Source organism: Mesoplodon densirostris, chromosome 15 (assembly GCF_025265405.1).
Source record: "Mesoplodon densirostris isolate mMesDen1 chromosome 15, mMesDen1 primary haplotype, whole genome shotgun sequence".
Classification (NCBI taxonomy): Eukaryota; Metazoa; Chordata; class Mammalia; order Artiodactyla; family Ziphiidae; genus Mesoplodon; species Mesoplodon densirostris.
The window spans coordinates 194,919-336,026 of NC_082675.1; the positions used below are offsets into that span (position 1 = coordinate 194,919).

At 43.2% G+C, this 141,108-nt stretch overlaps 3 protein-coding genes across 10 annotated transcripts in view; all 3 read right to left on the reverse strand.

Moving 5' to 3' along the window:
- The window catches only part of ANHX (anomalous homeobox), a 13,960-nt gene extending 10,542 nt beyond the window's left edge, over positions 1 to 3,418 (reverse strand). For both annotated transcript variants that reach the window (XM_060118868.1, XM_060118867.1), the window contains exons 1-2: positions 3,170 to 3,418; positions 844 to 971 (exon numbers count right to left, since the gene is read on the reverse strand). In XM_060118868.1, coding sequence (XP_059974851.1) covers positions 844 to 971; positions 3,170 to 3,418 — 377 coding nt within the window. The remainder of the gene's footprint in view (positions 1 to 843; positions 972 to 3,169) is intronic.
- A 13,942-nt stretch (positions 3,419 to 17,360) lies between these two features.
- ZNF10 (zinc finger protein 10) lies at positions 17,361 to 80,726 on the reverse strand. 5 transcript variants are annotated; one of them, XM_060119205.1, is made up of 6 exons: positions 57,226 to 57,404; positions 56,835 to 56,916; positions 41,719 to 41,919; positions 28,614 to 28,740; positions 28,233 to 28,319; positions 17,361 to 22,018 (listed from the first exon to the last, which is right to left on the reverse strand). In XM_060119205.1, the coding sequence occupies exons 2-6, from the start codon at positions 56,865 to 56,867 to the stop codon at positions 19,542 to 19,544; spliced, it is 2,925 nt and encodes a 974-aa protein (XP_059975188.1). In that variant the 5' UTR covers positions 56,868 to 56,916; positions 57,226 to 57,404; the 3' UTR covers positions 17,361 to 19,541. The 5 variants fall into 5 exon arrangements, with proteins under 5 accessions (XP_059975188.1, XP_059975187.1, XP_059975190.1 ...); XM_060119209.1 differs by having other exon boundaries at positions 21,942 to 22,018; positions 28,233 to 28,284; positions 57,226 to 57,308; XM_060119204.1 differs by lacking the exon at positions 28,233 to 28,319 and having other exon boundaries at positions 57,226 to 57,308.
- Positions 80,727 to 120,866: 40,140 nt separating this feature from the next.
- ZNF140 (zinc finger protein 140) lies at positions 120,867 to 133,997 on the reverse strand. 3 transcript variants are annotated; one of them, XM_060119566.1, is made up of 5 exons: positions 133,836 to 133,997; positions 133,477 to 133,529; positions 131,762 to 131,888; positions 131,319 to 131,414; positions 120,867 to 122,368 (listed from the first exon to the last, which is right to left on the reverse strand). In XM_060119566.1, the coding sequence occupies exons 2-5, from the start codon at positions 133,483 to 133,485 to the stop codon at positions 121,182 to 121,184; spliced, it is 1,419 nt and encodes a 472-aa protein (XP_059975549.1). In that variant the 5' UTR covers positions 133,486 to 133,529; positions 133,836 to 133,997; the 3' UTR covers positions 120,867 to 121,181. The 3 variants fall into 3 exon arrangements, with proteins under 3 accessions (XP_059975549.1, XP_059975551.1, XP_059975550.1); XM_060119568.1 differs by lacking the exon at positions 133,477 to 133,529; XM_060119567.1 differs by having other exon boundaries at positions 131,319 to 131,411; positions 133,477 to 133,996.
- Positions 133,998 to 141,108: the final 7,111 nt, after the last annotated feature.

The window sequence follows — 141,108 nt, forward strand, 5'->3', positions numbered from 1 at the left end:
GGGAGAGGCCACAACAGTGAGAGGCCCACATAACGCAAAAAAAAAGAAAAAAAGAAAAAAAAAAAAAGACCTGCAGCCCCTCCTGGCCAGTGGGGGACACCCAAGGTCAAGAACAAAGGCTCTACAGTCTCAACGTCTAGGCTGGAATACTGCCTTTGCATATCTGTAGCGTGTAACCAGGCAAGTGACTAACTCTTCTGTGCCTTGGTGTCCTTATCCATGAACGGTTACGGTGGCAATGATGGTAACTAGCAGTCGTGACGTGTACCGAGTGCTGATAACGGTCACAGTGGTAAATATTAGCAACATCTGTCCAGCAGCCACCGTGTACCAGATGGCCTTCTAAGCACTATGTGTATCTCATGTGGTGCTGGCAGACCCTCACCTTTATCTCTCTTTTAAAGGTCCTGCAGCCCTGAGGGGCCGTGCTGGGATCCGGGCCAGGCACCTGCAGAGCCTGACCATGGGGTTAGCGGAGCTGAGGGGCACCCATCCTGCAGGAAGCGAGTGAGATCAGGGTGCCCACCTGCCGCCTCCCTCACTGCAAGGCCCTCACTGACAGGCAGCGGCTCCTGCTGCAGCTACAACTTTTGGCCTGGGTCCTGGGAACAGCTCCCTGTCCTCGCCCTGCAGGCACACGTAGGAAAGCATCCCCACAGCCAGCCGAGCGGTGGAGAGGAGGCTCAGTGGCGGGCACCCGCTGCTGTGGAGCCTATGACCCTCTGTCTATTACTGCTTTCTCTTATCTCCCTGCCTCTACTTCACCTAAGTCCTTCTATGGTCTTGGAGGGCAAATCCCTTGGGAGCACCAGGGAATAAGTGCCGATAAAGGCCGATGCCTACCTCTTCCTGCACCGGAACTTCTGCACCGGGGTCAGCGTGGCCACGCCGAGCCTCTTCATGACCAGATGGTATTGGATGTCATTCCAGAGCTGCACCAGCTTCAGGCTGCCACCCGGCACCCGGCATCCCTGTGGACAAGAGCCTGCTGAGACCCAGCACGCTCACCTGCCCCGGAGCCCCGCTGTACACCCAGCCTGACCACTAAGAACACCCGCTCGCTGGTGCCCCGCGCCGAGGGCATGAGCCCCATGGCCAGGCTCCTGTCCCAGCAGGCCCTCCCACGAATGGGAGGCAGGCACAGCTCTCCCTCGCCCCCCCAGGTGAGGGCCAGGCAAGGGGAAGGCCAACTCCGGGCTGTGGCCATAGCACACAAGAGGCCAAGCCGCGCTGAGAACCACATGGTCAGGCGAGGCGCCTGAGGCTTGATCCCCGTCTTGCGTGAAAGGCCTTTCTCTCCCACCAGCAGGGCGGGCCCCTGGGGCTCAGTGAGTTCATTCTGAGCTGAGGGGGATGAAGGGGTCCCGGTCTGTGCCAGTAACAGCTCCCCAGCCCAGTGCGGCTTGGTCATGTAACCAGACTTTAGCGATGGCCAAGGACGCTGAGTGTGGGCCTCCCCTGGACACAGCCCCTGTGGTCAGTATGTGGTTCATGCCTTTAACCCCAGTGTTCTCAGGCCCATCTTGGTGAGGGAGGCGCTGAGGATCATTTAGCTTTCTCTCAACAGCATCAGAAAAAGCCCATCCTGCTGGGCTGAGGCCTGCAGTCTCCTGCCAGGATGGAGACATCATCGGCACTACCGTCAGACAGGGAACCCACTCGGAGCCTCCCCACCTGCAGGAGTGGCCCTGGCGGGAAATGCCCTTTCTTGATGCGGTAGCCCCATCCTTTCTCTCAGGGCTCAGAACACATCACTTCCTCAGAGACACTTCTGGACCATCCTGAGTTACAGTCCCTCTCCTGGGAGTTTTTCATCACTGATGTCACACTCACATTCCATCACTGACTGCCTTCACGGCAGCTACTTCAGCCCTGTGTGTTCACCCATTTATTCTAACATGTGGAAGGCTGAGCCCTCTTATGTTCCAGGTGTTATGTTGGGTGTTGGGGATCCTTTAATGAGCAGAACTAACGCACCCCTGCTCCTGGGGCCTGCAGTGCAGGAGGGGAGGTGGATCACGGAACGAAAAATAAGACAGGTTTCTAACCGTGAGCTGAGGAAGGAGCCACAGAGAGGGATGAGGGCTCCCTTAAGTCCTTGGGAATAAAGGGGGCACCAGCTCAACGGGGTGACATTTAAAGCAGAGACCAGACAGGGAGGAAGGCACCAGCCACACAGAGTGGTGTCCAGCCTCTGGCAGAGGGAACGGCATGCACAAAGGTCAAAAGACAAAGATCTCGGGAGTTCCAGAACCACAAGCAGCCAGCACAGCCACTGTGCGGGAGCCAGGACGGGACGGCAGGCTCTGGGCCCGCACCTCGGCACGTACCGTGGTCCCATCTGCAGTTTTAAAACTGCCTCTGGCTGCTACGTGAAGACTAATAGATAGAGGTGGCAGGAGAGGACACGGCAGTGGGGCGTGAGCGCCAGGAGGGTGCCGCAGGGCTTGGGGGAGAGGGAGCAAAAACAAAGAACTGGGCAGAGTTTAGTATCTTAAAGGTAAACTCAGCATGAGTTATGCATGGACTGTAATATGGAGTGAAAGAGGGAAACACAGGCCCCCAAATCTCTTATTAAAACCTTTTGAACCAGATGTATTTTGGAATTCAGAATTCCTCACACTTTAGGAAGTAACACAGGTATATACTACATAATTTGCACTATCCCAGTATGATCTAGGACAGGAAGCATCCTGCAAGCAAACATACCAGGATTTGGGTAGCAAAACGTACTGCAGTAACATTAAGTGGATAAATAAAGACATAAATAGTTTCCCATCAATGCAGCTCAGGTTTGATGCCAATTGAGTTGAGGTTCAAAGTACCACCAGAGGACTGACAAAGATACTTGTGGTTTCAGAGTTCCCGAATGCAGATCAGCAGCTAAGGGACTGCGGTCCTGGGTCTGTTTGATTGCTTGCCTCACTTTCCAAGCCAGGACCACTTTCCAAGCCAGGACCACTGGTCCAGGACCAGAGGGATTCGATAGATGGACAGTTCCGTCTCAGGTTAGCAGGCAAGTTAGAACTTAGTACAGTGAGAGTGAACGGCCCTGGCTCAGTTTATAGCAGCTCTCCCCAGGCTCCTGCTGACTTCCGGGCATTTCCGTCGTCTTCAGGCTGGTGTGGGCTGCTGGCCCTCTCCCCGCCCCGCCCCACCCCGGTCCTACCTCTAGCAGCTGGCAGGCAGCCCGGTGCTGTTCCTGCTGGGCCAGCACGCTGGCGCACACCAGGGCCACGTCCGCGTTGTCCAAGAGGTACAGGCGGAGCTGGCTGTCCAGCACGGCAGCGACCAAGGGCTGCACCTGGGCGGGGTCGTACTGTACCTCCCGGCACAGCCTGCCGGCGAGGGTCACCAGGTCTGCCAAGGGCAGGCCAGCACCTCCGCTTCCCCTCAGCAGCTGCAGGAAGCTCTGCATCCCGAGTCGGGTTGGACCCGTCTGCAAACAAGAGGACAGTCAGGACCACCACCAGCGCTGATCGGCTGACTGCACATCAATCCTCAGACCAACAATGCGATGCCTCTCTCCCGCCACAGGTACTTGTATCGTGGCGCGTCAGGGCCCCCCCCCCCCCGCGCAACAGCGTAGACCCCGGCGGTGCACCAAGGCCCACCCAGCTCGCTGCTCTGCTGCCAGACTTCTCACTCCGCACGCCTGGAACCTCCGTCGGGTGCCCTCGTGCCCCTCACCCGCCGTGCCACCTCTGTGTTTCCCCCACTTCTCACACCGCTTGTCACTGCGTTTCCTCCTTCCTTCTCCGGGGTCTATGGGGCCGGGCCCACCTGCGCTGGGGTCATCAGATCCCCCCAGCATCTGCCAGACGGAGAGCAAGGCCTCTTGGAGCGGCTGGGCGGGGCCGCGGGCCAGGGGCTGCGCAGACGCCCTTGGCGCTTCTTCGGAGGGGAGTCAGAGGCCCGCTGAGGCGGGACCAGCAAAATTCGCTTTTAACTATTTTAATTTTGGGGGGGAAAACCCTTATATTTGAAAACCACAAACGTTTAAGGGTTGCTCTAGTTCGACAAATTAATAAAGTTAGAAAGGGAAGGGTAGAAGGAAAGAAGGAGGGACGAAAACAAGGAAAGAGAGAAAGAGTGAAAGGGGTGGGGGGAGGGAATGCACCGAGACAAAGAAGTGAACACGTGCCGGCCTCCGGCGCAGCCCTGCTGGAGTTTGGGCTCCCTGCCCTCACAGCGCCGCGGACACCAAGCTTCCCGCTCTGCCCGGTGAGGCACAGGCTGAGAGCTGAGGTAACCTGCAAAGGACCGAGGGCGGGGGCCCGGCCAGGCTGGCTTCCGTGTGGCCCGTTGCACCCCAAAAGCCCGCTCTGCCGCCCTCCCACCCCGACGCAAACAGGTGAGCCACGGCAAGCTGGACCGAAGGCTTTGCATTGTTCTAAAACATCACCGTCTAACTATGCAAACAGACACCAAGTTTTAACAGCAGAGAGAGTTTGCTTATGGCGATACTCAATCGGGCCAGCACCGCAGGCATGACTCCCGGTCTGCGCCGGGTCCTGCAAAGCACCCGTGCGAGGCGCGGCCATAACGCACGCCGGCAGCTTGCCAGCCGCGGCCGCTGAGGCAGCTGGCGACGGCGTTTTCAAACAGCACGTGCAGACCTGTGTCCACAACTACCTCATTTCTGTGGAACAGGCTCCTGGAGGCGAGGGTAAAGGGCGCGTTTTCAGTCGCTGCTGCCAAACCGCTGTCCGCAAGGGTTGAGAGAACCTGCGGAGAACTGCCGCGCTCCCGGCGGAGGGTCTGGCCTGCTTCCAGCTCTTTCCTCCCGGCAGGGCTTCCAGGGCGCCCGCCAGGGGACGCGCTCTCGCCGCCGCTTCCGGGCCTCAGCGCCTTGTCACGGGCTCCTGCCTCGGGGCCCCACGTTTCTTCCCGTCGTGAGTTGCAGGAGGCCCGCGACCCCGCACCCTTCGAGGGACCCGGATGTCCCCCAGCGCCGACAGCCCCGCCCCACCCGGCTCCAGGAAGGGCGGGAAGGAGGCCAAGGGCCGAGCTCATGGAGAGGGTCCTGGAGTTCGGAAAGGAAGTGGGTTCGGGGGGCACCCCGAACACTTGAGGGGACCCGGCCCGGAGGGGGCGGGGGGCAGGCGGCTATGCTCTGCGTCCTGGCCGGACACCTCCGTCTGGCCGTGGCCCTGCGCCGCCAGACCTCTCCCGGCGCCCTTCTCCCCGCGGGGCCCGAGAAGCCTCCCGGGCGGCACGCCCCAGACGCCGGACTCAGTCACCATCGCCCGGACGCCCCTCTCGTTCACTCACCTTCATCCGCACGCCCCAACTCACCCCCGCCAGGCGCCCGGGGCCGCTTCCACGCTCGGCGCGCACGTGCTCCGCCCGCACGTCCGGGGAAGCGGCGGGAAGGCGCGGTTGATACAGAGTATCGAGGCCTCCGCCAATCCCTGCAAGGGCCACGCCCGATGACCCCCGCCCGTGCCCTGCGCCCCCTAAGTCACGGGAGTCTGCGGGTCCGCCCGCCTGGGTTCGGGGCGTTCGGGTGGTTCTTAGGGAGCCGAGAGGTTCTCGGGGGTCGGTGGCATTCAGGGGGCTGCACGGGAGCCGGCAGGTTGGGGGACGAGGGGGGGCGTCGGAGGCGCCATCCAGCCTGGTTCTGCGCGTCCTCAAGCCCCAGAAGGAGCGGAGCCGGGGTCCTGGGGGTCCTGGGCTTGTGTGGAGGAGAGGGCGCCACGACCCCCGCCCCTGCATCCGGAGGAAGCTGTGACCCTGGATTAACCCCACGCCACCGCCCTGTAGCTCTGCGGAGACAAAGCCCGGCTGGGGTCGCAGCCCGGGGGGTAGACACCCCCGCCCCTCCCGTGCCTCCGCACCCCCAGCCGGAGGCCCCCGGGGATCCCACCCCCGCTTGACCCTGCGGCACAGCTGCGTGCGGCGGTGGGGGGCTGGGGGCTCGAGTTCTCGGTGACCCTGGTCAGCCACGCAGGGGAAGCCTCTGAAGTGCCGCCACCCTGGCTCCGACACGGTCTGGCCTCTCCCCTGTGCAGTTCACTTTGGGGAGATGTTGCACACAGCGAGCCGGAAGGCGCTCTAGAGGGGAGACCAGGAAGGTTTCAAGTTGCTTTTGAAAGGGTGGTCAGGGCAAAAATTCTCTGACGTCAAAGCTCATGCCTGAATTTACGCAAAAGACTTCGGCAGAAAGAGAAACATTTAAGCGTTTGTTCACTTGAAAATCTGGAAACGACCCAAGAGTCTGGTAGAATATTGCTAAAAACATCACATTTCAGAAACAGGATGGGCTCCTGGAGGATAATTAGTAGTTGGGCGGAGAAAGATTGCTTCCTGACCCGACTAATACATTGTACAATAAAAACGGCTGTTACAAAGCAATGTGAGTGAGACGAGCCCATTTGAAAAGTGCGGACACAAAATGATGTGTGCCACGTTCTTAAACCCTGGTTGCCACCGGGTGACAAAATTATTGTTTTATTTCTTTAATTTGGCTTTTGAAGTTTCTTCTTCTGCTTATCCATATTTTCTAATTTTTATAAAAAGATAATCGTCTCTTTTTCTCGTTTTAAGGTTCTTTTCAAGAAGTGAGAGAAAAAACGTAGACCACAGGGTTGGGGGAAGCAGTCCCCACCGTCCAAGTACACTAAGGCGGACATGGGTGAACAGAGAGGAAATTGGAGATTTGCTGCAGGAAACCCTCCTGTTGTGGGAATGCGATCACAGGCCCTTTCTCCAGGACCGGCTGGTGCTCAGTGAGCATATTCCTGGTTGCACTCCACCCGTGAAGCATCAATAAGTTAAAACCTCAATGGAAACCAAAATATTCAAGTACCTACGTTATTAAATTTAAATGTAATTCAACAATTTTTTTGATTCTAGTTCATTGTTATAAAATCAGTTACTTTTTTTGGCTGCCAGGTGAGAAGTTATTGTTTACAAACATTGTCTTATTTGAGCCTCCCAAGCCCCCTCTGAGCGAGTTATGTTCCCTTGTTACTAAAAAGGAAATAGGTCCCAGTGCATTTAAAACACTTCCAACCAATAAGTGGCCTCCTTTAACTGTCAGACTCAAAAGCATACATTCTTAACTTAAGCACATAATAATTTCAAGTATTCTAAATCAGGGCCAACTCTTCATAAGCTTCATTTTTAATAGAGGTGTGATCTTCCAACAAAAGGTAGGCCAAAAGGTAATTATCCAACACCCACTGTAAATAGAGGCCGCCTCTCTTCCATGCTCACTAGTCTGAAATGCAATCATTACCACATAAAGCAACCTAAGGCATACTTACCTGGTATTTCCAAATTTTCTACTCTCTTCTGGACCCAGGCTACCTGGGGTGGACTCCCAGTTTAATTGTTTAATAGCTGTGTGACTTTGGACAAGGTACTGATCCTGTACCTTCTCTCTTCTTGGTAAAGTTTATGATTTGCGATAATAACAGGCCCTCTTTCCTCTTTGGTTTGAGATCTTTAAATGAGTCAGTACTCTACACGCACTATCTTCTTTACCATTTTGTTTCTTACCGGCACTGTTCGCTTTTAACACATTCAGAATCTGGTAAGGGAACATCCCCCTTAGGACTTCTCCTTTTCAGAAATGTCCTGGCCATTCATGTACTTTCCCCCATCATGAGTAGCTGAACACATTTTTAAAAATCCCTGATCCACGGAAGGCTGCAAGCCCATCTAGATACAGCCTCCTAAGAACCTCTACTTCACCCTGAACCCCTCTTCCCTCCAGGGGATTACCTTCGTTCCCAGAGGTCCGCCTGAGGGAGTTGCTCGCCCACCCACACACCCCAGGAAGCCTTCTCGAAGCCCCAGGGTAAGTACCCCCTGGCAGATTTGTCAGATTTGTCTAGTCTGTCTGTATATTGGGGTGCTTGTAGCCACTGGAGACCAGTCCTTTGGGCCGTTCGTGGGTTCACAGAACTACGGGGAGCGGGCCGTCTGGGGAACACCCTTGGGAAACCGATGCCTGACAGAACAAGAGAGGAGGGGATGTGTGACGTCTGGGTAGTGATGAGGACAGAGGGAACGTAAACCAGAGCTTGAAAGAGTGACTCACTGTCCTTCCTTTCATGGAGGATGGCAGGTGCAGGTGGGGCAGGGAACAGGAAAACCCTCCCAACATGCTGACCCAGAGGCACTAGGAATGCTTTTTTTTTTTTTTTTTTTTTGGCTAGAAAATCCATGATGAACAAAATATTTAAGAAAATATTTTAAAGATGAGATGAGTATTACCGATTTTTCCTTCTGCTTCAGGCTCAGAGGTGGCTGGGCAGTGGTGCTGTACCCAAACAAGGGCCACTTCACCTGCTACAAACCTTCTTTCCCTCTGGTGGAGGTGCAGGGTGGGGACAGGGACTCAGAGCCCAGGGTCTATTCACTGAGCACACGGGACTCTGTGAGGTGGGTATTTTGCCATCATTCCCATAGGACAAGATGCCCATCAGAGAGGTTAAGTCACTGGTCTAGTCACAGAACTGGTAGAGGGTGGGTTTGAGGTTAGCCCACTCCCATCTGGCCCCCAAGTGCTGGTTTTCACGTCAGCCAGCAGCACACTGACTCGGAGGGTGGGAGAGAAAGAGGGAGATTTCGCTGCGCACTACGTTATCGTTACTCAGTAACGATGCTTGTTACACTCCAGGCCCAGGCTGGACAGTGACATCACAGATGAGTGAGTGTCCCTGCATTTGAGGAATCCATCCTCTCAGGACCTGTTGATTGCCTACTCTGTCCAGAGCAGGAAAAATATCAATCTATTTATCTATTTTTGTCATTGAAAAAAGCCTAAATAGATATTTAACCAAAAGAATTTAAAATTAAGATAATATTACAAGGGCTTCCCTGGTGGCGCAGTGGTTGAGAGTCCGCCTGCCGATGCAGGGGACACGGGTTCGTGCCCCGATCCCGGAAGATCCCACATGCCGCGGAGCGGCTGGGCCCGCGAGCCATGGCCGCGGAGCCTGTGTGTCCGGAGCCTGTGCTCTGCAACGGGAGAGGCCACAGCAGTGAGAGGCCCGCGTACAGCAAAAATAAATAAATAAATAAATAAATAAAAATAAAATTAAGATAATATTACAAGTGAAAAGTTAAACAGACATACAAGTCCAAGAAAATGAAAGCACATTGTGAAAGTTCTTGATGATTTTGATTTTCTATCCTTGTAAGTTACATAAAGTGCACAGATCTTTAGGGTTTACCTCTGATTTTACCACACATGCAGATACTGTGTCCTCACCATTTCCAGCATGCTTCAAGGCTCTCTCATGGTGGTTTCCAGTCACTATCCCCCCACGGTGACCACCCTGGAATTAAGTCACCAAATGTTAGCTTTGCCTTTTTTGCACTCGATCTGCCTTCTCAAATGCTACCAAATTTCCCCCATGTAACCTTCTAGAAGGTCTGTTTTCCCCCTTTACATTTAGGTATACAATTAATCTGGAAATAATTTTAACTTATGGTACGAGGTATGGGTGTGTCAACTCCCCCCCCATAGGACATCCAATTCACCTGATTCATTCATTTATTTATTTATTTATTTATTTATTTTTTTTGCGCAGTACGCGGGCCTCTCACTGTTGTGGCCTCTCCTGTTTCATAGCACAGACTCCGGACGCACAGGCTCAGTGGCCATGGCTCAAAGGCCTAGCCGCTCCGCAGCATGTGGGATCTTCATGGACCGGGGCACGAACCCATGTCCCCTGCATCGGCAGGCAGACTCTCAACCACTGCACCACCAGGGAAGCCCTCAACTGATTTATTGAAGAGTCTTCACCATTGCACTACAGTGGCACTTTTTGCCTTAAATCAGATGATGGTACATATGTGGGTCTGCTTCTACGCTATCTGATCTGTTGTTCCCTTGGTCTGTTTGTCTAGCTTTACATAAAACCATACTATTTTAATCATGGGATAAGTCGATATTCAGTGTGTATCCTTCAATTTTCCTCCTCTTTGTCTTTGCTATGCTTCACCCTTTGCATCTTCACAGGAATTTCAGAATCGGCTCGTTAATTTTGACAAAAATGCATCTACCAGGACTTTGAGATGGCACTGAATTTATAGATCAATTTGGGAAATTTTTTAATATAAATTCATTTATTTAGTTAGTTTTGGCTGCCTTGGTTCTTCGTTGTTGTGCGTGGGCTTTCTTTAGTTGCAGCGAATGTGGGCTACTCTTTGTTGTGCTCTGCGGGCTTCTCATTGTGGTGATTCTCTTGTGGAGCATGGGTTCTAGGCACGTGGGCTTCAGTAGTTGTGGCTCGTGGGCTCTAAAGCACAGGCTTAGTAGTTGTGGTGCATGGGCTTAGCTGCTCCGCAGCATGTGGGATCTCCCCAGACCAGGGCTCGAACCCGTGTCCCCTGCATTGGCAGGCAGATTCTCAACCACTGCACTGGGAAGTCCCTGGGAAATGTTTGAGAACAATATTGAGTCTCCCAATCCACAAATACAAAATAGATCTCGCTCATGAAATTTCAAGCAATATTTTGCAGTTTTCTGGATAGAGGCTTATCACACCTTTCTTTAGACTTATTTCTAATCATTCAATATTTTTGATGCTATTGTCAATGGTACTTTTAGTTCAGTTATCTAATTGTTTTGTAATATACAGAAATACAGTTGACTTTTGTACACTGACATTCTACCTAGCAACTCTGCTAAATTCACTTAATTCTAACAGTTTATCTTCAGGTTTTTTTTTTTGTTGTTTTCTAACCACATAACCATATTGTATAGAAATGGCTAAGTTTTCTTTCCTTCTTTCCAATGTTGAATTAAAGAGGTAATAGTTGTAATTTTTTCTATTCTTATATGCAAGGAGAGAGCATTAAGTATTTCACCTGAAATAAAATCATGATGTGTTTGCAACATGAAGTGTCTGTGATAGATTTCTTTTGTAAATATGCTTTATCAGATTAAGGAAGTTCCTATTACTAGATTTAAGAGCTTTTGCTATAAATACCTGTTTAATTTCATCACTTTTTTTCTGTGTCTCAGGTTGGTTTTTCTCCCTTATTCTGTAACTGTATGGATCTCAGTGTGTGTGGGTTGTTTGTTTTGGCTGCACCACGTGGCATGTGGGATCTTAGTTCCCTGACCAGGGATCAAACCCATGCCCCCTGCACTGGAAGCCTGGAGTCTTAACCACTGGACAACCAGGAGAATCCCCTGTTTTGGGGGTTTGTTTGTTTGTTTTAACATTAAACCATCCTTGCATGGATACAATAAACCATACTTGATCATGATATAATTTTTATATATCACTAGATTCCATCTGTTAATTCATTGTTTAGGATTTTTTTTTCTTTTTTTTGCGGTATGCGGGCCTCTCACTGTTGTGGCCTCCCCCGTTGCGGAGCACAGGCTCCGGACGCGCAGGCTCCGGACGCGCAGGCTCAGCGGCCATGGCTCACGGGCCCAGCCGCTCCGCGGCATATGGGATCCTCCCAGACCGGGGCACGAACCCGTATCCCCTGCATCGGCAGGCGGACTCTCAACCACTTGCGCCACCAGGGAGGCCCATTGTTTAGGATTTTTGCATCTCTGTTCATGAGAAAAAAATGTCTACATTTTCATTTTTTTCTAGTGTGTTTGTTGAATTTTGGCACCAAAGTTATGCAGGTCTCAAAAAAAGTATTGGGAAGCATTCTCTCACTTTTTCTATTCCCTGCAAAATTTCATAGAATTGGAATTATTTCTTCTTTAAATTTCAGAAGAATTCACTAGGGAAGGCATCTAGACTTCAAGCTTTCTTTGTGGAAAGGTTTTTAATTTTGGATTCAATTTCTTCAATAGATTTAGGACTGATTTGTTTTTTATTTCTTCTTATATCCAATTTAAGTTGTGATTTGTAAGGAATTTGTCCTTACTATCTAAACTGTCAAATGTGTTTGCCTATTGCATAATCTTCTTTTACATTATTTACTTTCATGTAAAATCTGTTGTGATATCCCATTTCATATTGGATACTGGCAATGTATTTTTTTCCTCTCTCTTGCTTTTTCTTTTTTTCCCAGTATTTTATTTTATTTTAACGTCTTTATTGGAGTAAAATTGCTTTACAATGGTGTGTTAGTTTCTGCTTTATATCAAAGTGCATCAGCTATACATATATCCCCTTATCTCCCTCTTGCATCTCCTTCCCACCCTCCCTATCCCACCCTCCCTATCCCACCCCTCTAGGTGGTCACAAAGCACCAAGCTGATCTCCCTGTGCTATGCGGCTGCTTCTGTCTTGCTTTGTATTGATCAGAAGTGAATTTTATTAATCAAATTAATTAATCAATCAGTGGCAATTTCTCTTTTGTACATTTGGTTCCTATTTAATCAATTTCTGCTCTTCATTATTGCCTTCCTGCTACTTTCTCTGAGTTTAATTTGCTTTTCTTTTGTGGCTTCCTGAACTAGAAGGCTAGATAATTGGTTTTCAACCTTTTTCTTAATACATTAACGCTATACATTTTCCTTCACTTTTTACCATTGTATTTTACCATCATTTATGTAAAAATATTGCCTAATTTCTGAAATTTCTCAATCTAATATTACTATTTTTGTAATTAAGTATCTGAGAGGAAAATACTTTGAGACTAATAATTGTTCCTCATAATATTTTTGCTTACAAGCTTTAGTATTCATTAATTCCTGCCTGAAACAATCTTTACTATAGTAGCTGCCTAATGACAATTTTCTAATTTCATCATTTCTTCTACATTTATCAGTTGGAATTCACCCACCATAAATGGTTTTTCTCCAGCCCGCTCCATTATTTCAGTGTGACCTATTTATATTTTTTTTCCTTCTGTGTGGTTCTTTGTTCTTTCAAATAATTTATTTTGTAATTTAGGCTTCATATTGTTCCAGTTGTTCTTTTATATCTTCTTACAGTGCCCTGAATCCCACTTTTCTCCGTTATTATCAGCCTAACAGTTAAAGTGGTGTCCTTTGCTTTCCTCCTAATATCAATGGCAGTATCTTACTTCCCCCAACCCTCTTTCCTCTTCTTATGCTCACTTCATATTCTTACTTTACCAGAAAATATCTTTATATAGTATTCTTCCATCTTTGCTCAACCCTCATTTTCGTCTTAGAGGTAAAATTAAATATATTAAATGCTCACCATCAGCCCTTTAGCTGGAAGCTCAACCTCTAGTATATTCCTCAAAATATTAATTTTTGTATATGGTGTAAGTATAGACCAAGACACATATTTTTCTCAAACAGATGTGCAAGTGTTTCAGCACCATTTTCTTTGTAAAGACTATTCTCTTTCCAATGAATTTATTTTGTAATTTTGACAAAAATCAGTTCACTATGTAGTGTGTAGTTTTATTCAGGACTCTCTTCTGTTTCACTAATCAAATGTCTGTCCTTTCACAATACCACACTGTCATAGCTACTGTAGCTTAATGACAGGCCTGGAAATCAAAGAGTATATGTCTTGCAACTTTGTTTTTCCTATTCAAAATTGTGAGTATTCTAGTTCCTTTGCTATTCCACATAAATTTTAGAATGCGTGTCAGTTTCCACAGAAAATCTTCCTGGGAATTTTATTGGAATGGGATTGAGTCTAAAAATCCGTGTGGAGAACACTGACACTTTAATGACATTGAATCTTCCCATCCATTAACAGGGCATCTCCTCCCATTGTCCAGGTCATTATTATTCCCTTCTTCATTGTTGTTCTCAGCATACATTTCATGTCACTCACATTGAACTATTCCATGGTTTTTGGTGCTATCATAAATAGCTGTGCATTTTAACCCTAATTTTCCATTGTATATCACAAGTATGTAAAAATAGAACTGATTTTTGAATATTGATTTTACATTTTGCTGTCTTGCTAAATTGACTTGTTATGGTGGCTTTTTTAGTGTGTGTGTAAAGTTTTAAATGGAGTTTGAGTGAAGGCAGTCATGCTGTCTCTGAATAGTTGTCGTTCTTCCTTTCCAATCTGTATCTTTTAAATTTCTTTTTCTTGCCTTATGTAGTCAGCTAAGTATTCCAGTACAATGCTGAAATAGAGTGGTGAGAGTGGATATAATTGACTTGTTCTTAATCTTAAGGGAAGCTATTCACTCTTTCACCATTATGACATTAATTGTAGACCAGTGGTCCCCAACCTTTTTGGCACCAGGGACCAGTTCCACAGATAACAATTTTTCCATGGACCAGGGGGTGGGGGGATGCTTCAGGAGGTAATGCGATTGATGGGGAGTGATGGGGAGCAGCAGATGAAGCTACGCTCACTCGCCTGCTGCTCACCTCCTGTTGTGTGGCCCAGTTCCTAACATGCTGCAGACCAGTACCAGTACTGTGGTGCTCCCTGGGGGTTGGGGATCCCTGCTGTAGACATTTTTCAGGTGTGCTTTATTAGTTTGAGGAAGCTACTTCCTATTCCCAGTTTTCTGAGGTTTTTTATCATGAGTGCTGTGGAATTTGAACAAATGCTTTTACTACACCTGTTGATGTGACTATATGATTTTTATGAATTAGGTATGAATTAGTTATTGGATTTTGAATAGAGTCAGACTCAGCTCTGTATTCCCAAGATAAACTCAAATTTGCCTTCATGTATTACCCTTTTATATATTACTGGATTTAATTAACTAATATTGAGGCTTTTACATCTATGTTCATGAAGAACATTTGTAGTTTTTTAAAAATTTGTAGATTTTTCTTTTAATCAGTGTGACACTGATTTCATAAAAACTATTAAGAAGTATTTGTCCATCTATTTTCTGGAAGAGTTAGTATAGAATGGCTATTACTTCTTTCTTAAATGTTTGATAGAAATCACCAGTGAAATGATCTGAGCCTGGATTTTTCTTTGTTGGGAGAATTTTAACTATGAATTTCTTTAATAAATGTAGCACTATTCAGGTTACCCATTTCATAGGAAGTTTTGGTGGTTTGTGTCTTTCAAGAATTTAGTCCATCAGAGTTGTCAAATTTGTGTTTTGTGTTGCTTACCCCTTCCACTGTTTTTGTTTCACTGGTTTCTGGTCTTATCCTTACTATTTCATTCCTATTTACACTGGGCTTTACTCTTCTTTTCCTAGTTCCTTAAGGTAGGACTTTATTGATGTGAGACCCTTATTCTTTTCTAATGTAAGCATTTAGTGCCATTAATTTCCCTCTACACACTGCTTTTTCTGCATCTCAAAAAATTCGATATGTTGTATTTTAATTTGTACATGTATATAATAATTCAAAATATTTCCCATATTTTTCTTGAAATTTCTTGGAGCCATGAATTACTTAGAATTGTGCTGCTTAATTTCCAAGTGTTTGTCGATTTTTCTGTTCTTGTTGCAATTGGCTTCTTGTTAAACTGCACTATAGATGGAAGAAATTTTGAATGGTTTCAATTATTTAAAAAATGTTAAGATTAATGACTTAGGACATGACCTGTATTGATGAATGCTTCACAGGTAATTGAAAAGAATACATACTCTGCTGTTGGATATTCTAGACATGTCTACCAGGTCTAGTTTATTGATGGCATTATTCAGTGCTTCTACAGCCTTGCTGATTTTTGGTCTCCAAGTTATGTTACTGAGAAATAACTGTTGAAGTGTCCAACTAAAATGGTAGAGTATATTTCTCATTTCAGTTCTGTTTTTGCATGATTTTGAAGCTTTCTTGTTAAGTGCATGCACATTTAGGATTGTCTGTTTTGATAAAATGATGCTTTTCATTATATAAGGTACCTATATATTCCTGATAATTTTCTTTGCTCTTTGAATATATATTTACTTCCAGAAAAGGGTACATATTTTCTAATGTCAGCTCTCAGGCTGGGAGATAAGGTGGGGCTGAATCAATCTGATCTGTATTTCAGCTGACTGAGCTTTGTTGAAGCTTTTGGTTGAGTTAGTGCAAAACTGCCTTCAGATATTTTGAGGGCAAATCAGAATGTTTCCCTCAGCAGGGCCTGGAATCTGAGCATGGAGACATTGTAGAGATTTGTTTGTGCTCACAGCCAAGCTGCCAGCTCTCAGAGCTGTGCAGAACAACTCCTTGCCTTACAGCCTGTAGTTTAAATATTTGCCTGTAGTTTATTTTGGTTTTTCTAAATAGACAATCACATGTGCAAACAATAGGATTTTTGTTTCTGCCCCAAACCCCAATTCCTTACAACTTTCTGTTCTCACATATTGGCTAGAACTGCCATTATATTGCTCAATAAAATTGATGGGCATTCTTTTTCTTAATTTAAAGGTATACATCTACTGTTTTATCATTAAATATGACATTTGTCAGTTTTTGGAACATACTCCTTGCAAAGTTAAAGGAGTTAATTTCTGTCTCTAATTTAATAACATTTTAAAATCATCTATGAGTATTATAGCCCATCAAATGATTTATCTACACATACTGAGATACTCATATGGCTTTCTTCTGGCAGTGTGGTTAATTTTACAAAAAGATTTTCTAATATTAAATCTTCCAAACACCCTGATGTGTTTTAATTAGGATCAGATTCAGGTGCACATAACAGAACCAACTCTCCTCCCAACGAAAAAAGAAAAGATGCCATGAACAAGACAGTTCATCTCCCTTTTGTGTAAAAATATGCCCAGACTTGGTGGTCTAGGGCTGGCACAGCAGCTCCATCATTACCAGAGAGCCACATCACTCTTATCTCTCTACTGCACTCAAGCAGACAGCTTCCACCCTCAAGAGGAATTCAGGTTCTAAGATGGCTGCTGAGTCTCTGAACATCCAGCATGTTGCATATTAAAAAGAAAAGATGGGGCTTCCCTGGTGGCGCAGTGGTTGAGTGTCCACCTGCTGATGCAGGGGACACGGGTTCGTGCCCCGCTCCGGGAAGATCCCACATGCCGCGGAGCGGCTAGGCCTGTGAGCCATGGCCGCTGAGCCTGCACTCCACAATGGGAGAGGCCCGCGTACCGCAAAAAAAAAAAAAAAAAAAAAAAAGATGCAAGCACACTAGGGGCCTTTCCCCACTTGTTTTCCTTTTGAAAAACCTTCCCATTATCCCTCTCGGTAACTTCTATGTCCATTTCACTACTCAGAATTAGCAGCATGATCACACTTAGCTACAAAAAGAATGGAGAAATGCAGCTTTTTAGCCGAGCACATCACCATTATGAAAAATACAGTGATATTGTTGGTAATGAAGAAATATCGGGTTCACTACTAACAGTCTGCTACACTTAATAATGTCATGACTTAAAAAAATAAAAACTCTACATTACTAGATGCATTTTTGCTATAATTCCATTTAGGATTTTTAAATCTATGTTCACAAATGACTTTGTCATTTCCCCCCAAAATGTCTACTTCCTGTGAAATATTGTAAAATGTTAGAATTATCTTCCCTTTAACTTTCCTGAAAATTATCAACTATTACTGAAAGTCTCTGGAACCTCTTTCTTTTCTGGGGCTGGGGCAGAGTTAGAGGAAGTAGGTAGATTTTCAAGCCAGAAATTCAATTTTTAACTTTCCTATTTTGTTTCCTGGTTGCTGATCTACTGATTTTTGTTAAGGTTCATTTATCTGGAAAATTTTCCATTTCATTTAAAATCAGACCCAATACAGCATTATCCTTTCACACAGTATTTGATTTATGCCTTCAACGTTATGCTGACATCTCTGGCTTCTACTGGGAGAGGCTGAATGTGGATTTGCATCACACGATACAGCACCTTTAAAATCTAATTGACCCTGGATAATAGGAAACAGAGTACGTGTTTATTCTTTATTTTGTGTATGTATCTTCCTTGGAACATCAATGACAAAATACATATTCATGATATTTTCCAGGTTTAAGGGACAGACTGTAGCCGATATCTAAAATTCTTTCCTTATGCAAGCCTTCTCTTCCCTTCTGTAAATCATCATTCTTCACCCCAGGTCTATTGACATTGGATAATAATAATGAGCTGAACACATAAGGACTTGGGATTCATAAATCATTGACTACGTCCTTCAAGGAAGATGCAGTGTCTTTGGGTAAGAGATGGGATTCCCCACTGAAGTAAAGAGCACAAAGTAGTGGGTGTTTCAGAAATACTTGCAGTTTTGAATCCTCATATTCCTCCAAGATAGCCTAATTTTCAGATTAATGCTCATTCACATAAGGTAATTGGTGAGGCTGTAAAAAAAAAACCTGACTTTCTAAGTACGCAACTGGTAGAATGACTTTTCACCATCCTGAATCTATAGCTATACATACACACTTCAGCAGCATCACTTAAAGGTATCACTTAAATGTACTGAGAGGATACAAGATAGTTCAAATTAACAGAGAAGTGAACTAGGATTAAAAAGGGACAATAACTAAAGCTATTCTGGGTAATCTATATAGAAGAAACTAATTAATACTAGCAGTAAGATGCTACCTGAGAACAAAAGCTAAGTTTGATTTTCTGTATTAAGGAGTCCATTAAAAATTTATATTCTGACCTATCTCAGCCAACTCCTGGCAGGGCACATTGAATGATGATCCCATGATGACTGCATACACTGTGAATTCTCTTAAAGGAAATCAAGGTGTTCTAACCAGAGAAGGCAGAACAGATTGCAGATACACAATCACATGAAACGTGCACTATATTGATTATATAACTAAAGAGGTAGCTTTCAGGACCATTTACAAAGGGTACGAAATAATAGAAAAGGTTTAAAGTATGGAAATGCACTTTTAATGCCATATTATTCTAGTAAGGAGTTGTATTTTTAAATAAGAATGTTGCTATGCAGAGTAGAAACCCCTGGAAAATGGTATTGTTATTTAGCTAATTTATCTATCAAATGTGGCATTCACAAGAAGATGCAAAACTACACAAAACATATTTTATAGTACGGAAAGGAAGATAACACCTAAACATCCCTGCAGGTCTTACGATGTAATCCTTATTGTTATCCTGATTATTACATTGATTTACACAGGTTCAAAAATCTTTATGTTCTACTATGAGCATACCTAACATTGATAGTTGAATACTTTCTCTAATCATTTCCTAAAAGTTTGGAACATTTGGAACATAATTTCCCTTAATTTGTAAAGGAAATTATTTTTTTCCAAATGAATCAAAATAATCGTAAATAAACCTTCCTGCTGAGGCTTTACCCCATCTGAAATATTCATAGATCTTCATTCATTCAAATATTCTTTTTCTTTTTTTTTTTTTTTTTTACTAGAAGTTTGTCATTCCTAGATGAAGAATTTCCCTAACTTATAGCATGGTTTCTCCACGGTATGAGCTTATAATATAATACCTGCAAACCATTCATTTATGTTTTCTCTCATTAAAATCCTAATTCTTAATAAACTATGAATTTCATTTGCATTATGGAATTTCCTCTTTGTGGATGTTAGTATATTAAAAAATGGCTTTCTGAAGTTCATTTCATTCATAATGTTCCTCACCTGCACAAACTTACAAGACTCCCTGCTAAGAACTTTCATAGGGTTCACTGAATTCATAGAGTCCCTTGTGCACATGTACTGATATTTTTTGTGTGTATAAAAAACAGCGTCCCACATGTCATACATACATGGCGTACAATGAGATGATTCCATTTACAGAGTTTCTCTCCTGTACAAATTTTCTGGGAATTCCTGTGAATTGACTTTTGAGAGAAATTTTCTTACATTTACTTCACCAATATGTTTATCATCTGTGTGAGTTCTCTGATGCATAATGAGCTGTGACTTCCAACAAAAGGCCTTCCCACATTCACTGCACTTACAGGGTTTCTCTCCTGTATGAGTCCTCTGATGTGCACTAAGAATTGATTTCTGAGAGAAGGTTTTTCCACATTCACTGCATCCATAGGGTTTCTCCCCTGAATGAGTCCTCTGATGTACAATGAGCTGAGACTTCCTAATGAAGGCTTTTTCACACTCATTGCATTCATAGGGCTTCTCTCTTGTGTGCATTCTTTGATGTACAATGAGCCGTAATTTTCCACTGAAGGACTTCTCACATTGACTGCATTTATAAGGGTTTTCCCCTGCATGAGTGCGCTCGTGTACAATGAGTAGCGACTTCCAAATGAAGGCTTTCCCACATTTGTGGCATTCATATGGTTTCTCTCCAGAATGAGTTCTCATGTGTATAATGAGGTATGACTTGCTACTAAAGGCTTTCCCACACTCACTGCACCCATAAGGTTTTTCCCCAGCATGAGTTCGCTGATGTGAGATGAGCTGATCTTTTCTATTAAAGGCTTTCCCACATTCACTGCATTCATAAGGATTCTCCCCTGTGTGAATTCTCTGATGTACAATAAGTTGTGAATTGAAACTGAAGGATTTCCCACATTCACTGCATTCATGTGGTTTCTCTCCTGTGTGAGTCCTCATATGTATGATGAGGTAGGACTTGCTCCTAAAAGCTTTCCCACATTCAATGCATCCATAGGGTTTCAATCCTGTGTGACTTCTCTGATGTACAATGAGCTGTGACTTCAAACTGAAGGCTTTTCCACACTGATTACACCCATAGGGTTTCACCCCAGTGTGTGCTCCCTGATGCACAATAAGCTGTGACTTGAAAGTAAAGGATTTCCCACATTCACTACAACCATAGGGTTTCTCTCCTGTGTGGGTTCTCTGATGTACAATAAGATTCGACTTTGTATTAAAGGCTTTCTGACATTCACTGCATTCAAAGGGTTTCTCTCCTGTATGAGTTCTCTGATGTATCACGAGCTGTGACTTCAAACCAAAAGTTTTCCCACAGTCACTGCATTCATAGGGCTTCTCCCCTGCATGAGTTCTCTGGTGTGAAATGAGCTGGTATTTCCGACTGAAGGCTTTCCCACATTCACTGCATTCATAGGGATTCTCCCCTGTGTGAATTCTCTGATGTACAATAAGTTGTGAATTGAAACTGAAGGATTTCCCGCATTCACTGCATTCATGTGGTTTCTCTCCTGTGTGAGTCCTCATATGTATGATGAGGTAGGACTTGCTCCTAAAAGCTTTCCCACATTCAATGCATCCATAGGGTTTCACTCCTGTGTGACTTCTCTGATGTACAATGAGCTGTGACTTCAAACTGAAGGCTTTTCCACACTGATTACACCCATAGGGTTTCACCCCAGTGTGTGCTCCCTGATGCACAATAAGCTGTGACTTGAAAGTAAAGGATTTCCCACATTCACTACAACCATAGGGTTTCTCCCCTGTGTGGGTTCTCTGATGTACCATGAGGTTAGACTTTGTATTAAAGGCTTTCCGACAATCACTGCATTCATAGGGTTTCTCCCCTGTATGAATTCTTTGATGTATAATGAGTTGTGATTTCAAACCAAAAGCTTTCCCACAGTCATGACACCCATAGGGTTTCTGTCCTGAATGAGTTCTCTGGTGTGAAACAAGCTGGTCTCTCCTACTGAAGACTTTCCCACACTCACAGCATTCATAGGGATTCTCCCGCGTGTGAATTCTCTGATGTATAACAAGTTGTGAATTGAAACTGAAAGTTTTCTGACAAACACTGCATTCATGTAGTTTCTCTCCTGTGTGAGTTCTCTGATGAACACTGAGGTAGGACTTGCTGCTGAAGTCCTTCCCACATCCATTACATTTGTAGGGTTTTTCTTTTGCATGAGTTCGCTGATGCACCACAAGGTATGACTTGCTGCTGAAGGCCTTCCCACAGTAACTGCATTCAAAGGGTTTTCCTCCCATACGTATTTGTTGGCATATGAGCTGTGACTTTCTGTTGGCAGTTTTTCCAGATTCATTACTTTCACAGTATTTTATCCCAATAATAGCTTGCTCATGTTTAGAATGGAAGGACGATTCCCTATGTGCATGAAACCCATTAGGATTCTTTCCGGCATAATTATTACCGAAATCTGTAGTATATTTCAAACTCTTTCCATTTGTGACACATTTATGAAGTTTTTGTCTTGAAGAAACATAATCTGTACTAAGAAGACATAGTTTTCCAAAGGCAGTACACTGATAGCCTTTTGACATACTTCTTAGCTTGCCTTGATTTTCCTTATGCCATTCCATACGACCATCAATTTCCCAGACTTCGTCTAGAAATGAAAATACTCATGTTATAAATAGTAACATGATCCTAGTATAGCATAAAATTGACTTAAAAATGCTGTATCATGAGGTTTTTCTTAGTTTCAGATATCAGTTCTGAATGTAAATAAAATCTCAAGTGTAAATGTACCCAAACTCCTGGGCACTGGGGAAAACAAAACAAATCAAAACATGTAATAGGCAAAGGGAACTGACAATAAATAAAGGTAGTCTTGAGTTTCAAAATTTTACAAAATGCCTTTAGAAAGCACAAAGAAAAATGAGCAAAACAGAAAGAGGTGGGGTCTTCCCTGGTGGCACAGTGGATAAGAATCCACCTGCCAATGCAGGGGACGTGGGTTTGAGCCCTGGTCCAAGAAGATCCCACATGCTGCAGAGCAACTAAGCCCACGTGCCACAACTACTGAGCCGCGCTCTAGAGCCCACGAGCCACAACTACTGAAGCCCATGTGCCACAACTACTGAAGCCCGCGCACCTAGAGCCCATGCTCCGCAAAAGGAGAAGCTACTGCAATGAGAAGCCCGTGCATCATAAGGAAGAGTAGCCCCCGCTCGCCACAACTAGAGAAAGCCCGCGTACAGAAACGAAGATGCAATGCAGCCAAAAATTTATTTATTAAAAAAAAAAAAATATATATATATATATATATAAAGATGTGGGAAAGGATCTCTGAGCATTAGCTTCATTCAACAAATAATCGTTAAATATCTATTACGTGCCAAACACTGTGCTAAGCTCAGGAGAAAGAGCAGAACCACTGCAGATTGGTTTACAGTCCTCTTGGGAATAAAGTTCCACTGAATACCCAAATAGATGAAAACAAACTCACAAGAAACATCATCGACATGTTTCAGAACACTGACAAGCAGCAGCTAATAAAGCTTTCAGAGAAACCAAAAAAGCTTCATATAATGGGTCAAAATTTAGAACGGATCTGACTACTCATTAGCATCGCTAGGAGAGAAAAAACAGAGCATTCAGGAGTAAAGTATAAACATTTTCAGAGGCATAGGTCTCAAATTTTATATCAAATGCACTCTTTCACAGGAAGCTACTATGAAGGGTGTTCCTTTCACAGAAAGCTACTATGAAAACAAACCAAGAAAAAAGATGACACAAAAAAATAGAAAAGAAAATCTGAAAGGAGATTCCAGGTTAAAAACTGTACAACCAGGTTTTGAGAAAAATCAGCTTACACTGGAGCAAGTCAAAAGACATGGGAGTGATGTCACCAGGAAGATGAAATTGACAGAATCACTAATTCAGCTGAATGTACCAAAAGAATATTTAGACATGTGAAGAAGAGTCTGGGGTTAAATTAATTATAAATACATTAATGATAACACTGAAAACTGGGCAAGGAAGTAAAACAACTCAAGAGAAAAAATGATTTATGAACGAAAACTAGCCATTGTACACTTGCATGACTTACCTGTGAACAGAAATTACATGGTCGTAAAGATATAAAAACTGAAGACTGAGCTAAGTATGAAACAGCTTTTGATTAGGATGATGGAGGTATGGGAAGAGACAGTGTGTATATCATGGGGAGTATGAGGGGAGGAGGATGAAAGAGAATTAAATCTTTACCCTTCACACTAAGTAATTAGGAGGAAATCAAGGTGCAAGAGAATAAGCTGGTTATTTAGAAAACATGGACATAAATACCATAAAGAGCTAAAGAGATGAAATTGTTTTTCTCTGAGGGGAATGAAAAACAGATGGGGCAGGGTGGCCAGAATGCTGTTTAAACATAAACCCAACCCAACTCCCACCCCCCCAACCAAATTCCAAAAATACAAAGTAGATAGGGAACTAGACACAGGACTAAGTCCTCAGTCATAATCAAAAATATTTGGAGGTTGAACAGAAGAGAGAACGGGTAGAGTTGACCTAGATGTCCTGAAGTAATATGCTGACCAAGGCAATGTACAGAAAAGGGTATTAAGAGAACATAGAAGCAGGTCAGGTTTGAAGACAGCAACATCACAGGATCTTAACACCTCATTTCAGGTTTCCCTACATCCTAAATCTGAACCCTCTTATTCATTTTGTACACAACCTCCAAATTATATTTTCCCAAACATCAATTCCCACTGGGACAGTACCCACACCCCTGCAGTGAGAAATGAACATGAGCATGTTTGACTATTACAGTGGCTTTGGAGGGAGCATTACTGGCTATTACTGGGTTGGCCAAAAAGTTCCTTCGGTTTTTAAGTAAACATAAAGGATACATTTTCCATTTTAACCAAGAACTTTACTGAACAACATATTCACCATTTTGTTCCACTGCCTTCTGCCATTTTTCAGGCAACTTCATAATTCCATCTTCCCAAAACTTTTTAACTTTTTGAGCAAAGAACTGTTCCCAGGTGCCTTTTACCGTCTTCCAGGGAATTAAAATTTTTTCCATTAAGAGAATTTTGTAAACACTGAAATAAATGGAAATCCAAAGGTACATTGTCTCGTGAATATGGCAGATGAATCAGAACTTCCCAGCCAAACTGTAACGGGTTTTGCCTGGTCATCAAATAAACATGTGGTCTTGCATTATCCTGATGGAAGATTATGTGTTTTCCATTGAGTAATTCGGGATGTTTTTTCTCGAGTGCTGCTTAGAGTTGGTCTAATTGGGAGCAGTACTTGTTGGAAGTAATCATTTGGTTTCCAGAAGAAGCTCATAATAGAGGACTCCCTTCCAATCCCACCATATACACAACATCACCTTCTTTGGATGAAGACCAGCCTTTGGTGTGGTTGGTGGTGGTTCATTTCGCTTGCCGCACGATCTCTTCCGTTCCACATTACTGTACAGTATCCACTTTTCATTTGCCTGTCACAATTCGTCTTAAAAATGGAACGTTTTCATTATGTGTAAGTAGAGAATCGCGTTTGAAAATATGGTCAAGAAGGTTTTCTTCGCTTAACTTACATGGAACCCAAACATCAAAGCAATTAACATAACCAAGCTGGTGCAAATGATTTTCAACGCTTGATTTGGATTTGGATTTTGCATATGTCGGCCATCTCCCTTGTGATATAACGTTAACTGTCCTCAATTAATGTCTCAATTCGATTGCTATCAACTTCAACTGGTCTACCTGACCGTGGAGCATCATCCAGAGAAATCATCGGCATGAAACTTCGCAAACCACTTTTGACATGTTAGATCAGTCACAGCCCCTTCTCCATACACTGCACAAATCCTTTTCTGCATTTCAGTTGCGGTTTTACCTTTCTTTAAATAATACAGTACAATAGGTCAAAAATGTTGCTTTCTTCTATCTTCAATATTAAAATGGCTACACAAATATTCACCAATTTTGATCTTTTTTTAATGCACACTGATACGACAGCTGTCACAATACAATCTAACAAAACTGTTTCCAATGAAGTTAAAGACAACTAAGTGCTACTAGAGCCATCTTACAGAAAAAACTGAATGAACCTTTTGGCCAACCCAATACACGGTCTTAAAGTCAGAAGTGTTTCCATCAAGAAGACAACAGGCCAGTGAGTAATTAACCTTTGCCCTCAAATCATATTTGCTCATGTTTGGCTGTCACTGTTGTCCCTGTAGACTCTGAAAGTTCATGGATACTGAATCTGTCAGTTTCTGTACTTCACCCTTCCAATCCTTCTGTTGCTGGCACCACACTCCTGCTTATTTTCCCTTGGTTCCCACATCCCTGGCTTCCTTCATTTCATTTCCCAGGAATTCTAATGTACTTGCTGTTGAGCATTTTCTTTACAACAATAATTGCAGGAAATTAATCATTGCTGGTATCTCTAGGGAGAGCACAAAGAATTCAAGAAATAAGGACAGAATACCAGAGCCAGTGAGTAGAAGACAGGAATTCACAAGATTAAAGATTATTTAAACATGATTCAAGACTGCATTAAACATGATTACTGGATGTGGCCCATCTTGAGTTTAGCCACAGAAGACAATGGAAGAGGAAATCATGCTAAGACCGCAGAACCTGGGCTCACCAGGCCATGGCCACAGCAGGAAGCCCCGGTACAGCCTGCCCAGACCGGGTTCCAATGCTTCTCTGTTGTGCCACTCCTGCTGCTCTCCCAGAATGAGGTTCCTGCTGTACCTACCCTGTACTTCTCTCTGCCACTCTACCTGTCTGGTTGGTTGTACATAGATAACTTATCTTTAATTACACATCACCAGACCATGAAGAACCACCACATCTGATTAGAAACAAGGAGCCTAGACTTGCATTAATATACTAGAGGAATGACAAGAGGGGTGATAGAATATTTTGAAGACGAATGGATGGAAAGAAGGGTGTGACTGGATGATGCCTAACCAAAGAGGTAGATGGAGGTGGACAGTGCTGCCTACCCAGCTGTTCTGCTGCCCTTTTCCTGGCTGGCAGAAACCTGATTTTATTTCCTACCTCCATGTGTAAGGCCATGTGCTGCAGCTAAGACAATGGGGACCCACCTCCATACCCCTGCTGCCAGTGAAGCATGATGTAGCTGTGCCGACAGTGGTGGCCCTGTTTCCCTCAGCAGAGTCTGCTTTTCACAGGGATGTGTGATAAAATTCTAGCCTGCTCAGCATGGTAAGCCTGCTGGGGCCTCCTGAAATAGACTCCAATACCTGATTAAAAGGGCCGTGTGGGAAGAAACAGTCTTTCTTCTTCCACTGCCCACTGGTATATCCGCAGGTGTTAGCTGGAACTGTAAGAGGCGTCTGATGACCATGAGGGGTGGAAATCTGAGAAATACTCACGTAGTTAGAATGGCAAGGCAGAGACAGACGCTTGGGGATTTAGTAAGTCAGTCAGTACCACATCAGGACATTTTGTGACGTTTGGTAATAAAGCACTTCTGCCTAAATAGTTTGATTGAGGATTAATCAAAAATTGCAGCTGAAACAATCCTAATAGTACAAAGGTTAACTGTTGGTGTATCCTGCCACACTTATGACGGAATACATAGTTGCTTAGGGAAATATATCTGACAGTAACATCAGGACGAACTAATAGTATAAAAAGAGTAAAAGGTATACATTTGGCTAATAAGTAGAACAAGCAAGAAATGGAATAATGGAATTCCCTGGTGGTCCAGTGGTTAGGACTCCATGCTTTCACTAACAAGGGCCCGGGTTCAATCCCTGGTCAGGGAACTAAGATTCCATAAGCCGTGTGGTGTAGCCAAAAAAAAGAAAAAAGATACTATTGGGAATTATCTCATTCCCAATGAGAAGGAGGTGGGAATTGAGAAGATGGAGGCCCTAAAAGACTTATTTTCGAAGGACCAAAATACTAACAGATTATAGCAACACTAGTGAAGAGAACTGCATAAAAAGGAGATTTAGGCTCACGCCCCAGTGCCAGGAGGAAGAACCAGGAGCATAGTTAAACTAACAAACAGGAAGGTGAGAAGAAGTTATCATACAGCTATGGGCCAGCAGAGGAGACATTCCAATTCCAGTTTCTGAAAAATGAGACAAGGGAGTGGCCCATGCAGGGAAGATGCCCTGTGGACTAATCAAACCCAGTACCAAAGGGCAGATGCAAGAGGGATGGGGCTGTCAGTCACCAATACAGAAAGAAAAAGCTTAAATCTTCAGAATGGAAGTTTTTTAAAACTTACAATATACGAGGAAAGTGGGGAATATAAGAAAGACCCCTTTGGACTCAGAGGAAAGAGCACGTGAGGGCAGTAAAGCATGAAGAGAATAAGCACTCTGTTGTGCAGTGTGAGAGTGGGTTCCATGGGGTTCACTTGAGTAAGGTGCGGGGAAAGGCTTCAGGCAAGAGAACTGATGTTATCAAATGATGCAGGAGTACACTCAGAAAGAACAGTGATGACAAAGCCACTAGGAAGGAGAAGCAGAAAGGGTAGAACCTCCTAACACATAGGTTTCAAGAAGGAAATCGGAACTGTGGTTGGTGAATGTGAATGGAAGTATTTTTTAAAAAATAGAAAAAAAGTAGAAGGGGTGTGAAAGTCACATGAAAAGAGGTAGAGAGGAAAAGCTTGCTTAAATGCATAATGAAATGAGTCTAACACCACGGGAAAGTAAGAAGGAAGCTGAGAATGCCACAGAGGAGATTAACTAAGAGACAATGGTTACAAATGACCCAAAAGTACAAACACGAAGGGAACATCACGTCAGAACTCACACCAATTCTGAGTAAGGAGGAAAAGATCTAAATGTCCCGACCACTCACCCAGATGGCCCTCACTTGGAATTTGCATCATCCACAGCTCTTCTTGTTCCAACTGGAAAATGATATTTGGTTTGGTGTGTTGATACCCTGTGAATAGAAAATCACAGACAACCTGGCCCAAAACTGCCTAGGACCATGGGATTCAGCAGAATGCGGAAGACCTGGTTTAGAGGCGGCGTGATGAAGCTGCCCTTTTGCACTTTGGCAAAGTAAACACCATTCAACCAGCAGATTCTGATGCCAAAGGGAGAATAAGAAAATCTGGCCTCTAAATATAAGCCCCAAATCAACAAGTATTGTACAAAAGTGCTCCAGCTTTCAGCAACTAACAAGGGAAAGCCTGGAGATGACACACACTCCTTTCAGGGAAGGGGTACTTACCCAGGGACACCAGGTTGCTATAGTTCTCCAGCATCACACTCCTGTACAGGTGCTTCTGAGCTGGGTCCAGCAGCTGCCACTCCTCCCAGGTAAAGTCCACAAACACATCCATGAATGACAATGGTCCCTGAAACAGCATATCCCCATTCAATTGCAAATCATTTTACTGAGTTTGTAGTAAACAAAAGGCTGCTAAGGGTGTCCATTATTTACATTCTACTTTGGGAGAAAAGCAAACGTTTACTGAAAATATCCCATCAATATGCATTAAATCAGTTAACCTCTCTTTCAGCATGTAAGAATACCATGTGCCAGGTATTCAACTAGGAGCAGGTAATATAAAATGGATGAAAGACAGAAGTGTTCAGCCTTGCAGAGAACAGCAAAGATTAAACCCATAAAAATGTAACAGGCAGTCAAAGATGCTATGACAAAAGGACATGCAGAGAACATGGGCACAAAGGGGAAAGCAAGCAATGCTGCTTGAATGCACCAGGAGCTACCACTGAAGAGAAGACGTTAAAATTTCATGAAATAAAAAAGGCAACAGCTGTAAGTAGCAGCCATGGTGTGGGGCGACAGATCTGAACACGAAGATACACAGATGGTAAATCAGCATACGAAAAGATGCTCAACATCATATATCTTAGGGAATTGCAAATTAAAACAGTGAGACACCATTACACATTTAGAATGGCTAAGGTTATCAAAAATGGACCCCAAATTTGAAAATGAAATTCCCAATTTGATGAAGACATGAATATAAACATCCAAGAATCTGAACAAACTCCAAAAACGATGAACTCAAAGAAACACATATGCTCAAATTTTCAATAGACAAAGAGAGAACCTTGAAAGCATCCAGAAAGCAATGACTTGTTTCCTACAAGGGCTCCTCAGTAAGATTATAAATAGATTTCTCATCAGAACCTTTGGAGACCAAAAGGCAATAAACCCATATATTCAAACAGCTAAAAGAAAAATAAACTACCAGCCAAGAATCCTATATCTGACAAAACTGTGCTTCAAAAGTGAGGTAGAGGGCTTCCCTGGTGGCACAGTGGTTAAGAATCCGCCTGCCAATGCCAGGGGCACGGGATCGAGCCCTGGCCCGGGAAGATCCCATGATCCCACATGCCGTGGAGCAACTAAGCCCGTGGGCCCCAACTACTGAGCCTGTGCTCTAGAACCCATGCTCTGCAACAAGAGAAGCCACCGCAATGAGAAGCATGTGCACTGCAATGAAGAGTAGCCCCCACTCGCCACAACTAGAGAAAGCCCACATGTATCAATGAAGACCCAACACAGCCAAAAATTAATTAATTAATTAAAAAGTGAGGTAGAAATGAAGACATTCCCAGAAGAACAAAAGGTAGTTTGTTACCACTAGACCTGCTTGGCAAGAGATGCTCAAGGGAGTCATGCATGTGAAATAAAAGAACACTAGACAATATCTTGAAGCTGTTCGAAGAAATAAAGATCTGAATAAAGGTAAATATCTGGGCAATTATAATGGTAGTATATTTGTGCCTCTACATTTCATTCTCTACATAATTATAAGAGACAAATGCATTTGAAATAATTATTAGTTGACATTTCGGGGCACACAAGGTATAAAGATGTAATTCTGTGACATCAGCAATCAAAAGGGGTGGGACAGAGCTGTAAAGGAGCATAGTGCTTGTATGTTATTGAAGTTAAGCTGTTATAAATTCAAATCAGAATGCTATAACTTTAGGAAGTTAAATGTAATCCCACGGCAACCACAAAGAAAATAGTTATAAAACTTACACAAAAAGCAAATGAGAAAGGAATTTAGACATTTCACTACAAAAATTCAACTAATCACAAAAGACAGTGATTGCAGGAACTGAAGGACCAAAAACCTATAAGGTATAAAGAAAATAGCAAAAGGACAGAAATAAATCCCTCCTTATGAGTAATTACTGTAAGTGTAAATCAATAAAACTCTCTAGTGAAAAGACAGAGTTTGGCAAAATGGATTAAGAAACATGACTCAAATATGCTGTCTATAAGAAACTCACTTTAGATCCAAAGACACAAACAGATCGAAAGTGAAAAGATGGATAAAGATATTCCATGCAAGTAGTAACCGAAGTACAGCAGGGGTGGCTATACTAACATCAGACAAATCAGAAAGGTTGTAAGAAACAAAGAAGGAAATTACATATTATTAAAGTTTCAGTACAGCTAGAAGATAGACAATTATAAACAGTTACACCTAGTAACAGATCACCAAAATATATGAAACAAAAACTTACATAATTGAAGGGAGAAATAGTTTTACAATAATAGTTGGAAACTTCAAAACCCCACTCCCGATAATGGATAGAACAATCAGAAAGAAAATAAGTAAGGAAACAGAATTTAAATAAACTACCTCTAACAGACATATACAGAATATGCTACCCAAGAACAAAATATACATTCTTCTCAAGTACACATGAGACATTTTCCAGGACAGACCATATGTTAGGCCTCAAATTAAATCTCAATAGATTTAAAAGATAAATATCATACAAAGTATCTTCTCTGACCACATGATCAAGTTAAAAATCACTAAAAGCAGAAAAAAAGGAAAATTCACAAATTTGTGGGAATTAAACAACATGGCCTTAAACAACCAATGGATCAAACAAGTCAAAAGGGAAATTAGTAAGTACTTAGACATGAATGAAAACAAAACACAGCATAAAGTTGTTGGGATGCAGCAAAAGCAGTGTTAAGGGGAAATTTTACAGTTAAAAACACATATTTAGGGGCTTTCCTAAAGATTCTCAACAGTGGTTGAGAATCTGACTGCTAACGCAGGGGACACGGGTTCAAGCCCTGGTCTGGGAGGATCCCACATGCCGCGGAGCAACTAGGCCCGTGAGCCACAACTACTGAGCCTACGCGTCTGGAGCCTGTGCTCCGCAACAAGAGAGGCCGCGATAGTGAGAGGCCCATGCACCGCGATGAAGAATGGCCCCCACTTGCCACAACTAGAGAAAGCCCTCGCACAGAAACGAAGACCCAACACAGCAAAAATAAATTAATAAACTCCTACCCCCAATATCTTCAAAAAAAACCCAACACATTTAAAACAAGAAACATCTCAAATCAATAATCTAACTTTACAACTTAAGGAAACAGAAAAAGAACAAATTAAACACAAAGGTAGCAAAAAGAAGGAAATAAGATTAGAATACAAACAAAATAGAAACTAGAAAAACAATAGGAAAAAAAAATCAATGAAACCAGAGCTTAGTTCTTTGAAAAGATCAGCAAAATTTGATAAACCTTCAGGTAGCTAGACTGAGAAATAAAAAAGAGAAGACTAGAATGACTAAAATCAAGAATGAAAGTGGGGAAATTAGTACTGATTCTACAAAAATAAAAATGATTATTGGAAAGTACTATAAACAATTGTATGCCAACAAATTGGATAACTTAGTTGAAAGGAATGAATTCCATTTGTGTTTCTATCAAGATCAAATCACAAAGAAATAGGAAATCTGAATAGATCTATAACTACTAAGGAGATTGGGTCTGTAATCAAAAATCTCCCCCCAAAGAAGAAAAGCCCAGGTTTCACTGGTGAATTTTAACAAATATTTAAAGAAGTAATAACATCAATCTTTCTCAAACTTTTCCAAAAACCTAAAGAGGAGGGAACACTTCCTAAGGCTCTGATACCAAATCCAGACAAAGCCACTGTAAGAAAACTACAAACTAATATTCCTCATGAACATAGATGCAAAAATCTTTAAAATAATAGCAAATCAAATTCAGCAGCTTATTAAAAAGATCATACACCACGACCAATGGGATTTAATCTTGGAATGCAAGGATGGTTCAACATTTGAAAATTGCTCAATGCAATATATCACACTAACAGAATGAAGTTAAAAAGATGATTATCTCGATGCAGATTACCTCAATTGAAGCATCTGACAGAATTCAACACTCTTTCATGATAAAAACACTCAACAAAGAAGAAATAGAAGGAAAGTACCTCAACATAATAAAACCCACATCTTAAACACCCACAGTGAACATCACACTCAATGATGAAAGACTAAAAGCTTTTCTTCTAAGATCAGGAATGAGGCAAGAACGCCTGCTCTCGAGACTTCCCTGGTGGTGCAGTGGTTAAGAATCTGCCTTCCAATGCAGGGGACGTGGGTTCAATCCCTGTTCAGGGAACTAAGATCCCACATGCTGGAAGGTAACTAAGCCCACGCACTCTAGAGTCCATGCACCACAACTAGAGAGAAGGCTGCGCACCACAATGAAAGATCCCGCGTGCTGCAACTAAGACCCAATGCAGCCAAATAAATAAATAAATAAAATTTTTTTTAAAAAAAGGAATGCCTTCTTTCTCCACTTCTGTTCAACATAGTGCTTCAAGTTCTTGCCAGAGCCACTGGGCAAGAAAAAGAAATAAAAGGCATCTAAATTAGAAAAGGAGTAAAATTATCTCTGTTCACGGACAATATATTCTTATATATAGAAAATTTTAAAGATTCCACACACATACACACACACACACGCACAAAACCTAGTTAGAACAAATGAATTCAGCAAATAACAGGATACAAAGTCACACACCAAAATCAGGTGCATTTCTATACACTAACAATGATCAATCTGAAAAGCAAATCATGAAAATGATTCCATTTATAGCATCATCAAAAAGTAATAACTGAACCTAGGAGGTAAATGACTTGTAGAATGAAAACTGAAAACCTTGCTGAAAGAAATGAAAGAACATATAAATACATAGAAACACACCCTCTGTTCCTTAATATTAAAATGTTAACACTACCCAAAGTGATCTACATAGTCAAAGCAACCCCTAATAAAATTCCGATGATGTTTTTTGCAAAAACAGAAAAACCCACCCTAAAATGCATATGGAAGCTCAAGGGACCCTGAAGAGCCAAAACAATCTTGAAAAAGAACAAAGCTGGAGGACTCATGCTTCCTGATTTCAAAACTTACTACACGGGACTTCCCTGGTGGTGCAGTGGTTAAGGATCCTTCTTCCAATGCAGGGGATGCGGGTTCGATCCCTGGTCAGGTAACTAAGATCCCACATGCTGCGGGGCAACAAAGCCAGCACACCACACTGAGCCCACACACTCTGGAGCCCACGCACCATAACCAGAGAGAAGCCTGTACACTGCAACTGGAGAAGACTGCATGCCACAACAAAAAGATCCTGCATGTTGCAACGAAGATCCTGCATACCACAACTAAGATCCAATGCAGACAAATAAATAAATAAATAAATAAATAGTTTTTAAAAAAACTTACTACAAAGCTACAGTAATCAAAACAATGTGGTATTGGCATAAAGGTGACAATGGAATAGAACAGAGTTCAGAAGTAAACCCCTGCATATATGGTCAAATGATTTTTGCAATGGTTCCAAGACCATTTATGGGGAAAGTCTTCCCAATAAATACTACTGGGAAAACTGGATATCCACATGAAAAAAATGAAGTTGGACCCTCATCTAACACTATATAAAAATTAACTCAGAATGGATGAAAGACCTAAATGTAAGACCTAAAACTATATAAACCCTTAGAAGAAAACATAGAGCAAAAGCTTCACAATGTTAGATTTGGCAATGATTTCTTGAAAATGACACAAAAGGTACAAGCAACAAAAGAAAAAACCAACCAATTGGACTTCATGAAAATTAAAAAATCTTTTGCATCATAACACAACATCAGGGCTTCCCTGGTGGCGCAGTGGTTGGGAGTCCGCCTGCCGATGCAGGGGACATGGGTTCGTGCCCCGGTCTGGGAAGACCCCACATGCGCAGAGCGGCTGAGCCTGTGAGCCATGGCCGCTGAGCCTGCGCATCTGGAGCCTGTGCTCCACAACGGGAGAGACCACAACAGTGAGAGGCCCGCGTACTGCAAAAAAAAAAAAAAAAAAACACACACACAACATCAACATAGTAAAAAGGCAACTCCCAAAATGGGAGAAAATATCTGCAAGTCATATATCTTATAAGGGATTAATATCTAGAATATATAAAGAACTAAAACTCAACAACAAAAAACAACCTATTCAAAAATAATCAAAGGATTTGAATAGACATTTCCCCAAAGAAGATATACAAATGGCCAATAAGCACATGAAGATGCTGAACATCACTAATCATAACAAAAATGCAAATCAAAACTATAATGAGGGACTTCCCTGTTGGCACAGTGGTTAAGAATCTGCCTGCCAGGCTTCCCTGGTGGCGCAGTGGTTGAGAGTCCGCCTGCCGATGCAGGGGACACGGGTTCATGCCCTGGTCCGGGAAGATCCCACATGCCGTGGAGCAGCTGGGCCCGTGAGCCATGGCCGCTGAGCCTGCACGTCCGGAGCCTGTGCTCCACAACGGGAGAGGCCACAACAGTGGGAGGCCCGCGAACCACAAAAAAAAAAAAAAAAAAAGAATCCGCCTGCCAATGCAGGGGACACAGGTTCAAGCCCTGGGCCGGGAAGATCCCACATGCCACGGAGCAACTAAGCCTGTGCACCACAACTACTGAGCCTGTGTGCCACAATTACTGAAGCCCACGCACCTAGAGCCCATGCTCCGAACGAGAGAGGCCACCGCAGTGAGAAGCCAGTGCACTGCAACAAGGAGTGGCCCCACTCGTCACAACTAGAGAAAGCCCACGCAGCAGCGAAGACCCAACACAGCCAAATAAATAAATAAATTAATTAATTTAAAAAAACTATAATGAGATTCCGCTCACACTCATTAGGATGGCTATCAAAAACCATAAAAATAACAAGGGTTGGCGAAGATGTGGAATAACTGGAACACTTGTACACTGCTGGTGGGGATACAACATGGTGTAGCTGCTGTGGAAAACAGTTTGGTGGCTGCTCAAAAAATTAAAAATTATTATTACCATACGGTCCAGCAATTTCATCTCTGGGTATATCCCCAAAGGAAGTGAAAGCAGGGTCTTAAAGAGATATTTCTACATCCATGTTCATAGCAGCATTAATATTCACAGTAGCTAAAACGTGAAAGCAATCTAAGTGTCCATGGATGGATGAATGGATAAGCAAAATGAGGTATATACATACAACAAATTATTATTCAGCCTTAAAAGGAAGAAAGTTCTGCAGTATGCTATAACAAGGATGAACCTTGTGAACATTATGTCAAGGGAGATAAGCCCGTCACAAAAAGACAATTACTGTATGATTTCACTTACATGAGGTAACTAGCGTAGTCAAAATCATAGAGACAGAAAGTAGAATGGTGCTTGCCAGGGGTTATGGGGAGGGGGGAATTGGGCGTTAATGTTTAATGGTATAGAGCTTCAGTTTTTCAAGAGGAAGAGTGTTGTGGAGACGGATGGTGGTTCTGATTGCCAATGTTATGAACGTATTTAATACCACTGAACTGTCACTTAAAATGGTTAAGATGATAAAAGAAAATACATGTGCAGAAATACATATGCTCCAAAATACAAACAGTGCTTTAAAAAAATCAAGGATCTAAAAAAATGGAAAGATACAGGGTGTTCATGGATTGGAAAACTCAGTATTGTTAAGATGTAAAATCTCCCTAATTTGACTCATAGATTCACTGTAATTCCAATCAAAGTCCTAACAAGCTTTTTTGTAGCTATCCACAAGCTCTTCTATAATTAATATGGAAAGGCAAAAAACTAGAACAGCCAAAACAATTCTGAAGAACAAAGGTGCAGCACTCCCACTAGCCTACTTTGACTTCCTATAAAAGCAAGAAAGCATGATACTGGTAAAAGATTAGACACAAAAATCAATGGAACAGAAAAGAGAGCCTAGAAATAGACCCATATAAACACTGTCTCTTGAAAAAAAATTTTTTTTTTCATAAAGACACAAAAGCAATTCAATGGAGAAAGGATAATCTTTCCAACAAATGGTGCTGGAACACCTGTACATCCATACACATAAAAAATGAACCTCAACACATACCCCATACCCTATACAAAAATTAACTAAAAATGGATCACAGACTTAAATGTGAAAGCTAAAACTTTACAAATTCCAGAGAAAAAAAATTTTTAATTTGTGCACTTTTGTTTGGGCAATGAAATTTTAGATATGACACCAAAAGTAAAACCCATTTAAAAAAATTAAAATTCAGAAAATAAACTTTATCAAAATTAAAACATTTTGCTCTGTGAAAGTTGGTGTCATGGAAATGAAAACACAGACCAGAGACTGGGAGAAAATATTTGCAAATCACTTCTCTTATAAAGGATTTAAATCTAGAATAACAAAGAATTCTTAAAAATCCATGACAACAGATGGCCAAAAAGCACATGAAAAGATGCTCAACATCACTAATTACTAGAGAATAGAAATCAAAACTGCAATGAGGTATCACCTCCCACCAGTCACAGAATGGCCATCATCAAAAAATCCATAAACAATAAACGCTGGAGAAGATGTGGAGAAAAGGGAAGCCTCTTACACTGTTGGTGGGAATGGAAATTGGTACAACCACTATGGAGAACAGTATGGAGGTTCCTTAAAAAACTAAAAATAGAACTGCCATATGACCCAGCAATCCCACTCCTAGGCATATACCCAGAGAAAACCACAATTTGAAAAGATACATGCACCCTAATATTCACTGCAGCACTATTTACAATAGCCAGGACATGGAAGCAACCTATGTGTCCATCAACAGAGGAATGGATAAAGAAGATGTGGTATCTCTATGACATAAATCACAGCAAGATCCTTTTTGACCCACCTCCTAGAGTAATGGAAATAAGAACAAAAACAAACAAATGGGACCTAATGAAACATAAAAGCCTTTGCACAGCAAAAGAAACCGTAAACAAGACGAAAAGACAATCCTCAGAATGGGAGAAAATATCTGCAAACAAAGCAACTGACAAAGGATTAGTCTCCAAAATATACAAGCAGCTCATGCAGCTCAATATCAAAACAACAAACAACCCAATCCAAAAATGGGCAGAAGACCTAAATAGACATTTCTCCAAAGAAGACATACAGATTGCCATCAAACACATGAAAAGATGCTCAACATCACTAATCATTAGAGAAATGCAAATCAAAACCACAATGACATATCTATCACCTCACACTGGTCAGAATGGCCATGATCAAAAAATCTACAAACAATAAATGCTGGAGAGGGTGTGGAGAAAATGGAACCCTCCTGCACTGTTGGTGGGAATGTAAATTGATACAGCCACTATGGAGAACACTATGGAGGTTCCTTAAAAAACTAAAAACAGGGGCTTCCCTGGTGGCGCAGTGGTTGGGAGTCCGCCTGCCGATGCAGGGGAGGCGGGTTTGTGCCCTGGTCTGGGAGGGTCCCGCGTGCCGTGGAGCGGCTGGGCCCATGAGCCGTGGCCGCTGGGCCTGTGCGTCCAGAGTCTGTGCTCCGCAGTGGGAGAGGCCACAACAGTGAGAGGCCCACATATCCCCCCCCAAAAAAAAACTAAAAACAGAACTACCATATGTCCCAGTAATCCCACTACTGGGCATATACCCTGAGAAAACCATAATTCAAAAAGACATATGGGCCTCCCTGGTGGCGCAAGTGGTTGAGAGTCCGCCTGCCGATGCAGGGGATACAGGTTCGTGCCCCGGTCTGGGAGGATCCCATATGCCGCGGAGCGGCTGGGCCCGTGAGCCATGGCCGCTGAGCCTGCGCGTCCGGAGCCTGTGCGTCCGGAGCCTGTGCTCCGCAACGGGGGAGGCCACAACAGTGAGAGGCCCGCATACCGCAAAAAAAAAAAAAATAAATAAAACAAAAAGACATATGTACCACAATGTTCACTACAGCACTACTTACAATAGCCAGGACATGGAAGCAACCTAAATGTCTACTGACAGATGAATGGATAAAGAAGATGTGGCACATATATATATAATGGAATATTACTTGGCTATAAAAAGGAACAAATTGAGTTATTTGCAGTGAGGTGGATGGACCTAGAGACTGTTATACAGAGTGAAGTAAGTCAGAAAGAGAAAAACAAATACCGTATGCTAATGCACATACATGGAATCTCAAAAAATGGTATTGATGAACCTAGTGGCAGGGCAGGAATAAAGACGCAGACAGAGAACGGACTTGAGGACAAACTGGGCTAATGGGAAGCTGGGATGAAGTGAGAGAGTGGCACTGACATATATACACTAACATATGTAAAATGGATGGCTAGTGGGAAGCTGCTCCATAGCACAGGGAGATCAGCTCGATGTTTTGTGATGACCTAGATGCGTGGGATAGGGAGGGTGGGAGGGAGGCTCAAGAGGGAGGGGATATGGGGATATATGTAAACATATAGCTGATTCACTTTGTTATTCAGCAGAAACTAACACAACATTGTAAAGCAATTATACTTCAATAAAGATATTAAAAAAATAAGAAAGCATGATTTTGTAGCCCCAAATCCTGAAGAGCCGTATGTGATATCTTAATGTCATGCCCATCAAACTCAGTAAGTTTGGCTTCTGCCCTCTCAAGACAAAATAAATAAGTTAAAGAATAAAAAGAAATTTTTTTACAATGATGTGGTACATATATACAATGGAATATTACTCAGCCATAAAAAAGAACAAACTAATGCCATTTGCAGCAACATGGATGGACCCAGAGATTGTCATACTCAGTGAAGTAAGAAAGACAAATATCGTATGATATTGCTTATATGTGGAATCTAAAAAAATGGTACTAATGAACTTATCTACAAAACAGAGACAGAGTCACAGATGTAGAAAAAAAACTTAAGGTACCAGGGGATGGGAGGAAGGATAAACTGGGAGATTGGGATTGACATACACACACTAGTAAATATAAAATAGATAACTAATAAGAACCTACTGCACAGGGAACTCTACTTAATACTCTGTAGTGGCCTATATGTGAAAAGAATCTAAAAAAGAATGGAGGGACTTCCCTGGGGGTCCAGTGGTTAAGACTTCACCTTCTAATGCAGGGGGTGCGGGTTCAACCCCCGGTTGGGGAACTAAGATCCCACATGCCTAGGGCCAAAAAAAGAAAAAACAAAACATAAAACAGAAGCAATATTGTAACAAATTCAACAGACTTAAAAAAAAAATGGTCCACATCAAAAAAAAAAAAATCTTAAAAAAAATTAAATTAAAAAGAGTAGATATATGTATAACTGATTCACTTGGCTGTACACCTGAAACTAACACAACATTGTAAATCAACTATATGCCAATAAAAAATTGTTTTAAATATTAAAATTTAAAAAAAATCAATGACAAGAAAACAGATACTTCACCAAAGATATAGAAAGAATAAAACACATATAGAAATATACTCAATAACACTAGCTAGCCATTAGGGAAATGCAACTTAAAACCACAGTGAAATATCACCTCACATCTATTAGAATGGCAAAATTTTTAACAACTTGACAATACCAAGAACTGGTCAGGATGAGGAACAGGAACGCTCATTCACTGCAAGTGGGAATGCAAAACTGCAAGGCACTCTGGAAGACAGTCTCTTACAAAGCTAAACATAGAATCGCCATACAATCCAGCAATCATGCTCCTAGGTATTTACCCAACTGATCTGAAAACTCATGTCCACACAAAAACCCACATGTGAATGCTGACAGCATTCATAATCACCCAAAACTGGAAGCATCCAGATATCAAGACTTATTATAAATCAAGATAGCGTGAAACTGGCCTAAGGATAGAAACGTAGGCCGACGGAACAGAATAAAGAGCTGTGAAACCAAACTACAGTTATGGACGCCTGATACATGACAAGGTGGCACCGCAGAGCCACAGGGAGAGGTCAATCACTTCAGGGGCACTGGGGCAATTAGGCAACTTGATGAAAAAACTAAAGCTTGACTCCTACTCACACTAAACATAAATATTAATTCTAGATGTATTGTGAATCTACATGTGAAAGGTAAATGTGAACAAAGAAAACTATCTTCATGAGCTTTGGATAACAAAAAAGTTCTTAGATTGGAAACAAAAAACACCAGTAATAAAAGAAAAAATTTATAAACTAAATTAAGTTAAAATTAGAAATAGCTGTTCATCAAAAGGCAGCATTAATTAACAGAATGAAAAGGCAAGACAGGAAAAAAAAAACCCAGCTTGTAAACAAATACTGAACAACAGTTAATGCTGTGCATACTGAAGTATTTAGAGGGAAGCATGCTGATGTCTAAAATATATTAAGAAATACAGCAAAAATAAGATGGGGTAAGAGATGCAGAGGGATGGAAAGATGGATAATGTGATAAAGCAAGTACAGTAAAATGTTAAAGGTAAATTCAAGGTGATGAGTATACAGACGTTCACTGCAAAATCCTTTCAATTTTGCCCTGCGTTTGAAAACTGTCATAGCAGAATACTGGAGGTAAGAGAAGCACCCCAGGTAAATATGGATTTGGTATCAAGTTTGCTTTAAACGTCAATGTGCATGAATCACTGAATCTTGTTAAGATGAAAAGTCTTGATATAACAGGACTGAGGTGCAGCCTGAAACTCAGCATTTCTAATAAGCTTCCAGAAAATAAATAACTCCTTTCAGTCAATAAGAAAACAGACAGAAAACACCCACAAAAGGTAACAAAATGTCCAAAAAGCATGCTAGCAGGAAATGCAAAGTAAGCCCATACAGAGACACCACCATACCAGAATGGCTCAAATAAAAAGAACAACAGTAATTAAGAGCTGGCAGAGAACATGAGGCAAGTGGACACCCAGACACTGCTGATGGCCATACAAGAGGACGGTGAACGAAAAACAGAAGCAATACAGCAGGATACACATGCGTACACGCCACCAACATAAATTTAAAATGCATTCACACCAGAAACAATACACCGTTTGTAAACACATATAAACAGAACAATATCCATTAAAACATTTGGGGGGCGTGGAAAAGGAGCTGAAAATTGAGTCTGGGGAAACCAGGAAACAGGGACCTCAGGGACCTCACACGACCTCCCACCTGAGGACCTCCATCCCTCTCCCCACCAAAAAAATGAAAAAGAAATAAAGAAAAGAAGTGGAAATGAACAAACCAGTAACTCACCCAGGTCTTCTTCGCTTTCGGCTGCTCCTGGGAAATAAACAGCCACTCTAGGACCTGCTCTGTCCCGGGACTCTTGTGCCTCTGCCGGGGTCCTCCAGGGAGAGGCCTCTGCTCAGGGGTCTCCTGACCCGGGATGAAGCCCTCCCCTTGCAGCTTCCTGATGCCATCGCATGTGCTGACTCGCTCCTGGACAGGTGGGACCTGCAGAGCCAAGAGCAAGCTCACTTTTGCCAGCACTTTTCCTCTGGGCCCCGACCTCGGTCTCCTTTGCTGGTGAACGTGCTCACCCAGGCTGGGCTGGGGGCTCTGCAGATTGTGGTCAGTGCGGCTGGGGGGGCACAAGTGAGAGGAAACGGAAATGGGGAACCCAGCACACGACCACCGCCCCCCCCGGCCCAGACTCTGCACAGGCCCCCAGGAACCCCGAAAGTGCGGCAACCACCCAGAGATTTAAACAACTTCGGGCAGACACTCAAGAACATGATGCCAGATGGTAAGGAGGGAACGACCCTGCTGGAGGCGATGTACACGAGAAATAGGCTGTGGACGAAACAGTCTGTTTCAGTAGAGCTTCTTCTCTCAATATCTGGATGTCCGTGAACAGTTCACGTCATCTCTCTCACTGAGTCTTACTTTTGTTGTTAAACATTGAGGGTAGGATGAGATCAGGGGAACAGTGTAGCCTTTTAATCTCCCAATAAAAACAAAAGAGGCCCACCAGAATAGCAAAAGAAGCCCAGAGATGTCCACAGACAGACAAATGGACCCAGGTGACAGGGCTCCTCACAAACCCAGGATCCAGGCAGATGTGACCTAACTGCAGAACTGGGGCGGGGGACCGGGGGCCCCATGCTGCCAATCTCCAAAGTCACCCCCAACAGGAGAGCACCTCCCGAGGGGAATCTGAGCCTCTCAGGTTCAGAGTTGCAGGTGACTAAAAAAGACATTCCCCAAGTCGCTGAGTGACCTAACAATACTGTGGTCACCTAGGAACACGAGGGTCTGAGAACTAACGGGCAAGCCGTCCCTTCTACAAGGACGGGTCTTCACTGCGAGGGAAAGCTGCTGGAAATGGAGCCCAAATTGATCAGCACAAGAAGTGAGAAAAAAAAGATGCAGGCAAAGAGAGGGACAAGAGAAAGGAGATTCTGAGAATGAGAGGGGAAGGAGAGAAAAGGGAAGAGAGAAAGGCACTCGGCAGTCAGGGGGAAGGGTCCAGAGGATGCTCATTCCAGAAGCTATTATAACAACAAAATACAAGGGGTAAAACTGAGAGAAACATGTTAGGATACAAGGCATGCTGAACTCTAGGAAACACAGGGCTAGAGGCAGAAAAAAGGCTTCCTGACAAGGCTTAGCGTTGAGTCAGGTCAGGTATGTGTGTGTTTGCTTGTATTTCCAAAAGAATCACTGAGAGGATGAACTAGGAACTGTAAAAATGGTTCCCTCCCGGGGAGGGAAGGGACCGAGCAGCAGGGATGGAGCCTTGTCTGAATGACACTGCATACTTTCTACTCTGCATCACGTAAATATTTCACATGATCTAAAAGAGGAGGGAGGGCAATCCCTTACGTTGAAAATAAATGTCAACAAATACATTTATTTATACAATTGGAAACAAAACTACAACAGACAATCATTTTACCAACTGACTTAACATGCGGTATTTAACTGCATTCTTTGGATAAAATGGGCTACAAAGACAGACTGAACCTCATTTAGCACCCTTGTTAAAGGTAACAAATCGTTATTTTAAAACCGTCTTATGTATGCTATAGGACATGACACTTGTATCACTCTTTTTAAGAAGCAAGATATCTAGCACATGACAGAAAGTTGCAAGAGTAAAGTTTTTAACCCTCACGCACAGCTGGTGGGAATGTAAAATGGAGCAGCCACTTTGGACCCAGCTTGGCATCTCCTCAGTGTTAAACTCAGAATTACTGTATTAGCCGGCGATCCCATTCCTAGGTATCCGCTCAACAGAATTAAAAGCCTACATCCCCAGAAACGCTTGCACACAAATGGCTCTAACAGCCTCATTCCTAACAGCCAAATACCCATCAATGGATGAAGGGATAAACCATATGTGATCTATACATACAAAGGCCATTATTTAGCCATTAGAAAGAATGAAGCACCGAAAAATGCTACTACATGATGAACTTTTGTACTATAGGTACCTGACCATTAGCTTTTTTTTTTTTTTTTTTTTTTGGCAGTACGTGGGCCTCTCACCGTTGTGGCCTCTCCCGCCCCGGAGCACAGGCTCAGTGGCCATGGCTCACGGGCCCAGCCGCTCCACGGCATGCGGGATCCTCCCGGACCAGGGCACAAACCCGTGTCCCCTGCATCAGCAGGTGGACTCCCAACCACTGCGCCACCAGGGAAGCCTTGACAATTAGCTTTTTTTGACTGTAATGCAAGTGCCTGATCATACTGAAAGCTTCTGATTTCTGAGGCACCATTTCAAAGTCATCCGTCTTAGATAAACGCACTGCCAGCCACACAGCTAGGTAAGGAGCCAGGCCGCCCCACCTGACGTTCCCCTCCCAGAAAGCCCTGGGTGACCTAGATAACTGCTCACTTGAGGGACCCTGCTCTTCCCTTCCAGTGCCTGAATTCTCAGCCTTATTTTAAATTCACCAATAAATAATGAACCTGCAACCCCCCCTTGACCCCAATAATAAAGGCAGAACCTCAACCCCCCTTGACCCCAGTAAAGGCAGAACCCCAGGTCCGCATTCTCGTCCTCTCCCTCTCTCTGCTGTGTGGCCCCCGGTGAGCCACATACCCCGCAGGGTCTGTGAGTAATAAACCTTATGTTTTCAGAGTTCCCCGATGGTTGCTGATGAGAGGCACCTTGCAGTCACAGTATGAACCACAAGGGCTGGTCCAGCCATGTCGCTGGCTCCAGTCAGGGAAACGTCTGTGGGGCTGCCACAAACAGCACGGGTCCCGGCAAGCCCCGCCCCAGGCGCTCTGCGTCACAGCATCATTCCTGCCAGGCTGAGACCAACACAAAGCTACCTTGAAAACAGTACACTAAATGAAAGAAGCCAGATACACAGGGCCACCTCTGACATGATTCTGTTTATACAAATGTCTAGGATAGGGAAATTCTTGAACACACCAAGTAGATTCAATGGCTGTCAGGGGATAGGGGAAGGAGGGGATGGAGAGTGGCTTGTGAATGGGGACAGGGTTTCTTCTGGAAGCAATAATGATGTTCTGAAACTGGATACGGTGATATTTAGGCAACTCTGTGAATACTAAAAATGACTGAAGGTACACCTTAAAAGGGTAAATTTTATGGTATATAAATTATACCTTAATAATGCTTCTATACAAAGAGTACTTTTTTTAACTTCAATGATTTTTAATAACTGGAAAGTTCTGCAACGGTCTGCTCATCCAGGTCTACAGCGTTCCCACTGCCTCAGAGAGATTCCTCTGGAGCCGACCCCCAACCACTGCTCCGCTCCTGTGCACAGATCTGCCTGTTCCAGACATTTCACACGACCGGGACCACACTAGCTACTGCGTCTGGCTTCTTCCGCTCAGCACAACACTTTGGAGGTTTATTCTTGCTACAGCACACACCAGCGGTTTGCTCCTTTATGGCTGAATAGTGTTCCATTTCATCTATAGGTTCATCACTTAATCCACATTTAGATTCTTTTTAATTTTGAGCTACTATACAAGTCTTTCTGTGAACATGTCTTCCTTTATCTTTGGTAAATTCCTAGAAGTAAAACTGCTGCACTGTACAGTAAGTTTATATTTAACCTTTTAAAGAAACTGCCAGAACCTTTACGAAGCGACGGCACCACTTTATATCCCCACCAGCAGGTCTGCAGTGGTTCCAAGTTCTCTGCATCCTTGCCAACACTTACCGTCTGCCTTTTTGGTTATAGCCATTGGGTATAAACTGGGACTTCATTATGATATGAATTTTATTTCCCTAGTGACTCATGGCGTTAAACATCTTTTCCGGTGCTTACTTGCCATCTATACATCTTCTTTGGTCAAGTGTCTGTTCAAATCCTTTGCCCATGTTTTAAATTGGGTTATCTGTCTTCTTACTGAGTTGTAAGCATTCTTCATATATTCTGGATATATCCCTGTTAACAGGTACACGACTTGCAAATACTATCTCCCAGACTTTAAATACTTAAAGTCCCGGTCTGGGACTTGTGTTTTCATTTTCTGAATGGTGACTTTGAAGTTCAAAAGTTTTTATCTTGATGTGGCCCAATTTCTATCTCGAAAAGCACAACCTATAAAAGAGCTTTCTAAAAACTTTAGCCTAAGAGAAGGTCACGAATATTTTCCCCTATGATTTCTTCCAGAAATTTTATAGCTTTTGCTCTTAAAGTCTATGTTCCATTTTGAGGTAATCTTTTGGTATTGGGTGAGGTAAGAGTCACAGCTCATCTTCTTAGAAAATTTTTACTTGTGATAACATAAAGTACGTAACATAAACTTAGTATCTTAACCATTTTAAAGTGTACAGTTCACTGGAATTCAGTACCTTCACAGTGCTGTGTAACCATTCCCAGCAGTCACATTCATCTCCAGAACTCTTCATCTTGCAAAACTGAACCTCTATGTCCTCTGAGCAGTAACTTCCCATTCTCCTCCTACCACAGCTCCCTGACAACCAGCACGGACCACACTTTCTATGACCTTGATTACTCTAGGAACCGAAACCATGTTCCACAGGGTTAACAGACAGTGCAGTGGTGACTAACAGAAATTCTCGAGCTCGTCTTACAGAGCAGCAGCCAAGGGACAGCTTGTTAACCCCCCCGCCTGAACCCGCCCTCAGTGACCAAGCCTGCCTGAATTACTAACTGTCCCCTATAGGTTACACCTCTGACGTATGGGTCACTATATCAATGGGCACTTAAGCTGTTTTCCAGAAGCCCAGAGTCAGCTCTTGCCCAGTTCAAGGCAGCCAAGACCGGTTGGGACCACTGACCCTAAAAACCGGGCCTGCACACGTGTCTGAAGAATGACCGCCTGATGTCAGAGGGCCAAAACCTCCACCCTCAGATCATGCTAAGTGTCTCCATTTTTGAACACGTATCCCACGAAGAAGCACATACCCCGCTATGCCTGCACAGAACACTGATTACCTCCCCTTTTCCCTACTTCCAATCACTTCCCCATACCTAAGACCTCCCTGCTTCTTCATCCCGTGAATATCCCAAGTCCCCCACCTGCGAGGAGACAGATCTGACATTTGCTCTCCCACCCCCTCACCTGACTGTCCCGTGAATAAACTCTTTCTCTGCTACAAACTGCAGCGTCTCAGCATCTGGCTTGCTGCGTGTTGGGCGAACAAACCTGGTTCAGTAACAGAACCTCACTTAAGTAGAATCTTACAGTATTTGTCCTTTTGTGACTGGCTTATTTCACTGAAAATAATGTCCTCAAGGTTCACCATGTTGTAGCAGGTGTCAGAACTCATTTCTTTTTAAGACTGAATATACACATACACACCCACACCCCATTTTGTTTATCCATTCATCTCTTAGTGAACAACTGGGTTACTTCCACCCAAAAAAGAGTAATTTCAAAAAAATAAATCTTTTAAACTCTGTAATTTGAATTGGAAATATCAACATGAATCATAACTTTTTTCCTTTCCAAAGATCCCTAGGTCTGTCTACTGAAACAGCCCAGAAGTAGTGACATTCCAGTATCAACTGTGGTCCCTGAGCACACTCCCTACGAAAAGATACAGGCTCCTGGAGAAAAGGTTGATTCCAGATCTGGGACGGGAAATACTCAAATGAGCGGAGAATACCTTCTTGGGCCCAAAAGCAAGGAGGCTAGGAAGCCAGCTAAGACTAACAGAGTCTTTCCAAAAAGCCTCAGAGCCAAGCTGAAAGGCTCCCTTGGGCTAAGGCTGGGACAACAAAACCCTCTAAAAGAATACTGACTGCAACTGATTGAAACTAACTGTAAACAGTATCAAGATTTACGAGTTTCTTAATCATACTCAAATTAACAAAAAGAAAAAAAATCAAATGAAAAACTCACTGCTGTCACCAATGGATGTAACTAGAGCATCATCTCCTTAGTGAAAACTGGCAATTAAAGGGAAAGGGTTAAGCATGGATCTGCCATCCCTACACAAGTTGTGTCTCTGGGTAACCAAACGGCTCTGTTGATGAAGAAATGTTCTTTTTTAGAGAAGGATTCTGTGAATTCTTTCAGAGAATTCCTGCTACAAAAATGGAAAGAATGATAGGGTTAGAAAGTCTCCACTTTGTAGATGCTGTGAAATAACTGGCCGAGGGGAGGGTCATAACTGATGAAACCGTTAGAAAGGCTGACGGGAAACTTCACAACAATACCACCCCGTCACCCCTGACCCCACCCATCTTTGCATCACCTAGAGCGAGTCAACCAGACATACGTGCCCCCTGAGGTGACAAGACAAAGCACTATCAAGTATCCTTGCCAAAAACATTAATAAATGAACCTAAAGTCTCTAAAGATAAATTTCAGTTTACCAGAAATACTGGTGACAGGAAACATGTTAAATGTGACAAGGAAACAGAGATAAATCTACAATGAAGGACATTCTAAAGGACAAATGGCTCAGCATCTTTAAAAAGTCAATGGGGGAAAAAAAAGAAAGAAGGATGGGTTACTCTGGATTAAAAGAGACTTAACGTATGTAACAGTAAGAAGTGTGCACCTTGTTTGGATTTTGATTTGAACTTGCCAACGTTAAAAAGGAAAATGAAATCTGAACATGGAATAATTCCATGATACCAAGGAATTATTCTGTTAGGTGTAATAGTGGTATTATAATTATATTAGAAAATGTATGTTTTTAATGCCTAGTGATGTACAGATGAAATAACATGAGAACTGAATCTGCTTCAAAATACTTCAGAGTATTTTGGAGTAAGGTACCTTTCCTTTATCCTATGCCTTAAATTTTTCCTTTGAAGGATTTTTCAAGAACAGTGACCACCACACAAGAAAATAAAGCTTTCAGAAAACAAGACAACATGAACAAGAATCAATTAAAATCAACAAACAACAGAAAGAAAACCTTGTAGCCAACAGACAGTGCAATTGATGGACACTGGTTATAAATCAAATATTATATTCAAGGAGAGAAAGGCAAGCCTTATGACTTGGCAAGGACTTGGACAAATAACTTAGCAAGCACATTTGAAAAAGAACTAGAAAGAATTTATAGGAATGATAAAAAACACATCAACTGAAGTCTCTTTAATAGCAGGTTAGGAAGAATTAGTAAACGAAAGGACAAACCGGAAGAAATTATCTAGAAAGTAGTATGGAGAGACAGATGGGCAAGACAGGAGAGCAGTGACACACAGACTGAGAAGGTCTATCATAAGCTGCACTAGAGTCAAAAAGGAAACAACAGAGCAAATTTAAAAATGGGGGGTGGGGCACAGCTTTCCGACAGCAGGCAGGTATCTAATGAACGTAGAAAGAATAATGAAATTAGATAAAACTCATTTGTCAACTAGCATAATAAAAATGCACACAGGGGCTTCCCTGGTGGCGCAGTGGTTGAAAGTCCACCTGCCGATGCAAGGGACATGGGCTCGTGCCCCGGTCCGGAAAGATCCCACCTGCCGCGGAGCCGCTCGGCCCGTGAGCCATGGCCGCTGAGCCTGCGCGTCCAGAGCCTGTGATCCACAATGGGAGAGGCCACAACAGTGAGAGGCCTGCGTACCGCAAAACAAACAAACAAACAAACAAACAAACAAAACGCACACAAGAATCACCCATGCAGGCTAAATGAGTGGGTGAAAGTTTGAGGACTAAAAGGTATTTATTTCATCTCAGTACCTCCCAACAGATACTGACTTACAAAGGGAAGAGAGAGTGACTACAGGGGAGAGAACACAGACACCACCTTCACCAAGTGAGGCAAGTTCACATCAGCAGCCACAAATGCCCCTGATGTGATGCAGGGAAGAATGCAGCACTTTTGAAACGAATCAGGAGGAGGAGCAAACCACCCAAAACTGAGGAATATTCCACAGAACGCCCTGGACCCTGAAAACACCACGTCATGACAAAGAAGACTGAGGAACTGTTCCAGGTTACACGGAAGAGCCAGCACAGCCCATCGCAACACATGATGCAAGTTACTCTTCTCCCATAAAGGACAGTATTTCCAAACTTTCTATAAAGGAACAATTGGCAAAATCGCAATAAGACCTGTAAATGAAATAACAGCATTGTATTGATGTCAATTTCCTGATTCAGTGGTTTTGTAAAAAACTGTTCTTGTTTGTGAGATGTACTGCAGTATTTAGGGGTAAAGGAACATCATGTCTGCAAATTAGTTTCAGTTAAGAAAAAAAAATGTGTATGTACGAGGAGAGAGAAAGAGGAGAGGAGCTGGGAACAGAGAGTGAGAGAGAAAGTGATAAAGCAAGTGCAGTAAAATATTACCATTTGAGGAATCTGGATGAAGGTATAGAAGAACTTTTGTATTATTCCTGTAACTTTTTTAAGATCTAAAATTATGTCAAAATAAAAAGTTAAGTTAAAAAAACTTTACAGCATAAATAATGTGTATAATGCCCAAACATATTTACAGAAAGAAAAAGAATAAAAATTATCAGTCAAAACAAAGCCAAGAGAGGAGAAAAAAAAACAAACAAAAAAAACAGATCAGGTACAGCAAACACAGTATAGAAAAAACACAGTAAGATGGTAGATTTAAACTCAAGTATAACAGTAATTACGTTAATCATAACGGACCAAGTGTCTGAGTTAAGTACAAAGATTGACAGACTGATTTTAAAAAATGATGCTATTTAAAAAAGACACATCTAGGGCTTCCCTGGTGGCGCAGTGGTTGAGAGTCCGCCTGCCAATGCAGGAGACACGAGTTCGTGCCCTGGTCCGGGAAGATCCCACATGCCGCAGAGCGGCTGGGCCTGTGAGCCATGGTCACTGAGCCTGCGCGTCCGGAGCCTGGGCTCCGCAACGCTAGAGGCCACAACAGTGAGAGGCCCGCGTACCACAAAAAATAAAATAAAAAATAAGAATAAAAATTAAAAAGACACATCTAAAAGATAAAGATATAAAAAAGTCAAAAGCTAAAGAAAAATATATGACAAGCAATTAACCAAAAGGAGGCTCCTACAGCTATAAGAATATAAAACAGACTTTAGGACAAAAAAAGGATTCCTGGACATAAGGTGACTCCACAATCATCAAAGCCTCGAGTCACAAGGAGAATGTAGTTTTCAGCTTGTCTGGAAGGGGTGAGCAGCCTGCTCCAAGTCAGCCAAGCGGGTGACAGGCCGCCACGTTACCTGACCACCCCCCCAGCCCCTACAGCTGAGTGCTGAGCCAGCTCCAGAGGCCTGACGGCGGCTGGCCACTCCCGGCCCACTGCTGGCAGCACACAGGGGCTCCCTCTGCCCGCAGCCTCCTCCTGCCTTGCCTTCGCGTGGCTAATTCCACAGGTCCTTTGAGAGCAGCTGCCAAGGTCACTCCCTGGGCTTCCCTCTGCCCCCGCGCGAACCCCACGGCCACCTGGCCTGCCCGCCGTCCCCTCTCAACCCTCAGGGCTGCCTTCAACCCGTGCATCCTCGGTGCCTAACCGGTACCTGGATATGAACAAGGGTGCGTGAGGGTTGTTAGTTCTGAAACAGTAATTCATGAACACTGCCACATTTTAACAGGAAATTATTGGGGCTTCCCTGGTGGCTCAGTGGTTAAGAATCTGCCTGCCAGTGCAGCGGACGCGGGTTCAATCCCTGGTCTGCGAGTATCCCACATGCCGCGGAGCAACTAAGCCCGTGCGCCAAATTACTGAAGCCCGCGTGCCTAGAGCCCGTGCTCCGCAACAAGAGAAGCCACCGCAGTGAGAAGCCCGAAGCCCGCGCACCTCGACGAAGAGTAGCCCCCGCTCGCCACAACTAGAGAAAGCCTGCGCGCAGCAACGAAGACCCAACGCAGCCAAAAATAAATAAATAAAATAAATAAAAATTTATATATTAAAAAAAACAGGGAATTATCATTTTAACCTTCAATTCGCCAAGAGGGTCAGTCTGGGCACAGCTGAAGACACCTAGCCTGGTATGCACGGGAGCACTGGCCAACCTTCCTCAGAAGGGCCCCGTCAGGCAGAATTCCCTTCTCTCCCACACCCCCTCGCATCAGTCTTGAAGCCCCAACTCACTGCACTGCAAACTATGCTATTAGCATGTCATGGTGGTGACCGTGGTGACGGTGTTTGGCGGTGGTCCATGGGAGGAGAGGCTCTGCCCAAGGCCGGAGAAAAAGGGAAGCAAGGTTCCCTGGTTTAAGATAAGCCCACTAGGGGGCCTCCCTGGTGGCGCAGTGGTTAAGAGTCCGCCTGCCGATGCAGGGGATACGGGTTCGTGCCCCGGTCTGGGAGGATCCCATATGCCGCGGAGCGGCTGGGCCCGTGAGCCATGGCCGCTGGGCCTGCGCATCCGGAGCCTGTGCTCCGCAACGGGAGAGGCCACAACAGTGAGAGGCCCACATAACGCAAAAAGGAAAAAAAAAAAAAAAAAGATAAGTCCACTAGGGCTTCCCTGGTGGCGCAGTGGTTGAGAATCCTCCTGCCAATGCAGGGGACATGGGTTCGAGCCCTGGTCTGGGGAGATCCCACATGCCATGGAGCAACTGGGCCCGTGAGCCACAATTACTGAGCCTGCACGTCTGGAGCCTGTGCTCCGCAGCAACAGAGGCCGCGATAGTGAGAGGCCCGCGCACTGTGATGAAGAGTGGCCCCCGCTCGCCACAACTAGAGAAAGCCCTCGCACAGAAACGAAGGCCCAACACAGCCATTAATTAATTAATTAATTAAAAATAAATAAATAAGTCAGCTCCTACAGGAGAGGAGGACACGGAAAATCTTTCCAAGCCCCTAGGAATGGAGACTCCCTGAAGTGAAGCTGTAATGACACATTTAAGGGAGGAAGTGTCAACAGCAGCAAGTAGCCAAACTGAAAAAACAAAACCTGCCTGGGGCCTCCCTGGTGGTGCAGTGGTTGAGAGTCCGCCTGCCGATGCAGGGGATACGGGTTCGTGCCCCGGTCTGGGAGGATCCCATATGCCGCGGAGCGGCTGGGCCTGCGCGTCCGGAGCCTGTGCTCCGCAACGGGAGAGGCCACGGCAGTGAGAGGCCCGTGTACCGCAAAAAAAAAAAAAAAAAAAAAAAACCTGCCTGTAAGTGCCCAGCATCCTCCGAGGAAAGAAACAGAGACTTAGGGGCTCACAGGCCTCAGTGCAACGTCACCACCGAGGACCACCTCCCTCTGCTCTGAATTGACACTCGTCTACAGCCTTCTAATTACTAGGTATCACCCTGGATACCCAGGAGGGGACACCCAGAATATGGGTCGAGGATGTCACCGGCCACGGGAAAGGGACCCCTGTGTTGCACAGTTTTAAAATGTCTTGCATGTGATATCCTTTCCGCTTTCAGTGCATCCCTGAGTGGGGTCATCCACATTCTATCATTCCCCAGGGACTGGGCCACACACACCCACTGCGCCCAGGGCACGGCAAGGGACTTACCTGCTCCTGAGTCCAAGGAGCAGCTGATCAGCGACCCATTGTGGGTAAACAATAACTACCATTAGGGCCCAGGAGTCTAGCATCTGTCTCTTGAGAAATTCTCAGGCTACCCCCTGAGGCAATAGAGTACACTGGCCAGGGAAATGGGTGCAGGGCCACCCACCCAGGTTCAAATCCTGGCTCTACACAAACCAGCAGTGTAACCTGGTCCTAAGAAGAGGTACTGATGAACACCTACACCACATGCAGCACAGAACCCCACGCACCGTGAGCACTGAGCATTCACACTGGGCTGGAATGGTAAGAAATATAGGACTACTTACACAAAATAAACCACTCTAAAAAGTGACAATGGACTAGGTGAAAAGCATAAGCTGGTTGTCAGAAAAGAGGACTCACCTTTCAGACACCCCCAATTCTGTCTAGTCTCTCCGTTTCCACTGCTCCAGGCAACACCTCCTCCACCTCTCGTCTGCACCCCTGCAGTCGCCCATTCTCCACTGAGCAGCCAGAGGGTCTCTGAAAAGCCCAACCCCCTTTCCTAACACAACAGCTTCCCGGCCTGATCGGGCCTCTGGGCCCTCCATGTCTGTCTGCTCCCCTCCCCTTCCCGCCAACCCGGGCCACACAGGCCTTCCTTCCCTGCTACAAAGGCACAGACCCTCCCCCACCTCGGGGCCTTGGCGATGGCTGCTCCCACCCTGCATGTTCATGCACCTGCTCTTCCCAAGGCTGGCTACTCTGGCAACTCAGACCTGCAAACGTCACCTCCTCCGTGGGACCTTCCCCAAACACCCAATCTTTCACATCAACCAATGTTAATTCCATGTACAACACGACAACGACGTTTTCTGTTCACTTGTAAGTAGTTTCTCCATCATTTACATGGCAACTGCCTTCCTCCACCAGAGTGCAAACTCCCAAAGCATGGATCCTGTCAGTCTCGTTCACCACCACATGCCTGGACCTGGAAGGGGGCCTGGCACAGAGTGGGTGCTCAATAAGTACCTGGGGACTGGAAACATGATGAACACTTCAAAGACCAAAGCCTGGGATTTGTATCTATCAGTTCACTCTTCCACCCGAGACGGTACATGCTGTCCTGTTAAGAACTCAGAGCAGGGAGGGCTTCCCTGGTGGCACAATGGTTGAGAATCTGCCTGCCAATGCAGGGGACAGGGGTTCCAGCCCTGGGCCGGGAAGATCCCACGTGCTGCGGAGCAACTAAGCCCGTGTGCCACAAGTACTGAGCCTGAGCTCTAGAGCCCGCAAGCCACAACTACTGAGCCCACGTGCCACAACTACTGAAGCCCACGCGCCTAGAGCCTGTGCACCACAACGAAGAGTAGCCCCCCTCACCACAACTAGAGAAAGCCCATGTGCAGCAACAAAGACCCAACACAGCCAAAAATAAATTATAAATAAATAAATAAATAAAAGAACGCAGAGCAGGGAGCGTGAGCCCCTGGGTTTGAATTCTGTCTCCTGCTGAGTGATCCTGGCAGACCACCTGCCTCTCTTTGTCACCTTTCCTTGTCTTTAAATGGGGCTAAGAGTCCTACCTTCCTATGAGGCTGCTGTGAGGATCAGTTTGTATCTGTAAAGTGCTGAGACCCATGGCTAGGAAGAGTAGACACCGTAGAAATGTTAACTAGTATTACTGAAGTTGTAAAGTTTTCTTTATACAAGTCCTCTGCATTGCTCAGGTTTTCAGTTCTTTCACCTGTTTTACTGCCATTGTAAATAGGCTAATTAACCTCATTATAACTTCTAAACAGATACAATTTATAAACAGGAAACGCACTGACTTTTAGACTGATTTTGTACCAAGGAACCTTCCTGGATTCTCCTCAAGCTACCACTCTCCCCGCAACCACAGGGCACACTGACGCAGCCCACGTGGCTGGCTTCCTGCCTCACTCTCCCACTTCTGCAACCGGCCGCTGCTCCCTCTACCCCACTCCTTCGCCTCCTGCCCAGCAAACACCCACACTCACACTCTGCTCTGGAAACATCACAGCGAAACCCACCACTACCATCACCACCAAGTCCGACTTGAACTTCTGTGACGTAACACTACTTGACCTCCCTGGGGCATCTCACATGGCAACCATTTTTGAGGTTTCTTTTTCTTTGACTCTGAAACACAAGTCTCTCCATTTCTCTCATTCCTATGGGGCTGCTCAACCTTCAGCCCCTCCTCCACCATCTTCCCTTGTCCATCCCCGAGCACTGCCCTCAGTGCTCTTCCCAGGGCACATGTGCTCCTTGAGCTAATCTGGCTATACCTACTCAGTGATACCTGTCCAGACCTTTCTCTCGAGACAGATGCCTACCCACCTGCCCACCAGCACCCGCAGGGTCCCACCATATCTAAAGGAAATGTCCACCCAGCCCTCCGTAACAACTCTGACGGTCTTCCCTGACTCAGAGAATGGTACCACTTCCAACCCAGGCCCACAGAGCAGACCTCCAGCAGTTATGCCTGGCTCTTCTAGCTTGCTCACCACCAGCACCCAACTAGTTACCAAGTCCAGTTGCTTCTGAGCCTACCATCTTTCTCCCTAGAGGATAAAATCCAAGTATTTTTTTTTTTTTTGGCCGCGCCGTGCAGCTTGTGGGATTTTAGTTCCCCGACCAGGGATTGAACCCGGGGCCATGGCAGTGAAAGCACCAAGTCCTAACCACTGGACCACCAGGGAAGTCCCCAAATCCAAGTTTTTAATGTGATCCTCAAAGCCCTCTACGATCCAATCTCTGCCTATGGCTCTGGCCTCATTTCTTAAGACACACTGCACCACCACCGTCACCTACAAAACCATAAACTCTACATTTCAGCAACTGTAAAGTGTTCCAAGGTCACCAACATACTACATCACTTCAAGCCTCTCAAATTTGCACGTTGCTTCCTTTTCCTAGGCTGACCTTCAGTCCCTTATTCACCTCATTCACCTTTCAAATCTCAGTTTAAGACTCCCTTATTAATCCCTGAAGCATTTCTTGGGGTGTCCTTACTTCCAAAACTGGCCCTGCGCTGTGTGTCTCCACGGCCGGCTCTCGGAGGACCCCTAACGTGCCATTGTGCTCATACACTTTCTTGCCCACAATTCCCACCAGACCGTGGCTCTTCCAAAGCAGGAACGACCTATCTTCGCACCTTTAGCGCCTGCCCCAGGGTCCAGCAAACAAAAGACAATAAACAAAACTGTTGAATAACTGAAGGGACAAATGCATAACTTCCCAAATGAGGCCCCAAAATCTTAAGACACGGAAAGAAAAAAACTAAGAAAATATGTGTCGAAGAAATTGGAAAATGGATGATGACCCCTCAAGGCTCAAGGTACAGAATTGGCAGAAAAGAGACTGAAAGAAGGAGTAAAGTAAGTCTGACGACGAGAAGCACTTCTGGACGACCCAACGTCATCTTAAAGGAGGCGCAGTGGCTTGGAAGCCCCACGCAAGCTCCGACCCTGGAAAAGATGGATGAGCACACGTGGTGTTCAGGGCGCTTTTCAGAAACGAGAGAAAAACCCCCGACTCACCCAGACGGCAGCCGTCCGGACCCTGGCGGCCATCCTCACGGCCAGTTTTGTGCGCCCTGTGGTGGGTGGCAGGACCCGACGGCTGCGAGAGAAGAGAACCGTGAGGGAACCGGTCTCCCCGCCACTCCCACGCCCACGCGGGACCCTCCTGCCCCCCCGAGGACCCGCCCCTCCCTTCCCACGGCCGGGCCTCCTTCCCTCACGCAGCGGCGGGGTTCCCCAGCTCCGCCCCCACCTACACACACGCGATCGGCTCAGTGCAGGCGCGGGGGAGGCCAGACTAGTCTGCACGGTCTCGCCGCCCTGACACAGGAGGGACTCGGCGCGCGCGGCCCCCCCAAGCCCTGAACCGGCAGCGGGAAATACGGGGGAGAACGGCTCCGCAGCCGACCTCCCGGATCTGCAGCCAGAGCCGTCGGTCCTCGCTCTCGACTGTGCGGCGCCCGCTCCGGGTGCTTCGGCGACGGCCCTCGGGCAGACGAAGTCGGCACGCTCCAGCTCAGGTCGCCACGACGGGCAGGGGACGCAAAACACCAACCAGGGTTCTCCCGGCGGGAGCCGAGCCGACGGCTGCCGCTACGGACGCACAGGAAATGCGTCAGGATGACCCGAGGGCAGGACGAACTACAACTCCCGGAAGCCTCTGCGGGCGTTCCTCCTGCGCGGGGCGGCTCCAGCCGAGGGCCGCCGGGAGGGGGCGCTGCGGCCGCGAAGCGCAGGCCCTTCCCGCCCCACCCCTGGGCGTGGGCGCGCAGACTTTCAGTGATACAGAGGATTAAAATAATCGACAGCAATAGCGCAAAGGCGGGAGGCGTATAAGTTCAGTTAAAAGTGTTCTAAGGTTCCTGCTTTTCCAAATGGTAAAAGTCCTAATTTATACTTTAATAACGCAAAGATTCGTTCCGTTGTATAAGTGACATTTATTTTCCGGGAAAATTAGGAGTGGTATTGTCTTCCTTTGGGGATGGGGGTGGGGGAATCCTTTAAATGTCTGGCTTAATATAAAACAGCTGGAGTCTCATATGTGCTTCTGCGTTCACTCTGTTGCATGTGTTGCTTATGTGGAAGTATCAATATATAAAAAAATCTGGCCTCACATAGGTATGTATCAATAGTTGGAAAAGGACAGGGTATTTTAATATACTTAGATAACTGCATATTCTTTGTAGTAAAAGCTGAACAAGGAATAGGTCAGTTTCAGTGTACGATCTGAAACCAGAGAGGTGAGCTTTTTCTACTCTATTATATTAGAACCCATTGGTCTGTCTTGCACTTTGAATGCATAGTTTTATCAGGCATGATTTTGTAACAACATGCTTTGGTCATTTGGAAAATATTGGTTCACTGACTAATGCAGATCTTCCAAACACTGACACCTCTCCTTATACAACATGAAAGCTCGTATTCATCAATATCATCATTGATCTTAAGTACTGGGAATCTGTGAAGTTCACAGTGGCAGATACAAGATTTCCAAAATTCTGTTTGCACTTGAAAACTCTAGCTTTGTATTGGCAGACAATGCTGGCACTTGTTCCCCTTGTGTGACAGCTTACTTGGTTGGCAGTTGAGAATATGTCTGCCTCACCTTTCAGTCCTACTTTCACGCAAAGTTCAGCTCCCAACTCACATAATCACTCAAGTGCATTTTCTGGAGACAGATATGGAACTTCAGGACGCAGCACAGAATATTTGTTGCATAGATACTCAAAAGATATGGACTCAAGAGTTAAGATTTAATAAAATTAGTTTTCACTGCTCCATCAAGGACATCCAGAAGTGAAATTGGTCCTTTTCTCTTCTTTTTTTAACTGTGAATGTGATGATGAAGAACATAATGATGACTAATAAATGTCTTTGGTGCCACTTCCTGGATGCATGGGGAGTGCCCATAGTGGTACCCCTATGGCTTTTGCACCATCAGAGCAAGTTCAACACAGTAGGCAACATCTTGAGTTTGGAATATCAGTACTCGCTGTAAAATTGTTTCAACTTTTCTGTATGTTTGAAATTTTTCATAATAAAATATTGGAGGAAAATATTGTGGAAGAGACAAACTTTTCAATAAATTGTGCAAGCCAAAAATAAATAAATAAATAAATAAATAAAAATCGTGCAGGAGCAATGAGATAGCTATACAAGAATAGGAAAAAACTCCTGTCTCACAATATATGTACAATAAGTTCTAAATAGATTAAATATGGGACGTCCCTGGTGGCGCAGTGGTGAAGAATCCTCCTGCCAACGCAGGGGACATGGGTTCGAGCCCTGGTCCAGGAAGATCCCACACACGGTGGAGCAACTAAGCCCGTGCGCCACAACTACTGAGCCCGTGTGCCACAACTACTGAAGCCTGCGCACCTAGAGCCCGTGTTCCGCAACAAGAGAAGCCACCGCAATGAGAAGGCCGCACACTGCAACAAAGAATAGCCCCAGCTCCCCGCAGCTAGAGAAAGCCCGCGTGCACCAACGAAGACCCAACACAGCCAAAAATAAAAATAAATTTATTTTTAAAAAATAGATTAAATATTAAACGTGGAAAGGAAGGCTCTGCAGGTTTTAGGTTGAAATGTAGAGTTAGCATCCTTTGCCCAATGATTTGTTAACCAATCCCTGTTATCTGCTAAGTTCTCATGTTGTGTTAGTTTTCTGTGCTGCTGTAACAAAACACCACAAACTTGGTAGCTTAAAACCACACACATTTATTATCTTACAGTTCTGAAGGTCGAAGGTACGACACAGGTCTTCCTGGGCTAAAGCAAAGCATTGGCAGGGCTGCATGCCCTTCTGGAGGCTGGTGGGGAAAACCCTCTCCTTGCCTTTTCGAGATTTTAGAGGCCGCGAGCACTTCTTGGCTCAGGCCCCCATCTTCCACCTTCAGAACCAGCAACAGAGGGCTGAGTCCTCCTCGCGCTGCGTCACTCTGGTCTCCTTTTCTGTCTCCCTCTTCCACCTTTAAGGACTCGTGTGATGACATTAGGCCCACACAACAATCCAGGATAATCTTTCTATTTTAAGGTCTGCTGGTTGTTTTTCTTTCTTTTTTTGTTTTTTGGCTGCATTGGGTCTTTGTTACTGCACGCGGGCTTCCACTAGTTGTGGCGAGCGGGGTCTACTCTTTGTTGCAGTGCGCGGGCTTCTCATTGCAGTGGCTTCTCTTGCTGCGGAGCACGGGCTCAGGAGTTGTGGCGTGCGGGCTCTAGAGCGCAGGCTCAGTAGTTGTGGCGCATGGGCTTAGTTGCTCCCCGGCATGTGGGATCTTCCCAGACCAGGGCTCGAACCCGTGTCCCCTGCATTGGCAGGTGGATTCTTAGCCACTGCGCCACCAGGGAAGTCCCTGCTGGCTGTTTTTCAAATGAAGCTCTACCATTTACTAGCTACATGATTCGGGGCAAATTACTTAAAATTTCCAAACTCTAGTGCCCTTAACTGTAGGGGAATAATATTATGCTCCTCATAGGGCTATAGACAGAAATAACCTAATGCATTAAGGGGCTTCGCAGATCGGCTATCTCATATCAAGCTGTCTATGATGAAGATGCGTTACAAAAATAAAAACCACCATACGTTCGTTATTAGCGTTCGCTTGGAGCTGCAGATTTTCTTGTTTCCCAGAAATCCTTGGTTTTCCGATTTTTTAAAAATAACTTTATTGAGGTTAAAGGTTACACACAACAACCTGGATCCAGCTAAAGTGTCCAGTTCAATGAGTTTAACGAATGAAGACAGTCATGGAACCACTACCACAACCAAGACACAGGTCACTCCCAGTGGTCCCCTTATGGTCCTGTTTGCAGTCAATTGCTCTCCCACCCGGGCCACAGGTGACCCCCAACCTCTCTCCTTTATCTATTACGCTTTCTAGAATTTTATACATGGGAGTCATATAGTATGTACTCCTTTGTGTCTGAATTCTTAGAATGCTTTTAAGATTTAACCATTTAGCCTTGCAGGGCTAGACTACAATGTGTTTATCTACTCACATGCTGTTAATTATTATACATGATATCTGTTGAATTTACTGTATTTGTGTTTGTTCTGGTTTTAGGCGATCACAACGCTTAACATTCAGGCACACATTTTTGCATGGACATATTTTCACTTCTCTTGGTTATTTACCTAGGAATGGAATTGATGGGTCACGTGGTAACTGTATGTTTAGCCTTTTGAAGACATGCCAAACTGTTCTCCAAAGTGGCTGTACTATTCTATAATCCCACCAGCAACGTGTGAGGGTTCCAATCTCTCCAATCCTCAATAACTAGCCTTATCTTTTTTTATCTTAGTCATGCTACTAGATGTGAAGTCCTATCTCCTCCTGGTTTTGACTTGCATTTCCCTAATGACTGATGCTGTCGAGCATTTTTACAAGGGTTTACTGGACATCTATACACATTCTTTTGTGAAGCATCTGGCAAATCATTTGCACATTTTTTTGTTCACCTTCTTACTGTATAATTTATGAGTTAGTTATGAGCATCCTTTGTATTCTGGATACAAGCCCTTGTCAGATATACATATTGTTAATATACCAGTCTACGGATTGCCTTTTCATGTTCTTTTCAAAAGAGAAGTTTTAAAATTTTTATTAAGTCCAATTTATCATTTTTCTTTTATGATTCATGTGTTTTGTTCTATCTTTACTTAGCCCAGGGTCATAAACATTTTCTCCTATGTTTTCTTCCAGATACTGAAAAATTCTAGCTTTTGCATTTAGGGTTGCAATGCTTTTTTTTTTTTTTTTTTTGCTATACGCAGGCCTCTCACTGCTGTGGCCTCTCCTGTTGTGGAGCCCAGGCTCCAGATGCGCAGGCTCAGCGGCCATGGCTCACGGGCCTAGCCGCTCCGCGGCATGTGGGATCTTCCCGGACCAGGGCACGAACCCATGTCCCCTGCATCGGCAGGCGGACTCTCAACCACTGCGCCACCAGGGGAGCCCTGCAATGCATTTTGAGTTATTTCTGGATGTGATGTGAGATAAGGGGAGGGTTTTTTCCATACAAATATCCAGTTGTCACACCACCCTTCATTTAAAAGAATGTCTTTTCCACATTGAGTTATTTTGGCTCTCATGTCAAAATTTAATTGACAGTATATGTGTAGGTCAATTTCTGAACTCTCTATCCTGTTTTATTGATCTATATCCACCCTCATGCCAGCATTTTATTAGTATAGTTCTATAGTAAACTTTGAAATTAGGTATTGTAGGCCCTACCACCTTATCCTTTTAAAAAAAGTTCTTCAGTTATTCTAGGTCATTTGCATTTCCATATAACTTCCTGATTAGCTTGCCAGTTTCCACACAAATGCCCCTGAACTTAAAGATTAGTTTGTGGGGGCTTCCCTGGTGGTGCAGTGGTTGAGAGTCCCCCTGCTGATGCAGGGGACACGGGTTCGTCCCCTGGTCTGGGAGGATCCCACATGCCACGGAGCGGCTGGGCCTGTGAGCCATGGCTGCTGAGCCTGTGCGTCCGGAGCCTGTGCTCCACAACAGAAGAGGCCACAACAGTGAGAGGCCCGTGAACCACACACACACACACACACACACACACACACACAAAAAAGATTAGTTTGTGGAGAATTGCACTCCTACTATATTGAGTTTGTCCATCCTTGACCATGGTGTATTTCTTCACTTATAATATTTATTACATGCTCTCTATTATGTGTTCTTGAATTTCTTTCAGCAATGTTTTATACTTTCACTGTACAGATCTTGCTCAATTCATTAAACATATCTAAGTATTTCATATTTTTGTATCATTGTGAGATTGTATTTCTGATTTCATTTACAAATTGTTCACTGCTTGTACATATCAATTTTTGTATATTGATCTTGTATCCTGCAACCTTGCCAAATTCCCTTATTAAAGTTCCAGTAGCTTATTTGTAGACAAGAACTTTTGAAGAGAAAATATTCCATCACTGAAAAGATTGTTTTCCTGATGCTGAAAGTAATATATATTCTCTGAAGAGACTTTGAAAAGTACAAAAAAAAGAAAAGAAAAAGAAAAGCAAACACCAATTCTCCCAATATGTAGGTTAATTGCTATTAATCTTTTGACAAATCTCCTTAGAGTTTTGAGCAAGATTCATTTCAATTTTTTGAAATTCATTTATTTTTACATATCTGAGCTTACTCAGTATTGACAATTATTTATCATGCATTTTTTGTACATCACAAGAACATTTTTCATGTTACCAAGCTTTCTGTTTGTGTAACCTTAATGTCTATAAATAAAAATTTTTCTATTATACATTTTTCATATTACAAATTTTGCAGTATTATAAGTAATGTTTCAGTGATCATCCACAGACATACATTCCTTAGGGTGTTAATAATAGTAATATTATTATTATTAATAGCTAAGACATACAGTACTTCCTATGTGCCAGGCACTGTTTCAAGTACTTTACACAGTATCTCACTTAATCCATACAACTATCCTCGGACATAGGTACCAGCAGTATCTCCACTACACAGTTCAGGAAAACTGAGCCATAGGTAATCGGAAATTCTAAGAGGCCCATCTACAGGGCTCGTCTTTTACGCCCACAGAGAACCACTGCTTGTAATGAAAACCACTTCTGGTAGGAGTATGTTACATACGTGAATGGTGTGTAATCACTGAGGAGTTACTCAGCCATAACTGAGGCGCCAGGAGGTTCTCAAAACGTGAGGCCTTCATCCCAACTGTGCCAGAAGAGTGAGCTGTGGCCTCTTGCTCCTGCAGTTCTCAGGTCTCTCGAGTCTAACAAGCATTTCTAGATTAGTCCTGGGAGAGACAGCAAGGTCGTCGTCCTGTTATTCTCAACAATCTTTGTATCATTCAACAATCAGTGAGCATCTAACACATACACATTGTTTGCTGGAAAGTGGCAAATAATGGTCAGTCCCTACACACACAAGATCCATTTACAGAATGAAACAGAGAATTAAAACAGATTCTCTTTCTAAATCTTTTTTGGGTCATGGACTTACCAGAGAATCTGAAGATTAGGTTCCTCTCTCTTAAAGGGAAAACCTCCGTACAAAGAGAATGCTTTTGCATGCAATATTAAAAGCTGTTTACTGGGCTTCCCTGGTGGCGCAGTGATTGAGGGTCCGTCTGCCGATGCGGGGGACGCGGGTTCGTGCCCTGGTCTGGGAGGATCCCGCGTGCTGCGGGGCGGCTGGGCCCGTGAGCCGTGGCCGCTGGGCCTGTGCCCCACAACGGGAGGGGCCGCAGCAGTGGGAGGCCCGCGTACCGCAAAAAAAAAAAAAAAAAAAAAAAAAAAAAAAAAAGCTGTTTACTGATCCTCAGAAATGCATCCATATACCCCCTATGGGTCAGTGATTTCCTTGGTTGGTAAGTTCTGATGCAGGTAAAAGGGAAGACATGTGTGACTGGAAGGGAAGTGAGAACTCCATCAGTTCTTACTGGCAATCAAGCCGTTTAAAGTGAATGACAGACACTAGGTGGGGCAATAATGTAATGTTAACAATCACACCTAATGTAATAAAGCACTTCATACACATGAGGCATGTTCTAAGCTCTTTATATGTTTACTTGTTTGCTCCTCACCACGATCCCATGAGGTAAGTAATGGTATCCCTAATTTGCAGAGGAGGACATCTGTAAGTTAGGCACAGAGCAGCTAGGCAGCATGCCCAAGTTCACTCAGCAAGGGAAGGACAGAGGTGGGAGTTCAACTTGGGGAGCCCAGCTCAGACGTATACTCTTAACCACTGTTTTCTTCATAAAGATACAAGCAGTGCTGTGTCTATTTTAGGAGCATACTTGCTCCAAGTATTGCCTGGGTACCTGCTCCCACTCAAATGGAGCCTCTCCCTGGCGTGTTCCAAGTACCCAATGCTCCTTTAGGTTCCAACATCCAGAGGATCATTGTGTTTAACCTCCCAAGAGTCTTTAGCAGCCTGTCCCAAGGAGAACAACTCTATGACCCCAAACAACTTAGAATTAATGGGAAAGTTTGCTAGCAGGAGGTTCTCAAGCTTCCTTGATGGTAGAACAGGAGAAACTGGATATCCTTTTTTAATATTTAAAAGCGTCTTCAAATAATTATTACAGTGACACCTAATAGACTATAAAACTCACTCATAATTCCCTTATCTAACAAGTCAATTCTGCTCATTTATCCATAGATACGTTTTCAATTGTTACCCACATGCAAATATATTTAAACTGGATACTAACAGTAGTAAATATGTTCTTCCTTCTCTGACTCACATGATAAGATTGTCCCTGCTGCTAATCAAAATGTGGTTTATATCAGACACATAAAACAGACTAAACACTACAAAGTGTCCCAGGAGAGAGGGACAATCAAGTAAAAAGTGGCATCTTAATTCACTGGAATATCATTTTCCATTGTTTGTTACAATAACTATACCCATTTTTTATTCCCTTCAGCAGCAACTCTCATTTATTTGCCTTTTTGAGGTAGAACTCTCATTTATTTTTTTATTTTATTTTTTTTTTCTTTTTTTTCTTTTTGCGGTATGCGGGCCTCTCACTGTTGTGGCCTCTCCCGTTGCGGAGCACAGGCTCCGGACGCGCAGGCCCAGCGGCCATGGCCCACGGGCCCAGCCGCTCCGCGGCATATGGGATCCTCCCAGACCGGGGCACGAACCCGTATCCCCTGCATCGGCAGGCGGACTCTCAACCACTGCGCCACCAGGGAGGCCCTCATTTATTTTTTTGAAGGAGACAAAGCTGGATCATCTATCAATAACTCACTTACTTAATGGTTCCTTCTCAGATTTTAGCATTCAATGCTGGGTGAAGAAGGCTCCCAGGCCAACTACTTTTGTGGGAATTTGGGAAAAGAAGACAATCTGATATACTAAAGTGAAATTTGTGTGTTTTTCCCCCTCCAGGACCAATTCTCTAGTGCACGAAAGGGTAGTAACAAGACTGAAAGCAGCTCCTCTCCAGAAGGAGTTCTCCAACGCTAAATAAAGTTATTGCTCTTTGTGAAGAATTCCATATTTATTACATTAATATGCATTTTCTCTAATATGATTTGTCTGGTATCTAATAAGGTTAGGGCTATTAACAAGTGCTGTCCCACACCGATTACATGTCAGGAACTGCTCTCCTGTGTGAGCTATTTGATATACTATACGTGGAGAGTTCTGGCTGAAGATGATCCCACACTGATTACATTTATAGGTCTCTTCTCCAACATGAACCCTCTGGTGCTTAATAAGATCATTCTTCCGAATGAAGGCTTTCCCACACTGACAGCATTCATATGGTTTCTCCCCAGTATGAATTCTCTGGTGCACAATGAGGGCAGAACTCTGGCTGAAGGATTTTCCACAGTCATGGCATGCATATGGTTTCTCCCCAGTATGGGTTCTCTGATGTGAGAAAAGGTGAGAGCTTCGACTAAAGCATTTTCCACAATCTTTGCACTCAAAGGGCTTCAGCCCAGTGTGAGTTCTATGATGGACGACAAGGTGAGACCTCTGGCTGTAAGACTTCCCGCAGTCACTGCATTCGTAGGGCCGCACCCTAACATGGGTTCTCTGGTGCAGAATGAGATGCGTGCTCTGTCTGAAAGACTTCCCACATTCGGCACACTCGTAAGGTTTCTCTCCAGTATGAGTTCTCTGGTGCCGAATAAGCCTGGAGCTGTGAACAAAGGACTTTCCACACTGATTACATGTGTACAGTTTGTCTCCTGTGTGAGTCCTCTGATGGGTAACAAGGTGAGAGAACCAGCTGAAGGACTTCCCACATTCTTTACATTCATAGGGTTCCTCACCAGTATGAGTCTTTTGATGTCCAATGAGGTGAGAACTCCGGCTGAAAGATTTTCCACATTCTTTACATTCATAGGGTTTTTCTCCAGTATGAATAAGCCGGTGCCTGGTAAGATTAGAGCGCCAGCTGAAGAATTTTCCACATTCCTTACATTCATAGGGTTTCTCTCTATGCGTACCCTTTGATATACCAAGGGATGTACCATGAGTAAGAGAGTTGTTATCAGGGCATCTGTATGATTTATCTCCTGCTTGAGTTCTTGCAAATTGAAGAAGGTGAATGTTTTGACAGAAGGTTTGACCACAGTCATTACTGTTGCTTGCATAACTTTCCTGATGACCACTGAAAACCAAATCATGTTTCAAACTTTTAGGATGTGAGTCATGTTTATGGAAATACTCTCGCAGTACTAGCTGAGCAGGAAGAAGACAGTTTCCCCCGTATTTCCCATTTTCACAGACTCTCTCCTGAGGAAGTGCTTTCTTTTGGGTGAATGCCACTTGCCTCAGATGTCTCTCCTGGCTGTCCTGGGGCCTGTCCAACTGACCTTCACGTGTCCAGACTTCTTCCAGGGACAAATACCAGAGATCACTCTTTGCCATTCTTTTCATTTTAACATCACAAGAGTGTTTATCTTTAGAAATGCTCTTACTAGAAGTTGATGATTTAACTTCAACTGCAGTCTCCAAATCTGAAAGAAATGGAAAAGCTTTGCATAACTAAGAAAAGTATTAAGGTCAGAATGGCAGGATATATGTAGAAAAAAGTATGTAAGTCACGCAGAGTTGCTTTTAAATATGGTTTTGTAACCTTGACAGAGAGTGAGAAAGGGAAGGAAGGTCCATTAACAGGAAACGGGCCGGGTTATAATATGCACATAAAAGGAGCAAAGAGGGTAAGAGAAGCCACAGGACTGGCTATGACACATGGGATCAGGATATTCAGTGCTGGGGTGGCAATGAAGGAAACCCAGAAAGCACTGCACTGCCACGATCTAACCCAACTATTAATGATACAAGAACCTGATGTGTCTCCTTGCTGCCAGGCCCTTCTCCGACGTGAATTCTTCACATTCCTAAACCATGAAAGCAGCCATGTGGCAGGAAATGACTTCTATCTATCCACCAAAGCAGTACAGAATGATGACATGTGACTGACAGAGCAAACCTCTCAGAAAGGTCATGGGGTCGGCTGGCAGGGCGACTGCACAGAAGGGACCCAGATACAGGTTCTAACCTACGCTTTGCTACTACTAGTGGTGAATTTAGACAAGTTGCTAAACTTTTCAAAAATCATATTGCTTCTCTGTCATCTAAGGACCTATAAGGTTATCCTAAGTATCGTATAAGGTGGGAGCTCATCACTGAAGCAGTATGGTTTGTAATGCTCACTGTTATCATCATCCCCATCTTCTACTTTGATTCCTTTGTTTTGAGACACCAAGACTTAATTAAAACTGACAGGACTAACGCAGGACACTAACTCAGAACCTGAACCCTAACTCACATTCTCCTGGACTTTTCGCCCTTCTGTTTATATGCATGCGTATTACTGCAAATTATTTTCCCTGGTTCAGAGCCTGCGTTTGTTTCTCAATGCCTTTCAGCTAAAATGTTTGGTTCTGAAATCTAGAAAAAAATCCACTATTTACCCAATACCACCTCTTCCTACATAAGTGGGGCAATACTCTACTCTTACTTGGTGTATGGGGTGAATTGTGTTCCCCAGAGAAGATATGCTGAAGTCTGAACCCCCAGTATCACAGGTTATGACCTTATTTGGAAATAGGATCATTGCAGATGTCATTAGTTATTTGGAAATAGGATCATTGCAGATGTCATTAGTTAAGATGCAGTAGTACTGGTGTAGGAGGGCCCTAATCCAGTCTGACTGGTGTCCTTACAAGAAGAGGAGAGAAGATACAGAGGCAGACACACAGGGGAGGAGGCCATGTGAAGATGGAGGCTGGGTGAGGTGATGTGTCTACAAGCCAAGGGGCACCTGGGGCACCAGAGCTGGAAGAGGCGGGAAGGACCCTCCCTTGGAGCCCCAGAAGGCACACGGCCTGCCCACGCAGTTCTAGAGACTTCTGACCTCTAGAACTGTGAAACAATAAATGTGTTGATTTAAGCCACCCAGTTTGTGGAACTTTGTTTTGGCTGCCACAGGAAACAATCCCTGGTAAACAATCCCTGTGCCAGGCTCCTAACTGCCTCCTTTGTACAACCCAAACCCCTTTCCCAGTCCTCATTTTCATTCCCAGCTCTGTTAGTTGCTAGTTTCTTCCCCACCCTGATTTCTTTTTTAAAAAATTGTGATTAAAACAATACATATAGGGCCTCCCTGGTGGCGCAAGTGGTTGAGAGTCCGCCTGCCGATGCAGGGGATACGGGTTCGTGCCCCGGCCTGGGAGGATCCCATATGCCGCGGAGCGGCTGGGCCCGTGAGCCATGGCCGCTGAGCCTGCGTGTCCGGAGCCTGTGCTCCGCAACGGGGGAGGCCACAGCAGTGAGAGGCCCACATACCACAAAAAAAAAAAAAAAAAAAAAAAACAATACATATAACATAAAATGCACCATCTTAACCATTTTTAAGTGCACAATTCAAGTATTAAGTATATTCACATTGTTGTACAGCCATCACCACCATCCATTTTCATCTTGTAAAACTGAAACTCCATACCTATTAAACAATAAGGACCCAATCTCCCCTCAACCCAGCTCCCAGTAATCACCATTATACTTTGTGTCTTTATAATTTTGGCTACTTCAAGTACCTTACATACGTGGAATCATACACTATTTGTCCTTCTGAGACTGGCTTATTTCACCCAGCATAATGTCCCCAAAGTTCATCTACATTGTAGCAAACGGCAGTATTTCCTTCCTTTTTAAGGATAAATAATACTCCATTACATATACACACATCTCTACCTTGATGAGTTTTGACAGGACATATACCATCTTTTCCCTCTCCTCCACCCAGTGCATCAGAATCCCATGGAGAAGTTTTTCTAACTACTAATGCCAACTGGAAAATTCTAGAATGAACATGTGTGATAAGGGGTAGGGATGGGTATGGAAAGACAAGTCTGGAGAAAGTGACAGAAAACACGGATGCATTAAAGTCCTAAAAATCTTCCATGTGTTCTGTAATGTGGAAGATAACTCAGATGCGTTATCTTCAAAATCTGCAGCATCCATTAATGAATTCATCATCTGAGTTTTTAAAGCCATCACCCATTATATTTTTCATTTTGATAATGAAGTTCCCATAGCTTGTAGATTCCCTTAAATTCCAGTCGATTAAGCACATAGATGGAATTTCAGTATTTCTTTTGACAACAAATTTCCCATTAAAAATTTAAACTGCTGGTTATGGTCAGTTATTTTTGGATACTTGTCAACAGACATCCAGGAAAGCCTGCTAAACTGAACACATGAATGGAAAAAAATAAGGACAGGAAGAAATAGGGAAATGAAAGGAAACAGAGAACAGTCTTTCCTGCCATGGCCCCAAAGCAGCTGACTGATCAAGTTCCATCCCAGTGTCTGAGGGACCTGCCCTGAGACAGGTTCTGGCTACAGTCACCTACGAGGCCCTATGTAAAAAAAGTCAAAAACAAAATTTACGACATTTAAAAGTAGAAACAAAGTGGAAGCTCAGAAAAAGAAGGAACCTGTACTTAATAAGCCAAAAGGTTTCACAAAAAAGGACTGGAGGCGAAACACAGAGGACGACTGAGACGCTGGCAACTTCATTCACATCACACTCACAGCCTGAGGTACAGGGAAATGCCTGACATGAGTGGACGTGAGTGCCAGAGGATTACGAGGTGCCTAGACTGCACCGGGCCTGGGAGGCCATGTGTCCCCAGGAGCCCACGTGGGTCACCAGCACATGGAGTTGGCCATCGGCAGCAAGATCCAGACAGCAACCCCCCAGATGGCTGGGCTAAGGAGAAAGACATCAGAGCACTGAGCTTAGAGACAGGGGTCAGAGACAGCATGGCCCAGAGAGAACAGAATAGGAGGAAGATGAAGCACTGCCTTCACTTCTTAACCCAGAAGGCTGATCTTCTCTACACAGGGAAGCTGGGGAAAGGACTGATGCTAGGAATCCACACAGTGGTCTGCATTTTACAGATATTAAGATTAAAATGAAAAACAATTAAATAAAGAGCTAGATTATAATGAGAAAACAGGTGTTTTTGAGAGCAGCAGTTCTGGAAGGGAAGGAGGGTTAAGTCAACAGGGATTGGTGAGGCCTCTGCTGCAACCGGCAAAAAACAAACTCAGAGCAGGGGCAGGCGATGGGGTCCCATGGCAGAGCTTACACAGAGCAGCGGATCAAAGGCTGTGGGCAGGGACACAGGACAGGGGAAAGACAGGCAAAGATAACAGAATAATTCTATGAAAGATAAGAGAACGCAGATGCTTGAGTTAGTAGTAATAATCAGGAAAGCAATATGAACAGGGCTGGAACCAGGACTGAAACAGAAAGGTAATTTTAATGAATGCAAATGGAAGTGTGACAAGACTGTAGAAAGCAGACTAGCAGTGGGGAAACCGAAGCTAAATAAACCCAGTCCTCACCTTCGAAATGCAGAGAACTAGTGACCACTCTCGCCAGGGACTCCTGCCCCTAACGGGCGGTCTGGTCCTCACCTGGATGGGTCTTTTGGTGAATCCGTCTCTCCATCAGCCACGGCTCCTCCCCCTTCTCCAACTGCAGGATCACCTCTGGCTTGGGAAGCTGATGCCCTGTTCCCAGTGAAAGATAAAGAACTGGGCGAGGGTTGGGAGCTCTGGGCTGGACACAAAGAAGCATCCCAGTTCACCCCCAAACCCCGGCCCCTTCAATAGTCCTGGGGGGCTCTGAAGAGTAGACAAGGTAGGGCTACAGAGGCAGCAAAATATACATTTCTTAAAATTCAACAAACCAAAACAATTTGTTTTTCATAAAAGCAGAAGGAGTATGAAAACCCTGTTCCATGCCCCAAAGAAATTAGGTCCCTGGCCCCAAGCTCAAACTCCAATGTATGCTTCAGGCTCCCCATACCTTTTGATCAATGAGGAACCCAAACCCCCCAAACAGAGGTCCATCTCACCCAAGGACATCAGGTTTCTGTAGTTCTCCAACATCACATCTTTGTACATGAGCTGCTGAGCGGGGTCCAGCAGCTTCCACTCCTCCCTCGTGAAGTTCACAAGTATGTCCTTGAAGGTCACCAGTGTCTACAACACAAAGCAAATTTGAGCCTGATGTATATCTCTGCCCTCCCTTTCCCGAATATTGACAGAAAGAGAGATTAGGCAGATAGCACTTGGGTAAGGAAACAGGATAGAACAGAATCCATCCTAGGAGTGAGTAGTATTTAGGTTGAATTCTGGACAAGTCCTAAAAGGAATGGTATTAAGTACATACTGTCTAGAAACCAGTTCCCTGTTATGTTTTCAGTTTAGAAACTGTCATAAACACTTTCATTTAAATCAAGTATGTTGTAAACAGCTAAAGCAAGGAGAATCAGTTAATCTACACTTATGTGAAATAATTAGAACCTAATACAAGGCAGGAGAAGAAGGGAAAAACAGTCCTGAGTTCAAGTGCAACTTTACGCTTAAGAGACCAACCTAGCCATGTTTTATGACCTAAAATAAATTTCCAAAACATTTTTCCAAAATATTGGTAGGCATTTAAAAAATGGAGAAGAGATTATATTTTAATAGTAACAAAACAATAGATACAGAAGCAAGGCCTTTATTAGACACATCAAAAGGATCTATATAGATGACACACAGAAAAAAACCCATTTGAATAACTGAGCATTTCTCATCAAAGACTGTGAAGGTAAAACAACAGTGGAATAGTGGGGATTTTTTAATGCTGAAAGAAAAGAACTGTCATGCCAGAATTTCAATTATTAGGTGAAAATATCTTTCAGGAATGATGAAAAATACATTCTCAAAGAAAGTTAAACAGGGCCTCCCTGGTGGCGCAAGTGGTTGAGAGTCCGCCTGCCGATGCAGGGGATACGGGTTCGTGCCCCGGTCTGGGAGGATCCCATATGCCGCGGAGCGGCTGGGCCCGTGAGCCATGGCCGCTGGGCCTGCGCATCCGGAGCCTGTGCTCCGCAACGGGAGAGGCCACAACAGTGAGAGGCCCACATACCGCAAAAAGAAAAAAAAAAAAGAAAGAAAGTTAAACAAACAGGATTTGTTACCAGCAGACCTGCTCTAAAAGTATGCTAAAGGTAATTCTTCAGGCAGAAGGGAAAGGATACAAGAGAGAAACTTTAAATCTCAGGAATGATGAGTGAGAAAGAAAAAGAGTAAATATCTGGGTAAATACAATAGACTACTTTTCTTCTCTTAAATCCTTCAAGATATGTAGGACAGCCAAAAGCAAAGACTATGCTTTCTGGTGGGGTTTTGAATATACGTAGAAGTAAAGTATGAGGGATCATCTAGGGGCGAAGCTGAGTGAGGCTGAAGGAGGGTCCCCCACCCATCTCTCTGTCCCCAGAGGACCCATTCTGCCCCGGGGCTCTTCCTGCCTTGGTTGCAGTTACTCCTGGATAATTACCTAACTTGTCCCCAAGCTCCTCCACAGGCAGTCCCCAGGGAGGAATGAACACACCAGCCCCACACCCAAGACCACCAGGGACCAGAGAATCCCTCAGAAAGGCACCAACATCCCAGTTCTGTCATCATCTTGAAGGGAGAAAGCTTGCTGTGTGCTCAGTCATTCCTCATTGTAGACGAAAGAGCATCTCATCAGAGTCCTCAATATTTCACACATCTCTGTTCAAGTTGTGTTTCTTTGATATGAAAGGAAATAAAACTACAGCTATAAATAAAGCAAACAAACAGTGCTAGTCTATTGGAGGAAGTGTCTGAGATACGGACCCCTTAAGAACCCTTAACTAAACAGGGATTCTCAGTCGGAAAACAAAGAAGAATGAAGGCAGCCCAACTTACGTGGGACGGGGCGGTTAGCGGCTCAGCCTCCATGCCCTCCTCGCTCCTGACGCCTCCTGAGGAACAGGAGATCCCAAGCAGGTGAAGCTGCGGAAAAGGCAGAAATGTGAGGAGAGGTGCTGTGACCTGGGGCTCATTCATCACGAGCCTAGATTCCCTCAGACCAACTGCTGTACCTATACATCCACACATCCAGACGACATCTGACTGTTCCAGAAATACACCTACAGTGCCCGAAATCCCCAGGAGTAGGAAGAAAAGAGCTCCGAAGACTGCCTCTCCTGCACCCTGCAATCTCTAGAGTTCCATGCTATATTTCATTTGGAACCGAATGGTTCTAATACTACATCAAATCCTCTTATTTTTTAAAAATCCTTTTTATTACTGAAGTATAGCTGATTTACAATGTTGTGGTAGTTCCAGGTGTACAGCAAAGTGACTCAGTTTTACATATATGTATTGTTTTTCAGATTCTTTTCCCTTATAGGTTAAAAGGGAATCACGATATTTGCCCTTTCGTGTCAGGCTTATTTCACTCAGCATCATGTTTTCAAGGTTCATGCATGTTGTAGCCTGTATCAGTAGTTCACTCTAATGGCTGAATAATACTCTGCTGTGTGGACCCACCACATTTTGTTGATCCACTCATCTGCTGACAGGTATACCTAGGAGTAGAATTGCTGGCTCATACGGTAATTTTATGTTTAGGTTTTTTGAGGACCCACCAAACTGTTTTCCATAGTGGCTGCATCCTTTTACTTTCACACAAGTAATGTACAAGGGTTCCAACTTCCCCACATGCTTGCCAACACTTGTTGTGGCATCTTTAAATTTTATAGCCATCTTAGTAGGGGTGAAGTGGTATCTCACTGTGGTTTTTTTGTTTTTGTTTGTTTGTTTTTTTGCTGTACACAGGCCTCTCACTGTTGTGGCCTCTCCTATTGTGGAGCACAGACTGGACGCGCAGGCTCAGCAGCCATGGTTCACGGGCCCAGCCACTCCATGGCATGTGGGATCTTCCCGGACTGGGGCACGAACCCGCGTCCCCCGCATTGGCAGGCAGACTCTCAACCACTGCACCACCAGGGAAGCCCGGGTCATTTGTCTTTTAGTTGTTGAATTGTAGTTCTTTATCTATTCTGGATAGTAAACCCTTATCAGATAAAATAACTTCCAAATATTTTCTCCCATTCTGGAGGTTGTCTTGCCTTTGTTGTTGAAATATACTTTTGCCAAATATAGAATCCTAACTAGACAGGTATTTTTCCTTTCAGTGCTTCATAGAGCTCCACTCCCAATGCTCCAGGAATCAGAAGAGCTTTCCAGCCTGGCCAGCAGTAATGGCCATAACCCCCATGTGAACGCCACGTGCTGTTCCCTGCAGCTTCCTCCCCCATGTGTGCTCTGTGTGATCACTCAAGGGCACCCTCTGCACTCTGTGAAGGCTGCTGCCCTGCCCTCCCCAGCCTCAGCTCTGCATTCTGGACTCAGGGTCTGCTCAGCCCCTCTCAGCTTCCCCTACCTCTGCTGTAACCTGGAAACCCTCTCAAGGCAACAAACCGGGGCAGTCAGAGGGCTAACCTGCTTGGTTTTCCATCTCTCAGGGACAACTGTACTTTGTGGTCTGATATCGAATGTCTTTAAATGATTGCTTCATGTATTTTGTCTTTTTGTTGTTGTTGCTGTTTGTTTGGGCAAGAGGATAGGTAAATCCCCTCCCTGTTACTCCATCTTGGACAGAAGTAGAAGTCTATAAACACTGCACTTTTAACTTGTTTTAAATTTAGATGGTATCTTTAATTTCCACCTTTTGAATACTAGGTTTGAATATTTTCCATACGTTTATGTTTATGGCTCTTTTGTATTTGCTTTCTTTTACATTGTTTGCCCCCTTTGTCTTCTGGAGATCTTAAGGATTTCCATTTCAATTCTACCCATACTTATTGTACATGAATAAAAGCACTACGGTTTCTGACCCCTCACCAGTGCTAACCTGGTTTTCAGCAATGACACCTGTTATAGAGGCACTGCTGGCCTCTCAGTTGTGCTTGAACCTGTTTATTGACTTTGCTGGCCCCTCACCTAGTTTTCCTCTATATAGCTTGGTACTTCTTAGTCTTCTCTAATGACTTAAAAACTTATGGTTAGATGCAACTAGAGATTATCATACCAAGTGAAGTAAGTCAGAAAAAGAAAGAGAAATACCATACGATATCACTTATGTGTGGAATCTAAACTATGACACAAATGAACTTAGCTATGAAACAGAAAAAGACCCACAGACAGAGAAAACAGACTTGTAGTGGCCGAGGGGGAAGGGAGGATTGGGAGTTTGGGGTCAGCAGATGCAAACCATTATATACAGAATGGACAGACAACAAGGTCCTACTGGAGAGCACAGGGAACTATACTCAATAGCCTATTATTAAACCATAATGGAAAAGAATATGAAAAAAGAGAATGGACACACACACACACATATATAGCTGAATCACTTTGCTGTACAGCAGTAACTTTTTTTTTTTTTCTTTTAGCCACATCACACGGCTTGCGGGATCTTAGTTCCCCGACAGGGATTGAACCCACATCTTCAGCAATGAAAGCACAGAGTCCTAACCACTGGACCAGCAGGGAATTCCCTGTACAGCAGTCATTAACACAACATTGTAAATCAACTATACATCCATTTTTAAAGATTAAAAATACTCATAAAAATTAAAAATTATGATTAGTTTAAATGTAGGTCACCCTTTGTTGCTTCTCCATCTTTCCCAGTCTCCGCTGTTTCAATGGCCCCCTGGGCACTTCCAAGGCATGGAGCACGCCTACTCGTTTTACCCCACGGTCCATCCCGTTGTTGGCTCGCGACAGGCTCGGTGTTGGGCTGGAGTGAACAGATCACCCTGTCCTCTGCCCCTAGGTCTTCCCCAACCTCAAGTGCATATTCCCAACTGTGGTTAACAGCATGGCTTCTGCAGCCAGACTGCCTGGGTTCAGACCCCGCTCCACTGCTCACAGGTGGCTTCTTAACCTTTCAGTATCTCGGTCTCTTCATCTGTACAGTGGGGACTAAATAGTGCCTACCGTAGGGTTATTATGAGAATTAAATGAGTCCATATTTGTAAAACACAGAAAACAGTGCCTGACACACGGTAAGCATTATCTGCTTGTTAATTAAAAACATACACGACATCTAGGGACAAGTGACGCCAGTATCTTTCTAGACTCTGTCCTCTTAACATCCAATCAGTTACTACAACCTGTAAATCCCCCCCTAGACGTTTCGCTAGCCCACTCCTCCAGATCCCACGGCCTTGGCTCAGGCTTGGCTTCTCCGCCTCCGGTCTTTCTCACTCTGATGAGTGTCCACATCAGCATCATCTCTGTAAAACACGTAAGTTGCGCTTCTTGATTGGAATTCTCTGCTAATCTCCCAGTACTCACAGGAAAACGGGCCAAGTCCTCAGCATGGATTGAGGGTTCTTTGTGGTGGGCCCTTTTCTCCCTCACTAGCCCTAAATGTCCCATCAACCCCCCCACCCCACCCCCATCCACGCTGCACCACCTGAACTGCCTAACCTCTTCACACGCCCTAGTCCTAAGCCAGGAAGGTTCTGCCCTCTCGTGCCGCTTGGTAAAATCCTACCCATCCCGCAAGATCAAACATCACCCTTTCCTGTGTCATTCCCTAATTTCTCCAGGGAGGTTTCGTGTTCTTTCGCCTCTGTGCTCCCACAGTCCCTAGGACAGGAAGCAACATGAACTGAACAGAAGTACAGCCAGAGAGCACAGCTACCTGCCCAAGGTCATGTCTGCTTGGGGTGAGGTCTCTGATGTCAGGCACAGGTCTGTCCTTACTGCTTTTAACCCTTCCCCAGAAACTTGAGTAATTTTAGCTGAACACACCAGCTGTGGGAGTTAAGACACAGAAGCAGACACGTGTTCTCTGTGGGGTATCATCAGAGGAGCACAGGCTCATTTCTAGGAGTCAGAATCCAGTAAGCAGGATGGAAAGGTGGGATGAACGTGTGTGGTCCTTGTTCACACCTTCTTGATCCAGATGTTAACCAAGGGCTCACGAACCACATGCCAAGTACTATTCCAGGGGCTGAGCCCAGAGCAGTGGCTGTTCAGACAGGCCCCTCCCTCACTGAGCTCAGATGAGTAAAGGCTGAAATAACCACAGACGTCCAGCCTGCATAAGAAATTACTTGGGTGAAGCAAGAGAATGGTCTTCACACATTTACAGGTCCTGTGGAACAGGGATAATATATATTTTTAACATTTATGTTTTTTTTTTTTGCTATGTTGGGCCTTTGCTGCTGTGTGTGGGCTTTCTCTAGTTGTGGCGAGCAGGGGCTACTCTTCATTGCAGTGCACAGGCTTCTCATTGCCGTGGCTTCTCTTGTTGTGGAGCACAGGCTCTAGGTGCGCGGGCTTCAGTAGTTGTGGCACACAGGCTCAGTAGTTGTGGCTCGTGGGCTCTAGAGCACATGCTCAGTAGTTGTGGCTTGCGGGCTCAGTAGTTGTGGCTCGTGGGCTCTAGAGCACAGGCTCAGTAGTTGTGGCTCATGGGCTCTAGAGCACAGGCTCAGTAGTTGTGGCTTGCGGGCTCAGTAGTTGTGGCTCGTGGGCTCTAGAGCACAGGCTCAGTAGTTGTGGCTCGTGGGCTCTAGAGCACAGGCTCATTAGTTGTGGTTTGCGGGCTCAGTAGTTGTGGCTCGCAGGCTCTAGATCTCAGGCTCAGTAGTTGTGGTGCACGGGCTTAGCTGCTCTGCGGCATGTGGGATATTCCCAGACCAGGGATCGAACTCGTGTTCCCTGCATTGGCAGGCAGATTGCTAACCACTGCACCACCAGGGAAGTCCACAGGGATAATATTTATTCTGAGTTGTTCCAGAGGGCAGAATTAGGAGAAATGTGTGGAGTCACAAAGAAGTCAATTACAAGTCAATAATAATAAGACACCATTAATCAAACGACACCTGGTAACAGATCAGGTCACGGAAAGAGGCAGGAAATTTCTGGTCACTGATAAACTTTCAATAGGATCTTATTTAAAAAGAAAAAAAAATTATATACAGCCTCCAGTTTACATGGACATCTAAGGTTCATTCCAGTGACTTTCCTGTTTTATGATTTAAAGCAAATAGTCCTATGTCACCCTAATTTCCCTTAACGCCCACTTCTAGATAATTTACTTAAAACTTTATCTAAACTGGCAGTTTATAGCCCTGATTGCACACTGGACTTTCCCCCTATATTAATAAATTATTAATACCTGGGTCCCATGCCATCCTTCCCCACCAAGAGATTCTCATGTAATTTTCTGGGGAGGGAGCACTCCAGGTGGTTCTGACGTGCACCATGGTTGAGAGCCACTGATCCAAGCTGTCATGGAGTCTATTTAATTCTCAGTTTCTACCATTTCTTGGGGGTAATCAGATCCTTCCATCAGACACCAGATTTACAAAGGATCTTCTTATGCAACTGAACAAAACTGACTTCTCTAACGTAACAACAGATATTGCCAGGGGAGGGACACCGGGATGAGTTTTCATTTGTATTTAGGGAAACAGCAGGTAAGCTGATAACTATTGTGATCTTCTGTCATTTTTCTAAATCATTCCTGAACACTTTACTATGATCCTGGCTGTGTCCCACGCCCAGGGGATAAAACGTGAGTGAAGCATTTATCCCTGCCCTCAGCAGCTAAGCCAAGCTGAAGAAACCAACCTCTATGGAGTACAGACAGCAGCCAGCATGAGCTGGGGGTCTCAAGGCTGAGTCCAGAGCACGAGCTGGGAGTCTCAAGGCTTAGTCTAGCACGAGCTGGGGGTCTAAGGCTGAGTCCAGAGCGCGTCTGAGTTCAGGCAGATAAGCGAGGGTGGGGAACCATGAACAAAGGCAGGGCCTTCGACGGTGACGTTGGGGGAGAAGCTCAGTGTGGCCGTCGAATGCGGTGCAGGGCAGGGAGCAGCCAGAAACAGGCCAGGTCGAGGTCACAGAGGCCCAAAGTGCCGTCCTCAGAAACACAGACTGTTGCCTACATGCTGTCAGCTGGGCAATGACAACAGATGTGTCTCCCTTTGAGGTAGTTGTGTGATGGACTAGAGGGGGATGAAACACCTGCAAAGAAACCAGGCAGGAGGGAAACTGTGATTCAGAAGACGGGAGCACAAAGGAGGGCAGCAGTGGAACTGATTAGATGTGGATGGGATACAGGTCAAGGGTTCAAGGTGACCCCAGGCTTCTGGGTGACAGAATGGACAATAATGTCTGGGGGTAGGATTGGCTGTGCACACGGTGCGTGAGCCAGAGAAGGGAGAGGGAGAAGGACACGTTTAGATGTGAGGGTTATCCAGCTGTATCACCCGCCATCCACATTTCTGTTCTACCTGGAGCTACTCAAGCTGCACAGCTATATTCTCAAACAGGACAACTTCTTGAGGGGCAGTGGAGGTGGATCTTTAGTCACAGATTTGGGGGTGATGTATTCGTCTACTCTGATGTGGGTGAAGGAGACAGATGGGGTCTAAGGGAGATTATACATCCCTGCGACATGATTCCTATAAAGCCCACCAGGAGACAGAACATCTGGTAAAGCTGGGTAACGGCATTATCAGATGACACCGTGGCAGTGTATAAAAAAATCAACCAAAGATACCACGGAGAGAGTGGGGAAGTAGGACCGGCTAGCGAAAGCACTCGAGGAAAGAGAGAGGGGTCGCCCCAAGATTTTGTTGCTGTTTAGTGGTGTCCTTAGTGGACAGATGTTCCCCCTCTAACCCCCTGGCCTCGCCCCAAGTGGAATGGCTGGTCTGGTGACAGCTGTAACATTTGAAAACAGAGAAGCTGAAGCCACATTAACAGATGGCTGCATCTCTTTCTTTCCCGAAGGATTGATCAGAATTGGCTTTAAGAATAATATTAGGAGACTTCCGGGTAAGATGGCGGAAGAGTAAGACGCGGAGATCACCTTCCTCCCCACAGATACACCAGAAATACAGCTACACGTGGAACAATTCCTACAGAACACCTACTGAACGCTGGCAGAAGACCCCAGACCTCCCAAAAGGCAAGAAACTCCCCACATACCTGGGTAGGGCAAAGCAGAGAGATTCCCGCACAGAAGAGCGGTGCCGAGCGGCACTCACCAGCCCGAGAGGCTTGTCTGCTCCCCCGCCGGGGCGGGTGGCGCTGGAGCTGAGGCTCGGGCTTCGGTCAGAGCGCAGGGAGAGGACTGGGGCTGGCGGCGAGAACTCAGCCTGAAGGGGGCTAATGTGCCACAGCTAGCCGGGAGGGAGTCCGGGAAAACTCTGGAGCTGCCGAAGAGGCAGGAGACTTTTTCTTCCCTCTTGGTTTCCTGGTGCGCGAGGAGAGGGGATTAAGAGCGCCGCGTAAAGGAGCTCCAGAGACGGCGCGAGTCGCGGCTGAAAGCGTGGAGCCCAGAGACGGGCGTGGGACGCTGGGGCTGCTGCTGCCGCCGCCGAGAAGCCTGTGTGCGAGCGCAGGTCACTGTCCACACCGCCCTTCCGGGAGCCTGTGCAGCCTGCCACTGCCGGGGTCCCGGGATCCAGGGGCGGCTTCCCTGGGAGAACGCACGGCGCGCCTCGGGCTGGTGCAACGTCACGCCGACCTCTGCTGCTGCAGGCTCGCCCCGCACTCCGTGCCCCTCCCTCCCGCCCGGCCTGAGTGAGCCAGAGTCCCCGAAGAGGCTGCTCCTTTAACCCTGTCCTGTCTGAGCGAAGAACAGACGCCCTCCGGCGACCTACACGCAGAGGCGGGGCCAAATCCAAAGCTGAGACCCAGGAGCTGTGAGAACAAAGAAGAGAAAGGGAAACCTCTCCCAGCAGCCTCAGAAGCAGCGGATTAAAGCTCCACAATCAACTTCATGTACCCTGCATCTGTGGAATACATGAATAGACAACAAATCATCCCAAATTGAGGAGCCAGGAGTCAGTGCTGTGCCTCTGAGGTGGGAGAGCCAACTTCAGGACACTGGTCCACAAGAGACCTCCCAGCTCCACATAATATCAAACGGCGAAAATCTTCCAGAGATCTCCATCTCAACACCAGCACCCAGCTTCACTCAACGACCAGCAAGCTACAGTGCTGGACACCCTATGCCAAACAACTAGCAAGACAGGAACACAACGCCACCCATTAGCAGAGAGGCTGCCTCAAATCATAAAAAGTCCGCAAACACCCCAAAACACACCACCAGACGTGGACCTGCCCACCAGAAAGACAAGATCCAGCCTCATCCACCAGAACACAGGCAGTAGTCCCCTCCACCAAGAAGCCTACACAACCCACTAAACCAACCTTAGCCACTGGGGACAGACACCAAAAACAACGGGAACTACGAACCTGCAGCCTGCAAAAAGGAGACCCCAAACACAGTAACATAAGCAAAATGAGAAGACAGAAAAACACACAGCAGGAGAAGGAGCAAGATAAAAACCCACCAGACCTAACAAATGAAGAGGTAATAGGCAGTCTATCTGAAAAAGAATTCAGAATAATGATGGTAAAGATGATCCAAAATCTTGGAAATAGAATAGACAAAATGCAAGAAACAGTTAACAAGGACCTAGAAGAACTAAAGATGAATCAAGCATCGATTAAAAACACAATAAATGAAATAAAAATTACTCTAGATGGGATCAATAGCAGAATAACTGAGGCAGAAGAACGGATAAGTGAGGTGGAAGATAAAATAGTGGAAATAACTGCTGCACAGCAAAATAAAGAAAAAAGAATGAAAAGAACAGAGGACAGTCTCAGAGACCTCTGGGACAACATTAAACACACCAACATTCGAATTATAGGGGTTCCAGAAGAAGAAGAGAAAAAGAAAGGGACTGAGAAAATATTTGAAGAGATTATAGTTGAAAACTTCCCTAATATGGGAAAGGAAATAGTTAATCAAGTCCAGGAGGCACAGAGAGTCCCATACAGAATAAATCCAAGGAGAAATACACCAAGACACATATTAATCAAACTGTCAAAAATTAAACACAAAGAAATCATATTAAAAGCAGCAAGGCAAAAACAACAAATAACACACAAGGGAATCCCCATCAGGATAACAGCTGATCTCTCAGCAGAAACTCTACAAGCCAGAAGGGAGTGGCAGGACATACTTAAAGTGATGAAGGAGAAAAACCTGCAACCAAGATTACTCTACCCAGCAAGGATCTCATTCAGATTTGATGGAGAAATTAAAACCTTTACAGACAAGCAAAAGCTGAGAGAGTTCAGCACCACCAAACCAGCTTTACAACAAATGCTAAAGGAACTTCTCTAGGCAAGAAACACAACAGAAGGAAAAGAACTACAATAACAAACCCAAAACAATTAAGAAAATGGGAATAGGAACATACATAGCAATAATTACCTTAAATGTAAATGGACTAAATGCTCCCACCAAAAGACACAGACTGGCTGAATGGATACAAAAACAAGACCCATATATATGCTGTCTACAAGAGACCCACTTCAGACCTAGAGACACATACAGACTGAAAGTAAGGGGATGGAAAAAGATATTCCATGCAAATGGAAACCAAAAGAAAGCTGGAGTAGCAATTCTCATATCAGACAAAATAGACTTTAAAATAAAGACTACTAGAAGAGACAAAGAAGGACACTACATAATGATCAAGGGATCAATCCAAGAAGAAGATATAACAATTGTAAATATTTATGCACCAAACATAGGAGCACCTCAATACATAAGGGAAATATTAACAGCCATAAAAGGAGAAATCGACAGTAACACAATCATAGTAGGGGACTTTAACACCCCACTTTCACCAATGGACAGGTCATCCAAAATGAAAATAAATAAGGAAACACAAGCTTTAAATGATACATTAAACAAGATGGACTTAATTGATATTTATAGGACATTCCATCCAAAAACAACAGAATACACATTTTTCTCAAGTGCTCATGGAACATTCTCCAGGATAGATCATATCTTGGGTCACAAATCAAGCCTTGGTAAATTTAAGAAAATTGAAATTGTATCAAGTATCTTTTCTGACCACAATGCTATGAGACTAGATATCAATTACAGGAAAAGAGCTGTAAAACATACAAACACATGGAGGCTAAACAATACACTACTTAATAACGAAGTGATCACTGAAGAAATCAAAGAGGAAATTAAAAAATACCTAGAAACAAATGACAATGGAGACACGACGACCCAAAACCTATGGGATGCAGCAAAAGCAGTTCTAAGAGGGAAGTTTATGGCAATACAATCCCACCTTAAGAAACAGGAAATATCTCGAATAAACAACCTAACCTTGCACCTAAAGCAATTAGAGAAAGAACAACAAAAACATCCCAAAGTTAGCAGAAGGAAAGAAATCATAAAAATCAGATCAGAAATAAATGAAAAAGAAATGAAGGAAACGATAGCAAAGATCAATAAAACTAAAAGCTGGTTCTTTGAGAAGATAAACAAAATTGATAAACCATTAGCCAGACTCATCAAGAAAAAAAGGGAGAAGACTCAAATCAATAGAATTAAAAATGAAAAAGGAGAAGTAACAACTGACACTGCAGAAATACAAAAGATCATGAGAGATTACTATAAGCAACTCTATGCCAATAAAATGGAAAACCTGGAAGAAATGGACAAATTCTTAGAAATGCACAACCTGCCAAGACTGAATCAGGAAGAAATAGAAAATATGAACAGACCAATCACAAGCACTGAAATTGAAACTGTGATTAAAAATCTTCCAACAAACAAAAGCCCAGGACCAGATGGCTTCACAGGCGAATTCTATCAAGCATTTAGAGAAGAGCTAACACCTATCCTTCTCAAACTCTTCCAAAATATAGCAGAGGGAGGAACACTCCCAAACTCATTCTACGAGGCCACCATCACCTTGATACCAAAACCAGACAAGGATGTCACAAAGAAAGAAAACTACAGGCCAATATCACTGATGAACATAGATGCAAAAATCCTCAACAAAATACTAGCAAACAGAATCCAACAGCACATTAAAAGGATCATACACCATGATCAAGTGGGGTTTATTCCAGGAATGCAAGGATTCTTCAATATACGCAAATCAATCAATGTGATACACCATATTAACAAACTGAAGGAGAAAAACCATATGATCATCTCAATAGATGCAGAGAAAGCTTTTGACAAAATTCAACACCCATTTATGATAAAAACCCTGCAGAAAGTAGGCATAGAGGGAACTTTCCTCAACATAATAAAGGCCATATATGACAAACCCACAGCCAGCATCGTCCTCAATGGTGAAAAACTGAAACCATTTCCACTAAGATCAGGAACAAGACAAGGTTGCCCACTCTCACCACTCTTATTCAACATAGTTTTGGAAGTTTTAGCCACAGCAATCAGAGAAGAAAAGGAAATAAAAGGAATCCAAATGGGAAAAGAAGAAGTAAAGCTGTCACTGTTTGCAGATGACATGATACTATACATAGAGAATCCTAAAGATGCTACCAGAAAACGACTAGAGCTAATCAATGAATTTGGTAAAGTAGCAGGATACAAAATTAATGCACAGAAATCTCTGGCATTCCTATATACTAATGATGAAAAATCTGAAAGTGAAATCAAGAAAACACTCCCATTTACCATTGCAACAAAAGGAATAAAATATCTAGGAATAAACCTACCTAAGGAGACAAAAGACCTGTATGCAGAAAATTATAAGACACTGATGAAAGAAATTAAAGATGATACAAATAGATGGAGAGATGTACCATGTTCTTGGATTGGAAGAATCAACATTGTGAAAATGACTCTACTACCCAAAGCAATCTACAGATTCAATGCAATACCTATCAAACTACCAATGGCATTTTTCACAGAACTAGAGCAAAAAATTTCACAATTTGTATGGAAACACAAAAGACCCCGAATAGCCAAAGCAATCTTGAGAACGAAAAACGGAGCTGGAGGAATCAGGCTCCCTGACTTCAGACTATACTACAAAGCTACAGTAATAAAGACAGTATGGTACTGGCACAAAAACAGAAATATAGATCAATGGAACAGGATAGAAAGCCCAGAGATAAACCCACGCACATATGGTCACCTTATCTTTGATAAAGGAGGCAGGAATGTACAGTGGAGAAAGGACAGTCTCTTCAATAAGTGGTGCTGGGAAAACTGGACAGGGACATGTAAAAGTAGGAGATTAGATCACTCCCTAACACCATACACAAAAATTAGCTCAAAATGGATTAAAGACCTAAATGTAAGGCCAGACACAATCAAACTCCTAGAGGAAAACATAGGCAGAACACTCTATGACATAAATCACAGCAAGATCCTTTTTGACCCACCTCCTAGAGAAATGGAAATAAAGACAAAAATAAACACATGGGACCTAATGAAACTTCAAAGCTTTTGCACAGCAAAGGAAACCATAAACAAGACGAAAAGACAACCCTCAGAATGGGAGAAAATATTTGCAAATGAAGCAACTGACAAAGGATTAATCTCCAAAATTTATAAGCAGCTCATGCAGCTCAATAGCAAAAAAACAAACAACCCAATCCAAAAATGGGCAGAAGACCTAAATAGACATTTCTCCACAGAAGATATACAGACAGCCAACAAACACATGAAAGGATGCTCAACATCTTTACTCATTAGAGAAATGCAAATCAAAACTACAATGAGATATCATCTCACACCAGTCAGAATGGCCATCATCAAAAAATCTAGAAACAATAAATGCTGGAGAGGGTGTGGAAAAAAGGGAACACTCTTGCACTGCTGGTGGGAATGTGAATTGGTACAGCCACTATGGAGAACGGTATGGAGGTTCCTTAAAAAACTACAAATAGAACTACCATATGACCCAGCAATCCCACTACTGGGCATATACCCTGAGAAAACCATAATTCAAAAAGAGACATGTACCAAAATGTTCATAGCAGCCCTATTTACAATAGCCCGGAGATGGAAACAACCTAAGTGTCCATCATCGGATGAATGGGTAAAGAAGATGTGGCACATATATACAATGGAATATTACTCAGCCATAAAAAGAAATGAAATTGAGCTATTTGTAATGAGGTGGATGGACCTAGAGTCTGTCATACAGAGTGAAGTAAGTCAGAAAGAGAAAGACAAATACTGTATGCTGACACATATATATGGAATTTAAGAAAAAAATGTCATCAAGAACATAGGGGTAAGACAGGAATAAAGACACAGACCTACTAGAGCATGGACTTGAGGATATGGGGAGGGGGAAGGGTAAGCTGTGACAAAGTGAAAGAGCGGCATGGACATATATACACTACCAAACGTAAGGTAGATAGCTAGTGGGAAGCAGCCGCATAGCACAGGGAGATCAGCTCGGTTCTTTGTGACCGCCTGGAGGGGTGGGATAGGGAGGGTGGGAGGGAGACGCAAAAGGGAGGGGATATGGGAACATATGTATATGTATAACTGATTAAATTTGTAAAATAAAAAAAAAAAAAAAGAAAAAAAAAAAGATACCACGGAGAGTAAAATAAACTGTAGGACCAGAAAATTGTGGGATAGGGACTTCCCTGGTGGCGCAGTGGTTAAGAATCCGCCTGCCAATGCAGGGGACATGGGTTCGAGCCCTGGTCCAGGATGATCCCACATGCCGCGGAGCAACTAAGCCCGTGCACCACAACTACTGAGCCTGTGCTCTAGAGCCCGCGAGCCACAACTACTGAAGCCCGTGTGCCTAGAGCCCATGCTCCGCAACAGGAGAAGCCCCCACAGTGAGAAGCCCGTGCACCACAACGATGAGCAGCCCCTGCTCGCCCCAACTAGAGAAAGCCCGCGAGCAGCAACAAAGACCCAACGCGGCCAAAAATAAATTAATTAATTAATTTTAAAAAAATCATGGGGATCTAAAAGGGAAAAAATGTGGGATAAATTAGTATCTAGGACGAAAACAGAGGAGAAAAGGAAGCCCAAAAAGGAAGCAGAGAAAGATCCACCAGAGAATGAGAAGATCTACAGACAGATCTATAGAAGAGCTGTAGAGATGTATATCAGAAGCCAGAAGGGAGAATTTCAAGGAAGGGAGGATTAACAGAGTTCCGATGAATTAGGGATTCTAGTGCCCTGACTGGCTAGATGAAGGTTCCCTAAAGCGGGAACAGCAGACAAATTCCACAGTAGGGCTGAAAAGTTTGGAGGCGAGAACAGCAGTGAAAGGGCGGAGCTAGAAGAGGCGGTAGGATCACATGGGGACCTGGGCGTGTCTGTGGGCGGGAAGCAGGGCAGGGGTGGGCTCAACAGCTCGGAGGGAGGGACCAGACTTGCAGGCAGGAAGCCCGCAGCAGCAAGGTCACTGCCCTCTGTGCCCTGCCGCCTCCGCTGTCACAAGTCCTCGGACCCCCACCCTCTGCCCCCGTCCCACCCACATAACCCAGGGCAGGCTCCCCGTTCCAAGGTCCTCAGCTGAATCACATCTACACGGTTCCTGTTGCCAATAAGCTGATACAGCCACAGTTTCTGGCAGTTAGGACTCAGATGTCTTTTGAAAGCTGCTATTCTGCCCACCACCAGGGCGGAGATGGCCTGAAAGAAGCTTCCAGCACCAGCAAGAAGGCTATGGAAGTTATGATCTGAGGCACAGAGGTTCCATGCACAGCTCTGATCACAATCATCCACATTCTGGGCCCCGACAACCTTTCAACCTTCAATCCTACTGCACTTGTCCCATGTTCTCTAAGCCTCATTCACATGCCACCTTTTCCAAAAGCCTTCCCATCGTCCCAGAGAAAATCCCTGGAGCCTTTTGCCCACGCTCCTAGCACTTCAACACTCAGCTCATTTGTCCACCTCCCTGTAAGATGAAGAAGCACTTGAGAACTGGGGTAACCTCACTCTAAAACCTGGAAAGAGGCCAGCACAGTGCTTTGTGCTTTGTATTTGTTCACTCCAGCATTTGTCAAACACTTAGCGATAACTTGTGGTTTGTACAGATGTCTGCCCTCAGGGCAGGCAATGGAGACTGGAAGACCCAGTACTTGAGGACCAGCGCCCACGGACGGGCGAGACCTTCTCGGGGATATCGTTTCGCTTGGGCATATGGAGTATGTAATTCTTAACAAAAGAGAACAGATCTCTTAAGGTTCTGAATAAGTTCACTGGTATTTGGCATCTGTGAAGGACAAGGGATCATCAGCAAAAGGACCCAGCAGCAGGGACAGCAAAGACATACTCAAAGATACAAAAGGCAAAGATCTGTGAAAACTCAACAAATGGACACTCTCAGGTTGTGCATTTCATTTTATGTAAATTTCACATCAAAAGCAAAAGCGAAACAAACCTTAAATTCTGGTTAACAATGCACATGCATTCAGAAGTATTTCAGGAAAGCATACTGATGGCTGCAATTTACTTTGAAATGCATCCCAAAAAAGAGGGACTGATGAAGAAAGGGACAGACAGATATATGTTCAAATTAGTATAGTAAAATGTTAATGGTAGAGTCTAGGAGGGGAGGTTACAAGTATTCACTGTAAACTTCTTTCAGTTTAGCTGTATGTTCAAACTTTTTCATAATAAAATATTGACCAGAAAAGGTAAGGATGAGACAGCAGAAAGGTATTGTGTGGAAAGAGGCAAAAATTATGCTCCTGGTGTTGGTTCTACGCCAGAGAAGCATACACAGCTGGTGACATACCAGTCCTGACCTTGCTTCAGAGCCAGAAGATTTAGGACCCTGGCTGATCTGAGTCATGCTATAAGGAAAACTACAGGTGAAAGTCTATTGTAAGCACAACGGAGATATCACACAATGAAACTTCTTTTTCCTTAAAACAAAAATTTTTAAAAACTAAAATGTTTTTTAAACTATATGCTACTAAGCTTTCAGTGTTTGAATTATGTGATGAAAACCAAGGGAGCTCATCATTTCTAGGAGTATTTTTCCTTTAACAGAAACATTTTCTCATCTAATTAAAAGGCAAAGGAATGAGTCACTTTCATAACATTTTTAAGAAGACGGAGATAGAAAAGAAAGAACAAATTGCATGGGGTTCTTTCAAAAAACAATCCCAGAAATATTTCCTTGACAAGTGCATTTAATCCATAAACAGAACTGCTCTCATTCCTACTCATCCTTTATTCTTATTTGTGACTCCTAAGATTATTCTTAAGTTTTCTCTTATTATTCAGATACATGTCTAGTTAAAATTACTAGGCATCTTCTTCCTGTTGTGAACAGACTTTCTTCTACAAAGGTAGTTGCAAATTTGTTCCTGAGGACGTTAAGCAACCTGTTAATATATAGGCTCTTTCCAGTCCCTTTACTAAAACTCACTGATATTAACTAAATCTCTTGTACATGCTGGGGATGGAGTTAATTAATTAGATACTTTGTCATCTCTTTTCCAGAAGGTACACCTTGTATCTATGTAAATACTATTAATATCTTGTCCTAAACAAAAGTTTGAGATGTTTATATAAAATACTGATAAGCAGACTTCATCATTTAACTTATGATATATATCTCAAATACCGGCCCTGTGACTGGCACATGCTAAGAGCTCAAGGAATATGTGTTGAGAGAGGGAATGAAAGAACAAATGAACAGTTTTCAAGAAGGGCAGGAATGTGTGCCATCCATTGTCCAGGAGGCTTTGCAAGACAGAGGGACAATTTTAATGAAACAAGAAAAGAGGAGATTAGTTAGGTCACCGAAGAAAATTACTGCGGCATTGAGGTAGTTTAAAAAGGGGCAGGGAGGGGTTGTGCTACTTATGTCCCAGGTTAACCTTAGTCAACACCACTAAGGTGACTAATATTTTTCAGCTAGCACTGTGGATGACAACCTGTCTTCCCTTTTACTTCTTATTTTTTTCTTTAACAGTATATTCTGTATATGAAGTAAAGACAGAACTTAAATTCTTCACCTTCTCCACATACTTTGGGTGGGATCTAGGTAATTTTGATGTCAACCTCATCTTTCACATTCATACCAGGTGTTAGTTTATGTACAACTTTGATTCGTTTAACTGTCAAGAGAAAATAAAAATATAATAATTATGAGCTATCTCTGAAAAGTAAAACTAGGTTAAACACATACACACCCTCAATTAATCTATTTGATTAAAAAAGAAAACCCAACAACTGAAGATCAGGAAGCCAAGAGCTAGAGATGCCGAACCTCCTGATCTTAAACACTGAAAATACCGATAAGACAGGCAATCCTGAGGAAAATAACTGCCAAAATAAGTCTCAATAAGTAAAAAGTTTTTTTAATGAATATTTTTAGACTGGAGCAAGAAATAGAAATCGATCCAGCCCTTTTTGCCACCAAACTTCTTAAAAGTAGACCTACTTCATCAATGTTTGCAGCATATAATAACTTCTATAATATCCACGAATAGAATCCAGAAGTATATATTTTTTAAAACCAGTATAACCACGTTGGATGTCTTTTAGGAACGTTAGGACATTTACTGTTAAGAAACTTCCTACTCTAACAAAAAAGAGCATGATCACGTTTAGCAGATGCTGGAAAGGCCATATGCAAAGTTTTAAACATCTGGCCCCAGTTGGGAAGGAAGAAAAAAAAATAGAAACAGGAACATTAGAAATATTATTTTGCATCGCTGAGAATATGTGGTTCAAACTCCCCACCACCGCCCGGCGCGTACGGGCGTCAGGGTCCCGTCCCACCAACGCGAAGGCGAGCGAATCCAAGTGGCAGCGGGGGTCACTCAGGCCGGGAGACCACATGGAAGAAAAACCATTTGTTGGTGAAAACCGTCCGCCTCGGCGAGGAGACGAGGAAACGGCGGCGCCGCCTCCCGCTAGGAAGAAACCACATCCAGCCCTTTCGCGTGTACCTGCGATCGGCACCTGCAGGCGCAGCACCCGGAGCGTCGCCGGCGGGGCGGCACCGTCACAAAGGCAGCGGCTCGGCGAGCGCGCCCACATCCGGGCCTCCGCGTCCCGCGCGGGTCCGCAGGGCGGGCGGCGGCAGCTCGGTCCCCGCCCGGCCTCCTGCGCCCACCCGGCCCCCACAGCCCACACCGCGCCCCTGGCCCTCGCGCACGCGCACGCGCTCCACGTCCACTCACGACCCACCGAGAAGCGCAGCCGGACGCAAAGCCCAGAATCGCTCCGCGGGGCGGCGCGGGGGCTCCTGGGAAGTGGAGTCCCGGCCCTGGCTCCGCGGGCCTGGGCAGCGCGCGGCTCTGCTCCTCGCCTACCGGCTGAGGGCCCTCGGCGCCGCCGCCTGCTCCGCGCGCTCTCGCCTTCCTTCCCACTGCAGCCCAGTCGTTCCCACGCGAGAGGCAGGCACCCCGAGGACAGGTGAGCGCGCAGGCGCGCGGACGTTGAGGAGACGCGGGAGGGGGGAATGCGAGGGGAGCGTGCACCGGAGCGGTGGGTCCTCCTCGGAGTTCTCCCCATCTGGGGGGGCGGGGGCTAGCGGGCGGGGGCGGGAGGCTGTGTTCCTGGGGCCGTGGGTTCCCTGGGGCGGAGCGGGCGCCGGGGGTGAGCAAGCCAGGAGCAGGTAGGGAATCTGACTACGCCGTGAGTGAGAGGAGGAGGGATGTCCTGCTTGTACGTCTTACTTTATCCAGGACCTGTTCTTCCATCTGTCTTAACCCCAGTCAATTGAAAAAAAAAGCACAACCCATAAGTTGACGATTCCGTTACGTTGCGCGTACTTCCTGAGGCCGTAGCCCGGGCTCAGCCTCTCCGAGAGCTCGGAGGGACCGCTCCGCAGAGGTAAAGGGGGAGCAGGGTATACAGGAGGCTTGCAACAGAAGCCAGGTAATCAGAACCTCGGAAGATTTCTGTCAGTTAAAGAGAACCAAACACCGCAAGTTAATGACCTTAGCACTTTTCTGTGTGTGGGAAGACGCAAGAGTCTGGGCTCATTGAAGTCATTCCTTTGATAAGGATCTTAACTCTCCAGGGCCAGTATCCTGCCTGTCTCCACCCTGAATCCCCTCAGGGTGATGTCAGGAGGGCTGCAGTGGCTGATGACTTGAAGGCTGCAAACATCCTTTGCTGATGTGGCAGGTGACATTCTTCTTCCACAGTGCCTCCTCTTGGTCATAAATTTGGCTAATATTTGGGAGGCATTTCATGACAAGTTTTTTGGTTTTGGGGGGGGGGGTTTGGCTGCGCTGCAGCATGCGGGATCTTAGTTCCCCAACCAGGGATTGAACCCGTGCCCTATGCAGTGGAAGCACGGAGTCTTAACCACTGGACCGCCAGGGAAATGCCCATGACCAGTTTTGTCCCATAGCACTAGGAAGGCTCATTCCTAGATCAGGCAAAGTTTCTGTTGATAGGCCATTCGATGCGCTGGGTTTTTTGTGTTTGGTTTTTGTTTGTTTTTTGGATTAGGCCCTGTTGAGAATCTAAAATTCTCTGGATCGCTTGTCTTACTAGTTTGTATGATCCAGTAGATGTTTTCCCTTGTTGCTTCTAACCGTATTTAGAGTTGTACTATTACAATTATTCTATGTAGAGTTAAGTATATGGTTAACTTCTTGGGACATCATTAATTTTGTTGGAGGCCTGCTAACACATTGGGTAATTCAAGAGACAACAATCTTAGAAAACAGACAGAATATGACAGCTGGTAACATTAATAAAGTTATAGTGTAGCGGAGAGAGACACAAGGCATAAATAATTTGAAAACGAGAGAGAGCAAATTAAAACAATGATTAGTATAACTAGCTGTAATCTGGTCACAGTAGGCCATCAAGTCCACAGTGCAGCCAGCTGGAGAAGCCAAAATCTGGAAGGATCAGGTAGAAAGAAAAAGATAAATGTTTCATCTTTGTTTACAAAGCCATACTTTATCAACTTGTAGGGCATAGCCTAGGAGGAAGGTTTTTTTCTGGAAAATGAAGATTAAAAGCCAGTATATTTCATTAAAATGTCATAAAATTATGAATCATATTTATCAGTTCATTCAGTCCCATGTAATTAATTCCTGTTATTCTGGATGAAGTCATCAGGTTTTCCATTAGAGTTTTGTAATTACCCATTTCAGTGGTATGATTTAAAAGTTATACTTGTATTTGTCAAAAATCCTTTTTATGAATCTTCTTGAAGATCTTCATTTTATAAAAGCATCAGTGTAAGATAATGATTGTCTATAAATGACAAAAGACTTAAAATGATATGGTCAAAGATCTGATTCCAAGGCAGTTGACAAGAAACTTGGATATTTCTGTGACATACAACATTTTAAGATAATAACTAGAATTATGACTGATAACATTATACAAGGACATATCACATTTTTTAGGAATTCCATATAAATTTTGGAATATCTATATTAATGACATTTACCCATACAATATAACCTAAGGTTTATCTCCAAACACTTGACAATGCTTCTCAAGTAATTTAACATACCAAATAAGACTAATTAGTTTAATATTCCTCTCTGAGATGTCTCAGGGCTTCTTTGAAGCATCCCAAAGTTGGCTGAAGGTCAGAAGAACTTTAGTTAGAATTTGATATTTGGGAAGTTTGTCAAAAATATCAAAAAGGTTTCAAAGCACTTGGTCAAATAGGATCATAGGACACTGTGAAACAATACTTATTCACTTAACCAAAGTGACAAAAGATTTCAAAAACAAATAAAGATCACTTAAAGGCAAAGAAATTCACGAAATGTGTTACCAAAAGCACTATTCCAAGAAAACTTTGTTCTCTTAACAGAGAGGACCAAATCAAGTCTTGCACCAGCCTACTTTTAATAACAAAATCCATTTACCTAATTAAATTTAATCCAATCCTAACCATGTACAAAACTACTTTTTCAGGGCTCCCTTTCTACAAACTTACAAAACTTTCTATATTCATGTTAGTTTGTCTCTTATTTTTAATCTGGAAATAGCCAGCTCTAGGACAAAAATCACCCTTATTTTCCCAACAAATTCACTTCTATTCTGCATACCTTCTTTTACTGAAAACATGCATCCTACCTTCCTTGCACATTAAAATATTTCCCTTAATATTTTTAGTAGCTTTAATTACATATTACAGTTTTAACCCTTAAAATCTTAATCTCTAGTGAAAACTGACAAGCAGCAAGTAGTTGTGAACTGTTTGTCATACCAGCGTTTCCCGGTTGGCAAACTTAGGAATATTCCATAACCCCTAGTAACATACACCTTCTGACTTCTTTCTTCATTGTGGTGCAAGACATGTGTCTAATAAACCCACACATCTTTAGTTTCCCTCTTGTAAGGGGACAAAAGGAGATAAATTTAGACCTTTAGCAATTAATGTTCCAGTATTTTATCTTATTTGAAATGACCTGGTTGTTCAATGAATTCCCATCATTTAACTTAACTTAGCAAAACTCAAGTTACCAAAAATCTAGAGAACCTATTTTTTTTAAGATTTTTTTTGATGTGGACCATTTTTAAAATCTTTATTGAATTTGTTACAATATTGCTTCTGTTTTACGTTTTGGTTTTTTGGCCATGAGGCATGGGGGATCTTAGCTCCCTGACCAGGGATCGAACCCACACCCCCTGCATTGGAAGGTGAAGTCTTAACCACTGGACCGCCAGAGAAGTCCCTGGAGAACCTATTTTAGATAGACATACCCAACACAGAATTATTCCTAAAGAGTTCACCTGAAAACTCTTATCTCATTTACCTTTATTTTGTAAGTTATGAAAATATCATCATACAAAGTTAATTTTTTGCTGACAAACTGCAACAGAAATAACGTGAACACACTGACCTTCGGTAAAGCTAGGTACAATAAGAATACGACATGTCTGGGACTTCCCCGGTGGCGTAGTGGTTAAGAATCCACCTGCCAATGAAGGGGACATAGGTTCAATCCCTGATCCAGGAAGATCCCACATACCACGGAGCAACTAAGCCCGTGCACCACAACCACTGAGCCCGTGTGCCACAACTACTGAAGCCCGTGTGCCCTAGAGCCCACACACCGCAGCTACTGAGCCCACACGCCACAACTTCTGAAGGCTGCATGCATAGAGCCCGTGCTCCACAACAAGAGAAGCCACAGCAATGAGAATCCTGCGCACCGCAACAAACAGTAGCCCCCGATCGCCGCAACTAGAGAAAGCCTGCGTGCAGCAATGAAGACCCAATGCAGCCAAAAATAAATAAATAAATAAATAAATTAAAAAAAAATTTCTATTTGTCCTTAAGTAGGCTATGAATTAGATTTGGGGTGAGGGAGCCTTTCCAGTGGTTTGAGTTTAAAAAGGCTGTTCTTCTGTTTTGTTTGTTCATTTGTTTCAGGTTTTACCTTAGTGAGCTAATTGGGCTCAGTCTCAGGTCACTGTGGGCTGTGTTTACATTTCTGATTTGTAGAGATTTGGAAGACAAGGACAGCTGCTTTTACTTCTCAAAAAAACTGGTTTGTCAGTTAAACGATTGATTTGCCCAACTATATTTTCTTTAATTTGCTTTTTTATATCAGTGAGAAGATTTCCAGCTAAACTGAAAATTAAGAGTTCTATGTACTAGAAGTTTAGGGTTCAATTTATCATATCTTCAAAGGCTTGTATAAGGCATTCAAGAAAGGCCCTTTTTCTGATTGCACAGATTAGACCCAGAGCAAAATCTCTGTTATTAGTTTTATTAGCCCCTGAATATTGTTCCCAGATTTTACTTTATATTGTACGGCTCTATTGGTTTCCTTTTGTATGTTGGGTTTTTTTTAAGATTTAATTTTATTTATTTTTGGCTACATTGGGTCTTCATTGCTGTGCGCGGGCTTTCTCCAGTTGCGGTGAGTGGGGGCTACTCTTCGTTGCGGTGCACGGGCTTCTCATCGTGGTAGCGTCTCTTGCTGCGGAGCACGGTCTCTAGGCGCATGGGCTTCAATAATTGTGGCACATGAGCTCAGTAGTTGTGGCACACAGGCTTAGTCGCTCCGCGGCATTTGGGATCTTCCTGGACCAGAGCTCGAAGCTGTGTCCCCTACATTGGCAGGTGGATTCTTAACCACTGTGCCACTAGGGAAACCCTCCTTTTGTATGTTTAATTAATATTTCCTGAGGGGCACATCTACATGCTTTGTCTTATAATACCAATACCAAGCAGGGGAAGCATTACTCATTGGTCACCAACATTAAAAGACCCCTATCAACAAGTCTTGGTCTTATAAGGAGTCCTAGAAACTTTCCTTTTATTTATCCCTCAACCATTTTATCTATTTTGTATAAAATGCTCTGGGGTCCCCAGTGAGGGGTTGAACCAAGAGACTCAGGCCCTTTTGTCAATCTTTTAACTTGATTAATTGGCCTAACTGTTGCCCCAAGTAATTGTTGGTCAGCTATCTCAGTGTAATTTTCTTCCACCCCTTTATTTTATTTATTTAAACAAAATTTTTAAATTAATTAATTTATTTGGTTTTGGCTGCATTGGGTCTTCATTGCTGTGCACAAGCTTTTCTCTAGTTGCGGCGAGGGGGGCTACTCTTCGTTGAGGTGCGCGGGCTTCTCACTGAGGTGGCTTCTCTTGTTGCGGAGCATGGGCTCTAGGCACACAGGCTTCAGTAGTTGTGGCACACGGGCTCAGTAGTTGTGGCTTCCGGGTTCTAGAGCGCAAGCTCAGTAGTTGTGGCACATGGGCTTAGTTGCTCCATGGCATGTGGGATCTTCCTGGACCAGGGTTCAAACCCATGTCTCCTGCACTGTCAGGCAGATTCTTAACCACTGCGCCACCAGGGATGGCTGAGCCCTTTAAACATATATATTTTAACTGGGGTAAATAGGGTGGACTTGTATGGGTCCCTTTGGCCCATCCAACCTTAGGTAGTATTGTACCAAAACCTTTTGTTTTAATCCTATTAACATCTGTTTTATTTATCCCATTTCTTAATAACCATCTAGAGATTTCTTTATCTTTTGGGGATGAGTCACTTTAAAATTTCCACCTGGTTGGGAAAAAATCTCTAGACTTTCCCTTCAGTTTTTTTTTTAATTTCCCTATTAATCAACCTAATTAACATTAATTATTTTAATGTTTTTATTAGCATCTGTAAGACCCATTGAGGGGAAGCATAGACCACAAATAAGACTTCCCAAGCCAGTTTTTTGTTTGTTTTAAATTAAAGGAGTTCTTAGATTAACCATTATATATATATTTTTTCCACTGTTTAATGTGTTTTCCCCCCCCCCATAGGTACCAACAAAACAGCTGTTTATAAGGAGTGCTCTCTAAAAATTTACCAATTTAGAAGTTTTTCCCATTTGAAGGATCCATCATCTGGCCATTAATGAGATATATCATAATAATGACTCAAACCAATAAGATGCAAGAGGCTTCCCCACAAGACAGTGCAAAGGATGCCACCTACACAAGACCCAGAAAGTTTACTCCCAAAAATAGTTTAAGAAAGTAAAGGCCTTCGTTGTACAGGCTGACACAATGAAGGTTAAGTTGGCAAAAAGCCCCTGCGAATTGGTACAGACAAATGACTGCTCAGAATCCCAGTCTATTCGATTGCCTCCAAATGTACACAATATGTGTACCTTTTGGATGGCAGAGACCAAGTTCTCAAACCACACACATACACACACACACACACACACACACACACAAAATACCCAAGGAGATCAGGTAGAACATTTACATTTCAAAGGCACAGGAAGAGAAATGCAAGTTCCCCCTAGAAGGGCTTTTGTTTCTTTAGATCAGAATTCTGAAAAGATGTTTTATCAAGCTAGCTTCCTCTAACTTAACTGTGTATGCAGTAAAAAAGCCCCATCTTAGTCATTTTCAGGGTGAGATTTCCTTTAATTCCCAATTAAGTAGATCCTTGCAAGTATGAGCTCTATATGTGCATGCATCTGGCTGGGGTGTTGGTCAGAGGTTGGCTTTCTGATGCCCCTAGTTTATCTGAGAGAATCTATTTCCGATTTTAAAGTTGAATTCGTTGGGGATAAAATTTACTAGTGAAATTGCATGGTGGCCCAGTGTGCTGCTTGTGAGCTTGACTTCTCTAGGTTTTTACCCTGGAGTCTTTTCAGCTCGTCTTATGTGTCTAGGTTCTCCCTCTGGTAGTATAAGACCGTCGTGGGTGCTTGGATCACACAGTGGCCAGTTCTTATTTGTGTCCCAAGCAGAGCAAGTTTTTTAAGTTAAATTGAATGGGCTTCCTTATAGGGTTGGCTGCATGGTATGAGGACTTGCCTTTACACTTCTGCAAGTTTCTCAGTTGCCTGAGAAAAAGCCGTTGCTGGCCATGAGATTCCCTTCTTCAGTGCTGAAAGCTCTCATGTAATATTTTCACTTTTATCCCGACAAATTCTTGTTAAGATAGCCATTTGAGGAAGAATGCCAGGTCAGCCTCCTACCCAACCACTCAGCCCAGACCGCTCAGTATCTTTCAACTGTTGTGAGGGGGTTCTTTTTCCCAGAATCTGTCACCTGGGGAGCCAAGCACCTGTTATACACCACCAAATAAAACACAGGATCATCAACCAATAGTTGGGAGATCCAAGAACCAGGAGAGACTTACCCAAATTCATCTGAACTCTCTGAGGAGGCAGACGGACACAGGAGGCCTCTACCAAGGCTCTGGTTCATTGTAGAGTTCATGCGAAGGACCGAAGTCAGCTCTGGGTCCCTTCGTTGTTTGCCAAAGCTGTCGACTGAAAAAAAATGCACAACCTGAAAGTTGAGAATTATGTTTTATTCAGTGGACTTTCTGAATAGCTCTGAAGGATGGCTCTGAAACCATAAGGGGGGAGCCAGGATATACAGGAGTTTTTGCAGCAAAGACCAGGTGGTCAGAACCTCAAGAGATGACTGTTCATTAAAGAGAACCAGGCATCTCAGATTAATGAGTTTAGCACTTTTCTATGTGTGAGAAGATGCAAGAGTCTGGGCTCATTGAAATCATTCCTTTGATACACATCTTAACTATCTAGGGCCATATTCTGCTTTTCTCCATCCTGAATCCCCTCAGGGTGCACAGTCCGGAGTGGCTTCAGTGGCTGGTGGCTTGAAGGCCACAACATCCTTTACTGATATGGCAGGCAACATTCTTGGTCTGCACCCCTTAATCTGTTAATGGATTGCATCACAGTAACGAGATATCATTTCTCTAAGGCTAACCTTAATACATCATTCCCAGATCTGCTTCAAAATAGAGTGATGGATACAAGAGGGTTCATTATACCCTGACATTATAATAACAGTAATAGTTTTTCTGCTTTTTAACCATCCTGCATTCCTGGTTAAACCTTGCTTGAATGTGACATTGTATTATTACTTTAATATGCTGCCATACTCAATTTACTAATTTTTTTTTTCTTGCGGTATGCGGGCCTCCCACTGCTGTAGCCCCCCCCCCCCCCCCCGCCGCGGAGCGCAGGCTCCGGACGCGCAGGCCCAGCGGCCATGGCTCACGGGCCCAGCCGCTCCGCGGCATATGGGATCCTCCCAGACCGGGGCACGAACCCGTATCCCCTGCATCGGCAGGCGGACTCCCAACCACTGCGCCACCAGGGAGGCCCTCAATTTACTAATATTTTACTTAGGACTTTTTCAGTGTTCAGACTTAAGATTACACCTTAATCTTTCTTTGTACTATCCCTGCAAGATTTTACAAGTCTCATGAGTAATTCGAGAAGCATAATTTTTTTCTTCTACCTGGTAAAATAATTTTTCCCATGAAAGTTTTGGGCTCAAAATCTTTTGGGGTGGATATTTGACTTCTGATTCCATTTTAAATGGTAGTGATTAATTTCAGTTTGTAGTTCTTAATTGAGTCAATTTGGGGCATATGTTTTTCTAGAAGATTGTTCATCTCATCTAAGTTTTCAAGTTTGTTGACATAAAGTTGTTCATACTGTTCTTTTTTAGTGATTTTTTTTGGTGTTTTGTTTTTGTTTTTGCTTTTTTTGGTCTCGCTGTGCAGCATGCGGGAACTTAGTTCACCAACCAGGGATTGAACCCATGCCCCCAGCAGTGGAAGCGCAGAATCTTAACCACTGGACCACCAGCGAATTCCCTTTTGGTGGTTCTTTAAATTGCTGTTTGTTAGTGATATTTTAAAATCACTGCTCTAATTGTAGCTATTCTTTTCTTTTTTGAGTTTAATATTTATTAGGGCCATCTTTTTTCTTGATTGGCTCTGCAAGATATACATCTACATTAATCTTTTCAAAGAAGCAGATTTGGGTTGTTTTGGTAATCTGTGCTGTGTTTTGGTTTTGTCTTAAGTTCCTTGTTTTTGGTTTTCAATTAGAGTAACATTTGCTCTCTATTTTTAAATTTTCCTTTCCTTTTTGCTATTTTTCTACTTTTTTATTTGATTGCTTTATTTACTTTCTCTGTAATTTATTTACTTTCTGGAAAATGTATACATACATTTTTTAAAGTCTTATATATTAAAAGGCTCATAATAAAAACAGGAGTGTTTCTTCTCAGTAGTGTTGACCTGAAATAAATAGACTGCCATGTATTTCTCCAACAAAAATGGCTTTTTGGGGATTAGCAGAGAATTGCAATTCAAGGTCAGCTACCATGGAAATCCCCCACAGCAAGGGAAGAAGAGCGCTTTTATAGAGAGGAAAAAGGAAGTTGGGAGGGTGATAGTAAACAATCAGTCTGTGGCTTTTCATTGGCTGAGTCCTCGCCAGGAAAGAAGAGGAGTCTGTCTTCTTCCTGTTGGGCTCTGCTATGATCACAGGACGTGAGAGCTCCCCATTCTGGTCTCCCAACTCTATTTAATTCATGTTTCTGTTTATTAATTTTATGGTGGCAACCAGTTTAAAATTTTTAAGCAGTTCATCAATTTGAGACATTTTTTAGTTCCTTAGGCATTAAATAAGAATCTTGACTATTATACCTGCCTTCCTTCCTACATCCTTAAATCAATGTGATTATGTTGCAAGTATTGTAATTTAGTTCGTCTCAAAAATTTTGGCTAAATTCATGTTCAGTGTTTTCATTGTGATGACTATATATAAGTATTCTCTATTGCTGAGCCGTAATAAGTTCCTTTCTTGTATAAATTTTACTTTTCCTGTTTTGAATAATTGCCTTTTTATTTATTTGCTTTGTTTTCCCTAAACCTATGTAAAATGTCTCTCAGTTCCATTTTCCTCAAGATCAAACCTGTCACACAATCTAATCATTTTTCTCTTTTCCTGAACACCCCCCACCAGGAGCCCTCCATCATGCTGCAGTGTAGACTAATCAGTTATTCTCTAGGCTGCAGCACGCTGCATGCTGGGACTTCCCTTTATCCTCGCCAATTCCCTCATCTCATCTCTGTGTTGGATCTCCTGTTTCCTGGAAACTTCTATTTTCCCTTTTTAATGGACGATAACCTTATTATCTTCCCGAAAAGGGGTGTATATTAAGGTTGTGTATGACTAGAAATTATTTTACTTTGTCCTCATATTTGCATGGTACTGTGGACTACTATAATTTCCTGGATAGGACATTATTTTCCCTCAGAACTTTGAAAGCTGGCAAAGCTAGGTAGAAAATGGAGCAGTGTTACTGTTGAGAAATCCTATTCCATTGTTCTTTTGTATGTAAGCTGTTTATCATCATTGAAACCTTTACATTCATCAGTTTATCTTTGGTATTCAAATTTTTCATGATGTTATGTTTACTCCCAGTCTTTTTAAGAAATTACCCATTTAATGGATCAGTCCCTGGATAGTGTTATTTTTAAGAATTTTCTCTGTGTTTGATTCTGTCTTCTTCCCATTTTCTCTTTTCTTTCTTGAGCTCTGAATAATCTGGTGTTGAACCTTTGAAATTGTTCATATAATTTTCTTATCCTTTCTGTCTCATTGCTTATCTTTTTTTTGGGGAGGGAAGGTCGGCTTTCTGGAAAACTTCTTCAACTTTATCCTTAAACCTTCAACCTTCTTTGGTTTTTGTTATTAAAATTTTAAATTTCTGGGACTTCCCTGGTGGCACAGTAGTTAAGAATCTGCCTGCCAGTGCAGGGGACATGGGTTCAATCCCTAGTCCGGGAAAATCCCACGTACCATGGAGCAACTAAGCCCATGCGTCACGACGACTGGAGCCCACACACCTAGAGCCCCTGCTCCACAACAAGAAAAGCCACCGCAATAGAAGCCCACGCACTGCAACGAAGAGTAGCCCCCGCTCACCGCAACTAGAGAAAGCCTGCATGCAGCAACGGAGACCCAACACAGCCAAAAAAATAAATAAATTTAAATTTTTTCTGAAGTTTCCTAAGAACTCTCATTTTGTGATTTAAAAAACTGTAACATCCTAAAACTTCATGTTTTACAAATGAAATATCTCTCTGGTGATTTTAAAATTTATATTATGAAAGTTTCAAAACATAGAAAATCAGAATACTATATAATGACCACATTTGTGCCTGTCACTGTATGTTGAAGTAAATCTAGGACATGATTCATTATTTGTAAATATTTCAGAATTTATTTCTGAATGATAAGTACTCCTTTAAAACTCATAACCAGGATATCATTATCACACCTACAAAATTAGGATTAATTCCTTAATATAAAATATATAGATAGTGTTCAAATTTTTCTATTATTTCAACAAAGCTTTTTTTAAAAAACAATTTCTTTAAATCATGGTCCAAATAAGGCTTATGCAAGTTTAGGTCTCTTTTTTTTTTTTTTTTTTTTTTTGCGGTATGCGGGCCTCTCACCGTTGTGGCCTCCCCCGCTGCGGAGCACAGGCTCCGGACGCGCAGGCTCCGGACGCGCAGGCCCAGCGGCCATGGCTCACGGGCCCAGCCGCTCCGCGGCATGTGGGATCCTCCCAGACCGGGGCACGAACCCGTATCCCCTGCATCGGCAGGCGGACTCTCAACCACTTGCGCCACCAGGGAGGCCCTAGGTCTCTTTTAATTTAAGGTGTGCCTTAGATTATGTCTCAGTGTTTCAATTTGCATTTCTCTTATTATGAGCATCTTTTGAGGATGCTATTGTTACTTTGAAATATGTCAGCGTCTTTTTATTGCTCTCACTCTTTAGCACAGTATTGAATTCTGGGTTTATATTGTTTTCCTTTAGTACTTTGAATATATTACTGTGTGGTCTTCTGGCCTCTATCTTTGCAGCTTACAAGTCTGTAGTCAGTATAACTGGTATTCCTTTGTTGTACTGGGTTTTGTGGAGGTGAGTAAGATTGTATAGGGAAAATGGATGGTGTGAAAAGAGAATGTCTACCACTGACCATGGAGACCTCTATATTTAAAGTGAGTAAAAATGGAGTTTTAGTAAACCAAGACAAACTAGTGTTTGAAGAAGGAAGGTAAAATCTGTTGTTTTAAATGCTACTATGAGGTCAAATTAGACGAAGTCTTCAAAAGCAAACATATGGCAATGTGAAGGTTATTGTTGACCTTAGGTGGAGATAATGGTATGTTGAGGATTGGTGGTAGGTTAGGATGAGTTTCATAATAAAGGGGGAGGAAGTAAAGAGTGAATATAGACAAGCTTGAATAGTAGGAGAAAGATGGGGAAGTAGCTGGAGAGAGATTTGGTCAAGGGAAAATATGTTTTAAATAATGAAAAACTGAAACATGTTTAAATCCTAATGTGATGTATCCAGTATGGAGAGATTAAATGTGCAGGCGTAAGAAGAGGGACAGTCAGTACCATAAAGTTCCTGAGAAGGGGATGGAGGTATCTGGAGCACAAATAGAAGGACTGATGTTTGTTGCAAGAAGGGATACTTCCACCTTCTCTCAGAAGGAAAGGAGGACTGTGTGGGTTGGTTTTAATGACCTCTTTATTTACTTATATCTAAGTTACTTGAGCTAAGAGTATCTGAGCTATACAATACTGCTTGTTTGGTTTCTTTTCTTTTAATATAAATTATTTATTTATTTATTTTTGGCTGCGTTGGGTCTTCTGCTGCGCACGGGCTTTCTCTAGTTGTGGCAAGCAGGGGCCACTCTACGTTGCAGTGCGCGGGCTTCTCATTGCGGTGGCTTCTCTTGTTGCGGAGCACAGGCTCTAGGCGTGTGGGCTTCAGTAGTTGTGGCTCACAGGCTCTAGAGTGCAGGCTCAGTAGTTGTGACACATGGGCTTAGTTGCTCCACGGCATGTGGGATCTTCCCGGACCAGGGCTCAAACCCATGTCCCCTGCATTGGCAGGCGGATTCTTAACCACTGAGCCACCAGGGAAGCCCCATTTGGTTTCTGAAGAGCTGCTTTCTGGCCCAGTGTGGCAGATACTGCTAGTTGCTCACCGAATACATCTTTCCTCCTTCTCCTTTACTAACAGTACCTCAGTTTTGCTTAGAGTAGCAGTGTGTCCAGTTACAAAACTCTTTATCCCAGGTAGGCTCCATGGCCAAGATGAGTCATCCCCCCTGTTCTTGGCCAACAGAATATAGACATGAGACTGTAGGTTTCATGCTAAGCTTATCTGCCAAGAGTAAGGTGGATGAAAGACTGGCCAGAGGTTTACTGGAGAAGACTGTGCATGTGAAAGTCCCCCCAGGTTACCGGTAGGGCCTCCTGTGAAGACAGCAAAGCAAACAGCAAAGTCTAAGTGAATAAGAAGGAGAATCCAGTTGAATAGAAGATAGCAACGAAGAAGAGAGTTGGAAAGTCAAAACTAGCTGGTATGAGCCTCAAAGAAAGTTTTTGTTTGTTTGTTTTTACAAGAGGCTGCACTTGGTTAGAAGTAATATTGGTGAGCAAGGGGTACCTTGATCCTACACGCCAACCTATAGATATGGAGTGCATGCCAATAGACAGCCCTTCTTTGATGTGACTGTTGTCGAGTAGGTTTTTTCCAGGGGTAGCCAAGTTTAAGTTAGTGCCAAGAAATGACGGGAACTTTTAGGGAAGTTGTTGAGGACATAAAGGATTTTGTCACTCAGGGAAATCTCAGAGGGCACCATGGACACAGTTTCCACAAGGGTAGGAATTTGGGGTTTCTGGCTGGGGCATGAGGAATACAGAACATCGTTATGATGGCAGTACTGAGAACATAAGATCAGAGCTGAAGGTGGGCTGACACTAGGCTGTGACCAGGGAAAGCAACAGTTAGAGGGAGCCTAGATTAAATCCCATCAGGTTCTAAGATGATAGATTCCTAGTCTAGTAAGATTCACACGTAGCTTGGAAAGGAGCATCTGCAGTCATGCTATGGCACCAAATAGTCCCGTGTTCATTAGGTGTTTGCGGCCCTCCAGTGCATAGCAGTAGCAAGCAGCAGTTAGAGAAGGATCCCAAATGCATGTGGTGTTTGCGCGAGGAGATCATCTTGAGAGGCATTCAGGAAGGGGGCGTGCTCTGCTTGGTTGGGCGCTGGCATTTATGCACGAGTTTTGGCTCACCAGTGACTTGGCACACCAGCAGCTGTGGGCTCAGGCAGTCTCACCTGGATTTTACTGCAGCAGCCTTGTGATGGGTTTCTCTGACTCAGACCTTACTTTGTTCCACTATGTTTCCTGTGCAGCTAGCCCAGTATCCTTCTATTATTTTTTTTATTATTTATTACTCTTGGTGTTTTTTTATTATAAAAGTAATACATGCTTGAGAAAAAATGTAAAAAACATCAGCCCTACACAAGAGAAAGTCCTCCTCCTTCACAGATCCTCCTGCCTTAGAAATTTAATACTGTGGATGAGTGCACTTTCTGTATATTCCATGTACAAATATAGATTTCTTTGTACAGAAATTGAGTCATAACTTTCATTCCATCTTTTTTTTTTTTTTTTTTTTTGCGGTACGCAGGCCTCTCACTGTTGTGGCCTCTCCCGTTGCAGAGCACAGGCTCCAGATGCGCAGGCTCAGCGGCCATGGCCCACGGGCCCAGCCGCTCCATGGCACGTGGGATCTTCCCGGACCGGGGCACGAACCCATGTCCCCTGCATCGGCAGGCGCACTCCCAACCACTGCGCCACCAGGGAAGTCCTCCATCTTTTTTTAATCATATCTTTCTATGTCAGTATATGTCATTCTGTTTCATTCTTTCATTGAAATAGTTTAGTATTTGATTATGGGGATGGACTATAATGTACATTTAATCCATTTTCCCCTCCAGATGTTTCATAATAACAACCAACACTGCATGAGCAATATTGTTAATATATTTTGCTTTCCTTTCATCTGTTCTCCATACTGCTTCCAGGGATTCGTCTCAAGTACTAATCTGGTTATATTACATCTCACTTTTAAATCCTCAACTGGACTTCCCTCCTTTTACCTTAAATGTTCTAGAAGACCCTTCATGCTAAACTCTTACCTGTCTTTTCAGGCCACAGCCCTTGCTGCTCCATCTCTTCACTCTCTCTGGACCTTAACCTGGCCTGTTCATCCTCTAGGTATTGTATCCTACATCTGCTTTAACATGCTTTTCACACCTTCACAGTATTGCCTGGTTAATTATGTGTCTTGCCTTCTAAACTTTAAGCTTTGGTAAGGTGGGAACTCTAAATTGTTCATTGTTTTATTCCTAGTACTTGGTCCATAATAGGTACTTATTGAAACATGTATGGTTTTTTCCAAACTTTTGTGCCTTTTCTTTGTTTACTTAGTATTTCAGTGGAGGCTGAACTTAAAATAAGAATTGGGTTTCAAATGGTTGTATAAGGCAAAAATCGCATAAAATCAAAATTTCTTTTTTCTAAGCACTGGAGTCACTCTCAGCATAGCAAGATATTCTAACAGTTGACAGGCACACAGAAACTAAGACTGTTAAGAGAAGTGAGGTTTAATTATTCATATACCCTGCCCTGCCTCTACCACCCTCAAGTTCATATAGCTTGTTTGGCCACTGTTCATATGCTGCTACAGTGTGTATTACATTAAAAGGAGTGAAATGACCCACTACTGGTGAGGGTGCCATGTTCTTTAGGCTACTGATGGAAATATAAATTCACACAACCTTTCTAGGGGACAGGTAAGCAGTATGTGTCCAAAGCGAGAATATTCTAAACCTTTAACCTAGCAATTTTTTCTTAGCTTTTATAAAACAACCCTTCATTCAAACATGTATAAGTAACAATAGTCATCTGAGTTTCATACTCTAGTGAAAAACTAAAATTCCTAAATTCCCAGTAATAGCTAATTGGGTTTTTTTTTACATCTTTATTGGAGTATAATTGCTTAACAATGGTGTGTTAGTTTCTGCTTTATAACATAATGAATCAGTTATACATATACATATGTTTGCATATCCCCTCCCTCTTGCGTCTCCCTCCCACCCTCCCTATCCCACCCCTCCAGGCGATCACAAAGCACCGAGCTGATCTCCCTGTGCTATGCGGCTGCTTCCCACTAACTATCTACCTTACGTTTGGTAGTGTATATATGTCCATGCCTCTCTTTCGCTTTGTCACAGCTTACCCTTCCCCCTCCCCATATCCTCAAGTCCATTCTCTAATAGGTCTGTGTCTTTATTCCTGTCTTAACCCTAGGTTCTTCATGACATTTTTTCTTCTTAAATTCCATATATATGTGTTAGCATACGGTATTTGTCTTTCTCTTTCTGACTTACTTCACTCTGTATGACAGACTCTAGGTCTATCCACCTCATTACAAATAGCTCAGTTTCATTTCTTTTCATGGCTGAGTAATATTCCATTGTATATATGTGCCACATCTTCTTTATCCATTTACCCAATGATGGACACTTAGGTTGTTTCCATCTCCGGGCTATCGTAAATAGGGCTGCTATGAACATTTTGGTACATGACTCTTTTTGAATTATGGTTTTCTCAGGGTATATGCCCAGTAGTGGGATTGCTGGGTCATATGGTAGTTCTATTGGTAGTTTTTTAAGGAACCTCCATACAGTTCTCCATAGTGGCTGTACCAATTCACATTCCCACCAGCAGTGCAAGAGTGTTCCCTTTTTTCCACACCCTCTCCAGCATTTATTGTTTCTAGATTTTTTAATGATGGCCATTCTGACTGCTGTGAGATGATATCTCATTGTAATTTTGATTTGCATTTCTCTAATGATTAAAGATGTTGAGCATCCTTTCATGTGTTTGTTGGCAGTCTGTATATCTTCTGTGGAGAAATGTCTATTTAGGTCTTCTGCCCATTTTTGGATTGGGTTGTTTGTTTTTTTGTTATTGAGCTGCATGAGCTGCTTATAAATTTTGGAGATTTGTCCGTTGCTTCATTTGCAAATATTTTCTCCCATTCTGAGGGTTGTCTTTTCGTCTTGTTTATGGGTTCCTTTGCTGTGCAAAAGCTTTTAAGTTTCATTAGGTTCCATGTGTTTATTTTTGTCTTTATTTCCATTTCTCTAGGAGGTGGGTCCAAAAGGATCTTGCTGTGATTTATGTCATAGAATGTTCTGCCTATGTTTTCCTCTAAGAGTTTGATAGTGTCTGGCCTTACATTTAGGTCTTTAATCCATTTTGAGCTTATTTTTGTGTATGGTGTTAGGGAGTGATCTAATCTCCTACTTTTACATGTCCCTGTCCAGTTTTCCCAGCACCACTTATTGAAGAGACTGTCCTTTCTCCACTGTACATTCCTGCCTCCTTTATCAAAGATAAGGTGACCATATGTGCGTGGGTTTATCTCTGGGCTTTCTATCCTGTTCCATTGACCTATATTTCTGTTTTTGTGCCAGTACCATACTGTCTTGATTACTATAGCTTTGTAGTATAGTCTGAAGTCAGGGAGCCTGATTCCTCCAGCTCCATTTTTCGTTCTCAAGATTTCTTTGGCTATTCGGGGTCTTTTGTGCTTCAACACAAATTGTGAAATTTTTTGTTCTAGTTCTGTGAAGAATGCCAGTGGTAGTTTGATAGGGATTGCATTGAATCTGTAGATTGCTTTGGGTAGTAGAGTCATTTTCGCAATGTTGATTCTTCCAATCCAAGAACATGGTATATCTCTCCCATCTATTTGTATCATCTTTAATTTCTTTCATCAGTGTCTTATAGTTTTCTGCATACAGGTCTTTTGTCTCCTTAGGTAGGTTTATTCCTAGACATTTTATTCTTTTTGTTGCAATGGTAAATGGGAGTGTTTTCTTGATTTCACTTTCAGATTTTTCATCATTAGTATATAGGAATGCCAGAGATTTCTGTGCATTAATTTTGTATCCTGCTACTTTACCAAATTCATTGATTAGCTCTAGTAGTTTCCTGGTAGCATCTTTAGGATTCTCTATGTATAGTATCCTGTCATCTGAAAACAGTGACAGCTTTACTTCTTCTTTTCCGATTTGGATTCCTTTTATTTCCTTTTCTTCTCTGATTGCTGTGGCTAAAACTTCCAAAACCATGTTGAATAAGAGTGGTGAGAGTGGGCAACCTTGTCTTGTTCCTGATCTTAGTGGAAATGGTTTCAGTTTTTCACCATTGAGGACGATGTTGGCTGTGAGTTTGTCATATATGGCCTTTATTATGTTGAGGAAAGTTCCCTCTATGCCTACTTTCTGCAGGGTTTTTATCATAAATGGGTGTTGAATTTTGTCAAAAGCTTTCTCTGCATCTATTGAGATGATCATATGGTTTTTCTCCTTCAATTTGTTAATATGGTGTATCACGTTGATTGATTTGCGTATATTGAAGAATCCTTGCATTCCTGGAATAAACCCCACTTGATCGTGGTGTATGATCCTTTTAATGTGCTGTTGGATTCTGGTTGCTAGTATTTTGTTGAGGATTTTTGCATCTATGTTCATCAGTTATATTGGCCTGTAGTTTTCTTTCTTTGTGACATCCTTGCCTGGTTTTGGTATCAAGGTGATGGTGGCCTCATAGAATGAGTTTGGGAGTGTTCCTCCCTCTTCTATATTGTGGAAGAGTTTGAGAAGGATAGGTGTTAGCTCTTCTCTAAATGTTTGATAGAATTCGCCTGTGAAGCCATCTGGTCCTGGGCTTTTGTTTGTTGGAAGATTTTTTATCACAGTTTCCATTTCAGTGCTTGTGATTGGTCTGTTCATATTTTCTATTTCTTCCTGATTCAGTCTTGGCAGGTTGTGCATTTCTAAGAATTTGTCCATTTCTTCCAGGTTGTCCATTTTATTGGCATAGAGTTGCTTGTAGTAATCTCTCATGATCTTTTGTATTTCTGCAGTGTCAGTTGTGACTTCTCCTTTTTCATTTCTAATTCTATTGATTTGAGTCTTCTCCCTTTTTTTCTTGATGAGTCTGGCTAATGGTTTATCAATTTTATCTTCTCAAAGAAACAACTTTTAGTTTTATTGATCTTTGCTATCGTTTCCTTCATTTCTTTTTCATTTATTTCTGATCTGATCTTTATGATTTCTTTCCTTCTGCTAACTTTGGGGGGTTTTTGTCCTTCTTTCTCTGATTGCTTTAGGTGCAAGGTTAGGTTGTTTATTCGAGATGTTTCCTGTTTCTTAAGGTGGGATTGTATTGCTATAAACTTCCCTCTTAGAACTGCTTTTGCTGCATCCCATAGGTTTTGGGTCGTCGTGTCTCCATTGTCATTTGTTTCTAGGTATTTTTTAATTTCCTGTTTGATTTCTTCAGTGATCACTTCGTTATTAAGTAGTGTATTGTTTAGCCTCCATGTGTTTGTATTTTTTACAGATCTTTTCCTGTAACTGATATCTAGTCTTATAGCATTGTGGTCAGAAAAGATACTTGATACAATTTCAATTTTCTTAAATTTACCAAGGCTTGATTTGTGACCCAAGATATGATCTATCCTGGAGAATGTTCCATGAGCACTTGAGAAAAATGTGTATTCTGTTGTTTTTGGATGGAATGTCCTATAAATATCAATTAAGTCCATCTTGTTTAATGTATCATTTAAAGCTTGTGTTTCCTTATTTATTTTCATTTTGGATGATCTGTCCATTGGTGAAAGTGGGGTGTTGAAGTCCCCTACTATGAGTGTGTTACTGTCGATTTCCCCTTTTATGGCTGATAGTATTTGCCTTATGTATTGAGGTGCTCCTATGTTGGGTGCATAAATATTTACAATTGTTATATCTTCTTCTTGGATCGATCCCTTGATCATTATGTAGTGTCCTTCTTTGTCTCTTCTAGTAGTCTTTATTTTAAAGTCTATTTTGTCTGATATGAGAATTGCTACTCCAGCTTTCTTTTGGTTTCCATTTGCATGGAATATCTTTTTCCATCCCTTTACTTTCAGTCTGTATGTGTCTCTAGGTCTGAAGTGGGTCTCTTGTAGACAGCATATATATGGGTCTTATTTTTGTATCCATTCAGCCAATCTGTGTCTTTTGGTGGGAGCATTTAGTCCATTTACATTTAAGGTAATTATCGATATTTATGTTCCTATTCCCATTTTCTTAATTGTTTTGGGTTTGTTATTGTAGGTCTTTTCCTTCTGTTGTGTTTCTTGCCTAGAGAAGTTCCTTTAGCATTTGTTGTAAAGCTGGTTTGGTGGTGCTGAACTCTCTCAGCTTTTGCTTGTCTGTAAAGGTTTTAATTTCTCCATCAAATCTGAATGAGGTCCTTGCTGGGTAGAGTAATCTTGGTTGCAGGTTTTCCTCCTTCATCACTTTAAATATGTCCTGCCAGTCCCTTCTGGCTTGCAGAGTTTCTGCTGAAAGATCAGCTGTTAACCTTATGGGGATTCCCTTGTGTGTTATTTGTTGTTTTTCCTTTGCTGCTTTTAATATGTTTTCTTTGCATTTAATTTTTGACAGTTTGATTAATATGTCTTGGCGTATTTCTCCTTGGATTTATCCTGTATGGGACTCTCTGTGCCTCCTGGACTTGACTATTTCCTTTCCCATATTAGGGAAGTTTTCAACTATAATCTCTTCAAATATTTTCTCAGTCCCTTTCTTTTTCTCTTCTTCTTCTGGAACCCCTATAATTCGAATGTTGGTGCGTTTAATGTTGTCCCAGAGGTCTCTGAGACTGTCCTCAGTTCTTTTCATTCTTTTTTCTTTCTTCTGCTCTGCAGTAGTTATTTCCACTATTTTATCTTCCACCTCACTTATCCGTTCTTCTGCCTCAGTTATTCTGCTATTGATCCCATGTAGAGTATTTTTCATTTCATTTATTGTGTTTTTAATCATTGCTTGATTCCTCTTTATTTCTTCTAGGTCCTTCTTAACTGTTTCTTGCATTTCGTCTATTCTATTTCCAAGTTTTTGAATCATGTTTACTATCATTATTCTGAATTCTTTTTCAGGTATACTGCCTATTACCTCTTCATTTGTTAGGTCTGGTGGGTTTTTATCTTGCTCCTTCTCCTGCTGTGTGTTTTTCTGTCTTCTCATTTTGCTTATCTTACTGTGTTTGGAGTCTCCTTTTTGTAGGCTGCAGGTTCGTAGTTCCCGTTGTTTTTGGTGTCTGTCCCCAGTGGCTAAGGTTGGTTCAGTGGGTTGTGTAGGCTTCCTGGTGGAGGGGACTAGTGCCTGTGTTCTGGTGGATGAGGCTGGATCTTGTCTTAATGGTGGGCAGGTCCACGTCTGGTGGTGTGTTTTGGGATGTCTGTGGACTTTTTATGATTTTAGGCAGCCTCTCTGCTAATGGATGGCATTGTGTTCCTGTCTTGCTAGTTGTTTGGCATAGGGTGTCCAGCACTGTAGCTTGCTAGTCATTGAGTGAAGCTGGATGCTGGTGTTGAGATGGAGATCTCTGGAAATTTTTCGCCGTTTGATATTATGTGGAGCTGGGAGGTCTCTTGTGGACCAGTGTCCTGAAGTTGGCTTTCCCACCTCCTGGCTCCTCAATTTGGGATGATTTGTTGTCTATTCATGTACTCCACAGATGCAGGGTACATCAAGTTGATTGTGGAGCTTTAATCCGCTGCTTCTGAGGCTGCTGGGAGAGATTTCCCTTTCTCTTCTCTGTTCTCACAGCTCCCAGGTCTCAGCTTTGGATTTGGCCCCGTCTATCCATGTAGGTCACTGGAGGGAGTCTGTTCTTCGCTCAGACAGGACAGGGTTAAAGGAGTAGCCGCTTCGGGGACTCTGGCTCACTCAGACCGGGGGGGGGGCACGGAGTGCGGGGCAAGCCTGCAGTGGCAGAGGCCGGCGTGACGTTGCACCAGCCCGAGGCGCACCGTGCGTTCTTCCAGGGAAGCCGTCCCTGGATCCCGGGACCCCAGCAGTGATGGGCTGCACAGGCTCCCCGGAAGCGGGGCGTGGACAGTGACCTGTGCTCGCACTCAGGCCTCCTGGCGGCAGCAGCAGCCCCAACTCTGGGGTCCGTGCTTTCAGCCGTGGCTCGCGCCCGTCTCTGGAGCTCCTTTAAGCAGCACTCTTAATCCCCTCTCCCCGCGCACCAGGAAACAAAGAGGGAAGAAAAAGTCTCTTGCCTCTTCGGCAGGTCCAGACTTTTTCCCGGACTCTCTCCCGGCTAGCTGTGGATCATTAGCCCCTTCAGGCTGTGTTCATGCCGCCAGCCCCAGTCCTCTCCCCACGCTCCGACCTCAACTCCCAGCGCCGCCCGCCCCGGCGGGCGAGCAGACAAGCCTCTAGGGCTGGTGAGCACCAGCCGGCACCAATCCTCTGTGCGGGAATCTCTCCGCTTTGCCCTACCCAGGTACGTGGGGAGTTTCTTGCCTTTTGGGAGGTCTGAGGTCTTCTGCCAGCATTCAGTAGGTGTTCTGTAGGAGTTGTTCCACGTGTAGCTGTATTTCTGGTATAACTGTGGGGAAGAAGGTGATCTCCGCGTCTTACTCTTCCGCCATCTTCCCCGGAAGTCTGAGCTCTACTTCTTCCGACATTTCTGATATACACAAATTCTTTTCTCTTTTTTTATGAGAATCTTTCATTCCAAGGTTTGTGACATAACCTGCTAAGTAAATGCTAGTTGGTATCATATATCACAATGTATCAGTCCATGCATGTGTTTTTGCTCAGTGGTTGACTTTCTTTACATGGAACTCAGGGATCCGAGCTCCTTCTATCTTGTGGTTCTTAAGATCTCAGATATTCTAATTCAGCCTGAAGTGGAATCAAAGCTCTCGGCCTGGACCCCTGGAGGCTCCAGAGGCGAGCGGGAGTCGTGCAGCTGCGGCTTCACTGCCAGGGCCCTCTAGCTAGCTAATTGGTTTTTAAAAATTATGACCATAAAATGGAATGTAATGTGGTCATTAAAATGTTATTATGTATTTATTGACAAATGGGGATGTATCTAATATACAGTAAGGTTCGAACCTTCCAGTTGCGAACTTTCAAAGATGCGAACCTACGTTCGCATGTCCAATCACGTTAGTTCATGTGCTGGTGTACATTGTCATGTGCATGCATTCTCTACAAGTGGTTATGCTTTTGTGTACTTTACTGTACAGTAGTGTATAGAATACAGTAACAGTGTCTTTATTTCAAGCCCAGGATGTCTTGAAGCAAGCATAAAAGCTGCGGTGATGTAGCTTGTACTACTGTATTTTTCAGGGTACTGTACTATAATATTAGAAACTTCTACTTTTTGTGTTTGTTTTTTATGTATTTGTGTGAAAAGTATTACAGTACAGTACTATATAGACAATTGTGTTAGTTGGGTACCTAGGCTAACTTTGTTGGACTTAACGAACAAATTGGACTTACAAACGTGCTCTCAGAATGGAACTCATTTGTATGTAGGGGACTTACTGTACTGTGATTTTTAAATACAATTATAAAATATCAGAGTATAACCATGTTTTTATTAAAATATATAATGTAAATATGTGTGTATGTGTGTGCATTGAAATATCCTGGAAGATTATATACCAAAACGTTATCAGTGGTCATTTCTGAGTCGTAATTTTTTTTTACTTGTTGTTAAATTTTCCAGTTTATATAGTAAATACAGCTAAGCTGTCTATTTTTTTAAATAGTAAACAATTCCATCATGAACTACTTAAATAATTTTCAAAAGCATGATTTTAATATCTTCAAAATTGTATATAGATGTGCTCAGGCTATTGTTGGATATATAGATTCTAGCCATTTTTAAAAATCAGAATTTTTTTTTACACTTTTTAAGCCAACTTTTCTATCTACAGCTTTTTTTTCTTTTTTTTTTTTTTTTTTTTTTGCGGTACGCGGGCCTCTCACTGTTGTGGCCTCTCCCCATTGCGGAGCACAGGCTCCGGACGCGCAGGCTCAATGGCCATGGCTCACGGGCCCAGCCGCTCCGCGGCACGTGGGATCCTCCCGGACCAGGGCACGAACCCGTGTCCCCTGCATCGGCAGGCGGACTCTCAACCACTGCGCCACCAGGGAAGCCCAGCTTTTTTTTCTTTTAATCTTTTTTTTATCTACAGCTTTTTAAAGGCACTTTTTGAAAATGTTGCTAAAGGGCCTGGGCTCTTTTTAGACTTCATCTAAATTGACCTCTAGGCAAAATTCAAAATATGAGGGAAACAAATAAGGTGCTATGATTAGAGGAACATATGTTCGATAAGGCAGTCAGGAAAGGCCTCCATGAGAAGGTGACATTCAAGCTGAAATCTGAAGGAAAGGAGTCATCCACAGAGGACTGGAGAGGTGGAGGGACAGAGAGCTTTGTAAGTAGAACAGCAAGAACAAAAATCCTCATTGAGACCTTGACATGTTTGTTTAAAAAAAAAAAGTCCTAGGCCAGTGGCTGGAATGTGGGCAGGCAAAGTGGTAAAGAGAAGCATATATGAAACCAGGCTGGAGAGTAGGCCGGATTTAGAAGACACCTTACCGGCTCCAGCACGAGTTTATATTTTATTTGAAGAGCCATTAAAAGCTCTTTAAGAGGGCCTCCCTGGTGGCGCAAGTGGTTGAGAGTCCGCCTGCCGATGCAGGGGATACGGGTTCGTGCCCCGGTCTGGGAGGATCCCATATGCCGCGGAGCGGCTGGGCCCGTGAGCCATGGCCGCTGAGCCTGCGCGTCCGGAGCCTGCGCGTCCGGAGCCTGTGCTCCGCAACGGGGGAGGCCACAACAGTGAGAGGCCCGCATACCACAAAAAAAAAATAAATAAATAAAAGCTCTTTAAGAATCTTTCATAAGAGATTAAAATTATTTTTTAAAATTACACTGACTATTGTATAGAAAAATCTTGGGAGACCAGTTTAGGAGGCTACTGTAGCAGTTCATGTATGAAATTTGGATTACAGAAAACTGTCATTTCCGTAGCATACAGAGTTCTTTTAAGACAACAAATAAAATATTTACTTAACATGAACAGGAAGTTCACAGACTAATAAATGTCACGACATAAACTCACCTGTAATTTAAGGCATAGCAAACAGATAAAATTATATTTTTCACCTGTCAGCAAAGTTTCACATTGAATCTGAAATTTCTATTTTCTGATCAATTTCCATTTTTCTACATATTGTTCTCTGTGGTATTGAGAGTATTGGTGATGCAGAATTTCTTAATACTTAAAAAAATACTTTTCTTAAAATTAATTTCTTAAAATTTTTTTTAAAATATCAGATAATTTGTTTACCCTTTTCTTTACTACCTTTTCTCTCTCCCAGCCTTTAAAGGCAGACTTTTTGAAAGTGTTACCTCTTTCTTCCAAGTCATTCACACCCAGTCTGCAAGGTTTGCTGCCTCTCGTGCTTTGAAATTTCTTTCATCTCTTCAGAAGGATTTAACAAAGTTTCCTGTCCTAAGACACATTGTATAATATTCAATAGAAAGTTCTTCGGGGTCATTTTCTCAGTAACAAAACTTGACCCAGCCTTAACTCTATGTGGGTATCTTATTTTAAGTTCCCTGAGGCACCAGTTGTTGCTTTCTAAGAATATATAGAATTCTGATTGTTCTTGCAATAACTAATATTTACATCACTAGTACTGAATGTACCTGTTGCTCCATCTCCTTATCCTTCTGCATTTATAGTAACTTGTTTTAATGTTGAAGTGTAATAATCTTTTGGGAAACTTGTAAAAACTTTTATTGAAGCATAATAGAGAAACGTGTACAGCTTAATGAATTTCCCTAAATAGAATACACCTATTTAGTCGGCCCCTAGATCGAGAGAACCAAATGAGTACTTCAGTGATGCTACTAGACTCTTACACTCAACTCCATTCATCCCCTCCTATCAAGCGTTACTGTCATGCTTCTTTAGTTTCATGTATATTTTAAACTCCAGCTGATATTATAATTGTTGTGTTGACAATATTCATTTATATTTCTTGCGGAGTCATCTTTTTAACAGCCATTTAAAATGTGAAAACCATTCTTAGCTTACAGGCCCTGATATAGCCCATGGGCCTTAGTTTCCCAATACTTGAGTTATATTTACCCCTTGTGTTCTTTACTGCCTTCTGCACTGCCAGGTTTCCATCTAGGACCAGTTCATACTGCCTGAAGAACTCATCTTTAATGTTTCTTTTAGCACAGGCATGCTATACAAGTTCCCTCCGTTTTTGTTTATCTGAAACATCTTTATTTCTGCTTTATCTCTAAAGGACTTTTAGCTTGGTATAGAAATCTAGATTGGTCGAATTTTTTTTTCCTTGTCAGCACTTTAAAGGTGTTGTTTCATTATCTTCTGACTTCCATCGTTTCATTTGAGATGGAAACTTTCAGTCTTCCTGTTGCTGCTGTGAAAGTAGTGTCTCCCCTACTCTGTACCAGCTTCTGATAACCAGGCTTTATCTTTTGTTACAATGTGCGTAGTTGTGGTGATGTCCCTCTTTAGCCTGCTTGGAACTTGCTGAGCTTTCTGAACCTGAGGGCTGATATCTTGCATCTCTTTGCAAGGTTCTTCACTAACTCCTCAAATATTTCTTTTGTCATCCTCTTCTTAAAAGACTAACTACACACATTAGAACTTTTGAGTTTGTCCTAAATGTCTATGTCTTACACTCATCTTTTTTCCCTTCTCCCTTCTGTTTTAGTATGGATAATTAGATAATCATGACAACAGAGTAATAAAAATATTATAACTGTTTCAGAGCTATCATGGTTTCCTTCCTATGTTTCACACAAACTTTTCACAACTTGAATATGCAAACCTAAGACAATTGTGTGTCTGTAATACAAACTCCTTATAAGTTTATTATAAGTTTATTATATTATAGACTCTTATATCAAAATGTTCAAATTGGATGTTTACCCCTTCACATGTATTGAGATGGTCACACTATGTATCGCCATTATCTCTTTGCCAAACAAATTGGAACTGAAATAATGTATTATACAAGTAATTTAAAGTACATCATATGCTTTATTCCCACTGTTTGCTTTTATACCTTAATGTGTCTGGCTGGCTATTGCTACTGAATTTCATCTTGAAAAACAGGAAGTTTTTCTTTTGGTCTTCTGCTGCCTCTGAAAAGTGCCACAGCTTATAAATGTTAAATACAGAAAGATATAACACACACTTGTGTGCTAAAATTGACTGAAAGCAACTATGAACCTTGCCAGCACTGACTTGCTATGACAAAGAAAGCATACTGTATAAATGAAAGTATCCACAAACTATTCACTTTGTTTTTTCAGTGGCAACAGTGTTTTGACATATCTTTTACTGTATAGCCTAGGATTAACTGCATTTTAATTTAATGTATTTAAATACATTATCTGTATTTTAGTTAAACTAAAAATAATAGTATAGTTCTTATTTTGTGAAATATTTTACCACAAATGAACAAGAGGACTTTTTGGGTGAGTTACATAGTTCAGAATGATGTTGCATGAAGTAAATTTTAGGGGAAATTTCTTATTTTTGATAAAAATGATTCAAGCAACATATTTGGTGAGCTACCTGCAAAGGCACTCCCTTTCCTGAGTGACCCTCACTCACCTGATCATAGGCCTCTTCCCACTTTTTTCTCCATCATTCTTCACTCTCCCTTGCTCCATTAAGGAGGTCGGTCACATTTGCTTTAGAAATAAAAGTCCTGCTTACTAGGAGAAAATAGATAATTCAAAATATTATGGTTTTCCTAGACCCTAGGGAAGAGAAGCTATTACAAGAAGAACCAAAGCAGAAGAATTCATGCCATTTCCTACTTGGGCCAATTTTAAAACATTCCCTCAAGAACATGGAGTACAAATTCAGCCAGGCAACTTACAGCCCACCCCCTGATACTTCCTATGGAGAAGGCAGATACCTAAATTCAGATTCTGAATTTGGAGGATTGGTAAACTCCTTAGGCCAGAGTCCCATAGTTCTCCATCATTACATTCCTATATAAAAAACTGGGGGCAGGGTCTAATCAGCCCCATTCCTCCTGGGAGAAGTCTATGGCCACACCTCTGAATGTTACACACATCTGAGATGACAAATACATTCTTGTTCACCAAAGACTGCCACAGAGTGTGAGGGAAATAATACTGGCCACCACTATAGGAAAGAGGGGATTTATACAGTGGAGTTGTTCTGATAGTTTGAGGCTTTGAATGGTTCTAGAAAAGTAAATATTAGGCAACAGCTGTGTGTTGTGTTGTTACATTGAATGGAAAAGAAATATGCCAGCCTCTCACTTTGTGAAAGAATTATATATGCGTGAAAAATATGCTTAAATGAGGCACTCATTCAAGTTCTAAATTACATATTTCATGTACTAAACGCAAGAGAAGTTCTTGAAAGGAGGCAATCAGATGCTTTAAAGGTAAGATAACCTTTACAATGGGAAAATAAAGGATGGGCAGGTGTACGTGGAGATGAAAACAATCTGACTTATTTGGACAAATATGTGCTTACAGAAGAATTGTTCTTACTGAAAATGGAACAAAAGAGGAAAACAACCTTGACATTTTCCTGTGATGTACCTTATTTACATTTATTTCAGACTAAGATATCTAGTCAGATTCAAGGGTAAACATGAGTTAGCATAACCTCAAGTCCAAACTCTGTCTCAAAATTAAAACCATAATATATCTAAAGATGTTTCTATAATGTCTGTATGTTTTTTAAAAAGCATGCTACTCCTCATTGTTGATGGCAATATTGTGATAGTTGCATATTCAGAGTCACACATGCTGTAGGAAAAAAATTCAGCCAATACATTAATTTACTATGAATCAAAAGATTTATTCATAGCTTTTCTGAATTTGCTTTGAAACAAAAAAACAAAACCTGAACAAACATCCCCCTGTAAAAAATCCTCCCACACCGATTCTCTCCAGTATAACTTCTTAGAACTCTTATGACTTTGCCACGCTCATTACAATGGTAGTTTTTCCCCAGGAGAATTCTGTAGGTTTGAAATACTGCAGAAAGTCACCCTATGTTAAGTTCATTTATAGGGTTGCTTTTATTCCTTAGAAGAGTATTTAAAAATTTAATAAATATTGCATGGTACATGAAGGCATTCCCAAATCATTGTTTGTATGACTTTCCTTCATTATGAATTTTCTGATGTCCAGGAAAAAGTACACCCTTACCCATGCGTTCTGTCCTGTCCTGAGCTGACAGATGCAGAATGAGACCTAATCTCTAAAAGGTTTCTCACATTTATTGGACATGTATCCTTTCCTGGTAGGAATTTACAAATGTAGATTAAGGGAATCCTACCAGATGAAGAGTCTTCTCAGTATTGTTTGATTTCATCTTCTGGTATTACAAAAAGAATGAGCAGCTATTAATGGCTTTCCCATATGTTCCTTGGGTTTTTCTCCAGAATACTGAATAAAGCAGAGACAACATTTCATCACAATAAACACATTCACATAAGGCTTCTTTCCAAGAGTTCTCTGAAGTCAAAGTAAGGCATTAGCTGCTTTTTTTGTTTTTTGTTTTAATCCATACATTCTTAGGTTTTCTCTACAGTGTGAATACCCTGGTGTTCAGCAAGGAATGAGTGGTAGTTAAATGAATTTTCATATTCATAGGGGTTCTCTAGAGTGTGTGTTCTCTGATGTTTAGCAAGGTTTGAGCTCCAGCTGAAGGATTTATTGCATACCTTACATACATAGGGCTTCTCCCCAGTATGAGTTATTTGATGTAGAATGAGAGAAAAGCTCCGACTAAAGGTTTTGTCACATTCAGTACACGCATAGGGCTTTTCTCCAGTATGAATTTTCATATGTTGTGCAAGGGATGCATGCCACGTGAAAACTTTACCACATTCATCACATTCATAGAGCTTTTCTCCAGCATGAATTCTCTGATGTTTAATAAGGAATGAGTGGCAACGGAAGGCTTTACTGCATTCGTTACATTCATAGGGGGTTTTGGAGGTATGGACACTCTGATGCCGGGTAAGGTGTGAAGAACGGCGAAATGCCTTCCCACACTCAATGCATTCATAAGGTTTCTCTCCAGTGTGTGTAATCTGATGGCGAATGAGTTCAGAGCCACTGCTAAAGGCCTTCCCACATCTCCTACATACGTACTGTTTCTTTCCTATGTGAATTCTCTGATGTCGAGTGAGGTTTGAGGCACGGCTAAAGGCCTTTCCACATTCAGTACATTCATAGGGTTTCTCCCCAGTATGTGTTCTCTGATGTTCAATGAGGAACGAGAGGTAACTGAATGTTTTATTACAGTCTTTACACTCATGGGGTTTCTTTCCCGTATGTATCATCTGATGTTTTACGAGGTTTGAGATCTGGCTAAAGGTTTTCCCACATTCCTTGCATACGTATGGCTTCTCTCCAGTGTGAGTTCTCTGATGTAACACAAGGGAAAAGCGCCGACTGAAAGTTTTTCCACACTCATGGCATCCATAGGGTCTCTCCACAGTACTAACATTCATATGTTGAGACAGGGCTTCTTGATGGGAAACTGTCACTTGCCTGATATATCCCTGATTTCCCTGCAGCATCTCAGTATCACCCTCACATTTCCAGCCTTCTTTAAAACTGGAATACTGAAGGCCTTGGCTTAGAAATCTTTCAAATGAAAGATTTGAAGATCTTATCAAATACTGGGATGAATCATCTTCGTATATGACATTTTTTGGAGAAAACTCTTTGATCTCACCATTTGACTCTGAAGCTGAAAAAACAAAGCAAATGTTTCTTATTTTCTGTGTTGAATAAAATAAAAGCCGCTGCTCCATTTTTTAATGAGAATTACATTGAAAAAAAAAATCTTAGCATTGCATTGCTTTTACAGTTATCATATATGACTCTGAAATCTGAGCAGTAGATCCAGAAATTCAGAAGACATCAAACAGAGGAGAGCTGTAGGTGAATAAGGAGATTAAAAATAAGTAACTGAAGGTGAGGGAAAAACAGAAATATCAGAAAGATAAGTAACTGTAAAGGATAGGTGGTTAATCTTCCTCACCTCCATGTAAACTTTATTTGCTGCCAGAATGACTTGAAAATGACAATTTCATAATGATGCTAATAGACTACAAGCGTTACTCAGGTCCCACAAAGAAATGAGATTGTGTTCACTTAGTGCCTTTGGAACATCTTACAGTAACTTATTCTGAATGAATGAATAAAAAGTTTTCTCTGAATATCTTCTAGAATCCTCACTCTACCTCTACCTTCTAAACAGACATGTGAAGCTCAATTTACGGATAACAGTGTCTTTCCATCAGATGCTTTCGACAGATAAACACAGGATTTTCTCCAGGCTAAATTTTAGTAAAGGATTTTATCATTTTGGGAGAACAGAGTTTTATAATAATACAAAGGTTTAAAAAACATATACCTTTATTCTTAGGAAATATGTGGAGTTAAAGGCTATGATGTGTACAATTTATTCCCAAATGTTTCAGGAAAAAAAATCATATACCAAAAACGACAAAACAAACAGGGCAAAATATTAGCCATGGGTGAATGTGAGTAAAGGGCATATGGGTATTTTTGCACTATTCTTCCAACTTTTCTGGAAGTTTAAAATTATTTCCAACTTGGTATATAGGGTCAACAAAATCCCAATCAAAATCCCAGCAAGTTATTTCACAGATCTCAACAAATTGATTCTAAAGTTTATACAAAACAGAAAATGACCTAGAATACCTAACACACCACTGAAGGAGAAGGTCAGAGGACTGACACTGGACTTCAAGACTTCTGTAGCACTATAGTAATCAAGACAGTGCAGCACTGGTGAAAGACTAGACAAGTAGATCAGTGGAACAGAGTACAGAGCTCAGAACAGACCTGCATAATTATAGTCAACTCATCTTTGACAAAGGAGCAAGGATAACACGAGGGAGCAAATACAGTCTTCTCAACAAATGGTACTGGAACAACTGGACATCCACATGCGTAAAAGTGAATCTAGATACAGATTTACACTCTTAACAAAAATTAACTCAAAATGGATCACAGACAAAACTGTAAAACACAAAACTATAAAACTCCTAGAAGATAACAAAGGAGAGAACCTAGATGATGTTAGGGAGTGATGACTTTTTGGGTGTAACACCAAAGGCACAATCCATGCAAGAAATAACTGATAAGCTGGACTTCATTAAAATTAAAAACCTCTGCTCTGCAAAAGCCAATGTCAAGGGCTTCCCTGGTGGTGCAGTAGTTGAGAATCCGCCTGCCAGTGCAGGGCACACAGGTTCAAGCCCTGGTCAGAGAAGATCCCACGTGCTGTGGAGCAACTAAGCCCGTGCGCCACAAATACTGAAGCCTGAGTGCCTGGAGCCCATGCTCCGCAACAGGAGAGGCCGCTACAGCGAGAGGCCCACATACCGCAACAAAGAGTAGCCCCTGCTCGCCACAACTAGAGAAAGCCCACGCGCAGCAACAAAGACCGAACACGGCCAAAAATAAAGTTAATTAATTAAGTTTTTTTTAAAAAGCCAATGTCAAGAGAATAAGAAGACAGGATGAGAAGACTGAGAGAAAGTAGTTGCAAAAGACACATCTGACAAGAGTTATTACCCAAAATATACAAAGAACTGTTAAAACTCAACAATAAGAAAATGAACAATTCAATTTAAAAACAGGCAAAAGACATGAACAGAAACCTCACCAAGGAAGATATACAGATCCAAGTAAGAATATGAAAAGATAGTCAACATCATGTCATTAGGGAACTGTAAACTACTTCACACCTATCAAAATGGCCACTTCACACCTATCAAAATGGCCACAATCCAGTTCACCGCAACAACACATGCTGGTGAGGAGGTGGAGCAACAGGAGCTCTCATCATCGCTGGTGGGGACACAGAATGGTGCAGCCACTCTGGAAGACAGTGTGTCAGTTTCTTATAAAACTGAACATCCTCTTACCATACAATTCAGCAATCACATTCCTTGATATTTACCCAAGTGAATTAAAACTTACATCCACACAAAAACCTGAACGTGGAAGTTTATAGCAGCTTTATTCATAACTGCCAAAACTTAGAAGCAACAAGATGTCCTTCAGTAGGAGAATGGAAAAGTAAACTGTGGTACGTCCAGACCATGGGCTATTACTCAGCACTAAAAAAAAAAATGAGTTATCAAGCCATGAAAAGATATAAAGGAATGAGCCTCAAATGCATAATATGAGGTGAAAGAAGCCAATCTGAAAAAGGTAAATACCCTATGAATTCAACTATATGACATTCTGGAAAAGGAAAAACTATGGAAACAGTAAAAAGATCAGAGGTTACCAGGGGTTAGTGGGGAGAGGGGGATGCATAGGCAGAGCACAGAGCATTTTTAGGGCAGTAAAGCTATCCTGTGTCACACTAACATATGGATACATGTCACTGCACATCTGTCAAAACCCACAGAATGTACGACACTAAGAATGAAACTTAAGGTCAACTGTGGACTTTGGGTGATAATGATGTGTCAAGGTAGGTTCATCAATTGTGAAAAATGTACCACTGTGGTGTGGGATGTTGACAGTGGGGAAGACTGGGCAGGGGGATATATAGGAACTCTCTGTACTTTCCATTCCATTTTGCTGTGAACCCAAAACTGCTTGAAAGAAAATAAAGTTTATTAATTAAAAAAAATCATTACAGTATTTGCAGTGAAGGTTTAGAGTATTTTAATTGCTACAGTAAAGACTGAGAGATATAAATATACAAATTCACTAGTATCCCTATAGAAAAACAATATAACTTCTTAGAAAAGAAACTAAAGAAAGTTGCTGAAGAATAAGTTCAACAACAGGTGTACAGGGATTTTACAAAAAAAATTCAAAATCTTAAGAAGCTGTGCAGATAACTCCTAAATCCTTCTTTAGCTCAGCATCAGCATCACCTGGGAGCTTGTTAAAATGTAAATTCTTGAGTTCCACCCCAAACCTAATGACTTAGAATTTCTGGAGTGGGGCCTGGGAATATGTATTTTAAAACGATCCAAAGGACTAAACTTTGAGCAGCACTGTGATATCTCTCTTAAGCACCAGAATATGATACTCAGTTGCTTACTGAATTTATATACTCGACTATCCCAGAGACCCAAACTCAGTAAGTCACAAATTGATATAATCTTTCCCTCCCCTTCAAACTTGCTCATCCTTCCTTTTTTTTTTTTTTTTTAAGGAGATAATAATACCAGCAAAAAGAGTGGTGTCAACCACAATTCCTCAATCTTCTTAATGCCTTTTATCTAGTCAATCACCAGGTCTTTCTGAGTCCACTTCCTTACTTTGTCACCGTCTGTATACCTTCTTCCATTCCCTGGACACCTCCCTGGTTCAGGTGACGATTACATCGAGCCTAGGTTATGGCAACAACTCTTAAATGGCTGTGCTGTTTGCTAGTCTCGCTTCCAATAAATCTGTTTTCCAAACTGCAGCTAGAATGACCTTACTAAAATGCTCGCCTGCCTGCCTAAAGTCTTTTGATGACTCCTTATTAGCCTACGGATGAACTCTAAATTCATTATTAGGACCTATAAAACACCTGCATGATCTGACCAGTGCTTTCCCTAACCATCCTTAATTCCCACCATTTTCCTCCTTACACTTTATACTTTGGCTCAATCTAGACTGAACCTCATACTCTCATTTTATTAGTATGATCTTTATACATGCTGTAACTTTGGAGTTTTGTTTCAGTTATAAAATATGAATGGCTCCAGTCCTGTAAAGATGGAGTAAGTACACTCCAACCTGGCTCTCCCACTGAATACAAGTGAAAACCATGAACAGAATGCATAAAGCAGCTAGCTGAGAACTCTAAAAAGTAAACAGGGAACTTCCCTGGTGGCACAGTGGTTAAGAATCCACCTGCCAATGCAGGGGACACGAGTTCGAGCCCTGGTCCAGGAAGATCCCACATGCCACAGAGCAACTAAGCCCGTGCGCCACAACTACTGAGCCCGTGCACTGCAACTACTGAAACCAATGCACTCTAGAGCCCATGTGCCACAACTACTGAGCCCGGGTGCCAAAACTACTGAGCCTGCATGCCTAGAGCCCATGCTCCGCAACAAGAGAAGCCACTGCAATGAGAAGCCCACGCACCACATTGAAGAGTAGCCCCCACTAGCCACAACTAGAGAAAGCCCGTGCGCAGCAGTGAAGACCCAATGCAGCCAAAAATAAATAAATAAATTTTTAAAATTTAAAAAATCTATTTAAAAAAAAAAGTAAATGGTAGCAAGCTGCTTGCAGAAGGAAGCCAGACAGAACACAAAGTAACACTGAACTGGTGGTGAGTTTCTTGGGTTTTTTTCCCCCCTCCAGTCTCTCTAGGCCTAAACTCAAATGCAGCCTGAGAGCAAGAACTGGGCAGCAGGTGTGAGGAGAAAGAGCTCCATGAGAAGCCTCTATTTCTGGTCTTAGGAATGGGAAAGGGGAGTCCATACTGGTCAGAGAAATCTTATTGTTTGTTCATTTCCCATTCTCTTCTGCCCAAAGCCAAAGCATGTTGCAGCAGCTGTGGCCATACAGGCAATTAAACCTCTAAGGCAGGGTAACCTTCCTCCCTCGGCAGAAAGATCAATGGTTCCAAGAGCAGAGAGGTAACACCCCCCTTTTTTTCTTTTTCTCTCCATCCCCTCGCTGCATGGCTGCAGAGGCAGACAAACTTGCAGGAAGTGCAGAGGGGAACCTACAGGCCTGCCTTTCTATCCAGAAGACCTGAAAGAGGGGGCCCTGGGAGCCAAAAAGGAAAGGGGACACGGTGACAAAGGGAGCGCAAGCAGGTGATCCCATAAAGTTGTGTATGAAATTCTGGGCTCCTCCCTGAGCTGTGCATGTGTGGATCTGACCCTAAATGGCACACCTAGAGCTGTGAGAACTGAAACAAAGGGGGACCCACTGCCTAAGGAGAACCCAGTGCCCAACACCACTCGGAGGTGCGCATGGGGGTAAATACAAGAGACCTGGGCAGGCTCTGAAAACTGGACTGTCACTGGAACTGCATGCACAGAAGACAGCTTAGACCTGCGGCTTCAACGGACACATACCGACAGGCTGCTGAAATAAAGCGAACATCTCAGTAGGAGTTAAATAAGACCCAAAGTCTTCATAGTTAAAAAAAAAAGTTGACAAGTCAAAGTTATAGGACATACAGAGAAACAGGGATTTCATCATCCCACAGGGAAAAGACAATCCAGTTATAAAACACGTTTATGGAGTATTCATATATGGACAGTGCATTAAAACGAAATTAAGCAAAACTTACTTTGATGTGAAAATATTTCAATGATGTAGAAAATATCCCTATATTTTATACATGATAGTGAAGTACTGTGTAGTGAAATATCAAGATATCTGTAAATTACATTATTCAGCAAAAAAAGGGATGAGGTGAGGCAAATACAGTAAAATATTATCCATGATTAAACCCATAACTAAGACTGTATAGATTTATGCAAAGATACAAAAACAGAAAAACAAAAAATAGAGAACCCAGAAACATACACAAAAACTGACACTTAACTTATGACAAACCAGTGAAGGAAAGGACAGACATGTCAATAAACGGTGGCTTGAGAACTGGATTTCCATGCAGAAGAGACCAAAACGGACCACTAAGTCACATGACACACAAAAATAAATCCAAAGTGGACCATGGATCTAAATGTGAATGCAAAGTGACTTTTTAAAAAGAAAATCTAGGAAAATGTCATCATGACCTCATGGTAGGGAAAGATTTCTTAAACACATCAAAAAAAAAAAAAAAAAATACTGGGACTTCCCTGGCGGTCCAGTGGTTAAGACTCCGCACTTCCACTGCAGTGGGCAAGGGTCTGATCCCTGATCAGGGAACCAAGATACTGCATGCCGCACAGCACGGCGCAGCCGAAAAAAAAGAATACTAATCATAAAGGAAAAGACTGACAAATCTGACTATACTAGAATTAAGAATCTCTGTTCATTAAAAGAGGTTTGAAGGGGAAAAGTAAGCCACATGTAAGAGAAGATATTTGTAGTGAATATAATTACAATGATTTGTATCCAAAATATACAACTCCTACAAAACAAGAAAAAGATGGAGAATCCAATAGAGCAAAAACCTTCAAGAAGCACTTCATAAATGAGGGTATCTAAATACTCAATAAACATATGAAAAGGTGCTCAACCTCATTAGCAACTGGAGAAATGCACGTTTAAACCAGAATAAGCTACCACTGCACACTCTCCTGCTGGGTGAAGAGCATGATGCCTGGCAGTACAGGGCATTTGGTAAACATGGGGAGCAAGAGGAACCCGCTTACTGTGTCTGTGGGAGTGTAAGTCAGTAAAAGCACTTTGGAAAACATTCTGGCATCATCTAATGTGTAAAAGAGATACATTATTCTCTGACTCAGCAATTCCAGTCCTAGATATAAACCACAGGAACTCTGTGCCAGGAGGTACCAGGACCCAAGGATAAGAGCAACATTGCTTGCAATAGCCCTAAACTGCAAACAACCCAAGAAGCCATCGACAACAGAATGGATACAAACTACTAGACGAGTATGCAAAATGCATGAATATTAAAAATAATTTTGAGAGAAGCAAATTACAATATAATATATACATTATTGTCCCCTCTATATAAAGCTCATAAACATACAAACCTAAACTAGTGATTAGAGATACCAACAGTTGATAAAGCTATAAAGAAAACCAAGGCAGTTACTACCATTAAAGATTACCTTTGCAGGGGGCGAGGTGGTGGGGGGTGACTGGGATGAGCACCCGAAGAGCTCTGAGGGACCTGGCAGAGCTGTGCTGACGAACCTGAGTGGTGGTTACGTGGATGCCTTATCATAACTTAAGCTGCGCATTTATGTTTTATACATTGTCTGTGAGTTATTTCCCTTTTCAAAAAAGGTACTGGAAGAAACACACAAAAATTCTAAGAGCTGTATTAAGTGGAATTAGAGGCAATTTTTCCATGTTTCCCCTTTACCTCACTTCCCTTGTACATAGTTTTATGGGGTTTATTACTTTCAAAACATTTAGAAAAGAACATTTTTCTTCAACTCATCCTTTCACGAGGAAGTCTCTGGGCACTTGTCGCACCTCGTGACTTCAGCTCACACAGGGCTCTTTCCACGTCCTTCCTCCTGAACGTCTCGCTCTCACAGCCAGAGCTTGGTTTTCAAGGCATCCTCTGTTCCCTCACTAGTCCTTCCATTAGCTGCTTCTCCATAAACATAAGTATTCCCCTGTTATCTCGAGAGGACCACTCCCTAAAGGCCAGTATACTTCCATTAGAGGTTTGCTTCAACTATAGAACTTATGGAAATTGTCATAAACACATATAAACACATATAATTTAGGCTCCAAAGATCTTCTATGTCAGAATCTTCAAGGGCGGTGCATGGCCGTATTTATTTTTAAAGAGCTTCACCAGCAATTTTATTTCAACCTAAGGTGAAGAAGGCTTTCAGAGCCCTTCTCAATCAACCTCATTGCTTCTGTTTTTTTTCTTAATATAAGATTCCCACATCTACATCCCTATCTGGAATTTTTTTCTAAGATCTATTCTGATTGTTTGTTGCATCTCTTCACTTTGAAATACCATCCTCTACTCACACCATGCATATCTCAAACTAATTCACCACATTTTGTTTAAAACTGACCCTTTTCCTGTCTTTTATATTTCTATTACTACTATCCCTATCCAAATTACCCAGGTCTATAACACCAACTGGAAATTCCTTTCTTATCGTTGAACTGCCAACTTGAGGGCCTCTAACAAAGTTATTTACAGACCCAATTTATCTCACTATGCCATGCCTTCTACTCTCTGAGGCATACCACCTAAGAGAAAGTCTTAACAAGATTAAAACTTCAATAAATATCATTAAAATAGGGACTTCCCTGGTGATCCAGTGGTAAAGAATCCGCCTTACAATGCAGGGGACGTGAGGTTCGATCACTGGTCAGGGAACTAAGATCCCACATGCCGCAGGGCAACTAAGCCTGCACGCCACAGCTACTGAGCTCACATGCCTCAACTAGAGCCCACCTGCCGCAAACTACAGAGCCCACGCGCTCTGGAACCCACGCACCACAATGAAGAGCCCATGCACTGCAACGAAAGATCCCACATGCCTCAACGAAGATCCCACATGCCGAAACTAAGACCCGACACAGCCAAAAATAAATAAATAAAATAATAAATAAATCTTTTTAAAAAATTGTTAAAATAACATATGACTGAAGGAATAAGCCCATCAATTAACCAAAGTGTAATGAATCACTCTTTCAAGAGGGTTAGAACAGCAGTATAAAGAAAAATATATATACCTTTTAACTTAGACAATGGAAACATATAAGTCAATTTTTAAAAAGAAAGGGAAGAGAAGCCAAAGAGAAATAAAATTCAGAGCCCAGACAGAGCTAATAATGAAAAGAAGGGACACATCTATCTGTGAGAAAGTTGAGGAAAGGATGAAAACTGAAGGCAGACACGTAAGTGGGTGTGAGTGGTCCCCTTGCTGTGGGCAAGACTTTATAGTCCCTGCATCTCTGGTACCTTTAAAGGAAAACTTTCTATCCAGCATCTAACAAAGTACTGCTTTCTCATTGACTGGGTGGGTTGTTATTTTAAAAAACTTCCCCACCAGCTTCTAACTCACCTGAAAACAGACCTCTGCTTGCATCTTTCCCCAGCCACGGCTCTTTCCCTTGCTCCAGTAAGGAAACCACATGTGGCTTAGAAATGTTAAGACCTGCTTGCGGAAATGAAATAAATTCACAATTAGTCCCTGAATCCTTACAAAAGAGGGGCCGTTATTAGAAATGCCAGATGTAAGTATGAAAGATTACTAAAGATTAGGTAAAGTTCTAATCCCCCTCTTAAAAGCTAATAAAGGACTTCCCTGGCTGTCCAGTGGTTAAGACTCTGCACTTCCACTGCAGGGGGCTCAGGTTCGATCCCCTGGTCAGGGAAGTTCCCATGCCATGCAGTGCAGCCAAAAAAAAAAAAAACTTACCTCCCTTGGGAATGTTCAGCCAAGATTCGCAACAGCCATCCTAAAGGTCAAATTCTGACTGAGGGGAGATGAGAAGAAATACCTACCCAGTGAGACCAGGTGGCCATAGTTCTCCAACATTACATGTCTGTACAAATCTCTTTGAGCAGGCTGAAGCCATTCCCACTCCTCCCGCGAGAAGTCTACGGCCACGTCTCTGAATGTCACTGACCCCTGAAATGACACACAGACATCTGCACAACCAGCACCCATGCTCCCAAAGGCCCTGATCAAGGAGTGAAATGAGTCCCACTGTGGATGGTGGACAGTGTATACAAGTAGCGCAATGACAGTTTTCAGGATTCCGAGTAATTATTAAGAGTATAAGTAAGAGACTAGCTGTTTTGTTTTACTGTATAACTGGAGAAAAGACGAAAAAATATACATGCTTTGTCCTGAGATAGTTTACAATTTTGTGGAAGATAAAGGACTATACATGTGAACAACATGGATTTCTGGCTTTGGTTGCAAAAATTCTTAAGATCTCACCATGCTTTATGAATAATGAAGACAATCCCTTTATGTCTAATAGGGAGAGTATATTTTCCTTAATACCAGCCTAATTTAATATGCTCTGGCAAGAATTTCTTCGTAGGCACAACTGGCTGTAGCAGAGAGCAGCAGCTCCCGATTAAGGGGTACACATTCAAGTTTACTACAGCTAACCCCGTTTCTGAAGAAATCGCTGTGATACTTGGCAATGTCGCCAAACAAGACGATGAAGGCTACAGTACAAGGGCCTCCCTGGATGGAACCTGCAGTTTCTTCCCTCGGTGTCAGGAGGAGTAATAAGCCCCTGCTTTGCAGCCTGGTTTTGCAGCACTTGAGTGACTCACATAGCTGTTAGGCATGAACAGGGATTTTTAAAAGTCCCAAACTAGTAACAGCCCCAGAGGTATGACAGAGTTATTTTTTACAGTTTAAAAGAAAATTTTAAGTGCCTATAATCTGTTATAGATTATTGACTAATAAAGGAAGCTGTTTCCTAATGTAAACAGTGGGCTCTGCAGAACGGAAGGAAACTGGACTCCCAGCAAAAGTTGGAGAGCCTCTGGCTTTGGAGACAAGTATGACAGAAAGTAGGACAGAGAAGTGACACTAAAACCAGATGGACTAACTTGGAAGGGCTGGCCTTCTTATCCCCCACCTCTGTGAAGCACAATTGCCAGCCACGCATTTAGCCTCCACCAAAACAACAATAATCAGTGTTCCCTGCTAGAGAAACTTCACGTCTTGCCTAAAAAATGAGCTCGGTGAGTTAGGAGATTTTGTTTTGCTCTCCGCTGATCCCCAGGACCTAGGAAGCGCCGTGCAGGAGAATCACGTGGAGGGACTGTTAGGGTGCAGACTGGTAACCCGCACACGCACAAGTTCGGGTTCACAAGGCTGGGGTGGGGCTCGCGAATACCCAAGTCCAGCAAGTTACCAGGTGATGCCGACAGAGCTGATCCAGGATCACGCACTGACACAACTGATGCAGGCGTGGAAGGAGACGCCCAACGGAAGCAAGAGTCAGCGAATGACCGGCAGCGGGGGCGAGGGGCAGAGAGTGAAGCCCTCCTCGTTCCAATTCCGGGGGAAAAGGAGGCGCAGGACAGCCCGCTCTAAGACCCGGCCGCCCGGTCAGCGCCCGCCCCGCGCCCGGCCCCGCCAGCCCTCCCACGTCCTCTTAGGCGCCAGAAGGGCGGCAGGGGGAGGAAAGGCTGTGTCCCCGGTCCGGAAAACACAGCCGCGCTGAGGAAGAAAGGAAACACCAGCTCACCTGAGACATGGCTCACGGCAGGGCCCGCGGAGAACCGAGCGTGGAAGGCGGAGCTGGCGGGGAGAGCGACGAGCTGACGCGCGGGCCGGAGCCCGGGCTCCGCATCCACCGCCCTCGTCACGAGGGTCAGGGACGCCCGCGACAGCTCCCTCCCCGCCGCGGCGGGGGCTCCGAGCCTGGGCCCGACCCGCGCCCCCAGCGCCGCCGCCTTTAACGGAGCCGCAGCTGGGGCGTCTCCTCCGCGCTGCTGGTCGGGCAACCAAGGCTTCCCGAGCTCGGGGCAGGGCCACCGCCCCCGGCCCCCCGGCCCCCCGGGCCCCGGCGAGGACAGGCTCGGGCAGGGCGGGCCCTTCCCCTACCTCGGCCCGCGCAAGCAAGGCTTTCGGCTCTGCGACGGGGACCCCGCGCCAGCGTCCCGCAAACTGCGCCTTCCGGAGCCTCAGAGGCCGACCGCGACCAGGCCGCGGGCCTCAGACAGCTCTCCTTCCCAGGACCCACCGCGGCCTCGGCGCGTCGCGGGCACAGTGCCCGCCCCACCCCCCTACAACTCCCAGGACGCCCCGCGCCCGTGACAGGGAGAACCGGGGTGGGGGTGGGGGTCTCAGACAACTACACTTCCCAGGGTCCACCGCGGCCTCAGCCTGAGGCCTAGCCCTCCACGCTCGGACTACAACTCCCAGAACCGACTGCGGCCCCAGCCGTTCCGTCTAGGACCTCCAGCCCTGACCACGGCAGTAGCAGGACCCGCAGCCCCGAGGGGTCACTGCTCTCAGAGCCTGGAGCCCAGCCATGACGCGTGATCAGAGGAGGCAGCCGGGCTCCCCTTGCAGCCCTGCCGTGGGAGCCCGCGATTCCTGGGGACTTCTTTCTCCCTGCGCTGGTGGCTTGGTCCCGAGCACGGGGGAGGTCTGGGGACTAAGCACCTACAGAGCTCCTCCAAGCCCAGGGGATGGGAGGCCGGGTGCAAGCTTTGTATTGAAATGGAGGGGTTAGGAGAGAGACTGGGCCCGCTGAATCATGGAACATTGTTCTAAGTGGAGCCAACAGTTTATGAGTTTATGAAAAAAAGATTAGAGACAACAAAGGAAAATGGTGTGTTATCAAAGAAAACTTGGGTCCACTCACCTGCCCGCAGTAAAGCCGATCTACTGACAATGGGCTGTGATGAAGGAAAGTGCAATGTTTATTGCAGGCGCCAAGAAGGAGTCCAGGGAACTAGTGCTTAAAAGGCCTGAACTCCCCGAAGGCTTTCAGGGAAAGGTTTTTAAAGACGGGGTGAGGGAGGGGGGTTGTGGGGTGTGTGACCAGCTCGTGGACCTTCTTCTGATTGGTTGGTGGTGAGGTCATCAGGAGTCAACATCATTAACCTTCTGGTTCCAGCTGGTCTGGGGTCTACATACTTGTGGGCAGCAGACAGTTTACTTCTCCCACCTGGTAGGGGTTTCAGAGCTGCAAAACAGCTCAAAGGACACGGCTCAGAATAGTATCTACAGCCCTTGAGGAGGAACTACAGTTCCTTGACTTTGTTTAATGGCTAAACTATTATTATTTGGTCTTGCTTGACTATTTTCCTTTCTTTCTGCATTTTCTCACTTCTCTGATTAAATTTGTTCTTTGGAACTTGGGGAAGGCCTAGGAGGCTAAAGTTCTTCTACAAATAAGAGGCAGGTGAAGAATGAGGTGGGGGGAGAGTCTGTCCTGGGAAGGCCCCATGGGGTCCTGCTTGATTACAGTCCACTATAAAAACTGGAAGAGAAAAAGGAAGAAAAATTCACTGGCCTGGTAAAAAGAGGTCAAAGGAGAGGTGGCTTGAAAAGAAAAGAGACTGAAAAAGTAAGCATCCTGTGAAGGAATGTTCATGCTGTGAAGTGACAAGACAATGAAGAGTTTTAAAGAGGCTGTGACGTCTCATGTGCAGTGTGGTGCAGAGTGGTAAGGGTGAACCAACAGGAAGAAGGACTTGAGCCAGGAAGGCCACTGAAGGCAGCGCTTCTGTATCCTGGAGCCCGGGAGCTGGGGCTAAGGAAGACTGATTCAGGAAACAATTTAAAAGAATAATGTAAAGGACCTGGTAATGAATTGGATACATGGAGGAACTAGGTTTCTTGCTTGGGTGAAATGCTTCCAGAAGTACATTCTTTAAAACCGCTTCTACCACTGTTATCCACTCTCATGATTTCAACTTCCACTTATACAACTTGCCCAGATATTTTGGTTAATCATCGTATTTCACTAAGACGATAAAACACAGGAAAAGACAAATTTAGGATAGAAGAAATGGATTCATTTGGGACATGTGATCAGCGTGTCCGTGTTTAATCTTAACTACTAATCTTGTCCAAACTATTATTTCTCACCTGCAATCTTGCTATAACTTCACATCAATTTCCTCCAAATCTTTTCTTTATACAGAAGTCAACCTCATGTTTATAAAAGCAATTCCAAATATATTCCTCTGCTTAATATAATTTGATGGCTTTTGATTGCTCTGAAGTAAAGGCAAGAGTCCTTAACATGGTCCTCAATACTCTGTATGATCTTACCCCTGTGTTTTCAAGCTCTTCTTATGGTATTTCCCTCCTCTCTGTGCTAACCTTCTTTCCCTATATACCATACATCGCAGGACCTTTGAGCATGTTAATTTTCTCTAACCCCGAGAAGGTTATCTATCGCTTCATACAAGGACGTAATGAGTACATTTCAGTTTATCCTTCATATTTCAGCTCAAGCAACTCTTACTCAGAGAAGTGTTCTCTGATCCCAGTGTGATCTCCGAATAAGGTTCCTTTGATTGTAAACTCTCCTTGAATTCTATACTTATTCTCCTTATCATTTACAATAATTTGCAATTGTATTTGTAATTATGTGTATTTATGATTATTTGTTAGTAATTATCTTCCTCACTAGCCTATAAGCACTATGAGATACACCCATAACTAGCACATTGCTTGCCACAGAGGGCTCAATGAACGACAAATGGACAGCATCAAAATTTAATATTGTCGGGCTTCCCTGGTGGCGCAGTGGTTGAGAACCTGCCTGCTGATGCAGGGGACACGGGTTCAAGCCCTGGTCTGGGAGGATCCCACACGCCGCAGAGCGGCTGGGCCCGTGAGCCACAACTGCTGAGCCTGCGCGTCTGGAGCCTGTGCTCCGCAACAAGAGAGGCCGCGATAGAGGCCCGCACACCACGATGAAGAGTGGCCCCTGCTTGCCACAACTAGAGAAAGCCCTCACACAGAAACGAAGACCCAACACAGCAAAAAAATAAATTAATAAACTCCTACCCCCAACGTCAAAAAAAATGACCTTCTTTGCAATGAAAAAAAAAATTTAATATTGTTGCATGGTGAGTGAAAATATCTTGCTTTAATGTACTTTTTGCGAGACTAAACAACTCTGTTTATTGACTAGGTCTTATTTATCTTGTGTGAAATACCTGTTCATGCCCTTTGTCTATTTTTCCATTAGGATCCCTGGGTTTTTATTATTGATTTGTAGGAGTTCTTAGTGTGGTGGGATTTTATAGCTTTCATATGTATGTTTCAGATACAGCATATTCTCAAAAGTCATTACTTGTATTTTCCCTTTGGGGTTGTGTGTGTGTGTGTGTGTGTGTGTACATGCTGTACTTTGAAAATTTTATGCAGTCAAATCTATCAGTCTTTTCCCTTCTGACTTTTGAATTTCTCTCATTTAGAAAGGGTAGCCACATACCAAATTTTAAAATACACCCTTTACTCTTCTAATACTAAATCCCCTTATATCTGGGTCTCTTTCCTCTGTTTTGTCCCACTGATCTGTTCTTCTATTCCTGTACATATCATATGGTTTTGATTACTATAGCTTTCTGGGAGGGCATGTACCCTCTTTTTCTCTTTTCTAATTTTTCTAGGTTAGTGTTATGAGTTTGCCTCTCTGGATAAATTTTAGAATCATCTTGCCTAATCCCCTATGCAAATTCACTAGAAGTTCAGTTGTGACTATTCAATCTGAAGACAGAAACAATGCATTCCATATAAGGGGACAACTGAATGACGGTGGATTTCTCATCTGAAACCATGGTGGCCAGAAAGAGATGGCACAACATTTTTCAAGTGCTGAAAAAAAAAAAAAAACAGAACTGTAAACCCCTAATTCTCTATCTAGCAAAAATGCTTTTCAGAAATGAAGGGAGGGCCTCCCTGGTGGCGCAAGTGGTTGAGAGTCCGCCTGCCGATGCAGGGGATACGGGTTCGTGCCCCGGTCTGGGAGGATCCCATATGCCGTGGAGCGGCTGGGCCCGTGAGCCATGGCCACTGAGCCTGCGCGTCCGGAGCCTGCGTGTCCGGAGCCTGTGCTCCGCAACGGGGGAGGCCACAACAGTGAGAGGCCCGCATACCGCAAAAAAAAAAAAAAAAAAAAAAATGAAGGGAAAATAAAGACCTCCAGATGATGAAGACTTTCAGATGAAGGAAAGCTAGGAATTTGTCACCAGAAGGCCTAACTGTAAAAGACTGGCTAAAGAGGTTCTACAATTATAAAGGAACTGGTAATAAAAGAAAAAACAACAGTGGAAATAAGGGTAAACATAATGGACTGTCCTTCTCATGAGTTTTCAAAATCACATTTGACGGTTGAAACAAAAAATTATAATACCATCTGATGTGGAACTTAAGACAGTTATATTAATGCATGGGGAGGGTAAAGGGACTTAAATGGAGGTAAGGTTTCTGCACGTCAGTCAAAATGGTAAAATGTCAATACCCGTAGACTGTGTTAAGTAGGGTGTGTATATTGTAATACCTAGTGAAACCACACACACACACACACAAAATACATAGAGACACACTCAAAAATACTTTCAACGATTAAAAATAGAATTCTAAAAAATGTTCAAGTAACCCACAGAAAAGCAAGAAAATGGAAAAGAGGTATGAGAAAGAGGGAACAAAAAATGTTTAAAGTCCCAACGAATGTTTATGTACAAAAACAGTACACACACCTATTTAGATGTGATTATACTATATATTTTTTTGCTGTTTTTCCTTCTCTTTCACAAACATACTGAAAATTCTCACTGATTTCTCTTTCCTCTGCCTACAGCCCTCTGTAGGGTCTCCACTCAAATTATCTTCTCACAAAGTCCTTTCAGAACTACTCCATCCAATTGCAGCTTCTCTCACACTCAACTTATTCTACATCATATTGCCCTGTTTTGTTTTTATCATAGTATTTATTTTTACTAGATATCTTCTTCTTTTAAAAAATTTTTAATGATTATTGTCTATCTCCCTTCATTAGAATATAAGCTCCTGAGAGCGGAAACCTATTTGGACCTTTACCTCATTGCCTAGAACTGTGGTACCTGATAGGTAGCACGTGGTATGTATAGGCTCATAAAATATTTTTTGCATAACTGAATATATTCAGTAAGTATCTTTTTGTAAATGTGCACTCTTGTATCAATTTATCATAGGTTAGTCAAATAGATAAGACTTAAATGTTAAAAATAAAACTATAGACAAGTAACAAGACAATTTTATAGTCTATAACATTAAATTTATGAGGTGAAATCTATGCTTTATAGTTGATCTCAATATATGTTTGAAGAATCTTTTTTATCCATGATATTGTAAGTATTCATATAATTGTATATGATGCTTTTATTGTTTCTTATATTGCAATTATAAAATTATCCCTTTTAGAATTTCTATTTTTTAGTGTGATGTAGGGATGCAGTGTTATTGTTTTGTCCAAAATGTTTGGTTGTAGGTCCCCAAAACATATATTGAATAAAACATTATTTTTTTATTTTTTATTTTTTGTTACACGGGCCTCTCACTGTTGTGGCCTCTCCCATTGCGGAGCACAGGCTCCGGTAGTGCAGGCTCAGCGGCCATGGCTCACGGGCCCAGCCGCTCCGCGGCATGTGGGATCTTCCCGGACCGGGGCACGAACCCGTGTCCCCTACATCGGCAGGTGGACTCTCAACCACTGTGCCACCAGGGAAGCCCCTGCTCTTAATTTTTTTTTTTTTTTTTTTCTTTTTGCGGTATGTGGGCCTCTCACTGTTGTGGCCTCTCCCATTGCGGAGCACAGGCTCCGGTAGTGCAGGCTCAGCGGCCATGGCTCACGGGCCCAGCCGCTCCGTGGCATGTGGGATCTTCCCGGACCGGGGCACGAACCCGTGTCCCCTACATCGGCAGGTGGACTCTCAACCACTGTGCCACCAGGGAAGCCCCTGCTCTTAATTTTTTTTTTTTTTTCTTTTTGCGGTATGTGGGCCTCTCACTGTTGTGGCCTCTCCCGTTGCGGAGCACAGGCTCCGGATGCGCAGGCCCAGCGGCCATGGCTCACGGGCCCAGCCGCTCTGCGGCATATGGGATCCTCCCAGACCGGGGCACGAACCCGTATCCCCTGCATCGGCAGGCGGACTCTTAACCACTGCGCCACCAGGGAGGCCCCCCTGCTCTTAATTTTTAAATCAAATTTCTTCAGTGGCCCAGAGATCACACAGGGACAAACCAGAAGTCTTCTGTTCAAATGGGCTCCCAGACTCTGTCACATGAAGCTAACTTTTGAACATATTTTTTAAGAATAAGAATATAAATATATCCCCCTCAGGCTTCTCCTTTTATTGACTAACTTTTTCCTGTTCTATGACCATAGTTTCAGCAGCAGGGATCAGAAGCAAGAGACAAACCAAACCTTATGAGCATGGTGTACAAGTTTTTATGGACACATGTTTTCATTTTCCTTGGGCATATACTGCTGAATCCTGTGGTCAGTACACATTAAACTTTTTAAGAAACTGCCAAACTGTTTTCCAAAGTGGTTGTACATTGTTTTACATTCCCACCAGCGACGTATGAGCGTTCTGGTTCCTCACATCATTACCAACACTTTGTACTGGAGTCTTTTATGTCTGGCCATTCTCAGCTTAATTGTTTCTTCTAAAAACATGAGACAATCCGAATGTCCATCAATGGGTGACTGGATGGACAAACTGGCATAACCATAGAGTGGACTACTCAGCAATTAAAAAACAGACTACCAATACACACAGCACCATGCACAAATTTCAAAAACATCAGGCTGACACAAAGGATTACTTACAGTTCCATTCATATGAAATTCTAGAAAAGACAGAAGTAATCTACAGCATTAGATGAGAGATCAATGGTTGGGGTCAGTGGTGGGAGTGAGATCTGACTGGGAAGAGGCATAAGGGAACGTTTTGAGTGATGGAAATGTTCTAAATCTTGGTGGGAGTGGTGGTTATACAGGCACAGATATTTATCAAAATGCATGGAACTCGGGACTTCCCTGGCGGTCAAGTGGTTAGAACTCCACACTCTCACTGCAAGGGGCCCAGGTTTGATCCCTGGTCGGGGAACTAAGATCCCGCATGCCGCGTGGTGCAGCCAAAAAAGAACAAAAAAGCATGGAACTTGAACTCTACATTAAAATAGGTACATTTTATCAATAAAATTTATTTTTAAAATGTGGTTCTGAAGAAAGAATGAAGATGGATAGACTAAAATTTGTTAAAGGGACAATCTTTAAAATAGCAGGTCTAACCCTGTAGAAAGCAGCAATTGATCAGAGCCTGGGCCCTGTGGAGGACAGATATCGTGTTTTATAAGAGGT

Coding starts and splice junctions, on each gene's coding strand:
- ZNF10 (XM_060119205.1), bottom strand. CDS start 56,867: ATGGCCGCCAGGGTCCGGACGGCTGCCGTCTGG. Junction 28,741..41,718: donor CGAAAGCGAAGAAGACCTGG/GTGAGTTACTGG, acceptor ATGCTGTTTCAG/GGACCATTGTCATTCATGGA. Junction 22,019..28,232: donor TCCAAGTGAGGGCCATCTGG/GTGAGTGGTCGG, acceptor TTTCATTTCTAG/ACGAAGTCTGGGAAATTGAT.
- ZNF140 (XM_060119566.1), bottom strand. Junction 131,415..131,761: donor TGGCCACCTGGTCTCACTGG/GTAGGTATTTCT, acceptor CATTTCCGCAAG/CAGGTCTTAACATTTCTAAG. Junction 122,369..131,318: donor AAGCAGAGGTCTGTTTTCAG/GTGAGTTAGAAG, acceptor TTGTTTTTTCAG/CTTCAGAGTCAAATGGTGAG.